The sequence below is a fragment of the Eleutherodactylus coqui genome, chromosome 8 (assembly GCF_035609145.1).
Source record: "Eleutherodactylus coqui strain aEleCoq1 chromosome 8, aEleCoq1.hap1, whole genome shotgun sequence".
NCBI classification, from domain to species: domain Eukaryota; kingdom Metazoa; phylum Chordata; class Amphibia; order Anura; family Eleutherodactylidae; genus Eleutherodactylus; species Eleutherodactylus coqui.
In genome coordinates, this window is record NC_089844.1 from 30,073,563 (window position 1) to 30,217,741 (window position 144,179).

Here is a 144,179-nt window from a genome sequence, read left to right on the forward strand (position 1 = left end):
ACAATAGGGCAAGTTGAAATCCAACTACCCAATCCTTATCTCCCTGACATTTGTCATCAATTGACAGACGCCCATTCATATTTATGGTTGGCCAGTCCAACAGAAATGGGCAGCTTCTGCTGATATACATGTAATATGTATGGACAGCTCAAATTCAATTTGAGTATAATTATTTACGATTCTGTCAGTTGCTCCTCACTTACTACTTACTGTACATCAGACTACAAGATCAGTATTAATTAAGAATCAACATTCTTTTTTTGTGCTGTGGTTCTTTAACTACCCATCTATTACTGCTACAGGGTCATATTAATATCATTGATGTTCTGAGGTATTACACTTCATGACATGGAGAACAGTTACATCTAATGATGGAGTAGTTCTTATTGTAGAAGAGACTATATGGATATCTACATCCTCGACTTACATAAACCACTTCTGGTCTACTGCCTTCCTTTATAGTCAAGGTACTTGCATGATAAACAATGTCCTATGGTTACAATACCAAACACATTGAATTATTTGACAAGTCGTTAAAGCAGTTTATATAAAGGGTGAGATGAGAATTTGGGTTTTATCTGTTGATCTTTTGTAGCAGTGAAGAAATCCTTTTCCTGGATGTGACGGCTAGGGCTGAGACTTCTCTTTGTATGTAGGCGACGGCCAGAGATGTAGGCACCTCCGAGAGGTAGCCAGGTTTTCCTGCATGATACCTGAGATGGTGGCTGAAGCTCACATTGGTTCTCTTTGATCCTCATTCAGAACTTGGCTTTTGTGATCCCCTAGATGATGGTTTAAAACCAGTAACATTTCATCAACTGCAAAAGAGTCCCATTTCCATCCGCTCAGCTGGTTCCAATGAGGCTACCGGCAGCTCCTGTACAGAACCAGCTTCTACTTACTACAAATAAATGATTGGTTGTATTTTTGGAAGCAGCTGGCAGGCAATAAAACAGGATAAAGAAAAAATAGATGAAAAGTACAGAGTTGGGACTTGGGACAATATAAAAAGCAATAAACAGACAAGACTGGAATCACATCATTCCCATAACTTCTAGACACTGTTTAACCCTTCTGCCACTTACAAAGGAGGCAGTGTACATTTTAGCATCCGCAGACTGGTGATGGTTATTTAGTAAGTAGTAAGCATAGTATTAGGTCGGTTTCACATCTGCATTGGAAACTTCGGCCGGAGGATCCATCACAGATCCGGCTCAAAAAAGAAAAAGTGCATCATGCAGTACTTTTTTTCTTTCGCCCAGTAGCTGGCCAGCTGGGCGAAAAGCAGACGAACCCCATGATAGTCAGAGGGGTTCATCCGGCACTGTTCGGTTCTGTCCAGAGACAGAGCCGTTAGGCCACCAGGTTTCTCCTTTCCCCAAATGAAGCAGGAAAGCGTAATCCCCAGCATAGGTGTGAAACCGCCCTTCTTTCTTTTTACTGTTGGGTGCCATTAAATACTATGGCCCTTCACAGTGACAGACAGACTAAAATATAACTTTTATTCAAGACTAACATAAAATAATGACTTGGGCTAAGAACAAGACAAACATAAAGACAGAGAATATTACAGATAGGTGGGTAATTGGAGTTATTAGAATCACCCCACCTAGGCTATGGTAAAGACGAGACCAACAAAAATCTGACAGAGATTATATAACCCTCTATGTCCCAATACACGATTGTGGTACTTTCTCAAAATCTGGCAGAAAGTATTTAACCCTTCGTGTCCCAAAACACGATTGTGGCACTTTCTCTTAACTCTTTGTGTCCCAAAACAAGATTGTGGCACTTTCTCAAAATTTGACAAAGTATTTAACCCTTCGTGTCTCAAAACACGATTGTGGTACTTTCTCTCTCTTTCTCTTGAGTTTTCAACTCAATGAACCTGTCATATCGTATGGCATAACTCATACAATTGCTCCTGATGAACTACCAACAATCCTAGTAGGGAAACGCGTTGAGCAGTAATTATTCCTGAGCAAGTAATCATATTTCTACGAGCAGTAATTATTCCTGAGCAGTAATCACCCTTTCACATAAAGAGAGGTCATCCATTCTTCTCTCGAGTTATATGAGTTGTATATTGAGCTATACTTATACTAAAGAGAGCTTACCGTTCTTTCCAAATGATATGGACTGATACTACTCTGAGCCAAATACTTGAGGTACTTTTATGGTTTCCTCAAATCATATTATTGGCTAAGTAACTATCAAATCCTGTGATCATCAACCTATCCGAATGTGACCACTTTGTTACAGACGGTCGCTATACTGATGCGTGACACTTTTCTTATAGTTTATAGGTACTGGGGCCCCACTTTAGTGACCATTGGATTAATTAATCGCAAGTGACGACTAAACCAGTGCGATCTCCATAGGTTTTTTGAGCAATTTTGCTCCAGTACCAAAGTGTTCCTAGACTTATATCTGATACCCGTAATTCTACTCATTAAATTACGGACTATCTGATGCATCACTAGCGACTCTTCAGTCTCGTCTTTACCATAGCCTAGGTGGGGTGATTCTAATAACTCCAATTACCCACCTATCTGTAATATTCTCTGTCTTTATGTTTGTCTTGTTCTTAGCCCAAGTCATTATTTTATGTTAGTCTTGAATAAAAGTTATATTTTAGTCTGTCTGTCACTGTGAAGGGCTCCAATTTGATTTAGTCAGACAAAGTTCTGCCCCTGTGATTCTCCATTAAATACTATGGCCAGCAATATACCTCTTGCAGATAGAGTTACTTATTGATTGTACATTGCTAAAGTTTAGTGCTTTAAACAAGATTTTTTTTTGCTATTCGTGATGTTTTGTAACCTGTTCGAAAATATCATGAAAACCCCAGCTTTTTTGTTTTATCCTATGGCATACTTATGGATAAATCCCATTGATCTCTCATTGATATGGAACCTATACAGATGACACCAGTCACAACAGTAGTATAGACAGAGCCAAATAGATACAAAGTGCTAGTAGATACGGAAAATAGCTCCGGGACATTCTGTTTAGTTTTGGAGTTTTGATAACGGATCCCATTAATCAGAACTTCCCAAAGGATTTCTGGGCTGCTAACAGGACAAGTGGGAAAGTTTGAAATATTTAAGTCAAACATTTGATAAAAACATACATTTTCAGTACAGTTGAAGCCGTGGCATTCTGATATACACTATCCTACCAAAAATGAGTGGACTCCTAAGCAACAATCAAAAGTAGTATTTATTTACATATGTTAATACTATGTGGCCCTAATGACATCAGATACTCTTGATGTCATACTTTATACGAATGTCTGATATACTTTAGCGTGAATTTTCCTCCATTCATCCTGCAAACATCTGGCGAGTTCTCTCAAAGATGATGGACACTGTTCATATTTCCTGACCAAGAAATATCTGTCTCAGAGATGTTCAGTAGGTTCAGGTCGGGATTCTGTGCAGCCGGTCCAATCGTGGAACATCCATATCCTCAAACCAATGTAAAACAGTGTTGGATTTGTGACAAGGCGTGTTGTCTTATTGGAAGTATTGCTGACCATTCCTAGAGTATTGCCACATTGTCAGCAGCACACTATTGTCTGCTATGTCAAGGTACACCTCCGTGTTCCTAGTTCTTGCCATTACAACCAACACACCAAGACCATGGCATGCAAAACATCCCCAGTCCATAATGTAACGTCCACTGTACTTAACTGTTGGCACAACACGCGCAAGCAAAAGGCGACCCCCAGGTGTCCTCCACACCCAGGTATGTCCATCTGATTCAAAGAGATGGAGTAGCGTGATTCATCGTTCCATAGAACGTTCATCCACTGCTCAACTGTCCAATGATGATGCTCCTTGCACCATTGTAGACATGCCAAAGCATTGTAGTTTATGGTACATGGCTTATGTGCATCGGCATAGCCTTTATATCTAATAGTGTGCAGTGCCCGCGACAAACTATGGCTTCCACCTCCATGGGTTTACATCATATGCAGCCTAGTTTAGGACATGGGACATACTAATAAGACATGATCCATTCTACTGACAGGGCTGCCCAGAAACATTTAGTAGGATAGTGTAGACCTGCCAAACATGTCAATGCAACACCTTTTTGCAAGTACATTTGGCCATGGAAGTCTACCGGCATATTGACATATTGCATCCAAAGGTTTTGTTAGCACAGATGTAATGTGAACTAATGTTCGTCTGACAGCTATCTTAATAGACATCCCATACACATACTCAGCACCTCTGGCAGTAGCATATATCCTCGAGTACAATACAACTGGGCAGCCGAAATCCATCTGCTGATCCATATCTCCCTCGACACCTGCTGTCATGGGAAAGTCGGTGGGTTCAGCTGATATACATCTAATGTGTAGAGCCACTCTATCTCACCTGCTCATTGCTGGTCAAAACAAGGTCAGTTTCTCCTACAAAGGTTAGTGTAGACCATAAGCTGCAACACTTTCATCTATTTCCCCCCTGGTATAAAGTTACTTAGGTGGGGTTAAAGTTTAGAACTTTTCAATGATCTTATTGTGTACAACATTCTTAGCTATTAACATAGGCAGACAGGGAAATGCTAACAAACACTAACTATTCCCCTATTCTTAGGGGGGCCTGAGTCCCATTCTCTGTATATTATGACTTTACCTATTTTCACTGCTTAATAAACAAATGACTTTACTTTTAAGAGACTTTATTGGGGAAGCATTAAGGAAACTTAGTGGCATAACTTGAACTTCGGTCTTGAATTACTTGCCCTCTATGTGTTAAAGAGAAGGCTGTTTTCCAATGAGACCTGTAAAGCCCATGTCGGAGAGCAACACATTAAAGAAATGGCGGAAGAAAGAAGTTAATGGTAGGTGTGGCGGAGCAGATAGCAGCTCTACATATGCTTCTCATTATGGCAGAAAATGAACTCAATTCTAGTTTCTTGCAGAGAAGTCCATTTATCTATGAGTTACTGGGTAACTGAGAAATTAATTATCCTCCAGGCAAAGTGTCAGAGTTTGGGGAAATGAGGGACAGAGGCCCCTATATCACTTGAAAGGAAGAGTGTGCAGAAGGAGCTGCTCAGTGTAATTATATAGCAGGAGACAGCTTTTCTAGAACTGGGAAGGAAAAAAGCCAAGTCTAATTGGCTCCACGTCCAACTGCTACCAACACTTTTATAGTTGTGTTCACTATAAGTTTCAAGGTAGCTTGTTTCCTTCAAAGTAAGGTCCTTTACATGGGATTACGGCATCATTGGGTTTATAGTATTTGCTCTATGGTTATGCTTAAAAATAAAATGACCTGTAAATATAAGTTCTTGAGTTGTCCTCATGACTAGTTTTCAGAGCTTTCCTTTAAGGCTCATCCACACTACTGTACTATGGCTTTGCGTGACTACCATGATACTACTTGATAAGGCGGCGTAGATACTTTTTTCTGTTGTATTGTATCTGCAATGAAAGAAAAATAGTGCCATTGGACAACATATTACAAAGAAATGCACTGCTACTAAGAGAGAGTGTCCCCTATATACTGTGCTGTAATGAGATCCCATATGGCAGCACACAAAGTTCCTTGTGGTTTTTTCTTGTGCCAACTGCAAATATCCACAGTATAGTTCCTATAGGCACTGCCACACCTCTATCCCGGGTAGCTGAAAGGTAAATTGTCTAGGTTATGCAGGGAATATCTCACTGTGTCAGCTAGGTGACAATATCTTGGCTGCAATAAACTGTTCTTATGAACAGATTGTAGTAGTGCAGTAAACAGAAGGGCCTGTAGAGGGCTGCAGATAGGACTTCTGGTGCTAGGGTTAACACCAAGGGGTAGAGCAGGAACTAGATAAAAGCCAGTTCCTGCAAAAGCAAGGGAGAAGTTACAGCTCAGGTGACCTGGAAGGACTGACCCAAAACCAGTCCGCATGGATCAGGCTTCCAGTTCCTGACATGGCATCTCCACTGCTTTCACTGGTCCACACTGGTCCTCAGGCTTTCAGTCCTTCCAGCTCACCTGAGCTGTAACTTCCCCCTTGCTTTTGGCAGGAACTGGCTTTTATCTAGTTCCTGCTCTACCCCTTGTTGTTAACCCTAGCACCAGAAGTCCTGTCTGCATCCCTCTACAGGCCTTTCTGTGTACTGCACTACTACAAGATGTAAACAGGAACAATTGAATATAATATTATTTTTAGAAGAGGAGAACTCAAGTAGATATGTTTATTGGTTAATGTATCTAAGGCCGGTTTCACATCTGCATCAGACCCTCCAGTCGGAGGTTCCGTCGCAGATCTGGCTGCAAATACTGGAAGAAAAAGCACTACATGCTACTCTTTTTCTTCTGTTGCAAAATCAGGGGCGGAAAGCTGACAGACCCAATTACAGAGCACTATGACATTACAGGATATAGACATTAAATGACCAGCGGGGTTGGCGTTCCAGGTCTTGTGGTCAGGTAGGAACTTTCAAAACGTTGATCCAGGGATTATTCTGACTGCCATTATGGAGTTGGGAAGGAATTCTTCCCCCACGTGGTCTAAATTGGCTTCTACCTCATTGGGGGTTTTTTTCCCCTTCCTCTGGATCAACAAGGGGGTTGGAAACTGGCTGAACTAGATGGATATTGTCTTTTTTAGCCTGACATACTATGTTTCAGTCAATGGGATCTGCCCAGTGCTGTTCGTTCCCATCCAGAGACTGAACCAATTGGCTGCGGGGATTACCCTTTTCTGCTCCCTGAGCGGGAATTGAATGCTATGTATATCTGCACCATCTTACACAAGGCACAAATGTTTCCACTTGTGTATTTCTGAAATCTGTGTTGCATAAAAAATAATAGAAATGTAAATTCTTGTCGCGATTTCTATGCAAAATCCCTGCGGAAACCGCATTGAGTGACCGCACATACAAATCTGCACCAAATACGTGTATGGATCTACATAAAAATCAATGGCAGAATTTTAAATCTCACCCTTGTTGTTTTGCTGCAGATTGAACTGTCTGGGTTTTGACAGCTGAGCGTATGTTGCAATGCGCTCACTCCTGCGCCATTGTTTCGCAAAAAAAAAAGTGAGAATGAACCCATGGAAATCAACGGGTTCTATCTGCATTTCGCTGGGGGAATTTTCCCACGTGCAAAATTGTGTTAATCTGTTGAAGCCCTCAGATACACGGTGGACAAATCTGAAAGTTTAAATGCCCGTGTGTACTTGCTGTATTGAACATGGCTGTATTTATGGACATCAACAAAAGTTTCTTCTATTGTTTTCTATTGCCGCTCTGCAGTACTGGGATTAGTAGGATAATGCTGACCGGAGAGCCCTCTCTATGTAGCTTGTATGTTAGCTTTGCATTTTTGAGTGCCTATCCCTAAAATATACAGTATATGAGGTTAATTGGTTTGCATTAAAATGGGCTTAAAAGTTGTGTTAAGGGAGGATTCCCAGAATTGACTTTTATCACCTATTCATAAGATAGGTGATAAAAACTGTCATTGGTGGAGGTCTCAGCGCCGAGGGCCCCACTAATGCGAAGAACAGGAATCTTTCCCCCTCTCCTCCTCATTGTGGGTTTGCTTAATGCCCCCCCCCCCTTCCTCACCCCCACCCGCAGTAGGGAGATTGAATGGATCAGTGGTCAAGCCTTCATGGTGCCGCTTCACTAATCTTCAGTGGTACTGTTGGAGATAGCCAAGAACAGAGGTGTACCTTAAAGCTGCTCGGTCCCAATGCAAAACCTGTAACAGGGCCCCCAACTATAATGCTTTATTCATAGTACTGGGCTCCCTATATGGAGAAGAGAGGCTTACGGCCCCCTAAGGCTCCTGTGCCCTGGTGCAACTGCATCCCCTATAGTTATGTCAATGGTCGTGTGCCTGTACTTGGGTATTTCACTGAGCCCCATTGAAATAAATGGGACAGCAGTACGCATACTCAACCACCACTGTATTTAATGTCATTCAGCAAACCCGCAGTGAGGAGAAAAGGGGTAAAAAGGATCCTTAACTGATCCTGAGAATGGTGCACCCAAATACTACATGTGACTGGAGCAGTGGTGTGCATGCAATCACCTCTATGGGACAGGGGGAGATAATCAAGTGCATTGCTTGTAGAAGTAAATTTAGCGGTGGTCACACATAAGCGCCATGCTTCATTCACACGGGGCATTCAGCTGCACTGTTCTGGGGGTTGCTAGGGGTCTTAGTGGTCAAACCCCCAGCGATCATACATTTATACATCCTGAATAGTGAATAAATGCATTTAGTGGGAAAATCCATTTACAATGGAGGTGCATAGGCTATGAATTTCTATAACCCCCTAACCTGTATGCCAATGTCTCTTATGTATCACAAGCCCCCAATGGTTGTGAGTGATGAAAATCATCAGTCTTCCCTTACCAACAATCCAGTAGACAGTAGAAAGCACGACTATTCACATTCTAGGGCAACTGCACGCCGTTTGTTCTTCTGTAACATAGAGGTCCTGTAAACTGTGAGGTCTAGACGGCTCGTGTCCGCGGCGCACTGACAGAATATTCTGCTGACAGCTCATGCAGGGATGTGCAAGTGGCTTGGTCTCGCTCAGACCCTTAAACTTTGAAATTGCTACAAATCCTGTGGTGCCGTTACTGTATCATTCCCACGTGTAATCAGAGCATTGTCTATTATAGCATTAACCCATTTACGGCGCTTGGTCCTGGGCTTTAATCCTGTATGATAGTAAATATACGGCATAATTATATATATATATATATATATATATATATATATATATATATATATACAGGATTAAGGCAATCTAGCAGGAGTTCTCTAGTGTCATACAAAGCTCTGACAGTGACTATTGTCACTATAAGGGCTTCTGCAGACAAACATATGCGCAAATACGCTCACTGAGCATATATGTGCAATAACAAGGGTTGTGCGCAGGGTCGCGCCCTTCAGATTGATTTTTTAAACTTGCCACAGCCTTCTATGGCAGCTTTCTGTGTAAAACGCAGAAAGATAGGGCAGGTCCTATGTTTTCTCGCGCGCAGGATTCTCATGAGAACGAACCCATTGAAATGAGTTTCACGTGCGCAAAAACCTGCACAAACACGTTTGTTTGTTTGAGCACTTAAAGGGGTTGTCCCGCGCCGAAACGGGTTTTTTTTTTTTTTAAACCCCCCCCCCCCGTTCGGCGCGAGACAACCCCGATGCAGGGGTTAAAAAAACCACCCGCACAGCGCTTACCTGAATCCCGGCGGTCCGGCGTCTTCATACTCACCTGCTGAAGATGGCCGCCGGGATCCTCTGTCTTCATGGACCGCAGGGCTTCTGTGCGGTCCATTGCCGATTCCAGCCTCCTGATTGGCTGGAATCGGCACGTGACGGGGCGGAGCTACACGGAGCTACACGGAGCCCCATTCAGAAAAGAAGAAGACCCGGACTGCGCAAGCGCGGCTAATTTGGCCATCGGAGGGCGAAAATTAGTCGGCACCATGGAGACGAGGACGCCAGCAACGGAGCAGGTAAGTATAAAACTTTTTATAACTTCTGTATGGCTCATAATTAATGCACAATGTACATTACAAAGTGCATTATTATGGCCATGCAGAAGTGTATAGACCCACTTGCTGCCTCGGGACAACCCCTTTAAGGTGGCTTCACACGAGCGTGTTTTTGCATGTACATAGGTGCGCACCAATGTACGTGCAAAAACACGCGTGAATGCAGGTCCAGGCATTGTCTTCAATGGAGCCGCGGCTGCTGTCGGCGGGTCCATTGAAGGCAATGACCTGCTGGCACCCCTGAGTTGCTTTTCAGGGAAGGGCTTTACATATAAGCTCTTCCCTGAAAAAACTGAATTTTAGTGTAAAAAAAAAATGTACGCTTTGTCTTCAATGGAGCTGCGGCTGCTGCAGGTGGCTCAATTGAAAACAATGGTCTGCAGGCTCCCTGCATTCTTTTTCAGGAAAAGGCTTTACATATAAGCCATTTCCTAAAAAAGAAAGATTTTAGTGTAAAAAAAATATATATATATACTTACCTCTCCGCCGCTGCCGTCACCCCCGCCGGGATGAAGAACACATCCGCCACATGCGGAGGATGTTTCCATCATCCTCGCTAGTTAAAAGAACTCCCTGTTGCTACATCTGCCACATCTGTGACAGATGCAGCAGAGGAATTCTTCAATTCTCTACTGCAGCTGTCACACATGTCAGCTGCAGTAGAGAATCCTTATCCCGGCAAGCCCTTCAATTGATTTCAGGGAAGGACTTTAAATATAAGTCCTTCCCTGAAAATCTAGTAGAAGTGCTTTAAAAAACGAAAAAAATAGATACTCCCCTTGCTTCAGCTGCCGGGGCTGCAGCGCGTCTTCTCCTGCTGTCCCCTGCACCGTGGTGCTGATCTATCAGCAGGCTGGGATTTAAAATCCCTTCCTGCTGAAAGAGCTGAATGTGATTGGCTGAGCTGCTCAGCCAATCACAGGTAGCTCCCCCCTAATACACATTACCCCTAATAAAATAAAAAAAATGGGGAACAAATTCTGTGAAAAGGGGTATTAAATTACAGCCTTGTATGTGATGATAAAAAAAATGCAGCAGCAATAATATTTGCAGAAAAAAAATAGGACCATAAAACCACTGCATGGGTAAAATCGCTAAAAAGTGTCTGGTCCCTTAGGCATTAAAGGAGATGTCCCGAGGCAGCAAGTGGGGTTATACACTTCTGTATGGCCATAATAATGCACTTTGTAATATACATTGTGCATTAATTATGAGCCATACAGAAGTTATAAAAAGTTTTTTACTTACCTGCTCCGTTGCTAGCGTCCTCGTCTCCATGGTGCCGACTAATTTTTGGCCTCCGATGGCCAAATTAGCCGCGCTTGCGCAGTCCGGGTCTTCTGCTGTTCTCTATGGGGCTCCGTGTAGCTCCGTGTAGCTCCGCCCCGTCACGTGCCGATTCCAGCCAATCAGGAGGCTGGAATCGGCAGTGGACCGCACAGAAGAGCTGCGGTCCACGAAGGTAGAAGATCCCGGCAGCCATCTTCAGCGGTAAGTATTGAAGTCACCGGACCGCCGGGATTCAGGTAAGCGCTGTGCGGGTGGTTTTTTTAACCCCTGCATCGGGGTTGTCTCGCGCCGAACGGGGGGGGGGGTTTAAAAAAAAAAAAACCCGTTTCGGCGCGGGACATCTCCTTTAATATAGGGATTGGCTATGTATACTGATGCTTTAGATATCCGTGTTTTCTGGCACCTTATGCTTTCAGGACATGGTTGTAAGTTCTTCATGACTCTGTCTACGATGAATTAGACACCGACTCTCACAACTAAGTTGTAGTTTTATTGTAATATATCACTGGTTACTGCAGCTCAGGCGAAACTTTACACCTAAGTGCAACGTGTTAATAAATGCGTATTTGTATCTGTGTTTCCAGACTCCTCAGTGAGATGTTCTCCTCACACTCCAGCCATAAACATGAAGCATTTCTCCTGGGTAATAGGTTCCAAATATTCTGTTCTTTTAAACAATGGTCTCTTTTTTTCCTGGTAAGCCATACTGGAGAACACTCTGTAGCATACATACAGCGCCCCTGGCTGCCTCCCACCCAGCGCACTTATTCCTGCGTTACATCTATGATAATTAGGCTATTTATTTCTTGGCTATTTTCCAAGACGTTTGTGAACAGGAATAAGATGTCCTTAGAGTTCTGGTCCTCATTTTTCTACCCTTCTCAGAAAACACTTTTCCTACAAGGACTTGTACTACATGGATCCACCAGCATGCAAAGGGTTTCCTGCAAAATAATAACATGACCTTGTACAAAAGGAGCATTATGGCAAATGTGGTTAGCGTATTATTGTTAGTGATTGATAGTGTATTATTGTTATCCCGTAGTTAGAAAGAACAGGGAATCATTGTGATCTACACCCTGGGATAACAAAACAAACAAAGGCTTGGAACAACAGAGGGAAATCACATAGATGGCAAGCAGGTCCTGTGTGTAGGACTTATGTGGTGCTTTAGTTAGCCTGACATGTATGGATTTGCTAAGGGCAGAAAAGTAGCTTGAAGCTTCTGAACCGCAATGCAAAATCTGCACCTTTCTTCACCTTTCGCATCCCATTAGATGTATAGTACCGGTGCACCAAGGCTGCTGCTTCACACATTGTTCACTGGGTCGCTAGCGCAATACTGTTAGAAGTGGTTGTTCCTGCATCTCTGCTTGTATAGTATGAACTATTATCATTCACATTATTGTTATACCCATTAAATTGCTGTTTCCCCTCATCCCAACCCATATTTTCTATTCAAGGCAGAGACATTTGGTTAATATAATGACAGTCCATGAAGACAGACATACTTGACCATAATATCCTGATATCTCACACACCAAATAAAGGCCCATTTACACGCAACGATTATCACTCAAAATTTGTTAAAACAAGTGAAAGTGAGCGATAATCGTTAAGGCCTCATGTCCACGGGGAAAATCAGGGCCGCTACGGATTCTCCTGCCCCGCGGACATGAGGCATTAAATCAGAATAAACTCACCTGCTGCAGGCCGTGCGTGTCTTCCTTCCTTCGCAGCCAGATCTTCTTTCTTCGGCCCGGCGGATGTGCTGGGCACGCCGGCTGCGTGCCGCGCACATGCGCCGGGCACATGCGCCGGGCCGAAGGAAGGAAAGAAGATCTGCATCGCCCGGAGCAGGTGAGTTTAATTCAGGCGCGGGTCTCCTGCGGATCTGGACGGCTTCCGTAGGCTTCAATAGAAGCCTGTGGGAGCCGTCCGCGCGGGAGACCCGCACTTAAATGGAGCATGTCCATTTTTTTCATGCTCCAGAATTTTTTTAATTCACTTTTATTAACCATCCGCGGGTATTTATCTACCCGCGGGTGGTCAATGCATCCCTATGGGGTGTGGATCCGCATGCGGGTGATCCACTGCAAATTTTAATTCTTCTTTTCCCCGTGGACATGAGGCCTAAGTGTAATCGCGAAGCCATTGTGCACTATTCGTTCAGTTGCCCTTTATCGCTGAGTTTCAGCCTGCATGACATTTGTTCAGTCGTTCAGTCTTTCAAATGACTTGAAGGGGGGGGGGGGTGATTGTTGGCCCAGCTAAACACAATGACTCTTGCCTCAGTAGACTATAAAAAATTTTTCGCACCTACTAAAAACCTCCTGGCCAGAGATTCCTCGCATAAACACACGCCCACCTGAGCAAACAGCATATACAGTGTTTACTGAGCTAAGGAGGGAAATGGCGAGGATTTCAATCGATTATCTTTATGTGTAAACGCTTAGCATTTGTAATCAAAAAAGTCGTTAAGTCGTTCATTCTTTCATTTAAACGACAATCTTTGTGTGTAAATGGGTCTTTGTTCCATAACCAGATTCACACCTGGAGGTTGTGCCGCACCACTACAGAAGTGTGCATCAGAAACCACAGCATGTCCTAGAGCATGTGTAGTGTATGATCAGAAGATATCTGTTGCATGTGTGAAAATACCTTTAGGACAGTGTCATATGTGCGTAATACAGGGATAGTGCTGAGTAAGCAGAATCAGTAGAACCCGGTCCAACTTTGCTGAAAGTTACGTTTGGCCCAAAATCAGACTGAGTTTTAGCAAAGTTCTACTTGAAAAAGGGTTCTACTGTTTTTGTTTGCTAAAACTACCGCAATTACTCATGTATAATATTGTTTAAGAGCCATAAAAGCCCTTTATAATATGCTGAGGCTTTTTATGACAGTGTTTTAGGCAAGTTATAGGGATATTGGCCGGTTTGGTTAGAACTTATTTAAACTGAACCAAACTTGTGATAAAGTTCAGTGAACAGACTGAACCAAACTTTCAAAAGTTTGCTCATGATACAGGATTATACAGGATTATTTCCACTCCTATACTATGAGTGAATGCCCTGGCGCCTGCAGGTCTACTGACCTGAACCGACACCATTGTAGATCCCTGTGATGCTCTCAGTCTGAGTTGTTAGACCTGACGTTAGGTTAGTATTAGAGATGAGCGAGTATACTCGCTAAGGCACATTACTTGAGTGAGTAGTGCCTTAGCCGAGTATCCTCCCGCTCGTCTGTAAAGATTCGGCTGCCGGCGCGGGTGACAGGTGAGTTGCAACGGTGAGCAAGGGGGAGGGGGGGGGGGGGGGAGAGGGAGAGAGAGATTTCCCCTCCGTTCCTCCTCGCTCTCCCCTGCCGCTCCCCGCTGGCCCCCGAATCTTTAGAGACAAGCGGGGATATACTCGGCTAAGGCACTAATCGCTCGAGTAATGTGCCTTAGCGAGTATACTCGCTCATCTCTAGTTAGTATCTTTGTCATAATTTGGCCGCAGGAATGCTCCCATATTATACTCATATGAAACTATATTAAGGGCGGATTTACACAAGCGTATGCGCAAAAAAAGCACGCGCAAGTGCATCACATTTGCATAGTGAATGCTGCACTTTTGCGCCTATTCTGTACTTTTTGCGCTCACAGGATTTTTTTTACACGGACACGGGAAATACCCGTGATGTGATTTTAAAGGCTATTTAGCCTAAGGGCAAGATGTGTTCCTTTTCCCACAGAATTGCGCAGTGCATTGTGTGGGTATTGAGACTTTTTGTTTTACGCTACTTAGTGCGCTGCCGGGGACTGTTCACATCAGCACGGGTATGTCCTGCGCCATATTTAAAAGGCTGTGCAGCTTTCATTAGTCCCCAGTCTGGTGTTTTCCCAGTGAAATTGCAATTCGCGGGTATCTGGTGCGCAAATAGTGCATGCTCCGGGTTTTTCTGCGTGTGTGAAAATTATAGGTCTACAAGAACATGCCCATTGCTGTAAAGGAAAATAGAACGTGCTGCAAATTTATTGGTGCAACCGAAATGAACATGCAAAATCAGCACATGTGAATGAACCAATCAAAATCAGTGGATTCGTTTTCTGCGTATTGCCCATGCAAATACACTCATGTGAACCCAGCCTAAAACTGCATGCTGATTATGCCATGCAATTGTTGGCCATGCGGCACAAACCACCCCTCCACCAGGCTGTGTCCAGACCCTACGAGGCCCCAGGAATCCCTATCTGTGTTTATATAGGATAAACAGCCTGAATCCTCAGCTCATTCCCAGCAGATGATACATATCTTCTAAAATAAACCCAAGAAAGACAGTTTTTATATGGGATTAAAATGTTTTGTAGGAAATGCTACACTAATAAATAAGACGCGAAAAGTATAATTGTTTCACTAAATACAATGATGTCACAACATATCGCTAAAGTAATCCACCAAGTACAACAACTACCCTATGTAAAAACAAAAGTAAATCCAACCAAGCCGGATACTAGCGTGAAATACCCTTCATTACAGGAGAAAGATTGTAGTAGCCATAAACTCAGAATAAACACTTGTGCAATTCTGAAGAATGTACGGATCAAACAAACTCACCTAAACAGGAGTAACATATAAACAGAGTAATCCATATGTGAGATAACAAGTCACCGCCCTGTCACTCCTACCGCTAATAGTCCACCCAGCACACATGGCGAGTGCGATGCAGGTCAGTGAAAAACTGTTATACATTTGATTTGACAGCAATTTTTCAAACTTGGACTATCGGTTCAAGTGAAATTTACTTGTGTTGATGAACCCATTCAAATGAATTATTTCTTTTGCTATGCAAGTTCTGTCTATCTAAAGGCCCATTTACACAGGATGAGTTTTGCGCAAACAATGCCCGACACTCATCCCTGCACATACTCCCTCCCGTGATGCTGCACAAGAGCGAGTATCATTGGCTCACAATGGGCGGCAGGAAGAGATTGTACCACTTTCTCTCCCCCACCTCTCTCCATTGACTTAACATAGCGGCTGTTCAATACTGAATGGCTGCTGTTTACACTAAATGCTCATTGTTCAGCTAATCGTCCATCATTTAGGCAGCCTAAATGATGGACGATGAGCTGAACGAACGGCTGCTATGTTAAGTCAATGGAGAGAGGCAGGAGAGCGGGAGGAGAGAAATCTCCTGCAGCCTCCCTGAAGTGAGCCAATGATACTCACTCTTGTGTAACAGCACCGGAGTATGTGCGAGGACGAGTGTCGGACATCATTTGCCCGACATTCGTCCCGTGTAAATCGGCCTTTAGAATTAGATGGAACTTGCATGGAATTATTGCCCTGGTAAATACACCCTGAGGAAGACAGGATTTATCAGTATATTGCATTCCCACAGGCAATGAAATATTTTGTCTTGGTGCAGCATGGGAGATAGCTCTGATACAAAAAGCAAAAAAAGCAATAAAATGACAAAAAAAGCAGTACTTACCTCTGTTATCTCTCCCGCGAAGACACCAGAGTGGCTCCACTGTCAGCACAGACTGGAAGTTAGGTGATTGTTGCAGCCAATCAGAGGCTGCAGTGTTACCTTCTGTTCTCTTGACATCAGTACTCACATTCCAGGTGCCACAATGCCAAGAGTTCAGAAAGGTGACTCTGCGGCCTTTGATTGGCTGCAGTTATCACCTGACTTCTGGGACAGTGGGATCTTCACTAGACACACTCTGCTGTTTCCAGGGGGCAGAAAAGAAGTAAATGCTACCCGGGCATTTAAACTTTTTTCTCCAATACCTGGAAATCCCTTTAATAGTGAGGAGCATTTAGTACGTGATCGCCATGTTTTTTTTAGCATGTTCGAGAGAGAATGACTGAAATTCTAAGACTCTTCCTTACTGCAGTACTTGTATACAGAAAGACCCATATGCTTAGGTTCAAGCCATCCATAGCATAAAGCCAACTTGAGCTAGAGGACCCTCTCCTCAAAAACCCTATAGCAACCACTGTGGCGTGACATGTGAAGAAGAAATAAGGGGTTCGGAATGCAGAATCCTGCTGGCAATTCCGCATCAAAGTTTGCAGTCAGCAATGTAGATTTTAGTGCAGAATTCCAGTACAACATATTCTGCAACATTGTAGCAGAATGTTCTGTCCTGTGCGAAAGGTCCCTTAAAGTATCCAGCCTGCTACCTACTTGTATTCCAGTTTCTCTGAGAATGATCACTTCCTTGCTCCTGGGACCGGATTAGGCCTCACCTATTAGTCAGACCCTGTTTTACAAGTCACAGTTTAATCTGCACAAGAGTTGTCATAATCCCGGGCCGTGTGAACCCACTTCTGCACACAAGGTAGTAGCGCTGGCCACCTTGCTCTTCTACAGTAATGACTGATTTCCTGCGCCCATGGCTAGCACACTACCCTCATTACCAGGCCAGGAAATGAATATTCCAAGTGCTGCTTCACGAGGGTCCATTAGGCATAACCAGCAGGGTGATGATTGAAGTTGTGCAGTGAAAAGCTTTCTTTTTTTCTCTTAGCCCATTATGTTTAATAACTGTAAGTAGGAGACGGTGCAGCCCGCCTGCCCATACAGACGCACGTACAAGAGGGGTCTATTCTACAGCTATTACACAAGTAGAGGTTTGATGGTAAAACAAAGACAAAAAACGTGCCTTGAAGCTGCGACTAGAAGAGCTCTCTTCTCAGCACTTTGCAGTTCAGTTAATGCAATGAATGTGTAATTTACATACCTCATATGAGTAATTACCCTGGGAGCAATCGGCTTGGTATGAGTGTTACATGAACATGACTACATATCTTCTACTAACAGGTGGTTAACAGTTTTGCTCCTAGTGTGACATCCTTTGAAGAGCTATTCCAGGAGACCCCCTATAGGTTGCAGATGAACATTTCTCACTGATGATAGCCTACAGTATTTAAAATGTATGACTTCTTCAGTTTAATTCTTCTTGTTCTCATCTTCTCATAATTACACACACTGCAGTACAATTCAAAACACTTGCTCACAGTTGGTACAACACTACAAGAAGAGAATGCTAGAACTACAGTGAAGACTGACATAAAGTCAAAGTCATAGAAATGAGGGATCACCAGGGAGGAAGTTGTAACAATACATATTTGGAAGCCATTAATGGTCCTTGGAAAGTTGGGTAAAAGCTTCATCGACTTTTTATGTGGAAGACTAATTTTTGGAAGAGGAAATGAATTCTATCTTAACCCTTTCCAATCCACTGTCTGATGTCTAAAGACATTCTGATTGAAGGCTGTCCAGCAGGGTATTCTTACTGTACATTACTGGTCGCTCTGTTGTCGGGGGCCTTTCCAGGATGTCCCATACCTCAGTACTGGCTCTAGTCAACAGATGGCGCCATTGTATAATGGCAGAAAGAGAAAACCCCCTAGGAAACTCTGAATCTAAAATTGGATTGCAAATGGTTAATGTCGAATATTAGCGTTAAGCAAATTGAAACAGTTGAATCTGTGTTCAGGGCAAACTAAGCTAAAAGTTTGATTCAGTAATCCGTTTGTCTTCACAAAGTTTTCATACTTTTAAACAAATGACCAATGATGAAAAGGAGCTCCGATTAAAAAGTATCAATAATGAAGTAAATGTAAGAACCAATAAATAGTGGATTCAATAGTTTCTCACAAAAATATTTACCGTATTTTAATTACTGAAAAAGCAATAATCAATTACTTTGTGACTCACTTAACCCTTTGCAATCCAGTTTTGGATTCAGAGTTTCCTAGGGAGCTTTCTGTTTCTGCCATTATACAAGGGCGCCATCTGCTGGCTAGAGCCAGTACTGCAGTATGGGACATGCTGGAGAGGCCCCCGACAACAGAGTGGCCAGTAATTTACAGTAAGAATACCCTGCCGGACGTCTTCCAACATCGGAGATGTTCATCCTTCAATCAGAATGTCTTTAGACGTCAGACAGTGGATTGGAAAGGGTTAAAGGGGTTGTACCGCGCCGAAACGGGTTTGTTTTTTTTTTCAACCCCCCCCCCCCCCCGTTCGGCGCGAGACAACCCCGATGCAGGGGTTAAAAAAGAACACCGCACAGCGCTTACCTGAATCCCCGCGCTCCGGTGACTTCTTACTTACCGGCTGAAGATGGCCGCCGGGATCTTCTCCCTCGGTGGACCGCAGGGCTTCTGTGCGGTCCATTGCCGATTCCAGCCTCCTGATTGGCTGGAATCGGCACGTGACGGGGCGGAGCTACACGGAGCCGGCATCCTGCACGAGCGGCCCCATTGAGAAAAGAAGAAGACCCGGACTGCGCAAGCGCGTCTAATTTGGCCATTAGACGCCGAAAATTAGTCGGCTCCATGGAAACGAGGACGCTAGCAACGGAACAGGTAAGTGAAAACCTTCTTATAACTTCTGTATGGCTCATAATTAATGCACAATGTACATTACAAAGTGCATTAATATGGCCATACAGAAGTGTATAGACCCACTTGCTGCCGCGGGACAACCCCTTTAAAGGTTCTATCACTTCCTGTTGGTATTATTGCATGTAAGCAAGCTATTATTACATTCCTGTTCTTCATTAAAAAGTCAGAAATCAAATGATCATCCCAGAAACATACACATTTACTATTTCCTTGAGCTGCAGCGTCTAGGTTTTTTTTAACTGTCGGTATAGTTCTGCTCAGTGAAAATAATTTTGGAAATTGATCACCGTGAGTCGCTTTGTTTTCCTTACAATCCAAGCGCCATTTATCATCATTAACCAAACGCTAAAACAACAAAGAGAAGTAGTGGGGATTTATGATTTGTTAATTCTTATAAAGCACATGTACTTATTTCTATGGGACGTGCCTTGATAACAGAGCATTACATCAGAAGCAGCAACGGGATGATTGATGGGAGGTTCAGAAGTTTCCAGAGATTTCAGTTGAATGGTATTGTTGTTATGGAGTCTTAGCTTCACCTTTGGATACCATTTTTCAGCTTATATATAGAATTATCTACATAGAAGGTTCGGTTAAAAGGGTTGTCCACTTCTCAATAGTTGAAAGTTTGCCGCCCAGGACTTCCAGCTTTTCTCCAGGCCGCTGTCAGTGTGTATAGAACAGGAAGCAGACAGCTCCATACACATCATAGTGGCCCGGGTTGGTAATGCAGTCACTGTTCCCATTGAATTTAATACGAACTCAGGCCACTGCCAACGGTACGGAGAACTAACAGTGGCCCGGTAAATGGCTGATCAACTGAGACCCACGCCGATCAACTGAGAATAAATCATCAATATTTAAAGGGGTATTAGCATCTTAGCTTTATATAGTCAAGATAGAAAGCTACTGCCATGGTTACTGGTCACCCGGCCAAAGCCTCCAGAAAGAGCCGAGCTTTTAAGTGCTTGCCTCTTTCTAACAGGTAGTCAAACAGAGTGGATGAGTTTTCCTGTCTTAACCCCTTAAGGACCAGGTTGTTTTGTACCTTAAGGACCAGAGACTTTTTAGGGATTTTACCCATGTGGCGGTTTTACTGCTCCATTTTTTCCCTTTAGCTACCAAAATTATTTTTGTTGCATTTTTTTTCCGTGACATATAGGACTATTTTTTTTACTATCTTTTTCACTGACTTTTTTTTCCTGTTTTTTAATTTTATTGGGGCTAAAATGCTAAAAAAAAATGATTTTTTTTTAACATTTATAATTTAAAAAATTTTTTTTTAATATTTACACTACAATATAGTATGGAAATGGGTTCCTCTCTTTGTTTCGGACGTTTTGATATATAGTATGTATGGTTTTGGTTTATAGGGCGCATACGGCGACGGTTTTTGTTGGCGTCTGCTTTGTGTTATTCTCTTTCTTTTGTATGTATTGATGTTTTATTCTCTTATTTTGTTTTACTGATGGATGTAATTGTGTTTTTTACTATCTGTGTCCCCCATGACGTCATGTAAGACCTCTGGGGGACATTCATTTTTTTTTCCTTTATTTGACACTTTCCCACTGTAGCTGGGGCGTCCATAGGAGTCCTAGTTATAGGGGAAAGCAACCCCTGTGGTGACATTAGTCACCTGCAGAGCTGCCAGGGTCTAGTATGACCCTGCAGCTTTGCAGTAGCAGGGAATCTCGGGAGGTCACATGACCCCCCGAGGCTCCCGTAGTGAAAGAACATCTTACTTTCACTTTCTCCATATAGTGCTCATTGAGCACTGGATATCGGGGAAGCAGAAGGCAGGAAGGGTTAAAAACCCATCCTGCCTCTGATTGATTGCAGAGCAGGAGACTTAGAGCATCGCCTTAATTTTACTATCGGCGGTGCTCTAAGCCCAGGACCAGGCGCCGTAAATTTACGGTGGCTGGTGATAAACGGGTTAAACATGAAAAATCATTTAAGAAGTGGACAACCCCTTTAAACTGTGTTTATATATTTAATTATCCTGAGTTCATCTTGATTTAGAGCTGTATTCAATATTCTACAAGCCGCAGAGAACTTGCACTTCTGATTTCCATTGTGGGAGATGTAAGCATTCCATAAATCACTGTACAGTAATATGCATTACGGGAGTAACTAAACTCTGGGATATAAAAAGCTGCTGCTGGTCTATCCCAGGGGTGCACAGCTTTTTTTCTTGTCTGAGGGACACATTGCCATACTGAACCCCTTCCAAAGGCCAGAATGGTCTTTCTGTCTGAGACATTTATAGTGTGTCCTAAGTATTTGCCATTATTAAATCAAAGTAAGCGCTACTTCCAGGACTCCCACCTATTGAGAGAATGGAGGTCACCTTTACCCCCCCCCAATCAGTGCTGCAGAGAGAAGGAGACAATGCCTGAGCTTCTCCCCACTGAAGATGATGGATCTCGAGGTAACAGTCTGGCATTTCATAAGTCCTATAAACTATAATGGAGAGAGCGGTATGCATATACAATATGGTACCTCTATCTCATATACTCATTTCTGGAGTGACAGAGGGGTCAAAAGACTTTATTCTCCTATTTTATAAGGGACCCAGACATGGTTACACAGTGCACCCTTAGTACTTGTCCAAATATATAGGAGACCCAGACATGACTACACAGTGTACCCTTAGTACTTGTACTATTATATAGGAGACTCAGACATTGGCTAAACAGTGCACCCATAGTACTTGTACCAATATATAGGGGGAATATAGGGGGAACCAGACATGGCTACACAGTGCACCCTCAGTATTTGTCCTGATATATAGGGAACCCAGACATGAATGAAGTGAACCCTTAGTACATGTCCTCCTAATATACAGTATAGGGGACCCAGACCTGGCTACTCAGTGTACCCTTAGTACTTGTCTTAATATATGGGACCAAGGCATGGCTACACGGTGTACTCTTCGTACTTGTCCTAATATATAAGTGACCAAGACATGGCTACATGGTGCATCCTTACTATTTGTCCTAAGGAAGTAACAAGCAGATGCCAGCAGCACAACGTTTACCCACATAGGGCTGGACAGGTATTGCATAGCCACCATAGGAAGGTCCCAATCCAATAGAGACCACCACAGCAATAGATCCATAAAGTATGAGGACGGCAGCAATCTGGTGACAGGAAAAACCTTTTATTCCTCCAAACGCTAAAACGATGTTTCGACTCTGACGAGTCTTTTTCACTTGAAAAAGACTGAAAAAGACTCGTCAGAGTCGAAACGTCGTTTTAGCATTTGGAGGAATAAAAAGATTTTGCTGCCGTCCTCATACTTTATGGATCTCTTACTGTTTGTCCTAATATATAAGTAACCCATACATGGCTACATGGTGCATTCTTACTATTTGTCCTAATATATAGGGGACCCATACATGGCTACACGGTGCATCCTTAGTACTTGCCCTAATATATAGAGGACCCATACATAACTACACAGTGCATTCTTAGTACTTCTCTTAATATATAGGGACCCAGACATGGCTACACAGTGCACCCTTAGCACTTGCCCCAATATATAGGAGACCAAACATGGTTACACAGTGCATTCTTAGTACTTGTCCTAATATATAGAGACCCAGACATGGCTACACAGTGCACTGTTAGTACTTGCCCTAATATACAGGGGACCAAAACATGGCTACATGGTGCATTTTTAGTACTTGTCCTAATATATAGGGGACCCAGACATGGCTACACAGTGTACCCTTAGTAGTTGTCCTAATATACAGGAGGCCCAGACATGGCTACACCGTGCACCCTTAGTATTTGTCCTAATATATAGTGGACCCAGACGTGGCTACACAGTGCCCCTAAGTACTTGTCCTAATCTATAGAAGATCAAACATGGTTACATGGTGCACCCTTAGTGCTTGTCCTAATATATAGGGGGTTCAGACATGGCTACACGGTGCACCCTTTAATACTTGTCCTAATATATAGGGAACCCATACATGGCTATACAGTGCACCCTTAGTACTTGTTCTAATATATAAGGGACCCAGATATGGCTACACAGGGCACCCTTAGTACTTGTCCTAATATATAGGGACCAAGGTATGGCTACATGGTGCATCCTTAATACTTGCCCTAATATATAGGGGACCCAGACATGGCTACACAGTGTACCCTTAGTAGTTGTCCTAATATACAGGAGACCCAGACATGGCTACACAGTGCACCCTTAGTACTTGTCCTAATATATAGGGACCCAGACATGGCTACACAGTGCACCCTTAGTACTTGTCCTAATATATAGTAGACCTATATAGACCTTCCCATAATGGCAGTCAGAATAATCCCTGGATCAACCTTTGATAGTTCCTACCTGACTGCAAGACCGGGATCAACAATCCCGCTGGTCACCTAATGTCAATATCCCGTAACATCATATCTCTCTAAAAAGACGTCTAGTCCCCTCTTAAACTCCCCTCTTAAACTCCACTATGGTTTTTGCCATCACCACTTCCTCAGGCAGAGAGTTCCACAGTCTCACTGCTCTTACAGTAAAGAACTCCCTTCTGTGTTGGTGATGGAACCTGCTTTCGTCTAGACGTAACGGATGCCGTCTTGTTACCGTCGCAGTCCAGGGTATAAACAGATCATGGGAGAGAACCTTGTATTGTCCCCTCATGTATTTATACATGGTTATTTGATCACCTCTTAACCTTCTTTTTTCTACAGTAAATAATCCCAGTTTTGATGCCTCTCTGGGTATTCCAGTCCCTTCATTCCATGTATTAGTTTAGTTGCCCTTCTTTGAACCCCCTCAAGCACTGTAACATCTTTTCTGAGCACCGGTGACCTGAACTGTACACAGTATTCCATGTGAGGCCTGACAAGTGCCTTATATAGTGGGAGGATAATGTTCTCGTCCTTCGCCCCTATACCTCTTTTAATGCACCCCAAGACTTTATTTGCCTTTGCAGCAGCTGACTGGCATTGGTTACTCCAGTTTAGTCTACAATCCACTAGTACCCCCAGGTCCTTTTCCATCTTACTTTTCCCTAGCTGTACCCCATTTAGTGTATATTGGTGACATCCGTTTCTCCTGCCCATGTGCAGAACCTTACATTTATTAATATTGAACTTCATTTGGCATTTTTCTACCCAAGCCCCCATCTTATGTAGGTCCATTTGCAGCCGTACATTGTCCTTCTTTGTATTAATTACCTTGTATAATTTCGTATCATCTTTTATAAGGGACCCAGACATGGCTACACAGTGCACCCTTAGTACTTGTCTGTTCCTGTTGCCTTGCTATGTGCCAATCATCTTCACCCTGACACGGAAACTATAGATCAGCAGCCACACATAGACATTTCTGTGCCCATATGATCGGGGCTGCACAGAATGGCATAGTGGGCCACATGTTGTACACCCTGTGCTAGTGCTTGCTGCCATTCTGCCAAATTCCCCTGCAGGATACAGATGATCACTAGTCACCCAGCGTGGGAGACCTTATGATCAGTTTATTTTCTGAAAATCCCTTGAACAAAGGAGACAGCCATCTAAGTCTATATCTTTGTCTTTGTTTGCAGTAGTTACTATAACATTACTTTTTTAATTCCCCATGGCATCTGCATGGACTTGGCATGTTACGATGGCGTGCTGCTGATACATCCTTGATTTTTTGATCTTCACTTGTTTTCACGTTAATGAAAGTTATGTCGCTTGAAAGTTCAATCTTTGCAATACTTTGTGAGCAGATTTTGGTATATTGAGGCTTCTTTAGTAATATTGTCTAAAAGTTACACCGTATTAAAATGCGTCAATTTATTATAGTGACTGCTGAATGATAAATCTGTTAAATTCGTTCTAGTCTAAGTTTAGGGCTCCTGTTTGTTGCCTTCGTTTCTACCAAACTTTTGGTGCAATTTGGAGCAAGAAAGTGTCTTAAAACACCTAGCAAATGTGGTGCAAAACATGGAAGACAGTTTTCTGGAGTGATTTCTGCCAGAAAATCATTGTATTTTGAATAGTATATAAGCCTCATCATCTGTAATTCTTATGTTATGCAGGTTTGGAAACACCATGGCGGAGTCTACAGCATATTTCACTGCAAAGGAGATCAGAGTAGTGATGACGTTCCTGTTCTTTAAAGCAGGGGTGTAACTATAGAGGATGCAGGGGTTGTGGTTGCACGTGGGCCCAGGAGCCTTAGGGGGCCCATAAGGTCTCTCTTCTCCATATAGGAAGCCCAGTACTATGAGTAAAGCATTATAGTTGGGGGCCCTGTTACAGGTTTTGCATCGGAGCCCAGGAGCTTCAAGTTACGCCTCTGCTTGAAAGGGATTTCAATCAAACACAATCATGGAGACACAGAGCAAACATTAGATGACAAGTCCTTTTCATGCTTCACAGTGAAAAATTGGGTTGCCAAATTTAAAACCAGCCAATGAAGATCATTCCAGGAGACCTCCAGTGATGAACATTCTGGAAACTATGGACGCCATACTCTACATGATTCTGCAAGACCGGCCATTAAATACAATAAAGTGACCGATCCTCATAATAACATTGAACTAGGAAAATGCCATTTCAACAATTCCTTAAATTATTATTTTAAGTTGCTATGTTGTTGGTTATTCAGTTATTATATGGAGATGACCGATATTCCATGGAAGGTGTCCAACAGCTCAAAGAGTTTATGATTTACATAATATGTTTTTACAGCCCCCCCCCCCCCCCCGAGGCTCATTTTTATATGCTTTTTAAATTACTAATTAATTTTTGCAATTTATTGTCTTAACACTTGTTTGCCTCACCATGAACTGGTTTTTTGCTTATTGTTACAGCTTTAGTTGCCATTACTTTGTAGAACTCTCAGAACATGACTTTGTCACTTGCCCGATCAACATGCCTGTCAAGATCTCTATAGATGCCCCCTCCCCCCCCCCCCCCCCGCAGGACTCACTGCTCATCGCATAGGGGTGAGGGGTTTGATCCCCTACCCTTTCTGTCTCCCTCTGTTCGTCTGGAATTCATTAAAGGTTGGGAGTCGTCATATAGGGCTGAGTAAGGGTCTTGTTCCAACAAGTCCAGTAATGATCAAGGTGCTCTGAGGTCACAAGGAAACCAGACTTTACAGGCAAGATGTGTTTTCTCAGGGCTTAGTGTGAACTTGTATATACAGTATGTATTACATGTACATATAGAGAGGCATGCAGTCATACATTCTTGGCTTGCCTCTGTCATTGTTAAAACTTGGAGGATTATGTCTTTCCACAATTGTTAGAGATGATGAAATATAATCCCCGCACAGGCAACACAAGGTCATATGCATAAGAAGAAGATATTCACCAGGGAAGGATTAGTATAATTAAAAAGATGAACCAACAGGAATTAGCAACTAAAATAAATTAAAGTTTATTCGTATTCAGGACAAAATCTGAATCTTAAAGTGTTGCATTCAAACTTTGGATTTGTTGCGGATTTAAAGAGGCTCTGACGAACTAGAGTAATGGGCACAGAGAGGAAGGGGCACGAAGTTGGATGGTATAATTCTTAAGGTGCTCATGACACCTTCAACACCTGTGGGCCGAATGCACGTTTGGCCAATAGCTATATCTCCTGCTCACCCATAGACATGAGCACCCAGTTTCGATGAGCGTTCATGTGCTTTACATAGGGACAGTGGAGGAAGCTGAAGCCAGACAACTTCGGAAGCGATTTGGCTTCAGGTGAAACAAAAAAAAAAATCGGTTGTTGAAATTCAAGGTGTCCAACCCGTGTCCAAAGTCAGGAGGCCCCCATACGCTTATGAGAGTCCTCCAGTCCTACCAAAACTGTTGAGTTCAGATGACTATAGTCTTATGTGTATGGGAGCCTTTATACTTACATACATATGTGGGCATTCTCATATGTGGGCCACAAAGGGGAAATGTAAATGTACCAATTACAACTTCTAACTAGGTGCTTCTTTCTGCCTATTACTTTAGCTGACAGAAACCCTTTAAAACTATATCTGTAGAGATTTACTGGTATTCCAGTCCATAACATTTATTACTTAGTAGATGATAAAAGGATTAGTAGGGTTCTGACCCTTACCAGTTGTTGGAACAGGGTACTGCAGCTCCCCCCAACATGACCGAGGTGAGTAGGAGTTTGTATAGTGGGAAGGTCAAGCAAAGGTGCTGCCATCCCATATAATATTATAGGGGAATTATAGGGGTCAGAAACGCTATCTTTTCTCCTTAGGGGGAGCACCTAGACGGTGAGTGAGGAGACTCAAATGGCCATGCACGCTCCTATGGGTAATATGCAAATAAGGGAGATGGAATAAAACCTCTACGGTGCCACCTATTGGAAGGCAGCATTCCTTCAAGCCAAAGTCAGACTTTTTATATAAGCCTTGTAACAATGACTAGGAATTAAAAGCAAAGCCAGACTCCATCTACAGACAGCTGTTTCAGGATTCTTGCCCTTTATCAGTGTACAGTATGAGTCTGGCTTTGCTTGTGAGAGGCCTGGGATGGGGGTCAGAAACACTATCTTTTCTCCTTAGGGGGAACTACAGAAACAGTTGGAGCCACTTCCCAACAATTGGTGGGAGACCCAGAAGTCAAATCCTCACTGATCTAACACTTATTACTTATTCACTGGTCAGGTGATATATTCTTATTATAGCAAGCAGACTACACTGCAGTGGTGTGCAATATTGACTTACGGTTGGGGTAATTTGGTCGCTGCCTGGACTTTCCAACTATTGCTATACTATGATGCTACAGATATGCCACCATTACATTTACAGTACAATGCCAGTCACTTCTGTTGGCAATGATGTTGCCATGAGATGACTTGCAAACTCAGTAAATGATGAAACCACAGCATGAAAAGAATAGTTGATTCCTTGCCAAAAGATTTGGAAAATCAGCGATCCAAAATCTGTGTTATTTAGTGAAGGTGATAAATACTTTCTCCTATGCACAATGAGGAGGGCACATCTTGTTTTCTCTTACTAAGCCTTGGATTTATTTGAGGTCCTCAATCTTTTCCATCTCATCAGTACACTCCGTTTTATCTCCTCTCTGGGCATCTTCTTACTACCCATTCTCTATAAGGGATCTCATTTATCTCTTCCACTACGAGCTCCGTTTGAACCATTGCCCATTGGCTAGCAGAACAAGTTGTCCCACAGAGGCTACTTCTACTTAATACTTCCCCAAGACACTTCTAACACCAAAATTCACACGGATACAATGATTACTGTTTGTACAAAGCTTTAATGGTTAAAAAGAGCTTTTGTGTATTAAGAGAAACCACCAAAGGGAGATATATAAAAACAGTAACATTCGCATTGTCAAAGATCACCATAACACTTCCAAAAAATATAGATAAAATATATTGATATATATATAAAGGTCTATACAAAGAACTGCCTGTTAAATGGGCTTTTAAATACCATAAGCTATAGAAAAATATATATATGTGCTTTACAAAAGCCGTTTTATATTACATACAATATGTACAAAGGCAGTGGCTGACATGACGTTAATAAACCGGGCTTACCCTGTGGGTATTAATGACCTCAGTTGCTGGGGAGTTGCCAGTTAGGAAATATTTGGCTGAAAGTCTTATTTCTACAGGAGCGCCGTGCCTCTTAGAGACGGAGGAGGGGGGATATGTTACACCATTTTATGGCCATTAAGTGATATACATGCAGTGCCCTTTCTAATAGAAAATTAGGTGAGATAGGACCACGTCCGTGCTCTTTAGTGCCATTTATAACCCTATTCGGAATATAGTTTAGTGGCAGATGTTTGGAGACAAGCAGGGAAATCCCTGGTCACAGCTATTATTGCTGCACAGTCTTAGTTTGCTTGTGCTCTCTTGGCGATGGAAGTATAGCTTGGTGAACTGCCAGCTTTATTAATTAAGCTGTACTTGTGGTCTGAAGACTCTTCTTGCATCTGCCAGCACCGGCTGGAATGCCAATGAGTTTGGTCCCAGATACCTCAGTCTATACTGCTGAGTGATTGATGCGGCCAGCTCAGTCTCTCATTAGCTTCACTTTGGAGTTTGCTCCACAGCTGAGTATTCGGCTTCTGAAACCTTAGAAGAGTCAATGAGCTTGGTAAGGCCAGTTTTCGACGAGTAGCGGAATATGAAGGCTTTCATGATCTCATAGCGGTAGTTCCGGTGAATAAGGCTGTACAAGACTGGATTGATGCAGCAGTGAAGGAGCGAGTAGCATTGGGTGATATTAAGGCCGGCATATAGGAAATTGTCTAGTAAGCAGCTGAAGGGCAACAAGTGTAGGAAATAAAAGACATCCAATAGTACCATAATGTGGTAGGGTAACCAACATACCATAAATACTACTACATAAGAAACGATGAGTCTTCCACTTATTCTTCTCTCTTGCTCCACCGATGATGATGGCGATGATGAAGAAGGTGAGGAGGATGACAAAGTCCATGCCAGGAGGCAATAAAAGACTGCAATGACTGTAAATGGGATGATGAAACCCAATAAAATGTTTAGGATTTCCATTCCCAGTAGCCACTCTTTGAATGTATCTGCTGGGTACATGGAACGACAAAAAGTCTCATTAGTCACTGGAGAGGACACTGTCGTTAAATAGTATGTGTCTGGGAATGAGGCAGCAAAGGCAACTAGCCAGACAAGTACACAAACCCCTCGGCGTATAATCTGTCTGCTGTGTTTACTAATGGTTCCACGTAAAGACACAGACAAATAGCGGTCGATGCTCATGCATGCAAGAAAGAAAATACTGCTGTAGAGATTGATGGAGAAGATCAGATGGGTGATCTTGCAGGTCATCAGACCCATTGGCCACTGGTTATGCTGGACTAATGAAACAATCCATACGGGCAGGGTCAGAAGTACACAGAGGTCAGCCACAGCCAAATTGAAGATGTACAGATGAGTTTCATAGCCGGTAGTCTTAGACTGGAGATTGAGCCAAATGACTACAGAATTGGCCAAAAGTCCTATGATAAAGATAAAGATGTGGACAATGGCTAGAGTGTATAGCAGAGCAGTCCTGTTCAATGTATTAGGGCACGACACAGACTCCAGGGTGATGCAGTCTACAGAAGAGCAGCTGATGTTCAAATCACTGGAGTTGATGCTCTCCATGTAATCCATAGCAGCAACAAAGTCTGCGGCACTCATTGGTGCAGAAGGTCAGTGGAGACAACCTGTTGGGATAAAACGAAACGGTTAGACGGTGACACTGTGATCATGGGATTCATATGCAATAGTCTAGCAGAAATGGACATAAAATATTTGCACAAAACTGAATTAATAATGTGAAATGTGGTGAGGTAGACAATCCATGGCTCTTGTGGGTGTTGTCATTACAAGACCCAGCATGCTTAGGCAACAAGTAGCTAAAATTGCAGCTTTACTAAAAATTCCAATAATCCTCGTCTCTAACAACTGACATGACAAGTACCTGACAACATCATTAAGTTACCAGACACTCAAAACCTACACAGCTTGACATAACAGAAACATAAAAATAGCAGCAAATCAGCGCAACAATAACAGAACGTCAAGAAGATACAAGATAGTTTTTTTTTTTAAATCACTTCATCGAATAACCACCTAATAATTCTGTTTAGTCTACAATGATAGAGACATAACCGACTCAAAAAGAAATCAAAATAGTATTTTATTACATATATGCAGTTGAACAGTTGTGTTGCTATGTTAGTTAACTTCTATTGTCAGCAGAATAGCCACAAGGGTCACAACTGTGACTGGGCTCCTAAGCCATCGGAGCCCAGAAACCCCCTTATCACATTAACTGTCCCTGCAGTGGTCCAACCACCGTCCAGCCGAAATGACTTGCGCTGTCTCTCTAGCCCCGACCTACCAATCTCTGCCACACCTCCATTCAGCAGAAGTCACTGTCACTTCTTCACTATCGTACAGCTGGTTGCCTGTCAGCCTCTGTGACTTCCTGCATAGTATAGCCTAATAATGAGCAGGAGAAGGAACAAGTTGGGCTATGCTGTGCAGGAAGGCGTAGAGACCAACAGGAAACCAGCTGTACGATAGACTTAGTGAAGAAGTGACAGTGGAATCTGGTGGTCGGAGGTGCAAGAGTGCCCGGGGATTGGGAGGAGGGGACTGGAGAGACAGAACAAGTGACTTCTGCTGGAAGGAGGTGCAGAGGTGCCATTGGGTTGGGGGCTGGAGAGACAGAATATTAAAGTGACTTTTGCAGGATGGAGATGTGGAGACATGGGGAGGGCTGCAGTGACAGAACAATGAAGTGCCAATGGGGTCCTCTAGGATCTCCTAGTTTAGGGGTCTAGAGTCACAGAAGTTATGAGACAAGACTGGGCCCCACTGTCTCTATTGTTAAGCAGAATATGATCAGCTGTAGGGAAGTATAGAGACCAGCAGGGGCTTGGAATGAGTTAGAACTTGGATACCAGAAGTATATTACATAAGGCTATTTAATCAATCCCATCTTCAATTTAAAAAAAATGGCTTGGAAGCCAGCAGGTTGATTAATATGTCCTTGTAGATTTTATGCTCTCAGTGTCTGCAATCTATGTAAGTACTTTGAGATTTTGAATTGCATGCTGAGGGTTTATTTAGTAAAGTGCTCAAAAAGGATGACGCCACTATAATAACTAGCTGGGGTACGGTCCTATCACATGAAAAATCTTCCTTTTTGTACTCTACAAGACTTTAAAAAAAAAAACACACTCATTTTAAATAAGCAACAGGAAATCAGTCTAAAATGAGCCCAAATCTGCTTTTCTTTTTACACGTGCCCTCTGATGGCTAAATGACCCTTAACCACATGTGCACAAGCTCGAGCCCTCTACCCTTCCCCCTAATAAAAACACGTGTGAGGACAGAGGATGGAGAGCCGATTCATGTATTACTGGGCTAACATCTCTAGTCTCCTTAGGCGTTAAAAGATGTGCAAGTGATGTCACTCAGCGGGCCGTGACAGTGACCTCATCTGCCTTCTCTGACAATGACCTGATTTTATTCAGTCAGGCAGTCAAAAGCTCCGTGGCCAGGGATCCTTATATCTTACTTTTCTGATATGGCCTGTAACAATTGTAAAATCACTGCATGTGATAGGATATGCATTTTCTACCAGGTCAGTTATGAATATACAAACAACTATACTAATAATATAATATTAGTCTATTCTTAAAAAAGCTAATATTAGTGACTATAGAAAATTTTCGAACAGCAATGAACCATGAAGATGTTTCATATTTACAAGACACTTTAAAACCAGAATTACAAGTTATCTCCTATTTACACGATAGAGGATAACCTACTGATCGTGGGGGTTGCACCACAGAAACCCCCATCAATCCTGAGAATGGGGTTCTGTTTCCCCCATCCCCCTCACTGTAAGCTTTCTGCACCCCGCAGGAGACTGAATGGTTAAAAGTAAGGGCAGCACTCCAAAGATAAAGGAACATTTTAAGTCAAAGATGACTCACCTGGCGTGAGCAGCCACTCCCCTTCAGGGATGGCTGTCACACCTATTATCCAGTTTTGCTTAAAAGTACAATTTTGAACTACTGCCAAAGGTCCCCCGTCCTTGCTAGATATCCACGAAGTGGTGAGCGTCTTTGGAATTTCCGCAGGTGGAATACAACCCAAATAAGCAGAGAGATAAGTCAGTCAGAAGAAGAAGAGGTTCCCGTGCTCCAGGGGTACAGTATAAGACAATTAATTTATATAAAAAGTGCCCCCAAAAATGGAACTGCACCTCCTTTTTACCTTTTATGTACCCAGTAAAATGATGTTCAACGTCCAGATGTTGTAAGCGTGGACCCCTGTGATAACATCAAGGCACAACTGGGATTTTTGGAGGTTTCTTGGTGCTCTTCTATAGAACTTGATTGTCTTATATGGTACCCCTGGAGTGTGGGAGCCTCTTCTTCTGATCAACTTGTCTCAGGAGACTGAATGGAGTGTAGCTTGCACAAGCGTGCTGGCGCTCCATTCAGTTTCAATGCGAATGCCAGAGATAGCTGAGCAGCAAACGCGCAGGTATTTTCATCAGCACCATTGAAATGAATTTGAGCGCTGACTATGCATGCTCGGCCAGCGCTCCATTCATTCTGACATCACTGCAAGGGAAGAAGTGACTCCACACTGATAGGCAGAGGGGAACACAAGACCCCCATTCTCGAGACCAGCAGGTGTCTCATTGGTGACATGCCCACTGATCAGTAAGTTATCTCCTATTCTGTGGATGGGGGATAACTTGTGATTCTTGTTCAATCCCTTTAAAATAAAAATTCTAAAATCATGTAAATAAAAGTGGTGAGGTTTGCTTTAGGAACCGTAATGTATAAAAAGAACTTTGTAGATGTTGTAGAGGGAATCTTCACACATAAATCCACCTTCGCTCTACATAATCCATGCCAAGAATATGTGCGTATTGTAAGAGCATAATTCTCTACCAAAACTTGGAACCAATAAAGTAAAAAGTGACAACCCCGTGGGTTTTCCAAAATGACTAAAAGGAGAAGGTCTATGGGAGAGATGTGCTACTAACCAGACAGCAGACCCCTGCCCTTGCTTGAAATTTGCTGAATTTAAAGGAGCTGTCTACTGTAGCTTAGAAAATCCATTTAGAAATACCCTATTAGGAAGTTCTAACAGCGAGGTCCCCTATTCATATAATAGACGGAGTGAAGAACTGGGCTACAAAGAGCATCCCTATGGCTGGAGATCCCAGTATATCAGCACATTCCACTGTTTTCACTAGGCACAATGTAATGCCTTATTCTCCCTGAGGTGGCGCTGCAGTGAAATGATATACCTGTAGTTGCAGCCAAGTTCTACTAAAGATTACAGCTGATTGATGTTTATATCTTTACCCATATCTGCCAATCTAATTTTCACCATTGATAGCCCTAACACCATGTCCTGTGTGCCCAATGGATTAGCACATGAAAGGGTATATAGCATCCTAGAAGTGACAAGGATTACATCCACATCATCTCCCTATACACATACAATGGAAAGGGACCCTCCCTAACCTAACATGCACACAATTTTCTATTAGGCTCAAGACCATGAAAGGCCATTCTTCTAATTAAAGAGCTTTGTAACAAAGATAGGGAAACATATCCACAGAATAGGTGATAAGTGTCTGATTAGTGGAAGTCTGACCATGAGGATCCCCACTGATTACAAAATCTGGGATTGAGCACATGTACTGCCACTGCATTTGAAGTTTATGGGACCGCCAAAGATAGCTAAGTAATGCCCTTCAGCTGCTGTATCTCGAAAGTCCCATAGAGTTTCAATGGAGTGTCAGCTCGTATGCTCGGAATACTCCTTAATGGGAACCTGTCACCTGTCATAAACTAAATTATGGCGCTGTTAGGGGACATGACAGGGAGCCAGGTGATATATTTTTTTATACTCACATGTTCCTGCAACCCAGAAGTGTACCCCTTTTTAAGTCAACACATGGCATGAAAATTTGACTCGTTTCAGAGTCCCATGCTTGCACTCTCCTATACAAGTCTACGGGACAGCGCATATACCGGGCTCTGAAGGGAGTCAGATTTTTGTGCCATGCACCAACTTCAGAAGGGTTGTACCAAGATCACAAGCTATCACAAGTTATGCACAAGATAGGGGATAACATGCTGATCAGTGGGGGGGGGGGGGGGGTCTCACCACTGAGACCCTCACCATTCTCGAGAATGGGGGTTACCATGTTCACCGGTCGGTCACTGCTGGGTTGCTTTTTCCCCTATAGCGACATCTGAATAAATGGAGCACTGGCCGACCTTGTGCAGTCAGCGCTCCATCCATTTCACTGGGGCTGAGAGAAATACCTAAGCGCTTGCCACTTGTCTAGGACTATCTTCGCAATCCCATTAGAAGTGAATGGAATGTCAGTGCGCTGGAGCGACCAGCACTCCGTTCAGTCTCCTCCTCACTGCTCGCGGTGCAGCAAGCCAGTAGTGAGGAGGGTGGGGGACACAAGACCTCTTTTCCCAAGATAGGCAGGAGTCTCAGAGGTTAGACCCCCACCAATCAACAAGTTATCCCTTACTATTCATGCTTTCCGACAGCCGTTTTATATGGAGAGACTATTTACATATGTGAATGGAGGACCATTGAACATATTATAGGGGACATTTATGCTGGTCTTTAGCTGCACTGCGCTGGTGTAAGATGCACCTCATTTATTAAAAGGTACATACTGCTTAGTAATTAGGCACAACTCTGACTTCCATGCGCCAGTCAAATCTGTGCGTAAATTATAGTGAATTTACCTGGCCTCGGAAGACCATGCCCGTCTCATCAAGCCCCACCCACTTTTCAGGTAAGTGCCGGGCATGGCATAAAATGGAAAAAAGTTATATATTTTTGCGCAAATAGGAATGTGGCAGCGTTTTTTTCCACCACAATTTTGCTAAACAGCCAGTGATAAATTCCCGGTGTATGAAGGTACAAATTGTGGGCTTGTAGTTTACATCTTATGTATTCATATTCGTGGTACACAACTGAAAATACCTAAAAATTAAAAGGGACCTTAAAAAAATTACATTTCATCTGATTACCAGGCAACCGGCGTAATCAAGCCTCTTTTTACTCCTAAGCTGCTACTAGTTTGCATATGTTCCACATATGTGTTAATCATCAGACAGAGGTTTTCATTACATATGAAGATACCGTATGCTTCCTCATATAAAGCGGAAATTCTTGAACAGCCCTCCAGTAAGAAGGGATTTCCATCCTAACACTAATGAGTCACCTTGACTGAACTCAAAAATGTTCTTCCGTTGCAGTCCCACAGACACAGCTTGGATCACAAATCCATGCGCTTCGGCTAAAAAATGGACTCATTCTTGCAAAGAACAAGGTAGATAGAAGAGCAAAAAGTATAACAAGGAGGCCTCCTTCTAGATATGGGAGAAGAGATGGATGGTAACAAATATGGCTGACATTACAGCTCATGCAAGAGACGCTAATCTAACTTCAGTCTGTTTAATATGGCTATAATATGGTCAAATTTGAGTATCTGTATTAAGGCGGCCTGAAGTTCCACTAAACTAAACTCAGATCACCCTAGAACCCTGCAGTGATCGATGGAAGCTTGGGTCCAAATATTGCACTGATAATATGGATGCTAAAGGCAGTGATGTATCTAATATTTAAGGAAGGCTCTATACTATTGAGCCACAAGGACTCCATGTGCCCAGGTACGGCTCTCCATGAGGCGCTGTGGGTCCAAGACCAATGCTTCATAAGGACAATAGCTACATAATACATTTGGTCAGCAACGGAATTATTAGAACTTGTGCCACGTTATGGTGCACCATGATGTGCCTATGTCCGAGAGCAATTCGTGGGTCGGTCTCTTCTTCTTACCTCTTGACATCAGCTTAGTTCTTGCAACTGGGTGGACCTATCCATGGTCAGGTCTTGCTAATTTAATAATGCATTATTCACTATGTAAGAATCCAATGGTGTTTGTATCATCTTTTGCTGTTATTTTTGTATACAACTTTTAAAGGCTTTATTGTATATTTTCTTGATGATTGATGGGGAGATAACATAGATGTGGAACATATTTTGATACGCCTTTAGGCTGGGTTCCCACAGAGTGGAATTGCTGTGGAATTTCTGTTGCGGACCCTCCTTAAACTAAAACTTAGATCACCCTAGAAGCTGCAGTGATTGATGGAAGTTTGGGTCCAGATTTTGTACCAATAATACGGATGCTAAAGGCAGTGATAGATCCCATGTTTAATGCAGGCTTGATACTATTGAGCCACAAGGATACCATGTGCCCAGATATGGCTCTCCACGGGGTGCTGTGTGTCCAAGAGCAATGCTTCATGAGCAGGGGTGTAGCTAAAAGGCTCATGGGCCCAGGTGCAAAAGTTTATCTTGGGTACGGGGCCCGGGTGCAAAAGTTTACCCCAACTTTTTTTCACCCATGAGGACAATAGCTACATGATGCATTTTGTCAATAACAGAATTATTAAAAATTTGATTTTAAAAGGGGGAACTATTTCTATAACAAACAACTTGCCTTGGTAAATATCGCTGTAACTGATACCCAGCAGATATATAGTCCTAGGTTTTCCCAGCCAGTGGCGTAACTATAGAGGGTGCAGGGGTTGCGGTTGCACCTGGGCCAAGGAGCCTTAGGGGGCACATAAAGCCTCTCTTCCCCATATAAGGAGCCCAGTACTATGAATAATGCATTATAGTTGGGGGCCCTGTTACAGGTTTTGCATTGGGGCCCAGGAGCTTCAAGTGACGCCTCTGTTCCCAGCTAAAGTTATATACATTTATTTCTCTTCAGGCAAAAAACAACATATGGGGTGGGGAAGAGTGAAATGCATAGCTCAGAGAGGTTAAAAGAAAGGACAGATTTTCACACCACTCTTCAAAGTTGCTTACCTACCAGGCTGCCTGCTGAGGAGCCTCTGCAAAAGGTGACCAGCAGCTTCTCACTGTCAGGGGGCTTTCTATCTTTGCACCCTGAGGCCAAGAGGCTGCCGTCAGCTTGATGTCATTACTCAGTGCTTTGTTTTCTCAGTCCCATCTTCTATGTATACAATGATGTTTCCAGTTACTTCTATAAACTTAACCTCATGACTGCTCTCAGATGGGACCAAATATATGACAGGATGTCGGTTACAAGAATGTGGAAGTCGAAGTTCCTGAACATAGTGTTTAATAAACCTTGAGTCATTATATAACAATCTTCACTACCTCAAGTATATTTGGATAAGTTTACGTCATGTTTAAGAAAACTAAAACAATTTAGTAAAAGTTGTTGGAAAAAAATAGATATGAATTTAATGACCAACATTAGCGTAACGTACAAAAGTGCTGAGGTCAGAGGTAAGCGTATTGTTTAAATAGCGAAGATGTATATTTAAAGTAAAGCTCCGGTACAGGTTTAAAGGAGGTTTCCAGGGGAATACCATTGATGACCTATCCTAAGGATCCCGACTCTTGGGAGCCTGCCCAATCGGCTGTTCGCGGACTTGTTGGAACGGAGCGGAAAATGATGCTCCGACCCCCTGTGTAGTGTCCGGCGCTTGTAACTGCAGGCACAGCTGTCATTGATTTGTAATGAGAGCTGAGCCTGCGATTATCAGCGCCGGCCACCATACAGGGGTCGGAGCATTATTTTCCGCTTCATTCCACTGTGTGTTGTGGCACTGACAGTGGGTACCTGATCGGCTGGGATCCCGAGAGGGGGACCCCAGCCGATCAGCTATTGATGACCTATCATGGGTCAGTATGATTACACCAATACCAAATTTATGTAGCTTCAATTATGTTTTTTGAATTATAAAGTTTTGAAAAAAATTGCTTTTTCATGCCACATTCTGACCCCCAAAACCTTTTTTTTTTTAATTTTTATTTTGATGGGGCTGTGTGAGGGTTTCTTTTTTTTTCAGGGTGAGCATTAGGTTTTATTGGTACCATTATGGGCTACAAACAACTTTCAGCCTACTTTTTTTTAGTCAACTTTTTTTTTTTGAATGTCAGGTTGACCAAAAAAAGGGCAGTTCTGTCATGACGTACTTTTTTCCTTATAGTGTTAATTAATAGTGATAAATATTGTGTTATTTTGATATTTCAGACTTTTTACAGATGTGGCAGGGGTCCACAAGTAGGACTTAATAGGCTGAAGTCAATGGATGCTGGCACTGGAGCAATTAAATGGCCATGACTAGATCTAGCTTCAACTGCGGCCATTGCCTGTGGGTGTCAGCTGTAATAAACCTATAGCCTCCAGGGATGCAGACCCCCCCTACTACCCCCAAGCCCAGGAACCCATGACACATATATCCATCATAGATGTCATTAACGGGTTAAAGCTGTGGGGAAATTGAAGTTGGCCATACACCTTCAATAGCTGGACAGCTATTTCTCCTGACTCCTACTAACACATACATGCTTGGTTCAGCTGGACATTCATGTGTTTTCCATGGAATAAGTGGAGAAAGCCTCAACTGTTTTCACAGACTCAGCCATACATATTTTAGTCCATATTGGCTGTTTAAGCGGTTTAGACCGGCCATACATGGTCAGTGATGGTCAATGACATCAGGAGACGGACAAACAATCTTGATGAAATTTTGAAATCTACGAATACAGCAAATTCATTCATTTCATTTGTGGGGCTGAAAGACGGCATCTTGTTTAAAAATGACATTTCATAGACATTGAGGTCATACTTAGAAATATTACATTTTTTGTATAGCTATCCTGACTTTTTTGACTTATTTTATTACTCTTCCTTTTTTTGCCATTTTAGGGTCCCTTGTCTCGCCTTTTTTTAGCAATTTCATCAGGATAGTTTGGAAACCTAGAAAATTGACAGCAAAAAAGACCACATGGTCCATCTTGTCTGCCCTTATATGATTCCCTTCTTATTCTTCTCTAAGGATAGATAGATGCTCTAACCAGGCATGCTGGGATTTATTGCTGATTTTCCAACCACGTCTGCTGAAGGTTTGTTCCAGCATCTACTACTCTTTCAGGAAAATAATATTTTCTGACACTGCTTTTAATCTTCCCCCAACTGATCTTATAAATATTGGGTTATTTCTTTCTGGGATGGATTTTCCAGATGATTGACCTGTCTCCCTTCTTTATATTTTTAATTAAAGTGGATGTCCACTTGTAAACCATTGATGGCCTATCTACACAATAGGCCACCAATAGTAGATTGGTGAGGTCCACCGCCCAAGACCCCTGTCAAACAGCTGTTGCAGGGCCAGTGCACTCATACACTGAGCTGATGTCTGCAGGAAGTAGAGAGCTCCGTTTCCACTGCAGTGGTCATGCTTGCTAATACAGACAAAGTTCCCATTCACTTCTATGGGAACTTTATCTGCAATACCAAGCCTGGCCATTGCAGTGGAAATAGAGCTGTCTATTTCCTACCAAAATCAGCTGACTGTATAAGTACATTGACTCCGTAAACAACTAAACAGCGGGGGATCCCAGGCAGCAGAACCCTACTGATCTACTATTGATGGCCTATCGTGGGAATAGGCTATCATAAATCAATAATTGGACAAGCCCCTTAACTACAATATAGATGGTGACAGTGTATGCTATTGTGATGTTCACCTGGGGAAGAATCTAGTACAGGTTCAAAATGCATTGTGGTATGTTTTAATACCAATAAAGTAACTTATCGCCGCCTCGGGAATCTTTATATGAAGATTTAACCAATAACCTACTCCTATGTAATGCGTATGGGCACCCAAAGGCAATGAAAGAAATCTTATCTAGGGTATTGAGTTACAAGCTAGATTCATACAGTCCAGAATTCTGCATCTGCATACAAACCAGCTGTGAACACATTTGTACTAAGTAATAATTACCTTGTCACATATTCCGGCACTGACAATAAGGATTTCAGGTTGGGTTACCAGCTTCTCTTGCAATCCGATTTCGGTATTTCTGGACAATGAGGCCAGGATTATTATAGGTTTTGGGACAATGGTAATCTGATCTAAGTGAAAGAGGTTGGTATGATCAAATCGTGTAATGTGCCTTCAAAAGAGGTTCAGATAAACAGGTTTACCCAAATTAGATTAAGTGAAGGTTAAGTAAAATGAAGTGTATTGTCAGATGATAGTGTTCCTGGCAAGCACCAAGGAACATGGGGCTTTATCACAGTAGGGAACACTGACTGATTTGGATGAGATGGTTTTTAATTTCTTTGTGCATAATCAGGAAGTATTTAATTACTCTTGTAATGTCAAAGCCATTGTCTTCAATGTATAAAATCACATTCCATTTCTTGTCTGTTTAATGTATATGTCAGGAATAGCTAATGACACATACTGTACTTTAAATGGAGGCGGTAACAATCATACACTCATGACCCATAGAAGGTAATTGTATGTGTTAAATAGATACGTCACGAAAAGCCCATGATGTATATGTCTCAGGGATGCTTGTGACGCATGCCATGCAGCAGCATCCTCCGCTCACATGTAAAGACAATGTATACATTTTTGCACTAAAATCTGCAACTTTTTTGGATTTTCTGTTGTTCTCACCACTTTTCAAAAGCGTTCATTTTAAAATAATCGCTCAAATGAAAAGTGTGCGATCTCTGCGTTTACATGTAGCAATTATCGCTCATTTTCAATAGTTTGAACGGATTTTGAGCGATAAATGGCCTTAAAGGGGTTGTCCCGCGCCGAAATGGTTTTAATTTTTTTTTTAACCCCCCCCCGTTCGGCGCGAGACAACCCCGATGCAGGGGTTAAAAAAACAACCCGCACAGCGCTTACCTGAATCCCGGCGGTCCGGCGTCTTCATACTTACCTGCTGAAGATGGCCGCCGGGATCCTCTGTCTCCGTGGACCGCAGGGCTTCTGTGCGGTCCATTGCCAATTCCAGCCTCCTGATTGGCTGGAATCGGCACGTGACGGGGCGGAGCTACACGGAGCCGGCATTCTACACGAGCGGCCCCATAGAAGACTGCAGAAGACCCGGACTGCGCAAGCGCGGCTAATTTGGCCATCGGAGGGCGAAAATTAGTCGGCTCCATGGGAATGAGGACGCCAGCAACGGAGCAGGTAAGTATAAAACTTTTTATAACTTCTGTATGGCTCATAATTAATGCACAATGTACATTACAAAGTGCATTATTATGGCCATACAGAAGTCTATAGACCCACTTGCTGCCGCGGGACAACCCCTTTAAGGCTCAGTGGAGTGGCCTGGCCTCCAACACATTTACTACGATTAACACCAGGAACTGGTATAAATAATAATGCACGTCTAGACCTGCTCATTGCAGACATAGATTAAAATTTTTGACGCATGCATTGAATTTCTATACATGCACGTCAATGCCAGTGCGGGGCAGAAATCCACATTTAAATATGTGGATTCCTACGCATAACCTAATGATATCATTTCCATCTTGAACAGGCTAGTATGCTCATGCACTAAGATGATTTCTGCAGGAAGCAGACAGCTCTGTTTTTATTGCAGTGGCCTGTCTAGGTATTACAGGCAAAGTTCCCATGGAAGTGAATGGGAACTCGGCCTGTAATACCAAGTCAGGCCACTGTAGTGAAAACAGCTGTCTGCTTCCCACAGAAATCATCTGCCCAGTGCACAGCTGATCAGAAGGGACCACCACTGATCTACTAATCATGACCTATCATAAAGATAGGCTATCAATCGTTCACAACTAGACAACCCCTTCAACATCTTTTCCTTTCCCCACCTTTAGTGCTAATTGTGCCATAAGCTGAACGCATGACTGAATTGAAGCATATAAGTTGCAGGTGACATACTGCCTAACACCACCATTCAAAAATGTGGTTGCTAGGCAGTGAGTTCCTAGCAACCAAGTGTAAGACAAGTTCAAAGCTGGATGTACACAAAGAGGAAAAAAGCAAATTGCAAGGAATCCAGAAGTCATCGAACTCCCTATCTATCGTATTAATAAGATTTTTTTTCTAACGTGACTTGGGTGGAGAACCTTTTAACCATAGAACAGTAGATTGGGAGGACTGTATAAAACATATATGGTAGGAATGAATACGGTTAGATCGCAGCTGTCGTTCTGTAGCACAAATTCCCAAACCCTTAATGACTAGAATGTAATGGGATACAGAATAAGGAGAAAGTCATATCTGCGGTCCAGCTGAACACAATGACATCAGATATACGCACGGACATACAATAAAATTAACTACAATTTCTGTTTGTTTAGCCAAAAAGACACAAACGCAAGGAAAAATAGTAAGTGAATTCCCAACCATCCCGATAATGTTACTATATTTTCTTGACATAGTTCCAATCCGTCTCTTAATCTCACTTCCACTGTGCTGGCTCTTCTGAAATGTCAGAAAATGCCCTTTAGAAATGATCCTCCCCGAAACTGGGGTAATAAGGCACCCTGGTGAGCTCTTTATTCCATCCACCTCATAGAAACCCAGCAGCTATTCTGTGTTGTGTCCCCTGCTGTCTCTCTCTCTCACTCCCTCTCATTTCTTTCCTTTTTCATCAGCTTAGATTCCTGCCTCTCCCCTCTCACATTCCTCTTTCCTGTTATTTTACTTCAGAATCTTAAAGACAAACTCCATCTCCTTGCTCATTTTTCATAATTCTTTGTGCTCTCTGAAGTTAGAAATTGGCCTTCTCAGGTTAACCTGAAGATTCTCATTGACTCCATATTCACCGCAGACTTAACACAGTCCATGAAGCTTCCTAGTGGAACTTCAGGGCTGATATTTTAGGAATAAAAGGGCTTTTCTTCCTTTAAATGAATGAACATGTGATATATTTTTATTACTAGTACTATGAAATAAGATGCATGGGCTACTTAAGAATCAAGTTTATGTATTTTGCACACTATATATGTTTAAGGTGAATGGTACTTCAACTAAAAGATATCAATATGTCTGACATCAGATGAGTCCCCAATGCATGGAAGTCACCTAAGAACAAATTTATCCTAACATTTGAGGCTGCTCTGGTCTAAATTTGGCCTCTGCACATACTTCTGTAATGCAGTGGAAGGTCCTAGTTGGCATGAGAGAAGGAGCCACGAAACACTGTCACAGTAAGACAGCTACCTTCTCCTTGTCTACAGTGAAATACAACCCTAGGACCATCCACCTTCACCTGACCTGTGATGCTGGAATAATGTCCAATGTGTCTTGGCGTGGACTGATCTGACTGCTCAACATGCCTTGTGAGAGGTGGCATGTTTTTTTGGAATCTTGAGAAGAATGTCATCAGAGTTAAGTGCATTGGTGGTTCAAAGCTCAGAGTCTTCATTCCTTGGAGAGGTCCCTGATGGAGTTGCTTGATGTTCCAGGAAAGTGTAGTATAAGCAGCATTTTAGGTCCTTCCCTCCTCTGTACTGGTTAAACTGGCTCATCTATCCTGGTGTCCTTGCTGTGAAGACTATTCGCATAGCTTTGTGAACTTGGTAAAACTCCCCAGTTTTCTCTATTTGTAACTTGGAACAACTTCCCAAGTTTCCACAGTCCACTTTTTCTTTCTACAAGTCATGTCTCTTTCCTGCCTCCTACAAATTTCTAGAAAAAAGGAGATCATCCATCATTCATGATGCCTTCCAAGAAATCTTTTTGATCTGGGGGTTCTGTTTCTTCTTATGTAGAGTGCCAAGTAGGTATAAGGAGTCTTATGAGCCATGCAATGCTACTCTGGGAAAGGGTATACAAATAGGCTCTCCTTCCAGGAAGAAGGACATTGTCTCTCTACCAGTAGCTAATGGAAGGTAGCTACCTTATCAGTCAATTATTTAAAATTTTAATCAGGCTTTGAAACATGCTTATTGATATAAGTCAAACCAGAATATTCAGACAGCCATTTTGGGGACTTTTCCCCCTCATCAGTGCAGAGCAGGATACTGGTAGGTTGGTTGAGAGGCCATGACATGGGTCATGGGTCTTGTGGTGAGCACCAAGAAGACATAAGGAGCCATAAAGGCCCTGCAATGCTCCTCTGGGTAAAAGGTATGCAAGCAGTGTTGGTGTGGCACCCCTTCCTTTCACCAGGGACCAGGCTGTCCTTACTGCCCCCCTCTCAACCAACGGTCCCACTTTACCTGTATCCCTGCTGCTCTGTCTCTCCACCAGGTGTCTCTCTAACACTGCAAGCCCCCTTTCAATCAAGTGCCTTACTGCCCATGCTTCCTCCCAACTCACTTCCACCAGGAACCTAGCTGCCCCTATCTCAAAATCCCTTCTCCCACCAGGTAACATGCTCCGCCTCCCCATTGCTTTGCTATCTCTTGATGTTAAACATGGTAAGAAGGGTTGGGCACTACTGCTATACATCATACAGCAGCTATCCCTGTAACAGGTGAGCAGTGCATTAGTGTGCACCTATGACAAATATACACTGATGTACTACTCCCATTCACTACTACCTATGCGATATACTACCAAGTCCTGCTCCCCAAATCCTTCAGTTTGCAGCTGTCCATGGCCTACTAGCATTCCTATAAATACAGTTTCACGGTAGTGCACTGTTTCATTTCCTATATTTTGGGAAGATTCCCACAGGTGTATTTGCATATGTGATATTTGCGCATGCAATATGCAAAGAATGGCACCCATCGATTTTAATGGGTTTATTCACATGCGTGTATTTTTCCTGCACATTTCAGTGATGCGGAATAATAAAAATAAATAAATAAATCGCAGCATGCCCTATTTTCCTTCGCACTTGTGCAGCAAAAGTCCCCATAGAAGTCAATAGGGATGTGCATATGCACGCAAAAACACGCTAGGAGATGCGTCAAACACTGTAATTGTGCAGGAAAAAGTACACATCTGGAACTCATAAGGCTAATCAGCCAATCCAATCAGTGCATATTTCTTTGCCGAGCACAAATGCACATATCGATGCCCGCACAAAAAAGCATTGTTCGTTCCATAAACATGCAATGCTCATGCGCACACAAATACATATACGCTCGTGTGAATCTGGCCTTTCTCTCATATTCTGCCTGCAGCATTGCAAATACATTAAATGGCTCAAGAAATCTACAGTCAATCTCCTTCCATCTGATCCAAGACAATCATCTGATGGTGGCTGTGGCATCAAGGATAAAATACCTTTGGCTACCTAGGATGTCTGGAATATGAGAGCAGCAGCTGAATGGAGCTCTTCCTGCATACAGCTTCATTCACCTTATTCATTTACCATTCAGCTCACACACCTAATTGTCTCTCTGGAAAATTCAGCTGAGCACAATATCCGAATCTATGTAGAGCTATATATAATATAAACATGCTTCGATATGCGTTAGTAATCCCAAAGCAATGTAGGTCTCCCGACTTCTCCAATCACTAGCAGGTTGTCTTGTCAGCGCCTCTGCTAAACAACTTCTCGCTTCATTCCAAGTCAAACACACTGCTGGCCCACTCTTCGGCCAGGAATTAAATGACACAGAGATACGTGCTCTGCTGTATGACAGAAGTACATCACCCCCTCCCTCCCTATAATACCTGTGCAAATGTTTAGTAACACTCTGACAATGGATTTAGCCTTCTCCTTTTAACCCTTTCATTGCCAAAACAACAAATTCCACCCATAATTGTGATTTAAGGGTTAAAATCCAGGCAGGTCATAAAGTAATCCTCCTGTATTTGCTTTAAACTGTCACACAACAGTGTATACTGTCACCCATTATCAGTAACTTATATAGCAATTGGTTCAGGAACACCAGTACAATGGGGCATGTGATGGCAATGTCATAGATCAGCATTTTTATGCACTCGGAATAAAAACTCAACACTTGTTAGTATTTCTGCAACTATGTAACACATTTTTCAGCATTTGATAAACCGGTATTTCCCAAATTTTTTGAGATACTTCCTGCTATTTATGAGACATTTCTCCACACAAGCATCACTTTCTTTCTGCTTACATCACCGCCTATATCTACACTTAGCAGCATAGATGGAAGTTCTAGGCTGCCTTCAGATAAGAGTATTTCACCTCCGTATTTGGTCCATGTTTTGGGGACCGTAATTTGAAGCTAATGCAAATCTATGTATCTATTCTCATGGCTGTATTTTTCACAGCTATTTTAATAAAATGGAACCTGACCTATTTTTTTCTGTATTCGCCTCCGTATTGCTGTTCATTTCTATTGGGTGAATGTGGAGCAGGATGTGCTTAGTTGAAAATAAAATATATGGAGGCAAATACATATAACATACTGATGACTGCAGTTGTAATGTCAACTGTAAGTCATTTGTAATACGGATCCGTATTACAGACGTGTTACAGTACGCTCGTCTGAAACCAGCCTTAGCAGCATAGATGTAAGTTTTGAGAAGTGTAGCTAGTATGCACGTGCTCTATTAAGCACACACAATGAGGTCCTAAGTCCACAAAGTGACCATGAAAGTGTGAAAGTGACAGCGTGTGAAGAAAATTATGAATAAAAGAATTATGTATTGGTGGCTGTGATCAGTGCCAGTAATATATATATATATATATATATATATATATACTGCTTTTAATTTCACACATCACTGAATAGCAAGGAAAAGCATTGTATGCAGTACCAATTAAGATAATTGTAAATTCTAAAACTAATTTGCACCACAACACAGTGTGAAGACATAAATGGGAGTTGCGGTTTGAGACAGGAGAAACAAAGCAATGAGCAAGGGATGGCGTGAGTGCATCTTGTCTTAGACAGCAGAGGTTACAGGGCAGTCTGGGGAGACTGATTTGTGCCCATTATTTTTATCCTATTATATGTATCCAATTTACTAAAAAAGTTGCAAAGTTCAAGCTGAGGGTACCATGGCAAAAGTGCTTCACAGATAAATGTGACTCTCACAATGACCAACAAATGGTTTGAGGGTGCTAGAAGTTAAGCATGGGTCATGCACACACATAGCAGACTTAGGCTACTGCCTCAGCAAAGACATCATGCTTACTCATCATCTACAAAATACTGTATGATCCTACAGATGAAGCAGGTAAAGGTAATGCTATGTATTTCATGCACACATGACATTAAAATAAGAGCAGTAAAATCTGCAGCAGGTATATATGTAAACCACACAGTGAGAAATACATAATTCGATATACTTGGCTGTTAGGAGAGTGACACTTGTGCAAATACAGATAAGAGCTCCCAGCACGTGTTGCAGAAGGATACACTGCAGAGTGTTAGTAAATATGATATCATAGAATAACAAAGTATCAATATGATATGAACACTAATAATAAACATGTTACCATATATAGATACGTCTTCTCTGATCACTCAGGTGACACGGAATCTTATGTTTTACTTTCTGCAATCATTATCTTTTATGGTGGGAAAAAGTTTAAATTAACCCCTTCCATGCCTCCCTGCACATTAGTTCTGACAAGACATTGGGAGGAGTCACTACTCCATCCCAGTGATGTGACTTCTGTGTCCCCTCTGCTTACCCTGTTCCTGGCTGGAGGATGCACACACAGCGTTCACTTCTCTCTGCTTGTGAGTTCGCAGCTTGTCCTGGCTCTATATATAAGATAGCAGCGTTGAGCCACCAGGGGGCGCTCTCAAGTGTGCATTAGTGATGGGTCCTTCACATGAACTTCCAAGTGACAATATACTGCCTTTATCCTGTCACTGCAGAAAGCCCCTGAGCTGTGTCTGTCGGAAATCCCTCAGGGGGCTCAGAGTGTTCTTCTTCACAGCCCCTACAGGACTCAGTGGCCATTGAATATTTACATTAAATAACCCTTAAACTCTTAACTAATTGTTCTCCTTGCTTTACTGATATGTAGGAGCACATGTCACCTCTCCAGCAGTGAAAGGGTTACAGCCTGTACCTTACAGGAGCCTTGTTTGGGGGAAAGACCATCCACTGGTGTTCATGTGGCTGGAGGTCAGGTCCGCGGTTGACACTATGCCTCATGGAGGTGAGGGATGGGAGGAGAGGAGTCCCAGGGGCAGAGGTTATAATACACAGTTATACCACAACTGAGGGAATACATAGTGACAGCCACAGCCTTATACGGGAGTTAGAAAGTCCTCTAATGTACATTATTAACTTTAAAGGCTAAGAGGTTTTAGGGTTTGTTTTGTCCAGTTTGTGTTTTGACTTTAAAGTGTAAGATTATTAAGCTACACAATCAGACATCAGCAACAGAGCTACTCCAATAATATGCACCCTCCTGCATTTGGAAATGGGAGAGAAAATGATAAAATCATTGACATTACAGGCTCACATAGATGTGTCAATCTCAGAAAATACCAAGTGCCTCAGCTAACCCCCAAAGTACCTCAAATAAGAAATAAGTGCACAATATGCATCAAAAAGTGCCTTAGATATCTTCAAAAGTATTTCAGGTAACCCAGAAGTGCTTTAGTTAGCCCAAAAGTGCCCCAAAACCTCCCAAAGTGTCCCAGATGGCCCCAAAACATTTATCTGCTAACCCCAAAAGTGTGTGAGATATCCTAAAACTGCCTCATATGCCCCCCAAAGCACCTCATATATCTCTAGAAGTTCCTCCGATAATCCCAAAGTGTCCAATATGCCTCCAAAAGTGACTTAGATTACTCAAAAGTGCCCCAGATATTTCCAAAAGTGCCCCAGATGCCCCCAAAACATACATCAGCTAACCCCAAAATGCCCAGATAACCACATAAGTGTCTTAACTTCCGATGCCCCCACTGATAACACCCACATGCACTTAGAGTGGATACCACAGATGCCCAAGCCATACCATTACTTCTTGCACCAGTTACCCTTAGTAAAGCAGGGTGGAGGCCAGGACTAGGACGTCACAGCTACTAACATGTATCTTCTTCAGTCAGTATCACAGTTTTGTTGTTAAACCATAGATACCCAATAATAATGTGTCTGCCACACATACCTTCATATGTAACTACAAGTGCCCCCATAAGGGGCTGCCACATAGGATCTCTTGAGAACCAACCACAGATATCGTTGGAAGAGTGTACCACCCAGAGATACTCCTATAATACTTCACACAGATGCCCCTTAAGACGTAGGCTACTCACAGGTGCCCCTATAACAGCAGACCAGCTACAGATCTTAAAGGGGTGGCCACATGAAAACAACCCCACTTTATATGTACCGTAAGCACATCTAAAAGGGGTCTCCCACTTTGGACACCCCACTATGACCCTGAACAGAGAATTGCTTAGTATGAGCGGCTCCTGTTCTGTTGAACCTGAGACGTTTTTTATGTTACATGAATAGCCATTCATCTGAATGGCTGCCATGTAATAATACTTTTGTCTAGCTGACTGTGACTTCCCCCAAGCAAAATCAGTTGTTTGCGATGGGTGCCACGTGCAGGACCTGGCCAATCATCTTATGCCCCTGGAGCTGCATTCTTAAAGAGGCTGTCTCTGATGTGATCATGTGTGATCAAATCCCTTCAAGTGTCAGCCACTACTTCTCCTATAGCAATGTGTCTGGAATAGATTCCACCATAAGTGCCTATCACAAGTCCCTCCATTATGTGCCCTCCACATATACCTCATAATAGCACTATCCATGGCATATAGAAAGGCTGTGAATGACTGAATACCCTCTTGGACTGCCCAATGGATGCCTTACCACTGGCCGACTTCCAGAGGAGCGGTAGTCCAGGTTGGACGATCTGCTGCCCTAAGCCTAATGGGACTGCTATGCAGAGGAGAATGTACATTACTGCACGAAGATAATCATTTTCTGTCATCAGAGATGTTTCTTAGTCAAAAAGAGTAACTGGAGAACTTTCCTAAATCTTGTTCCATCAGAACTGTCATGCATTAACTTCTGGATGAATGCAGGAAGGCACAGCAGGTGACATGATCTATTTAACCCTTCTTTAACAGGTATCACTCAGCATACATCATACTTACCCCAGAGCAATGCATGCACAGCCAAGCACTTTGTAAATGCCTGGGCCAGGAGTGTTGAGCGTTCTGCTTTGCATAATTGCATAAACAGTTGTGTGAATTGTGACACATATTCTTCTTTCTCTACCCCCATGTAGAGAAATATTCACAGTTTCATTGTAGAGATTTTCCAAGATTTGGGAACACCATCAATATTTGTTTGTTGGAGGTGTAACTCTAGGCACCTCTGCTGATTAGTTGCATGAAAATGTTGTGGCACTATTAGGTCCCCTTTATTATGTACCCAGGCAGTGCCTTACATGAAGTTGTGGCTGTGTCTGGTCAGAGGCGGATTGGCTATTGATTCCACTGGGAATTCTCCTAGTCGGGTCCCATGGCCAGTGCAGGGGCGGATATATTACCTATGCAGTACACCACATAACTTAGATTTATTTTTGGGAAAGTGAAAATAGCAATTTTTTTTACTGTAGAGCATACAAAGGAAATGGGACCATGACAAGGGGGCGTAATGACAAAATGGGGCTATGATGAGGGACATTACTACAATTTGCGCCATCAAATTGTCAAATCGCTGACTATTTTGGTTGCCATTTTTTAACGCTGCGTCAAAAGATAGATCTTGACCTATTTTTTGACAAAAAACGCTGGAAGCTTCCATAGACTCCTATGGGAGCTAAAAAAAGGGAGGGGGAGGCAGTTTACCTGCGTCTTGGCAAAGAAGACAGCTTACTCTATTTAAGCTATTTCAGCTAATAGAACCTATTCTGCCGACCAACAGAATTCTGCGCTGCAGCTTTTTTCACCCGATATGCTCATGTGGATGAGAAAACGATAATTACTTTCGGAATTAGATCACGGTTATTCTTCTCTATTGCGATTTTTGGCTCGTGTGAATGAGGCCTTATAATGAGAGGCTAAAAAAACTGGCTTGATTAGCTCGAAAGTGATCTCATTTACATCAGGGTGTCCATAGAAATATTAATCCAGGAGCAAAAGAGATCTTTCCAGCATTGCACGAGGGTATATGTGTTTGGAGCCGCTTGTTCAGCGCTAGAGATGAGCGAGCACCAAAATGCTCGGGTGCTCGTTACTCGGGACGAAATTATCGCGATGCTCGAGGGTTCGTTTCTAGTAACAAACCCCATTGAAGTCAATGGGCGACCAGAGCATTTTTGTATATCGCCGATGCTCGCTAAGGTTTCCATTTGTGAAAATCGGGGCAATTCAAGAAAGTGATGGGAACGACACAGCAACGGATAGGGCACGCGAGGGGCTACATGTTGGGCTGCATCTCAAGTTCCCAGGTCCCACTATTAGGCCACAATAGCGGCAAGAGTGGGCCCCCCCCCCTCCCAACAACTTTTACTTCTGAAAAGCCCTCATTAGCAATGCATACCTTAGCTAAGCACCACACTACCTCCAACAAAGCACAATCACTGCCTGCATGACACTCCACTGCCACTTCTCCTGGGTTACATGCTGCCCAACCCCCCCCCCCCCCACCACCGCACAACGCAGTGTCCACAGCGCACAACAAAGTGTCCCTGCGCAGCCTTCAGCTGCACTCATGCCACACCACCCTCATGTCTATTTATAAGTGCGTCTGCCAGAGGAACTGCAGGCACACACTGCAGAGGGTTGGCACGGCTAGGCAGCGACCCTCTTTAAAAGGGGCGGGGCGATGGCCCACAATGCTGTACAGAAGCAATGAGAAATATAATCCTGTGCCACCGCCATCAGGAGCTGCACACGTGGGCATAGCAATGGGGAACCTATGTGCCACACACTATTCATTCTGTCAAGGTGTCTGCATGCCCCAGTCAGACCGCGGTTTTTTATAAATAGTCACAGGCAGGTACACCTCCGCAATGGGAATTCTGTGTGCACCCACAGCATGGGTGGCTCCCTGGAACCCACCAGCTGTACACTAATGTATCCCATTGCAGTGCCCATCACAGCTGAGGTAACGTCCGATTAATGCAGGTGGGCTTCGGCCCACACTGCATGCCCCAGTCAGACTGGGGTTCTTTAGAAGTGGACACATGCAGTTACAACTCCGTGTGGACCCACAGCATGGGTGGGTGCCTGGAAGCCACCGGCGGTACATAAATATATCCCATTGCATTGCCCATCACAGCTGAGGTAATGTCATGTTTAATGGAAGTGGGCTTCGGCCCACACTGCATGCCCCAGTCAGACTGGGGTTCTTTAGAAGTGGACACATGCAGTTACAACTCCGTGTGGACCCACGGCATGGGTGGCTCCCTGGAACCCACCGGCGGTACATAAATATATCCCATTGCATTGCCCATCACAGCTGAGGTAATGTCATGTTTAATGCAAGTGGGCTTCGGCCCACACTGCATGCCCCAGTCAGACTGCAGTTCTTTAGAAGTGGACACATGCAGTTACAACTCCCTGTGGACCCACGGCATGGGTGGCTCCCTGGAACCCACCGGCGGTACATAAATATATCCCATTGCAGTGCCCAACACAGCTGATGTAACGTCAGCTGTAATGCAGGTGGGCAAAAAATTAATTGGATTACACTGTAGGCGAGGGCCCCCAAAAATTGGTGTACCAACAGTACTAATGTACCTCAGAAAAATTGCCCATGCCCAACCAAGAGGGCAGGTGAAACCCATTAGTCGCTTTGGTTAATGTGGCTTAATTGGTAACTAGGCCTGGAGGTAGCCCATTTAAAATAAAAATTGGTTCAGGTGCAAGTTTCAACGCTTTATTGAGCATTGAAACATATAAATGGGTGCAGCCTACGTATTGCTTAGGTACCGCTGCTGTCCGCTGGTGAAGAAGAGAAGTCTGGGGAAATCCAGGCTTTGTTCATCTTGATGAGTGTTAGCCTGTCGGCACTGTCGGTTGACAGGCGGGTACGCTTATCCGTGATGATTCCCCCAGCCGCACTAAACACCCTCTCTGACAAGACGCTAGCCGCAGGACAAGCAAGCACCTCCAGGGCATACAGCACGAGTTCAGGCCACGTGTCCAGCTTCGAAACCCAGTAGTTGTAGGGGGCAGAGGCGTCACCGAGGATGGTCGTGCGATCGGCTACGTACTCCCTCACCATCCTTTTACAGTGCTCCCGCCTACTCAGCCTTGACTGGGGAGCGGTGACACAGTCTTGCTGGGGAGCCAGAAAGCTGGCAAAGGCCTTGGAGAATGTTCCCCTGCCTGTGCTGTACATGCTGCCTGATCTCTGCGCCTCCCCTGCTACCTGGCCCTCGGAACTGCGCCTTCTGCCACTAGCGCTGTCGGATGGGAAGTTTACCATCAGTTTGTCCACCAGCGCCCTGTGGTATAGCATCATTCTGGAACCCCTTTCCTCTTCGGGAATGAGAGTGGAAAGGTTCTCCTTATACCGTGGGTCGAGCAGTGTGTACACCCAGTAATCCGTAGTGGCCAGAATGCGTGTAACGCGAGGGTCACGAGAAAGGCATCCTAACATGAAGTCAGCCATGTGTGCCAGGGTACCTGTACGCAACACATGGCTGTCCTCACTAGGAAGATCACTTTCAGGATCCTCTTCCTCCTCCTCAGGCCATACACGCTGAAAGGATGACAGGCAAGCAGCATGTGTACCCTCAGCAGTGGCCAAGCTGTCTCTTCCCCCTCCTCCTCATGCTCCTCCACCTCCTCCTCCTCAACGCGCTGAGATATAGACATGAGGGTGCTCTGACTATCCAGCGACATACTGTCTTCCCACGCCTCCGTTTCCGAGTGCAAAGCATCTGCCTTTATGCTTTGCAGGGAACTTCTCAAGAGGCATAGCAGAGGAATTGTGACGCTAATGATTGCAGCATCCCCGCTCACCATCTGGGTAGACTCCTCAAAGTTTCCAAGGACCTGGCAGATGTCTGCCAACCAGGCCCACTCTTCTGTAAAGAATTGAGGAGGCTGACTCCCACTACGCCGCCCATGTTGGAGTTGGTATTCCACTATAGCTCTACACTGCTCATAGAGCCTGGCCAACATGTGGAGTGTAGAGTTCCACCGTGTGGGCACGTCGCACAGCAGTCGGTGCACTGGCAGATTAAACCGATGTTGCAGGGTCCGCAGGGTGGCAGCGTCTGTCTTGGACTTGCGGAAATGTGCGCTGACCCGGCGCACCTTTCCGAGCAGGTATGACAAGTGGGGGTAGCTTTTCAGAAAGCGCTGAACCACCAAATTAAAGACATGGGCCAGGCATGGCATGTGCGTGAGGCTGCCGAGCTGCAGAGCCTCCACCAGGTTACGGCCGTTGTCACACACGACCATGCCCGGTTGGAGGCTCAGCGGCGCAAGTCAGCGGTCGGTCTGCTCTGTCAGACCCTGAAGCAGTTCGTGGGCCGTGGGCCTCTTCTCTCCTAAGCTGAGTAGTTTCAGCACGGCCTGCTGACGCTTGCCCACCGCTGTGCTGCCACGCCGCGCGACACCGACTGCTGGCGACGTGCTGCTGCTGCTGACACATCTTGATTGCGAGACAGAGGTTGCGTTGGAGGAGGAGGAGGGTGGTTTAGTGGAGGAAGCATACACCGCCGCAGATACCAGCACCGAGCTGGGGCCCGCAATTCTGGGGGTGGGTAGGACGTGAGCGGTCCCAGGCTCTGACTCTGTCCCAGCCTCCACTAAATTCACCCAATGTGCCGTCAGGGAGATATAGTGGCCCTGCCCACCTGTGCTTGTCCACGTGTCCGTTGTTAAGTGGACCTTGGCAGTAACCGCGTTGGTGAGGGCGCGTACAATGTTGCGGGAGACGTGGTCGTGCAGGGCTGGGAAGGCACATCGGGAAAAGTAGTGGCAACTGGGAACCGAGTAGCGCTGGGCCGCCGCCGCCATCATGCTTTTGAAAGGCTGCATTTCCACAAGCCTATACGGCAGCATCTCCAGGCTGATCAATTTGGCAATGTGCACGTTTAACGCTTGAGCGTGCGGGTGCGTGGCGGAGTACTTGCGCTTGCGCTCAAACAGTGGCGCTAGCGACGTCTGGACGCTGCGCTGAGAGACATTGCTGGATGGGGCCGAGGACAGCGGAGGTGAGGGTGTGGGTGCAGGCCAGGAGACGGTAGTGCCTGTGTCCTCAGAGGGGGGTTGGATCTCAGTGGCAGGTTGGGGCACAGGGGGAGAGGCAGTGGTGCAAACCGGAGGCGGTGAACAGCCTTCGTCCCACCTTGTGGGGTGCTTGGCCATCATATGCCTGCGCATGCTGGTGGTGGTGGCTCCCCAGCTGATCTTGGCGCGACAAAGGTTGCACACCACTGTTTGCCGGTCGTCAGGCGTCTCTGTGAAAAACTGCCACACCGTAGAGCACCTTGACCTCTGCAGGGTGGCATGGCGCTAGGGGGCGCTTTGGGAAACAGTTGGTGGATTATTCGGTCTGGCCCTGCCTCTACCCCTGGCCACCGCACTGGCTCGGCCTGTGCTCACACCCTGACTTGGGCCTCCGCGTCCTCGCCTGTGTCCACGTCCTCTAGGCCTACACCTACCCCTCAGCATGCTGTATTACCAGTAGTGCAGAAACAGAACGCTGTAATTAAATGTGCCACTTATTGGCCTGTGGTTGGAGGCTGACTTCGCTTACGCAACGCACAGCAGAGCCAGGAAATAATTTTGCGCAAGCCTGCTGTAACACTTAGCTGGCTGCGTATGAATTAGGAGGACAACTACACCCAGCACAGACCCAGTACACTGAGGACAGTCACAGGCAGCCCAAATAGATTTCTTTCCCCAAATGTTTTTGGAAAGGCCCACTGCCTATATTCAATAAATATATGTCTTCTGTCCCTGCGTCACCACTACTGGCCCTGGAGTATGTAAAATAACTGCAGACTGTTGCACTGTGGACAGGAATACAGCGGTGATGTAAGAGGCAACACAGAGCCAGGAAATAATTTTGCGCAAGCCTGCTGTAACACTTACCTGGCTGCATATGAATTAGGAGGACAACTACACCCAGCACAGACCCAGTACACTGAGGACAGTCACAGGCAGCCCAAATAGATTTTTTCCCCCAAATTTTTTTGGAAAGGCCCACTGCCTATATTCAATAAATATGTCTTCTGTCCCTGCCTCACCACTACTGGCCCTGGAGTATGTAAAATTACTGCAGGGCGCAATGCTCTGCACGGCCGATATACAAAAAAAAAAAAAGTGCAACACTGCAAAAAGCAGCCTCCACACTACTGCACACGGTTAGATGTGGCCCTAAGAAGGACCGTTGGGGTTCTTGAAGCCTAAAATCACTCCTAACGCTCTCCCTATAGCAGCTCCGGCACCAGCAGCACTGTCCCTGATCTCTGTCAGAATGCATCTGTGGCGAGCCGCGGGAGGGGCTGATTTATATACTCGGGTGACACCTGATCTCCCCAGCCACTCACTGCAGGGGGGTGGTATAGGGCTTGAACGTCGCAGGGGGGAGTTGTAATGCCTTCCCTGTCTTTCTATTGGCCAGAAAAGCGCGCTAACGTCTCAGAGATGAAAGTGAAAGTAACTCGAACATCACGTGGTGTTCGTCTCGAGTAACGAGCATCTCGAACACCCTAATACTCGAACGAGTATCAAGCTCGGACGAGTACGTTCGCTCATCTCTATTCAGCGCTAAAAGAAGGAAATCAATTTAAGACAAATTAGCATAATAAATAATTTATGATTGTAAAGGATAAAGTTAAACGCAGAATTTGAAACAAAAAGGTGACCTTTATGGTCTTACAGAAAAAGTTGAAAATAACCGCCGTCAGCAGCGATACAAAGAAGTACACGGCTGAGCATGACGGAAAGGAGGCACATAGCATTACCGCGGTCAGTATTTCTGCTGGGTATCCATAGTTGATTGCTGCTTTAAAGTGACCCTGCAGGGAGAAATCCAGAGGGGCCAAGTCTGGGTAACATAGTAAATAAGGAATAGGGCCGTGTTGCCCATTCCAGCGGGTTCCAAACCAAGCTGCGAGCCACTGTTGATCGTCTCTGTGGGGATGAGGTTGAGCGCCATTGTGCTAGTAACAAACCCGTTGATGTGGCACCAGTAGTCAGGCATTACGCCATCCATCCACCGTTGTGTTTAGAGTGCTCAGATATCTGTACCATTTAGGCTGCTGCCAATGTAAACAGGACCAAGGAGCCGCTCACCCCAGATTCCACACCAGACTTTAAGGCAAAATGCCTTTGGCGCTGTGCTTGTCGTGGGCATTGTGGAGCACGCTCTGCCCAGGGACTCACATTAGTATGGTTACACACTCCATTTTCTATAAGACAATAATACTGTATGTGCGGGCAATACGAAGAACTGCTGCAGGATTTATTCCGAATACTGTACAAAGGATAGAGGGACATTCATTATGTGTGTCGAAAAGGCAATTTAGGTATCTTTATAGGAAAGGGTTTTTTACAGTTAGGGCCCTTTTACACTCAACAATAATCAGTCAGATCCTCGTTGGATCACAGGAATCTCAATGATAATCATTCAGTGTAAATACCAGCAGTGACTGAATGATGAACGCTAATTCACTCTTCATTCAGTTTCTGCGGGCATGAAAATCAATGATGATCAGTTTGTTTAAACAGGCAGTCATTAATCTATGAACGCGTCTAACAAATTGTGCATCAAAAGATAGGACATGTCCTATTTTGACGGATCAACGCAGGAGACTCCCATAGACTCCTATGGGAGTCAATGGGAGCCGTCCGACAAAGGGAGAGGGAGGGAGTTTAACATCCTCCCAGGGATGAAGGGAGTATCACAGTGCAGGGATGAAGGGAGTCCCCCGCTGCAGGGATGAAGGGAGTCCCCTGCCATGGGGGATTCCCTTCCTCCCTGTAGCATTGATTCCCTTCATTGTTCTAGCAGTTGAGGGATTTCGAGGCTGTGGCGCCAATGCACTGCAAAACACCGCAGCCAACTGGGTAAAAAAAAATCACAAAAAATAGCTGAGACGTGCTGGCGGCTATTCTTCGTTCATCTGATTTAATGCTCCCATAGTTGCGATAGTGTGACTATAGAGGCACTAGAATTATTTTCATGTGAAGGAGACCTCAGAGTAGTTAAACTAAAGAATACCCTATCCCACGAGGTAGTAATGACAGAGATAGTGGCAGCATTAACCCTTTCCAATCCACTGTCTGATGTCCTCCAACATTCTGATTGAAGCTTGTACAGCCCCAATATCAGAAGACGTCCGACAGGGTATTCTTACCGTCTACTGCCAGCCACTCCACTGTTGGAGCCTCTCTGGCGCACACACACCAGCTTTAGCCAGCAGATGGCACTGTTGTATAACAGCAAAAAGAGGGAGCCTTTTAGGAAACCGAAATCCAAAATTGGGTTGGAAAGGGTTAAGAAGGACTAGATGCTTATCTAATAAGTAATGGCATTGAGGATTATAATTAATCTAAGATTAGCAACTAATGATAAATAATTAATCAAAAAAGTTGAACGTGATGGACCTGGTTCTTTTTTCAGCCTGTGTAACTATGTAATAAATGACAAGAATGATTCCCTACTAAGTAAAATGTTTTATAGCAAAATCGGATAATCACTAACTTCAGGAGGCTGCCAAAGTGTGTTGCTTAAGGCCTCCTTCACACGAGCGAAGCATCCTCACGCTGGCCGCATCACGGACAAAAATAGCATGAATGAAGACTAGTCCCAAACAAAAGTAGTGTTTTTTTCGTCCATTCTCACGGGTGCAGCGCATCGGCGAAAATATACACTGTATATCGACTTCAATCCTCGAAATGACTTCTGATAGTTAAATAGAGGAAGCTGCCTTCGTTTTCCAGTGTTGGATGCAGCTATATTCCCCCCCCCCCCCCCCCTCACTTTTTGTTCAGCTCCCATAGAAGTCTATGGTCTATCTTTCCACACAGCGTATAAAATCGGTGATCGAATAGGGTGTGTGATCTTTTAACGCACCCAAAAATAAATAAATGTAAAAAAATCGCTCGTGAATACAATTGGAATTCAATGCTTCACATAGTCACGATTTTTATGCGCAGCGAGGGCCCACCAGAGAAGTCTCAAGAACATCCTCAATATGCTGCGCAATTCCATGAACAGGGAAATGCTTTGGAACCTCATTAGGCTATTTAAATCAGGAAGGGGTGGTGCGCACGCACATTTGAACAGGGTCTATGTGCGCAAAAAAGTACAATATGGTGCTCCAATACGCACGCAAATCAACAGTTCACTGCGCAAATACATTGCACTAAGGTGAGCGTATTTGCACCTATGCTTGTCAGAAGCCGCCCTTGTACATATCACGGGTGAGAATTAGGACATGCAATTGCATGTCAATGCGGGTCCGTCTGTATATCAGATAGCAAACGGACGGGTGTCTATCTGGTGTTCGATACGAGTTGCACCAGAGTCTATCGGAGGCCTAAGGGCTTATATGGAGTAAAATGTTTGCGCGTGTGAAAATGACACCCGTAAAATACAACAAAGTGAAGCCATTGTTTTCAATAGGTTCATCCTCAAATCCTGCATGTGAGAGAAGATAAGCCCTGCCCTATATTTCTGCAGAGAGCTGCCATAGAAGTCTATGGCAGGTTTAAAAAATCACGGTGAAAGGTGTGACTGCCCTTGTTCATGCGCGAACACGCTCTGTTGCGGCGAGCATATTTCCGCATATATTCATCTATGAAAGCCCTAAGGCATCTAATAGTTTTTCTAACTTAAATGGATCTGCTATTATAGCATATTCCCTTCATAGCATCTCTGTACAACGATGTGGAATATGTTTGTGCCATGTCCTATATATATATATATATATATATATATATATATATATCTACCGCTAACGCAGCTGATGTGCACGTTTGTGCTTGGAATACACAAGTCCATGATATCCTATAGATTCAAAGTATATCCTGCGCTGAACTAGCCTATGGGGCAGAAACAATCCTAAATGTGGGCCCTTATGGTGCCTCTTAGTGGCCAAAAGGTTTACTGCAGAGCAGCATAGAATTTAGCAAGCTTGCAAATGCAAAAGCCTTGTAGTTTGTGGAAATCATATCACTCCATTTTACGGATGCCTTAGTTTAAAGGTCTGTCCTTCTGCCTTTTTAGAAAATAGGAAATAACTGTTGCTATCAGGTGGGTTCTGTTTTGAAATGTCTTTCCTATAATAATAAACAGCATTACCCGGGGGATTTATTATTCAAATATTTTCCCCAAATCAGTGTGAAGTTTTATTTTTTCCTTACAAAGTTCACTTCGGGTCACTAATCTGTTATGTAGTAGTAATTTCTGTCGCCGCTGCTAGAAATCTCAGGTGTATAATATAAGTTCAAACGTTTGCAGAACAGTCTCATATTTCTATACATTTATATACATATAATCATCACTAAATACTCCGTTAGTTTTTTTTGGGTCGGTGGCAAAGAAAACAAAACTTCCATGACTCTTTGAACTGATTTAGTGAATGGTTGTACTTAGTGCGCTAATGTAAAGCAGGACCTGTGTGAGCCGCTAACTAAATGCGCTCCACTTTTGGATAGACTTCAGGAGTCAATTAGTTTCTATTAAAGGCATTATAACGCCCGTCCCTCCTGATACATTAGTTAACGATTATGGGACAGCGTCCGGTCCACAAAGATAGGGCTAAAATGATTGAACGACATTAAGCAAATACGCTCCGTAGGGAGAGGGAACGTTCAGTTCTCCTTTCAGTTAAATCATCGCATTCTTGTAATGTTACACGCCACAAATTTAACATTTTTATAGCAAACACATTTTTGCTTGATTTTGAAAAAATGTAGCAATCACAAGGTACTGCAGAGAAAGCAGTGCAATAAATTCTGCATATAGAGAATGAGCTGGAAATGATTTTCCTTATATTTTCAGCTGCCCTATGCATATAAGGTTCAGTAGAGTATGCCGGTATGTTACTTTTGCTTCGCCTGCTAATCCCCCCAAAAAACCATCTTTGCATGTCCCTATATAAATCAGAGGCGTCCAGTAGAAAACTCCTGATGGTGGTTGTCCTTCTGCGCCCAACCAAGTTTTCTTGAACCTCAGTGCACTAGAAACAGGACTGATATACATTAATTACACAAATTAGATATTAGAAACAACTTTCTGACGGTGAGGGTGATCAATGAGTGGAACAGGTTGCCACGGAAGGTGGTGAGTTCTCCTTCAATGGAAGTGTTCAAACAAAGGCTGGACAAATATCTGTCTGGGGTGATTTAGTGATCCTCCACTGAGCAGAGCTTTGGACCCAATGACCCTGGAGGTCCCTTCCAACTCTACCATTCTGGGATTCTAATTAATGTCATAAGGAGATGTTCAGATGGTTAAACAAGAATTAAAGGTGAATTCATTGATAAGCAGAAAACAAAAGTGTGATCTCTGCACATATGAGGTATATTAGATAGTATTATAGTCATCTTTTTGCCACAGTTGCCATCTACTGAACCTTTACATTTTTGTGTGAGGATCCAACGGAAAACGTTAAAAATCACAACCCTTCATTCATCTGCTGCATTTTTAATAGCTAAAAAGTCTGTTTTGTGAAAAACGCTGTTTTTTGCATTAACACTTTTATAAAAAAAAACGTTTCTATCCCCAGATATTCCAGGACTATTGTGAGAATAGTCCCATCGGGGATCACAATATAAAATACTCACCTATCTCTATGTTTTTGGAATGCAGCTGTTGTCCTTCGTCGGACTCGAGCCTAGAACCCCTGCAAGGCAACAGTGCCAACCACCGAGCCACCATGCTGCCCCACTGCATGCACACACGTATACACATACAAATGTGGGGTCATGGAAGTAAGATGCTGGTTCAGGATTTATTTTAGTTTTTAGGGCTTATTCACATGAACACATTTGCGCTGCGTATTACGTGTGTGTGGTAACACACATTGAGTAGAGCCCATTGATTTCAGTGGGTTCGTTCACATAAACGTATTTTGCGCACACTTTTCGTTTACGTCGAAAAATAAATACACAGCATGTTCTATTTTTGTGCTGATTCAGCACAAAAATAGCTCATCATAAACGAATAGCGTGGGAGTATCTTTACTTTTTGGGGGGCGCGCAAATGTGCATGGCAAGAAATAAAAAAATTATGCAAACATGCATGCAAAAATGCAATGCTCATTGTGCAAATGCACAAGTACGTTTATGCCCATGTTAAACCGTCCTAAGGGCTTCGCGCTGAAAAGGGAGCATGGACATATAAGCATATTCTACTGTACTTTTCTGCGCGCCCGCTGACATCGGCTCAGGACGCGACCACGCCCTGATTGAAGGGCTGTGCAGCCTAATTAGTCCTTGGTGTTATTGATCAACACCACAAAATCACGCCGTTATGTATGTGATTCCGTGTGCTTTGCGCACCCCCATAGACTCCTACGCTGCCTTGGGTGCACAAATGTGCGCAAAAATAGAACATGTTGCCTGTATGCAAATATTGAGCGCAAAAACACAGAATGTGAAGGAACCCAGTCAAATCAATCTGTTCTATTCTCAGCGTTTTGCGTGGGCAAAAAGTGCGCAAAATCCACCATCTGCTGAGGCTCTTAGTCGGTTGTATTGGGGTTTAATGCTCTAAAATAGAGCCATATTTTCCAAGACGCCTGGGCTTGTAAGGGGTTAAAACCAATTCTGTTTATGTGGCTATTTTAATATTCAGCACGCTTTGAAAGGGTTTAACAAAAAGTTATGGTCCATTTAGTAACAGATGTATCCCTCGTCTGCAGAATCAAACGCTGGTCGCATTGATCCTAATAGTTTGCATATGTCTTTGTACCGTTCCAGCAGCACCTGTAAATGCCTAGCACAGATTAATGAATCCCTTCCATCTCCCCGGGCTGCGTGGTCTGCGCCGAGAGATCCGCGCTAAAGAATTCCTAGCATGATTATTGGACGTATGAAAGGCTCTATTAATATGCAGTGACTTCACGGTTAATGCCGAACGTCTGTGGTCCAAATACCAGCTGGTTGAACTCTTCGTGAAGCGTGTGAGCGCGGTCCGTGCAGCCGTGTTACTACAGAAGAGGCGCTATTAATTCTCCGGGATACAAGCGTTTAGTACAGTGGGAAAACATCTATAGGGTTGTCCCCCCTCCTTAATGAATCTCCATACTGTATCTCACTGAAGTTCTGTCCAAGTACTAAGTTTTGCACTTTGAGTTGTAGATTAGCTCTATTTCGTCCCTCTCTTTCACATTCCTCCCTCTTTGGAGTGACATTCCATACGTTTCACTCAAATTCATTTGTCCTCTTTTGTTCCTTCAGTGTCCCTCCTTTTTGCTTTAGAAATACCCTGTTTCTCTGAAAATAAGACATGGCATGATTTTCCAGAATTTTTGAGGATGCAAAATTATTTTTCGGGCTTTTTGAGGATGCTTGGAATATAAGCCCTACTCCAAAATTAAGCCCTGCTAACAGTTAATTAAAAAAGTCAATTTAAATAGTGTCCAGGCAGCTATACATGTAAAAAAGTTAAACCTTTTTGAACAAAAATAAATATAGGACACTGTCTTATTTTCGGGGAAACGCAGTAGCTTTGCTTTAATGCAATATATTTCTGCAGAAGACATTTCTAGTAGCACAACCCTGTTTATAACGACAGGCCAGTCAGACCTTCAACATTTCTGTATTTGGATGATGTGCTAATATGTAAATTACAAACAATTCAAGAGTCTGGACATGCATGTGACATGTTACATAGTGCTCCACAAAGACCCTATAAAATTGGGGAGGTATGTCTAGGGCTTTTACATGTACATGCCATCTTGCAAAGATCCCTTTTAGAATGCCTATACACACTAGGCTAACAAATACAATTTGACTATTACACTGGTCAACACTGAGGGTGCGGGCAGACGAGCGCATAAACGGCGCGTTTTTGCGACCAAACGTATATACGTGAGCATCTGAGGCAATGGTTTCGAATGTATTCGTTCACATGGGCGATTTTACGGCACGTAAAAACGGCAATTCGAAAAAAAACGGAACATATGCGACCGAAATACGCGCCAACGCATATTCGATCGCCGAAAAGACCGTTTGCAAAGTAGGAACAAACGAAAATACGCTTTCTAGCTCTGGTCAGGATCGGTGAAAAACGATCGCTCGGGCGATTATACGTTGCGCTCGTGCGAACGTAAATACGCCTACGCTCGTCTGCCCGCACCCTGACATTGTTACTGACTTAAAAAGGTCCTAATTAGAGATGAGCGAGCATACTCGCTAAGGACAATTACTCAATCGAGTATTGTCCTTAGCGAGTATCTCCCCACTCGGCAGAGAAGATTCGGCTGCCGACACGGGTGACAGGTGAGTTGTGGCCATGAGCAGGGGGGAGAGAGAGATCTCCCCTCCGTTCCTCCCCGCTCTCCCCCGCAGCTCCCTGCCCGCCGCCAGCAGCCGAATCTTTGCTCCCAAGCAGGCAGGTACTCGCTAAGGGCAATGCTCAATTGAGCAATTGCCCTTAACGAGTATACTCGCTCATCTCTAGTCCTAATCTGTAGTGTCTTGGTGGGCTGAACATGAATATGAACATAAAAAGGTTTTATTGGCCCTCGTTTTGAAGATATAGGGTGCCTACCCACTAGAGGTTTTTTTTTTCCCTGCGAAATTTGCAGCATTTTTTTCTCTGCAGGGGTCTATGGGACTTGTAATGTTAAAATCGTGATCGCGCAAAATCGCAATTAACCGCGATTTTGCGGTAAATTGCGATTTTGCGCGATCGCGATTTTAGCCCTTTGCAATCCAATTTTGGATTCATGGTTTCCTAGGGGGCTTTCTCATACTGCCATTATACAATGGCGCCATCTGCTGGCTAGAGCCAGGACTGCGGTATATGACATGCTGGAGAGGCCCCCCGACAACAGAGCGGCCAGTAATATACAGTAAGAATACTCTGCCGGATGTTTTCCAACATCAGGGCTGTACAGCCTTCAATCAGAATGTCTTTAGACGTCAGACAGTGGATTGGGAAGGGTTAACATTACAAGTCCCATAGACCCCAGCAGAGAAAAAAATGCTGCGAATTTCGCAGGGAAAAAAAGACTCTAGTGGGTAGGGACCCATAGGGTGATGTGAAACCAGAATGGGATGCTTTTCTACTATCGTCTAGAAACTTTCACAGGAATGTAAGGGCAGAAAACTACAAGGAATAAGTACAAGGCATACTGATGCAGTAACTTGGCTACAATATGTCTCTAAAGATCCACTTCCTTCATTCCCATCTGGATTTATTTCCAGACAATTGTGGTATGGTTAGTGATCAACATGGCGAACGTTTCATCAAGATGAACAAAGATACCAGGGAAAATGGTCCACTACCATGCTGGCTGACTACTGCTGGACACTAGCATGCTGGCTGACTACTGCTGGACACTAGCATGCTGGCTGACTACTGCTGGACACTAGCATGCTGGCTGACTACTGCTGGACACTAGCATGCTGGCTGACTACTGCTGGACACTAGCATGCTGGCTGACTACTGCTGGACACTGCCATGCTGGCTGACTACTGCTGGACATTGCCATGCTGGCTGACTACTGCTGGACACTGCCATGCTGGCTGACTACTGCTGGACACTGCCATGCTGGCTGACTACTGCTGGACACTGCCATGCTGGCTGACTACTGCTGGACACTGCCAGCTGACTGACTACTGCTGGACACTGCCATGCTGGCTGACTTGTGCTGCACATTGCCATGCTGGCTGACCACTGCTGGACACTACCATGCTGGCCGACCACTGCTGGACACTACCATGCTGGCCGACCACTGCTGGACATTCCACAGAGATGCTCCCGAACAGCTAGACAAGACATCTAAGATGTAGTCTATGACTTGATGTTTTACAGGTATTAACCATCGGCCTATAACTATTGGCATGCATTTCGTGATGTAAACAATTATTGCAGATTACCAAAAAAATAGCCAATTTTGCATTTTGACTGTCATATTTGTGTTGAGGACATAAAAATTGATAAGAAATGACTGATTGAACCAGTTGGGTAGCCTAGTTAGTCTCCGTTGTTATCGATTAACACTGCAAAATTGTGCAGTTCAGTGAGCGATGTGTGCGGTTGGGGTGCACAAAATTGAGCGCAAAAACACAGAATGTGAGAGAACCCATTGAAATCAATGGGTTCTATTCTCTGCGGTACACGCAAGCACGATTTAGGAAAAGCAAAAATACCGGCCTGCAGAAGCCTCAGATCCATAAAACATCCTGTAGGTCTTCTTCTTCTCCCCCTCCTTCTTCTCTGCTGGAACTTGAAAGGGTTCAGGTTCATGCCGAATATTTAGCAAAGTTTGACCCAAAAGAGGTCTCGACTGTTTTGGTTTGCTCAACACTACTGGTCATAGAAATAATCCTACGATGTTTGGTTACACATGGTGATTCCGTCATTTTGCGCTGGAATTGTAATTCACTTAAAAAAAAAAATTCACAACCTGTCACTGAAAAAGGCCATATTTACTGATACAAGGGCGGGTTAAAACACTAATTCCCTGGAGGATACAGAAAAGCAAAAATGCTATAGGGGGAGGCTGCTCAGCTGCAGTGTTGGTGCTATGGGAATAGTGCAGCACAATTTGCTACAGAATTTGTGGCAGAAATCCGAGGTTGAAGCTTATAGCTGTGGATTTATAGTTTGATCTACAGGTGGATTGTCCTCATTCGATAGGACTAAGCAGTGTATGGCTCCCACCATAGTCTCCGTGAGGCATCTGCATCCATAAGGCCTCCTTCACACAGGCGACAAAGTCGTGCAATTTTGTAGCGTTGCTACAATGCTACGAATCGCATGTATGAAAAGCCCCTGCTTTCCTATGGGCTACTTCACACATGCGATATTTTGCAGCATGCGACAACCCCACACAAAAACCTCACAGGTCTGGTGATATGAACTCGATTCGTGAGGTTTGTAGCCCATGTGTTCCTATGGAGCCTTCCAGTAGGAAATCGTATTGTCAAAGCCTAAACTAAGCCCTAGCTGCGGGGAAAAAATTACAAATACACATACATCACCTTAGACCCGCTGTCAGCCCGACCGCAGCTTCTCCCCAGATCCCGACACTGATCATCTTCTTCTGTTCTGAAAACTCCCCGCCTTCTGGAAGGGCTGGCTGTGATTGGCTGGCGCTTAGTGAATCACAGCCAGCACTCGATGAATGGTCCCTCTCTGCAAGGGGAGGAGGCGGTCTGGGTGGGAGCTAGTGTGCTGAGCTCCCACCCCCTGCCACTGCAGCACACTTGCTCCCGCCCCGTCCCGCCTCCTCCCCTTGCAAAGAGGGGCAGCATATATCGGCCAGGCGTGAAAACCCGGCTGATATACGCCCATGTGAATAAACCCTTAGGGCGACTTCAGACAACCGTCTTTATGCACATTTTTATGTTGTACACATGCAGCAAATACATTGCACTAAGGCTTCTTTCACACAAGTGCATATCGGCCGGCCGTTTTCACAGGGGGGGGGGGACGGACGAAAAATCTGGTGAACAGGCGCACAAATCAAACATTTGTGTGCCCGTTCATATGGCCTGTTCAAATGCGCTGACCTCACCAGGCCATCTCCCATTTCCCCTCCATCCTCATCGCAGGCTTACCATTCCTCCTCCCCGCTCGGTCTGTGCAATGGGAGGGGACGGAGCTAAGCGCCGGTCCACCCCGCCTCCTCCCATTGAAGGCTATGGACAAGGGGCGGGGAGATGGCAGGCGCTTAGCTCTGCCCATGTCCCGCCCCTTGTCTATAGCCATCAATGGGAGAAGGCGGGATGGATCAACGCTTATCTCCACCCCCACCCCTCCCATTGCAGAGACCGAGCGGGGAGGAGAGGTAAGCCTGCACGGGGAAGGGAAGGAGAACAGAGGGAGGTAGTTTAGCAGCTAAACTCCCTCCCACCTACGGCCGCTGCCATGGGCTCCCATAGGAGCCTATGCAGCGGCCCGATGTATTCTGGCCCAAACGTAGTTCCAGAACTATCTTGACGTAAAAATCACCCGGCGCTATATTGGCCAGCCAGGCGTTTTAACGTCTCAGAAATACACCCCCGTGATCTGATGCATTGGAATGCAATGCATCAGATCACAGGGCATATCGGGCGGCCGTGAAAACAGCCGGCCGATATGCGCTCGTGGAGAAGAAGCCTTAGGGCTTATATAGATGACCGTATAGCGGCTTGGTTTTCAAGATATACGTTGTCCTTGTCTGCAGGCGGGGGGGGGGGGGTGATGGAAGAGCCAGGAGCAAGAACTGAGCTCCTGCCCCTTCTTCATCCCTTGCCACTATTTGCAATGGGAGGGGTGGAACAGGGGCGGAGCTAAGCGCCGATACTTAGCTCAGCCCCCATCTCGCTCAGTTCCTGCTCCTGGCTCTTCCATCCTCCTCCCTCTGCAGACAAGGACACCGTATATTGGCTCGGCGTGAAAACCCAGCCGATATACGGTCATCTGAATAAGCCCTCAAGCATACACAACTCTGTATCTGATCGCCTGAAGCTGCACTCAGGGAAGTTTCAGGCCATTTTGTCGCATTTTTTTTTTTTTAGCACAAAAGTCAGTGGGAGTTTCTAATGTTAAAAAAGCATCGCATGAAAGTCACAAGTTGCAAGTCGCGATGCGATTAAAAGGAGGCTCCATAGGGAAACATGGGCGATAAAATAAATAAAATGCAGAAAGATAGGATACGCTGCAAATTTCTTTTTAGTGCAACAGCAGGAGTGAAAACATCACAAATGTGAAGGAAACCATTGAAAATTATTGGTTGCATAATTCTGCATTTTTAGTCTCGCATCGAAACCCACTCAGGGAAAAAGCAGCGCTGATGCTTAAAATCGCGGAAAAAAGACACAATTTTGCAGCGATTTTCATGCGGTACAATCACGATTGCCAGTGTGCAGCCACCATTGGAGTCCCATGTTCTCACATCTAATCGGTAAGGATCTACTAGGCAGAAAGGAGATGATGAAGACTCCAGGTTGTAGTGCGACTTCTGCTTGGCGGACGGCGGCGTTTGTGTAAACAGCATGTATTGTAGACGCAAGAATAGTCTATTCCTACATTCTGGAGGAACGCTACACATCGCTAGCATATCACAGACTTCATCATGAGCAGCACTCCTGGGGGAGAGTGCCGCCAGCCAGCATATGCACAACAGCACTGGTCTGTGATCGCTGTCTTGGGGCGCAGTAAATCCTGCAGGACCGCGGCTGCCAATTGCGCCGGAGGAGTTGGGGAACTATAAAGCAGGGCTGATGCTCACCATCTCCAGTAATGGGCCGAGCAAGATGTCTGCGGCTCCAGCTGAGAAGCAAATTAGCAGTCCCACTTCCCAATTTAGTCAGCTGGTATTGTATTTCTTGTCATCATGACTGAATGTCTCTGGAGCATCAGAGGAGCCAAAAACACAAACAGTAACTTCACCTTTTCATCAGCAAAAACAATGGTTTTCGAAGACTTTCAAAAATTTCAGTGCACATTATTCTCAGCGCCTGCATGCGACGTCCTGCTGAGGCCTCTTTCACATGACCGCATGCGTTCTTACACTCAGACAATCACAGCTAAAAGTCGCATGAAAGAAAATTAGCTGCAATTAAGTCCCGGTCTTAATTCGCATTTTTTTTTCATCTATTCACGCGGGCGGCTGTGGCGTGTCGCGGAAAAAAATATTGTTTGTACGCCGGACGGAAAAGATAGTTTTGGACCTATCTTTTTGGCCGGAATACGCCGGCCGTTCCATAGACTCTTATGGAAGTCTATGGGAGCTGCCAGAAAAGGCCCGCTCTCTGCCCCTTGCCGATGTTTAGCAGAGCTAAACTCTCTCCCCCCACCCGACGGTATCCCAGGCTTGGCATATACTTGGCCACGGCTGCCTCTCATTTATGGGATTTTCACCCGTACTGCATCCAAAAATCGGAGCACCCTTGTGAAAGAGCCCTGAGGCATAAGCATTTGCACATAGCAAAAAATACACATTGATTGAAATAGCTGATTAGTCTAATGAGTTCCAGATGTGTCCTTTTCCCTGGGCAATTACACAGAGCTTCACGCGTCTCCTAGTGTGTTTTGCGTTTTTGCGCATCCCCATTGGCTTCTATGGGGACTTTTGGTGCGCAAATGTGCAGGAAATTACTGCATGCTGTAGGGTTTTGTGTGGCAAAAATGTGCAGGACAAATATGTGCATGCGCCTCCGCTTGCGCGCCTCTGACCTGGCTGGGGATTGTAGTGCGGAACTGCTCATGATTTAAGCCATTTTCATTTTCACATACAGAGCCGTGCAGAATTTCCTGCTTGCGGGGCGTCATGCAGCCTATTCCTTCCTGTGTGAAGGGTCCATCTAGGGTGCTTCACACACAGCGGTTTTTGGAAACACCCCAGCTTTTGTGGTAGCTTTTTTTAGGGTGGTCACATGGGCACAGTTGGCTGCTGATTTGTGCATGGAAAATCTGCATGCGAATATGCAGCGAATAGAACCGGGTGATTTCAATACGTTTCTTCACACATTTATTTTAGTGCATTTCACATGAGCGAAAAAAACCGCAGCATTCTCCTTTTGGTGCGCAGCAAGGCCCCTGCCTGCACGATATCGCACAGTCCAGTGAAAAGTCGATAACACCTGGGACCAAGTAGGCTGGCCGGCCTACTTAAAATGGCGTTGCCGGGACCGCACCAATGTGAGCAGTCCTGGGAGCACCGAAAAGTACAGTAAAAAGCATCACTATGGGCGCGATCGCAGGCGATCACCCTCCCTGCACAGAACAAATACATTGCACATCATGCACATTTGTGCACTTACGCCTGTTTGTGGCCGCCCTTAGAGGCTAAGGGCTCCATCACATGGGCGTATTTCAGCGCTCAAAATCTGCAAGCACAATACCAGAGAATAGATTCCATGGTTTTTAACGGGTTAATTCTCACTGTTCTTTTTTGCGTGCGCATTTCACACGTGAAAAAAGTGACATGCCTTATTTTTGTTTGCATTTGCACACCAAAGGTCTCTATAGGACTCTATAGGGGTGCGCTAATGTGCTCACATGTACACACAAGTATATGCAAAACAGCACACACACCCACGAACCCCAGAATTTAATTTCACTTAATAGCCATTTAAATCAGGGTGGGGTGATTCCCGTGCCCATGAGGACTAGTGGTGCCTGTGCAGATGCGCACAGTCTTTGCATAGGCCCGCACACTCAAATCACTCCTTTACTGCGCAAATATATGGCGCAGGAGCGAGTGTTTTTGCGCTCACACTCCACTGAAGGAGCCCTAACCAGAAGAGGCTTCTGAAGGAATGGAGAATACACTGCAGCTCATTCATTTCATTCCACCACAAATAGAGTAAATAAACATGTTTTCTACTCAGACACAATATTTACACATGAAGTCATTTCTTACATTCTTCTCTCATCAAAGCTTCCGCCCTAAGCAGCGATCACAGGATTTAGTTGTTTACCTTAATAGATTCATATTAATCACAAAATAGCTTCTTTTGTTCGTGTCCAAAAATGGAGGATTTGAGTGCATGGAAGTTAATCAGCTGTCGTGAATAAAGAAGGACTTGTACTGCCTGCCGGACCCACTTCTCTCTGCGCATCAGAAACTGCAGTGCGGTTTTTCCAAAAAGCATTGTGTGTGAAACCATCCTTAGGGCTTATTCACACGACCGTACTTCTGCAAATATTTAGCCAGGGGAAAAAAATTGCCGAAAAATGCGACCATGCAAAGCATTGGACTCCAATGTGTTCATTCACATGAACAATTTTTTGCCACATAACATAGCACATATGCGACTATTTTCAGTCGCCGGTTTTATACACGGCGTGAAAAGATAGATCTTGCCTTATCTTTCAACATGATACTCAGAAAGCGCTCATAGACTTCTATGGCAGCTGGAATAAAGGGAGGGGGTGGAGTTACCCCGCGTACCACGATGGGAAAAGCAGACAGCTGCTCTATTTAACCATTATTGGTCATTCCGAGGATTTCTGCCAATTGCTGGTTTTTGTCACTTCTGCATATTTTTTGCCTTTACGTAGCAGCGCCCCGTGTGCTTGGCATGACATACGCAAATAAAGATCCATTGCGTCAAATCTTCATTCATGCGATTATACAGTGCGTACGGGCGAATGTAAAAACGCATACAGTTGTGTGATAAGTAGAGATGAGCGAACGTACTCGGTAAGGCCGATTTCGCAATCGAGCACCGCGATTTTCGAGTACTTCACTACTCGGGTGAAAAGTACGCGGGGGCGCTGTGGGTGAGCTGTGGGGGGGTGGGGGTTGCAGAGGGGAGTGGGGGGGGGAGAGGGAGAGAGAGAGGGCTCCCCCCTGTTCCCCGCTGCTACCCCCCGCTCCGCCACGCCTCCCCCTGCCCCCCGGCGAGTATGTTCGCTCATCTCTAGTGATAAGCCCTCAGGTTGATTTCAGACATATGTATTTGCAAACTTTTTGGCATTTGCAAAGCACAGAAAATAGAACCCATTGATTTCAATGGGTTCGTTCTCATCTTCTTTTTTTTCTCCCGCATTTCTAGTGCATGCAAAAAAAAAAGGGACCTGTTCTATTTTTCTGCGTATTTGTGCACCAAAAGCCCCAATAAAAGTCTATGGGAGGTGCACAAAACATGAGAATATGAGCAATAGGTTGTGCAATTCCGTGAACCAGAGGATCCATCTGAACCTCATTAGGCTAAATGTTCTTTTAAACTAGGGCGGGAGGAGGCTGTCGTACATGCACGTGAAAAGGCCCTGATGCGCAAAAAAGGACAATACAATACGTAGGTACGCGCGCAAATCAACCTAGTTCACTGCGCAAATACGTTGAGCTGAGGTAAGTGTATTTGTGCATATGCCCGTCTTAAGCCGCCCTAAGGGTGTGACCACACAGGCTGTGGTTAGGGCTCTTCTCCATGAGCGTAGGAGTTTTTACATGCGCCGCCGTAAAAGTGAGTGAACGGGCGCACAACTCTATAGTTTGTGCGCCCATTCAGATGGCACAGGCCTGGCACATATACGTCGAGGCCACAATGCCGCTGCCTCCTAGGGTTGCCACCTGGCCAGTATTTTGCCCGTATTTTTTTTACTGGCCATATTAAAGGCTGTTTTTTTTAATTCCCTTTTGGAAGAGGGGCTTGAATTCCCCGCCTCCAGCAGAGATAATGCTCTGATTGGCTAGCCAATGCTGGTGTCAGCCAATTAGAAGGCGGCACTGGGTTAACTAATGACAGCCTTTCAATGATGTCACTAAATGGTTGTGATTGGTTAACCCAGCACCGGCTTTCATTGGCCGACGCTGGTGCTAGCTAGCCAATCAGAGCATTATCTTTGCTGGAGGTTGGGAATTCAAGCCCCGCTTCCAGAAAGATATGCTCTGCTGGCACGGAGGACAAGTGCACCGGAACGCCGGTGGTAGGTGAGTGTTTGTGAGTATTCGTGTTTGGCCAGCCTGTAGGATGTCACCATTACTACAGGGGGCTACTGTGGGATGTCACTATTAATGCTGGGGCCACTCTATGGGATGTCACTATTAATGCTGGGGCCGCTGTGGGGGATGTTACACGCGCCTGCGTGTAGATTGCATATGACGCAAGCTTCTACAGACTGCAGCATGTTCTCGCGAATAGGTGACGTTTAGTGTGATTCACACTAAACGTCATCTACTCGCGAGAAAACGTTGGCCTGTATTCTGTGCGCACAGCCGCTGGACGGGATCCAGGAGATAAAGGAGAAAAAAATGTAGTAATAAGCCACGCCTCCCAAGACACACCCATTTTTAACCATAGTATTTTTTTGTGACAAAGGTGGCAACTCTACTGCCTCCCCCTTCTCTTCCCATCGCCGGCTCACCTCCTCTCTCCTTCTCTCTGACTGTTTGCAATAGGAGTGGATGGGACGGGGCTGAGCTAAGCACCCGCCTCCTCCCGACCCTGCCTGCAGCCAGCAATGGGAGGGACGGAGCAGAGCCCCAGCCCATCCAACCACACCCCCTCCTATTGCAAACATCCGGAGGGAAGGAGAGAGGAGGGGAGAAGAGGGAGGGAGTTTAGCAATCCCACTGCTAAACTCCCTCCCCCCTCCCTTCTCCGGCTGCTGTCATTGGCTCCCATAGGAGATCATGCAGCGGTTGACGTATTCCGAGACAAAGATAGTTCAAGGTTTATCTTTGCTGCCAGGCGCTGTATTTACCAGCTGGGTGCTTTTATGCTGCGGTAATACGCCCGTCTTATCTGATGCATTGAAATCCAATACATCAGATGATACCGTATATCAGCCGGCCATTCCAACTAAGCTCCATATCGCACAAGTTTCAAAAAAACAGCGGGAAGATACATGCAACATAGATTGGCCAAGGCCTACATTGTCTCGCCCGTACAATTAATGGGCAAGAATCCCGATAGTAAAAATAAAATCATTGGGATCAATAGTTTCTTTCATCCTGTTATGCGTCCGCGATTGTCAAAGCCGCATAACAGGACTAAATCCCGCCCATCTGAAGAAGCCCTCACGCTGTGTGAAGACCCGACTCATTTCTCATGCTGTTTCCAACACATTTTCTGGGCTGAAATCAGCATGAAATCGGGATAAATTCTGCCTCCGTCTCACACATTGAGATTAAAGAGAATTGGCGTGCAAATCGTTGGCACGGCCTCCGCACCAACCTGCTGGGGCGCTCACATACAGATTAGCCCAGCAGAACAGAGCTAAATCAGCGTTGGGATTCATGGCTAGTCACACTGCAAATCCAAGGCAGGACTCTGAGGGTCGGCCGCCCAGATCTCCGCAGCCCATGATCTAACTGAAGCTTACAATTGAGAAGCAGCTGTGTGAACATGTCCGAGCGGGCGGTCAGGAGCTCTCCGAACTCACCTATAGGCTGGCATGCTCCCATCGGCCTGGGTGCTTCTTGCAATGAGGACAAGGATTGGGAAGTGGGGAGACACACATGCTCATAGCACTTTCTCTTCTGCAATCAACAGGTCCTTGAAGGACCTTCCACACGGGATGGAATTGTCCTGAGGATGCAGCACAGGTTTTGTCAATTAGGACTTCTTCACATGGGCGTATTTGCGCATGTTTTTGCACGTGTGAATTTGCTCATGTAGAGAATAGAACCTAGGGTTCGCTTGTATTACTCGCTTTTGAACGCGCATTTGCTTTGGGCGAAAAAATACATGACATGATCTAATTTTGTGTGCACCACAAGTCCCCTTAGGAGTCTATGGAGTGCGCAGATGGGTGGAGGGTTTCCACATTCATCCGTGAAAAACAGCGTCATTTCGCAGCCACCTGTGAGGGCGCTATGAAGTTTGTAGCTAATCGCAGGGAAGGCGCGGCAGACATTTTGGAGATTGTTTAGGATCATCTCATTTTGGAGGTTCATCTGCGTGGAGATACTTATAGCTTTAGTAGAGCGGAGGACGGCACTCCGGGACACCCCCTGTGCCGAGTACAGGGACAACTGCTGGCAGGAGGTGGCCCAGAGGGGTTTCGGGGAGCGGTGGAGTACAGGGACGTCCCAGCAAAAAAGCAATATTGTAAGTTTTTCATTTTTTGCTACGTTTGTCATGTTTATGTCTATGAAACATATTTATCAAAATCCGAGTCCAAGCAGGACATGTGCAATGCAAACCTATCCTGATAAGACTATGCCGCCACCCTTTTTGACACATTAGTTACTGCACATTTTGGTTCAATGTAAATTTAGCAAAACACAGTCCAATGCACCAGTATACAGATTATATACCTAACGTACCTGTATACAGACTATATGTCCAATGCCCCTGTATACAGATTATATGTCTAATGCCCCTGTATACAGATTATATGTCCAATGCCCCTGTATACAGATTATATGTCCAATGCCCCTGTATACAGATTATATGTCCAATGCCCCTGTATACAGATTATATGTCTAATGCCCCAGTATACAGATTATATGTCCAATGCACCAGTATATAGATTATATGTCCAATGCCCCTAAATACAGATTATGTCCAATGCCCCTGTATACAGATTATATACCTAATGCACCAGTATACAGATTATATGTCCAATGCACCTGTAGACAGATTATATGTCCAATGCCCCTGTATACAGAATCTATGTCCAATGCCCCTGTATACAGAATCTATGTCCAATGCCCCTGTATACAGAATCTATGTCCAATGCCCCTGTATACAGAATATATGTCCAATGCCCCTGTATACAGAATATATGTCCAATGCCCCTGTATACAGAATCTATGTCCAATGCCCCTGTATACAGAATCTATGTCCAATGCCCCTGTATACAGAATCTATGTCCAATGCCCCTGTATACAGAATATATGTCCAATGCCCCTGTATACAGATTATATGTCCAATGCCCCTGTATACAGATTATATGTCCAATGCCCCTGTATACAGATTATATACCTAATGCACCAGTATACAGATTATATGTCCAATGCACCTGTAGACAGATTATATGTCCAATGCCCATGTATACAGATTTTATGTCAAATGCACCTGTATACAGAATATATGTCCAATGCACCAGTATACAGATTATATGTCCAATGCACCAGTATACAGATTATATGTCCAATGCACCAGTATATAGATTATATGTCCAATGCACCAGTATATAGATTATATGTCCAATGCCCCTATATACAGATTATATGTCCAATGCCCCTGTATACAGATATTATACCTAATGTACCAGTATACAGATTATATGTCCAATGCACCTGTAGACAGATTATATGTCCAATGCCCCTGTATACAGAATCTATGTCCAATGCCCCTGTATACAAAATATATGTCCAATGCACCTGTATAAAGATTATATGTCCAATGCCCATGTATACAGATTATATGTCAAATGCACCTGTAGACAGATTATATGTCCAATGCACCAGTATACAGATTATATGTCCAATGCACCAGTATATAGATTATATGTACAATGCCCCTATATACAGATTATATGTCCAATGCCCCTGTATACAGAATCTATGTCCAATGCCCATGTATACAAATTATATGTCAAATGCACCTGTATACAAAATATATGTCCAATGCACCAGTATATAGATTATATGTCCAATGCCCCTAAATACAGATTATGTCCAATGCCCCTGTATACAGATTATATACCTAATGCACCAGTATACAGATTATATGTCCAATGCACCTGTAGACAGATTATATGTCCAATGCCCCTGTATACAGAATCTATGTCCAATGCCCCTGTATACAGAATCTATGTCCAATGCCCCTGTATACAGAATCTATGTCCAATGCCCCTGTATACAGAATCTATGTCCAATGCCCCTGTATACAGAATCTATGTCCAATGCCCCTGTATACAGAATCTATGTCCAATGCCCCTGTATACAGAATCTATGTCCAATGCCCCTGTATACAGAATCTATGTCCAATGCCCCTGTATACAGAATCTATGTCCAATGCCCCTGTATACAGAATCTATGTCCAATGCCCCTGTATACAGAATCTATGTCCAATGCCCCTGTATACAGATTATATGTCCAATGCCCCTGTATACAGATTATATACCTAATGCACCAGTATACAGATTATATGTCCAATGCACCTGTATACAGATTATATGTCCAATCCCCCTGTATACAGAATCTATGTCCAATGCCCCTGTATACAGAATATATGTCCAATGCCCATGTATACAGATTATATGTCAAATGCACCTGTAGAACGATTATATGTCCAATGCCCCTGTATACAGAATATATGTCCAATGCACCAGTATAGAGATTATATGTCCAATGCACCAGTATATAGATTATATGTCCAATGCCCCTGTATACAGATTATATACCTAATGCACCAGTATAGAGATTATATGTCCAATGCACCAGTATATAGATTATATGTCCAATGCACCAGTATACAGATTATATGTCCAATGCCCCTGTATACATACTATATATCTAATGAACCAGTATACAAATTATATGTCTAATGCACCAGTACACAAATTATATGTCCAATGCCCCTGTATACAGAATATATGTCCAATGCCCCTGTATACAGAATATATGTCCAATGCCCCTGTATACAGATTATATATCCAAAACCCCTGTATACAGATTATATGTCCAATGCACCAGTATACAGATTATATGTCCAATGCCCCTGTATACAGACTATATATCTAATGCACCAGTATACAAATTATATGTCTAATGCACCACCATACAGATTATATGTCCAATGTATCAGTATACAGATTATATATCTACCGTACCAGTATACAGATAATTTGGGGTTCGCCTCCTGCAAAATATTAAAATAACTGATACGCCTTTAATTCTCACATAGTTTACATTGCTTATATTACCTGCACTCTTTTTAAAGGGGGCTACAGAGCATGCCCTATGTGTACATTGTATATACTCTGCCCTGTATTGTAAATTTTTAATTTTTTGCTACATTTGCGATGTTTATGTCTATGAAACATATTTATCAAATTCCGAGTCCAAGCAGGACATGTGCAATGCAAACCTATCCTGATAAGGCGATTCTGGGACCCTTTTTGGCACATTAGTTACTGCACATTTCTGTTCAATGTAAGTTTAGCAAAGCACAGTCCAATGCACCTGTATACAGATTATATGCCTAGTGCCCCTGTATACAGACTTTATGTCCAATGCCCCTGTATACGGATTATATACCTAATGCACCTGTATACAGATTATATGTCCAATGCCCCTGTATACAGATTATATGTCCAATGCCCCTGTATACAGATTATATGTCCAATGCACCTGTATACAGATTATATGTCCAATGCACCTGTATACAGATTATATACCTAATGCACCTGTAGACAGATTATATACCTAATGCCCCTGTATACAGATTATATACCTAATGCCCCTGTATACAGATTATATACCTAATGCCCCTGTATACAGATTATATACCTAATGCCCCTGTATACAGATTATATGTCCAATGCCCCTGTATACAGATTATATGTCCAATGCCCCTGTATACAGATTATATGTCCAATGCCCCTGTATACAGATTATATGTCCAATGCCCCTGTATACAGATTATATGTCCAATGCCCCTGTATACAGATTATATGTCCAATGCCCCTGTATACAGATTATATGTCCAATGCCCCTGTATACAGATTATATGTCCAATGCCCCTGTATACAGATTATATGTCCAATGCCCCTGTATACAGAATGTATGTCCAATACCCCTGTATACAGATTGTATGTCCAATGCCCCTGTATACAGATTATATGTCCAATGCCCCTGTATACAGAATGTATGTCCAATACCCCTGTATACAGATTGTATGTCCAATGCCCGAGTATACAGATAATATGTCCAATGCCCCTGTAGACATATTATATGTCCAATGCCCCTGTATACAGAATATATGTTACGGCACTCTGCCCCCCAGAGCGCCAGATGGGGTGCCCTGATCTTCCCGCACCCCACTGTCCCTGCCTACTTGCCTCGGCCCTGGCTAACCCCAGGCGGACAACTGGGCGGCGGTCCCTGCGCTGGCTAGGGACCTGGCGACTACCTAGATGGAACTACTAACAGGGGACAGAGTGCCGACAGAAGAGGCAGGTGTAACAAACCAACAAAACTTACAAGTACAAGCAGGGCTGGAGATGGAGCTCACAGGCAGATAGACAGGACCTGAATAGCAACTAGTGCTGACTGGGACAGACCAGACTAGAGGCTAACAGGACCAACAGAAACAGGCTGAGAAAGGATAGCAGGGCTGACAGACAACTAGTGACTGGCTGAGGTAAACTGCAGACAGACTGACTAGATGAAAGCAGAACCAATAACTGGCAGTGAGCTCACATCACTGCCAGTCTCTTAACCACAAGGTTCCGCCCCGGGGCGGAGAGTGGGAGGAGGCAACTCCACCCACTGCTGTATAAGAAGAACGGAGGAGTGCGGGCGGCACCCTACGGGCGGACACGCCCATGCCGCCGCCCACCGGTCGTCCCAAGCTGCTGGGATAACCTCGACACAGGGCTCCAGGCTGCTGGAGCCGACGCCGGAGCGACGCGCGCCGACCGCGGGACCCCGTGCCGCGCTGTATGGTAACATTACCCCCCCTCTGACGGGGGACCTCCGGGCCCCCGGAAACTCGACCAGGCTTATCCAGGAGGCGGCTGTGAAAACGCTGTACCAACCCGAGAATGTGACCCTCCTGAGCGGTCACCATGGGCTGATCCTCAGGTCCATGACTTCGGTAGTCTGTGGCTGCCCCATTTCCTTCAGGGCCAACCGTTGACATATCGTCATGTTTCAGGTCGTCTTCCGAGTCAATGTCCAACCATTCACCACTGTCTTTTGACCCATCCTCGCTACCAATGACGCTGCCTTCAAAATCTGAGGCATCTCCAACTTTAAAATCACTGTCATCTGAGCTATCATACTCCAAAAAACTCTTCCGGGCCCCCAAATATTGTAAGGTTCCTGTAGCCCGGCGAGAATCCAGGATCTCCTGGGCCTCGTATTCAACTTCATCACGGACCGGGGTGGGCGGCGGGGGACCGGAGGTGGGCATCACCGAAGGGACAACAGGTTTCGACACAGACTTATGGAACCCCCTGCGACCCCTCCTTTTGCGATTTCCAGAGGACCGGTATCCCTTCTGTCCCGCCCTGTACGGCTCAAACACCGACAGACTCTCCTCACAACGCAACTGCATACGAGACCCCACCCCTTTCTTCCGTCCCCCCTGCAGGGCATCGGTGGCGACATCAGCAGCAGGGCAGGCGGACGGGGTGTGAAGGTAAGTGAGACCTCGGGGACTGAGTGCGGTATCGACTGAGCAGGGAGGACGGGAAGCGCGATGGCTATGGCAGAACGGCCCCCACTGGGTTAGCTCCCCAGTGGCCCAATCGAATTGGGGGTTATGCAACGCCAGCCACGGCATCCCTAGTACCATGTCTACCGACATTTTCTCCATCACCAGCAATGATAGACCTTCCGAATGGCGACCCCCCACAGTGAGTTGTAACACTGGGGTCCTCCATCGTACCAAGCCCGAAGCCAGAGGAGTAGCATCAATGCTAGCAAAACGAATTGGCGTCTTCAGCGCCAAAAATTCCGCCCTCAGGGGCTCAACGAGACGCATGCTTACCAGGTTAGCGGCTGCTCCGGAATCAATAAACGCCTGCCCTAGGCGGGAGAAGTTCCGGAATCTAACCTGGCAGGGTATTAGAAGTCTAGGACGTACCTGTGGTCCTAGGCGACCCTCCCTGCAATCGCCTAGGACTGGGAGTCTTTCTGCCGATTCGGACTGTGGGCGCTGAGGCCTCAGGGGGCAAGTTATCACCCGATGTCCAGCTTTCCCGCAGTAGAGGCAGAGATGATGCAATAACCGAACTCGGCGTCGCTCCTTGGGGTCCAGCGGGTCCAGTTCCATAGGTTCGGGAACAGAGACTGGTACGGAAGAGGAAGGAACAGGACAAACGACCTCCCTGACTCTACTGGTCTGCCTGTCCTGCTTCCCAGCCCTGAGCCTCCTATCTGCCTTCACCGCTAGCTCCATGGCCTCCTTTAAGGACCCGGGAATGGGATGGGAGATCAACAGCTCTTTGACCGCGTCCGAGAGACCCTGCAGAAAAACGTCCTTCAGGGCACTATCGTTCCATGCAGTGTCGCCCGCATAGCGTCTGAAACTGGAGCAATAATCCTCCACACAAAGCGACCCCTGATGCAGCGCCAGCAACCGTGAAACCGCCAACCCCACTCGGTCCGGCTCATCGAAGATGCCCCCGAGTTCCTGAAAAAAGGAGTCCACCGACTGCAGGGAGGGGGAACCCTCGGGAATAGAAAAGGCCCAAGTCTGGGCAGAGCCCCGCAGCAGGGACATTATAAGCCCGACCCTCTGGGCCTCTGAGCCCGAAGAACGGGGACGCATCCGAAAAAACAGGCGACACGCCTGTTGAAAAACGAAAAACTTGTTCCTCTCCCCAGAGAACACCTCGGGGAGAGGGCACTTGGGTTCGGGACTGGTAAAGGCGTTCTGCCCCTGCGACAACGCCCACTGCTCCTGGGCCACCATGCGAGCTGACAAATCCCGGATCACCGGCACCAGGTCTTGCAGCTGGTTTGCAAGGGCGCTGATCGCCGCCATGAAAAAAAAAGTATTTTAAGGGCCAGTTATTATGTTACGGCACTCTGCCCCCCAGAGCGCCAGATGGGGTGCCCTGATCTTCCCGCACCCCACTGTCCCTGCCTACTTGCCTCGGCCCTGGCTAACCCCAGGCGGACAACTGGGCGGCGGTCCCTGCGCTGGCTAGGGACCTGGCGACTACCTAGATGGAACTACTAACAGGGGACAGAGTGCCGACAGAAGAGGCAGGTGTAACAAACCAACAAAACTTACAAGTACAAGCAGGGCTGGAGATGGAGCTCACAGGCAGATAGACAGGACCTGAATAGCAACTAGTGCTGACTGGGACAGACCAGACTAGAGGCTAACAGGACCAACAGAAACAGGCTGAGAAAGGATAGCAGGGCTGACAGACAACTAGGGACTGGCTGAGGTAAACTGCAGACAGACTGACTAGATGAAAGCAGAACCAATAACTGGCAGTGAGCTCACATCACTGCCAGTCTCTTAACCACAAGGTTCCGCCCCGGGGCGGAGAGTGGGAGGAGGCAACTCCACCCACTGCTGTATAAGAAGAATGGAGGAGTGCGGGCGGCACCCTACGGGCGGACACGCCCATGCCACCGCCCACCGGTCGTCCCAAGCTGCTGGGATAACCTCGACACAGGGCTCCAGGCTGCTGGAGCCGACGCCGGAGCGACGCGCGCCGACCGCGGGACCCCGTGCCGCGCTGTATGGTAACAATATATGTCCAATGCCCATGTATACAGAATATATGTCCAATGCACCTGTATACAGATTATATGTCCAATGCCCCTGTATACAGACTTTATATCTAATGCATCAGTATACAAATTATATGTCAAATGCACCAGTATACAGATTATATGTCCAATGCCCCTGTATACAGATTATATATCCAATGCCCCTGTATGCAGATTATATATCCAATCCCCCTGTATACAGATTATATGTCCAATGCCCCTGTATACAGATTATATGTCCAATGCCCCTGTATACAGATTATATATCCAATCCCCCTCTATACAGATTATATGTCTAATGCACCACCATACAGATTATATGTCCTATGCCCCTGTATACAGATTATATGTCTGATGCACCAGTATACAGATTATATGTCTAATCCCCCTGTATACAGATTATATGTCCAATGCCCCTGTATACAGATTATACATCCAATAACCCTGTATACAGATTATATGTCCAATGCCCCTGTATACAGATTATATGTCCAATGCCCCTGTATACAGATTATATGTCCAATGCCCCTGTATACAGATTATACATCCAATACCCCTGTATACAGATTATATGTCCAATGCCCCTGTATACAGAATATATGTCCAATGCACCAGTATACAGATTATATGTCCAATGCACCAGTATATAGATTATATGTCCAATGCCCCTGTATACAGATTATATGTCCAATGCCCCTGTATACAGATTATACATCCAATACCCCTGTATACAGATTATATGTCCAATGCCCCTGTATACAGATTATATGTCCAATGCCCCTGTATACAGATTATATGTCCAATGCCCCTGTATACAGAATATATGTCCAATGCCCCTGTATACAGAATCTATGTCCAATGCCCCTGTATACAGATTATACGTCCAATGCACCAGTATACAGATTATATCTCCAATGCCCCTGTATACAGATTATACATCCAATACCCCTGTATACAGATTATATGTCCAATGCCCCTGTATACAGATTATATGTCCAATGCCCCTGTATACAGAATATATGTCCAATGCCCCTGTATACAGAATATATGTCCAATGCACCTGTATACAGATTATATATCCAATGCCCCAGTACACAAATTATATGTCCAATGCCCCTGTATACAGATTATACATCCAATACCCCTGTATACAGATTATATGTCCAATGCCCCTGTGTACAGATTATATGTCCAATGCCCCTGTATACAGAATATATGTCCAATGCCCCTGTATACAGAATATATGTCCAATGCCCCTGTATACAGATTATATATCCAATGCCCCAGTATACAAATTATATGTCCAATGCCCCTGTATACAGAATATATGTCCAATGCCCCTGTATACAGAATATATGTCCAATGCCCCTGTATACAGAATATATGTCCAATGCCCCTGTATACAGAATCTATGTCCAATGCCCCTGTATACAGATTATACGTCCAATGCACCAGTATACAGATTATATCTCCAATGCCCCTGTATACATACTATATATCTAATGCACCAGTATACGGATTATATGTCCAATGTATCAGTATACAGATTATATATCTAACGCACCAGTATACAGATAATTTGGGGTTCGTCTCCAGCAAAATATTAAAATAACTGATACGCCTTTAATTCTCACATAGTTTACATTGCTTATATTACCTGCACTCTTTTTAAAGGGGGCTACAGAGCATGCCCTATGTGTACATTGTATATACTCTGCCCTGTATTGTAAATGTTTAATTTTTTGCTACATTTGCGATGTTTATGTCTATGAAACATATTTATCAAATTCCGAGTCCAAGCAGGACATGTGCACTGCAAACCAATCCTGATAAGGCGATTCTGGGACCCTTTTTGACACATTAGTTACTGCACATTTCTGTTCAATGTAAATTTAGCAAAGCACAGTCCAATGCACCTGTATACAGATTATATACCTAACATACCTGTATACAGACTATATGTCCAATGCCCCTGTATACGGATTATATACCTAATGCACCTGTATACAGATTATATGTCCAATGCCCCTGTATACAGATTATATGTCTAATGCCCCTGTATACTGATTATATGTCTAATGCCCTTGTATACAGAATATATATCCAATCCCCCTGTATACAGATTATATGTCCAATGCCCCTGTATACAGAATATATGGCCAATGCCCCAGTATACAAATTATATGTCCAATGCCCCTGTATACAGAATATATGTCCAATGCCCCTGTATACAGAATATATGTCCAATGCCCCTGTATACAGATTATATGTCCAATGCCCCTGTATACAGATTATATGTCCAATGCCCCTGTATACAGATTATATGTCCAATGCCCCTGTATACAGATTATATGTCTAATGCACCAGTATACAGATTATATGTCCAATGCCCCTGTATACAGATTATATGTCTAATGCACCAGTATACAGATTATATGTCTAATCCCCCTGTATACAGATTATATGTCCAATGCCCCTGTATACAGAATATATGTCCAATGCCCTTGTATACAGAATATATGTCCAATGCCCCTGTATACAGAATATATGTCCAATGCCCCTGTATACAGAATATATGTACAATGCCCCTGTATACAGAATATATGTCCAATGCCCCAGTACACAAATTATATGTCCAATGCCCCTGTATACAGATTATACACCCAATACCCCTGTATACAGATTATATGTCCAATGCCCCTGTATACAGATTATATGTCCAATACCCCTGTATACAGATTATATGTCCAATGCCCCTGTATACAGATTATATGTCCAATGCCCCTGTATACAGAATGTATGTCCAATGCCCCTGTATACAAAATATATGTCCAATGCCCCTGTATACAGAATCTATGTCCAATGCCCCTGTATACAGAATATATGTCCAATGCCCCTGTATACAGAATATATGTCCAATGCCCCTGTATACAGATTATATACCTAATGCCCCTGTATACAGAATATATGTCCAATGCCCCTGTATACAGAATATATGTCCAATGCCCCTGTATACAGATTATATACCTAATGCCCCTGTATACAGAATGTATGTCCAATGCCCCTGTATACAAAATATATGTCCAATGCACCTGTATACAGATTATATGTCCAATGCCCCTGTATACAGATTATATGTCCAATGCACCAGTATACAGATTATATGTCCAATGCACCTGTATACGGATTATATGTCCAATGCCCCTGTATACAGATTATATGTCCAATGCCCCTGTAAACAGATTATACGTCCAATGCACCAGTATACAGATTATATCTCCCATGCCCCTGTATACAGATTATATCTCCCATGCCCCTGTATACAGATTTTATGTCCAATGCACCAGTATACAGATTATATGTCCAATGCCCCTGTATACATACTATATATCTAATGCACCAGTATACAGATTATATATCTAATGTACCAGTATACGGATTATATGTCCAATGTATCAGTATACAGATTATATATCTAACGCACCAGTATACAGATAATTTGGGGTTCGCCTCCTGCAAAATATTAAAATAACTGATACGTCTTTAATTCTCACATAGTTTACATTGCTTATATTACCTGCACTCTTTTTAAAGGGGGCTACAGAGCATGCCCTATGTGTACATTGTATATACTCTGCCCTGTATTGTAAATTTTTAATTTTTTGCTACATTTGCCATGTTTATGTCTATGAAACATATTTATCAAATTCCGAGTCCAAGCAGGACATGTGCAATGCAAACCTATCCTGATAAGGCGATTCTGGGACCCTTTTTGGCACATTAGTTACTGCACATTTCTGTTCAATGTAAGTTTAGCAAAGCACAGTCCAATGCACCTGTATACAGATTATATACCTAACGTACCTGTATACAGACTATATGTCCAATGCCCCTGTATACGGATTATATACCTAATGCACCTGTATACAGATTATATGTCTAATGCCCCTGTATACAGATTATATGCCTAATGCCCCTGTATACAGATTATATATCCAATGCCCCTGTATACAGATTATATGTCCAATGCCTCTGTATACAGATTATATGTCTAATGCCCCTGTATACAGATTATATGTCTAATGCCCCTGTATACAGATTATTAGAGATGAGCGAGCACCAAAATGCTCGGGTGCTCGTTACTCGAGACGAACTTCCTGCGATGCTCGAGGGTTCGTTTCGAGTAACGAACCCCATTGTAGTCAATGGGCGACCCGAGCATTTTTGTATATCGCCGATGCTCGCTAAGGTTTTCATTTGTGAAAATCGGGGCAATTCAAGAAAGTGATGGGAACGACACAGCAACGGATAGGGCAGGCGAGGGGCAACATGTTGGGCTGCATCTCAAGTTCCCAGGTCCCACTATTAAGCCACAATAGCAGCAAGAGTGCCCCCCCCCCAACAACTTTTACATCTGAAAAGCCCTCATTAGCAATGCATACCTTAGCTAAGCACCACACTACCTCCAACAAAGCACAATCACTGCCTGCATGACACTCCGCTGCCACTTCTCCTGGGTTACATGCCGCCTAATCCCCCCCCCCCCCACGGCCCAGTGTCCACAGCGCACACCAAACTGTCCCTGCCCAGCCTTCAGCTGCCCTCATGCCACGCCACCCTCATGTCTATTTATAAGTGCGTCTGCCACAGGAAAAGCAGGCACACACTGCAGAGGGTTGGCATGGCTAGGCAGCGACCCTCTTTAAAAGGGGCGGGGCGATAGCCCACAATGCTGTACAGAAGCAATGAGAAATCCAATCCTGTGCCACCTCCATCTGGAGCTGCACACGTGGGCATAGCAATGGGGAACCTATGTGCCACACACTATTCATTCTGTCAAGGTGTCTGCATGCCCCAGTCAGACCGCGTTTTTTTATATATAGTCACAGGCAGGTACAACTCCGCAATGGGAATTCCGTGTGCACCCACAGCATGGGTGGCTCCCTGGAACCCACCGGCGGTACATAAAAATATCCCATTGCATTGCCCATCACAGCTGAGGTAGTAATGTCATGTTTAGTGCAGGTGGGCTTCGGCCCACACTGCATGCCCCAGTCAGACTGGGGTTCTTTAGAAGTGGACACAGATGCATTTACAACTCCCTGTGGACCCACAGCATGGGTGGGTGCCAGGAAGCCACCGGCTGTACATAAAAATATCCCATTGCATTGCCCATCACAGCTGAGGTAGTAATGTCGTGTTTAATGCAGGTGGGCTTTGGCCCACACTGCATGCCCCAGTCAGACTGGGGTTCTTTAGAAGTGGAAACAGATGCATTTACAACTCCCTGTGGACCCACAGCATGGGTGGCTCTCTGGAACCCACCGGCTGTACATAAATGTATCCCATTGCAGTGCCCTGGACAGCTGATGTAACGTCAGCTGTAATGCAGGTGGGCAAAAAATTAATTTGATTCCACTGTAGGCGAGGGCCCCCAAAAATTGGTGTATCAACAGTACTAATGTACCTCTGAAAAATTGCCCATGCCCAACCAAGAGGGCAGGTGAAACCCATTAATCGCTTTGGTTAATGTGGCTTAATTGGTAACTAGTAGAGATGAGCGAACACCAAAATGTTCGGGTGTTCGTTATTCGGAACGAACTTCCCGTGATGCTCGAGGGTTCGTTTCGAACAACGAACCCCATTGAAGTCAATGGGCGACCAGAACATTTTTGTATTTCGCCGATGCTCGCTAAGGTTTTCATGTGTGAAAATCTGGGCAATTCAGGAAAGTGATGGGAATGACACAGTGACGGATAGGGCAGGCGAGGGGCTACGTGTTGGGCTGCATCTCAAGTTCACAGGTCCCACTATTAAGCTACAATACCGGCAAGAGTGGGCCCCCCCCCCCCCCCTCCCAACAACTTTTACTTCTGAAAAGCCCTCATTAGCAATGCATACCTTAGCTAAGCACCACACTACCTCCAACAAAGCACAATCACTGCCTGCATGATACTCCACTGCCACTTCTCCTGGGTTACATGCTGCCCAACCGCCCCCCCTCCCCCCCCCCCACAGCGCACACCAAAGTGTCTCTGGGCAGCCTTCAGCTGCCCTCATGCCACACCACGCTCATGTCTATTTAGAATTGCGTCTGCCATGACGAGGGACCGCAGGCACACACTGCAGAGGTTGGCACGGCTAGGCAGCGACCCTCTTTAAAAGTGGCGGAGCGATAGCCCACAATGCTGTACAGAAGCAATGAGAAATAGAATCCTGTGCCACCGCCATCAGGAGCTGCACACGTGGGCATAGCAATGGGGAACCTATGTGCCACACACTATTCATTCTGTCAAGGTGTCTGCATGCCCCAGTCAGACCGGGCTTTTTAATTCATAGACACAGGCAGGTACAACTCCCTATTGTGAAGTCCCTGTCGACCCACAGCATGGGTGGCTCCCTGGAACCCACCGGCGGTACACAAAAATATCCCATTGCATTGCCCAACACAGCTGAGGTAGTAATGTCGTGCTTAATGCAGGTGGGCTTCGGCCCACACTGCATGCCCCAGTCAGACTGGGGTTCTTTACAAGTGGACACATGTAGGTTAAACTCCCTGTGGACCCACTGCCTGGGTGGGTGCCAGGAAGCCACCGGCGGTACATAGAAATATCCCATTGCATTGCCCAACACAGCTGAGGTAGTAATGTCGTGCGTAATACAGGTGGGCTTCGGCCCACACTGCATGCCCCAGTCAGACGGGTTCTTTAGAAGTGTACAGATGTATTAAAAACTCAGTGTGCACCTACAGCATGGGTGGCTCCCTGGAACCCACCGGCGGTACATAAAAATATCCCATTGCATTGCCCAACACAGCTGAGGTAACGTCAGCTGTAATGCAGGTGGCCTAAAAATTAATTTGATTACACTGTAGGCGAGGGCCCACAAAAATTGCTGTATCAACAGTACTAATGTACATCCCAAAAATTGGCCATGGCCAGCCAAGAGGGCAGGTGAAACCCATTAATCGCTTTGGTTAATGTGGCTTAAGTGGTAACTAGGCCTGGAGGCAGCCCAGTGTAACGAAAAATTGGTTCAAGTTAAAGTTCCAATGCTTTTAAGCGCATTGAAACTTATAAAAATTGTTCTGAAAAATTATTTGAGTGAGCCTTGTGGCCCTAAGAAAAATTGCCCGTTCAGCGTGATTACGTGAGGTTTCAGGAGGAGGAGCAGGAGGAGGAGGAGGAGGAGGAGGAGGAATATTAGACACAGATTGATGAAGCAGAAATGTCCCCGTTTTGGATGGTGAGAGAGAACGTAGCTTCCATCCGCGGGTGCAGCCTACGTATTGCTTACGTATCGCTGCTGTCCGCTGGTGGAGAACAGAAGTCTGGGGAAATCCAGCCTTTGTTCATCTTGATGAGTGTTAGCCTGTCGGCACTGTCGGTTGACAAGCGGCTACGCTTATCTGTGATGATTCCCCCAGCCGCACTAAACAACCTCTCCGACAACACGCTAGCCGCAGGACAAGCAAGCACCTCCAGGGCATACAGCGCTAGTTCAGGCCACATGTCCAGCTTCGACACCCAGTAGTTGTAGGGGGCAGAGGCGTCACCAAGGATGGTCGTGCGATCCGCTACGTACTCCCTCACCATCCTTTTACAGTGCTCCCGCCGACTCAGCCGTGACTGGGGAGCGGTGACACAGTCTTGGTGGGGAGCCATAAAGCTGGCCAGGCCCTTAAAGACTGTTGCACTGCCTGGGATGTACATGCTGCTCGATCTACGCACCTCCCCTGCTACCTTGCCCTCGGTACTGCGCCTTCTGCCACTAGCGCTGTCGGATGGGAATTTTACCATCAGCTTGTCCGCAAGGGTCCTGTGGTATAGCAACACTCTCGAACCCCTTTCTTCTTCGGGAATGAGAGTGGGCAGGTTCTACTTATAGCGTGGGTCGAGCAGTGTGTACACCCAGTAATCCGTTGTGGCCAGAATGCGTGCAACGCGAGGGTCACGAGAAAGGCATCCTAACATGAAGTCAGCCATGTGTGCCAGGGTACCTGTACGCAACACATGGCTGTCCTCACAAGGAAGATCACTTTCAGGATCCTCCTCCTCCTCAGGCCATACACGCTAAAATGATGACAGGCAAGCAGCATGGGTACCGTCAGCAGTGGGCCAAGCTGTCTCTTCCCCCTCCTCCTCATCCTCCTCATGCTCCTCCTTCTCCTGAACGCGCTGAGATATAGACAGGAGGGTGCCCTGACTATCCAGCGGCATACTGTCTTCCCACGCCCCCGTTTCCGAGCGCAAAGCAGCTGCCTTTATGGTTTGCAGGGAATTTCTCAAGATGCATAGCAGAGGAATGGTGACGCTAATGATTGTAGCATCGCCGCTCACCACCTGGGTAGACTCCTCAAAATTACCAAGGACATGGCAGATGTCTGCCAACCAGGCCCACTCTTCTGAAAGGAATTGAGGAGGCTGACTCCCACTGCGCCGCCCATGTTGGAGTTGGTATTCGACTATAGCTCTACGCTGTTCATAGAGCCTGGCCAACATGTGGAGCGTAGAGTTCCACCGTGTGGGCATGTCGCACAGCAGTCGGTGCACTGGCAGCTTAAAGTGATGTTGCAGGGTGGCAGCGTCCGTGTGGGACTTGCGGAAATGTGCGCAGAGCCGGCGCGCCTTTACGAGCAGGTCTGACAAGCGTGGGTAGCTTTTCAGAAAGCGCTGAACCACCAAATTAAAGACGTGGGCCAGGCATGGCACGTGCGTGAGGCTGCCGAGCTGCAGAGCCGCCACCAGGTTACGGCCGTTGTCACACACGACCATGCCCGGTTGGAGGCTCAGCGGCGCAAGCCAGCGGTCGGTCTGCTGTGTCAAACCCTGCAGCAGTTCGTGGGCCGTGTGCCTCTTATCGCCTAAGCTGAGTAGTTTCAGCACGGCCTGCTGACGCTTGCCCACCGCTGTGCTGCCACACCGTGCGACACCGACTGCTGGCGACATGCTGCTGCTAACACATCTTGATTGCGAGACAGAGGAGGAGGAGGAGGAGGGTGCTTAGTGGAGGAAGCATACACCTCCGCAGATACCACCACCGAGCTGGGGCCCGCAATTCTGGGGGAAGGTAGGACGTGAGCGGTCGCAGGCTCTGACTCTGTCCCAGCCTCCACTAAATTCACCCAATGTGCCGTCAGGGAGATGTAGTGGCCCTGCCCGCCTGTGCTTGTCCACGTGTCCGTAGTTAAGTGGACCGTGGCAGTAACCGCGTTGGTGAGGGCGCGTACAATGTTGCGGGAGACGTGGTCGTGCAGGGCTGGGACGGCACATCGGGAAAAGTAGTGGCGACTGGGAACTGAGTAGCGCGGGGCCGCCGCCTCCATGATACATTTGAAGGACTCAGTTTCCACAACCCTATACGGCAGCATCTCAAGGCTGATGAATTTTGCTATGCGGACGGTTAACGTTTGAGCGTGCGGGTGCGTGGCGGCGTACTTGTGCTTGCTCTCCAACAGTTGCGCAAGCGACGGCTGGACGGTGCGCTGAACTACACTGCTGGATGGGGCCGAGGACAGCGGAGATGAGGGTGTGGGTGCAGGCCATGAGGCGGTAGTGCCCGTGTCCTGAGAGGGGGGTTGGATCTCAGTGGCAGGTTGGGCCACAGGGGGAGAGGCAGGGGTGCAAACCGGAGGCGCTGAACGGCCTTCGTCCCACCTTGTGGGGTGCTTGGCCATCATATGTCTGCGCATGGTGGTGGTGGTGAGGCTGTTGGTGTTGGCTCCCCGGCTGAGCTTTGCGCGACAAAGGTTGCACACCACTGTTCGTCGGTCGTCAGACGTCTCTGTGAAAAACTGCCAGACCTTAGAGCACCTCGGCCTCTGCAGGGTGGCATGGCGCAAGGGGACGCTTTGGGAAACAGTTGGTGGATTATTCGGTCTGGCCCTGCCTCTACCCCTGGCCACCGCACTGCCTCTTGCAACCTGCCCTGCTGATGCCCTTGACTTCCCCTTTGAAGACCTGTCCTCCTGAGTAAGCGTTGCACACCAGGTGGGGTCAGTCACCTCATCGTCCTGCTGCTCTTCCTCCGAATCCTCTGTGCGCTGCTCCCTCGGACTTACTGCCCTTACTACTACCTCACTGCAAGACAACTGTGTCTGATCGTCATCGTCCTCCTCACCCACAGAAAGTTGTTGAGACAGTTGGCGGAAGTCCCCAGCCTCTTCCCCCGGACCCCGGGAACTTTCGAATGGTTGGGCATCAGTGACGATAAACTCCTCTGGTGGGAGAGGAACCGCTGCTGCCCAATCTAAGCAGGGGCCCGAGAACAGTTCCTGGGAGTGTTCCCGCTCCTGAGCAGGTGTCATTGTAGTGGAGTGAGGAGGCTGGGAGGAAGGAGGAGCAGCAGACAGAGGATTCGGATTTGCAGCAGTGGACGGCGCAGAACTGCGTGTTGACGATAGGTTGCTCGAAGCACTTTCTGCCATCCAGGACAGGACCTGCTCACACTGCTCATTTTCTAATAACCGTCTCCCGCGTGGACCCATTAATTGGGCGATGAATGTGGGGACGCCAGAAACGTGCCTCTCTCCTAATCGCGCAGCAGTCGGCTGCGACACACCTGGATCAGGAGCTCGGCCTGTGCCCACACCCTGACTTGGCCCTCCGCGTCCTCGGCCGCTTCCACGTCCTCTAGGCCTACCCCTACCCCTCAGCATGCTGTATTACCAGTGATTTGATTTCACAGGCAGGAAATAAATTGTCGCAAGACTGCAGCCAAATATAATTTTTTCCCTTTTTTGAAAACGAAAGGCCCCACTGCCTCTAGTGAATGAATAATCTAAGTTTAATAACTGTGCTGTGGCCCTGCTAATGTGTCACAGAACGTGAGGGTAGCAGAGTTATTATAACTCTGGCAGAGCAGGTATTTTTTTTCCCAATTAAGGAAAGCAAATGGCGAAGCCAGCAGTAAACCGTAGCTGGGTGCGTCTGATTTTTAAACGTTGCACACGCAGCCGACACGTGTCCACCGCCCTTAGGACGGACAGAGGCAGGACAAATAGAATATTTTCAGTTTTTTTCCACCAAAAGGCAGCACTGCGTATATTCAATGAACATGAGAAGTTTAATAACTGTGCTGTGGCCCTGCTAATGTGGCACAGAACTTGAGGGTAGCAGAGTTATTATAACTCTGGCAGAGCAGGTATTTTTTTTCCAAATTAAGGAAAGCAAATGGCGAAGCCAGGAGTAAAACGTAGCTGGGTGCGTCTGATTTTTAAACGTTGCACACGCAGCCGAGACGTGTCCACCGCCCTTAGGACGGACAGAGGCAGGAGAAATAGAATTATTTTCACTTGTTTTACAAGCAAAAGGCCGCACTGTGTATATTCAATGAATAATAACTGTGTTGTGGCCCTGCCTACACAATTCTTTCCCTGCAGTATCAATGGAGGGTGCAATGCTCTGCAGAGGCGATTTTGAGAAGAAAAAACATATGCAGCACAGCTAACAGCAGCCAGCACAGTACTGCACACGGTTAAATATGGCCCTAGAAAGGACCGTTGAGGTTCTTGAAGGCTACACTCACTCCTAACACTCTCCCTGCCTATGCAGCACTTCTGTCCCTAATGCCAGGTGCAACGCTCTGCAGAGCCGATTTTGAGAAAAAAAAAAATTGCCACTGCTAACAGCAGCCAACACACAGCTATCAGTGGCCCTAATAAGGACCTTTGGGGGTCTTGAAGCCTACACTAACTACCAATTCTTTCCCTACAGCAGCTCCGGTACAAACAGCACTGTCCCTCATCTAACTCACACGGCATCTGAGGCGAACCGCGGGAGGGGCCGACTTTTATATTAGGCGGACACCTGATCTTCCCAGCCACTCACTGCAGGGGGGTGGTATAGGGCTTGAACGACGCAGGGGGAAGTTGTAATGCCTTCCCTGTCTTTCAATTGGCCAGAAAAGCGCGCTAACGTCTCAGGGAAGGAAGTGAAAGTAACCCGGACACCGCATGGTGTTCGTTACAAATAACGAACATCCCGAACACCCTAATATTCGCACGAATATCAAGCTCGGACGAACACGTTCGCTCATCTCTAATCAGTATACAGATTATATATCTAACGCACCAGTATACAGATAGTTTGGGGTTCGTCTCCAGCAAAATATTAAAATAACTGATACGTCTTTAATTCTCACATAGTTTACATTGCTTATATTACCTGCACTCTTTTTAAAGGGGGCTACAGAGCATGCCCTATTTGTATATTGTATATACTCTGCCCTGTATTGTATGCAACCATATAGTGGCTGAAGTCAAGATGATCTGGCGGACGGCCTGCAACTAATATGGCCAGAGGGCCAGCACACACCAGTGCAGCGTTTCAGGGGCCACTACCAAACGGCCATCTAAATATTGACATCTGTATTTCATGAAATATATTGTAGAGGCGGCCCCCATGCTTCCCTCTCTTTTAATGTGTTTGATTTGGCAATTGAATACAGCGCTTTACTGATTTAACTCCATGTGTTATAGTCGTTTGCCCCAAAAGGTGTCTTTATCCCCATGGTTATATATTGTGCCAATTGTTAGAGGTCCCATTGTTCAGGTTGTTTATTTCTTCATTAGTTCCTATGATAATATACTGAAGGCAAAGCCACAGTATGCCGGCCATGGTGGTCCTTCATGTTTCCTATAAATTACCAGTGCACTATGTTGGCAAAGGCCACATACTGTAAATGTTGGGCATTCAATACACTATGGGCACTTAACATCCACAATGTAGGCTCCATGAAGAGCAGACAGACACTTACCTGTGCTTCATGACATAATCAAAATACTAATGACCACCTGTCCATCCGTGAGTGAGTGAGTTAAATGCTCCGCCCCTGATCACATGGTGGTGACATCATCACAGGTCCTTCATCCCAAATGAGGGAGTTACATGCTCCACCCCTGATCACATGACAGTGACGCCATCCCGAGTGCTGTGCTGCTTGTGATCCCTGTTGTATGGGATGAAGAATGTTTATAGCAGAGCTGTATGTGATGTACATGTAGCAAAGCTGTGTGTGTGAAATGCATGTAACAGAGCTGTGTGGCGCATTATGCCACCAGAAACACTGGTGCTATATAAGTTCCTAATAAGTACTAGTAGAGGTATATAGATCAACCTGTTTTTTACTTTGTCTATATCACAGCCACTGTTAAAAACTTTGTGCTTATACGGTCTGTTTTTTCTGCACTTAGGTCTTCAGATAGCTTTCCAGAGGAAAAACAGGCGGAAGGTGAGGGGGCGGAGCCTCTCCATACGAACACTATGACGAGTGTATTTGCGCATATGTTTGTCTGAAGCCGGCCTTAATTTTGCGGTTTTGGAGTAAAGATGTACAGAATTCAAACCCCACGGGAATAACATTGCGAAGCAGAAATGTCCACACAAACTAATTCCATCCCTGGTAAAAGGTCCCTTAATAATGTCATCCTGGGAATAGTAAAGGCCCATTTACACACAAAGATGATTGCTAAAAATTTGTCAGAAACTGACAGTTTTAGGCGATCATTTTGCATTAGGTAGTAATGGGCTAATCAGCTCATTAGTAGCTAGCTAGCTTCATTTGCATGTATTTAGAGAACAGCGGGAGGTCTGTTCTCTAAATACATCGCTTTTGTTCTCCCGTGGGTAGCAGAATGCATATAATGCTAGCAGTGCTGCCCGCGGAGAACACAGCATGCCATCCCTCTTATCAGGGACGATGGATGGACAAAGAGTGCATGGTAAGTGCATGATGGGCACACATTTACACGCAACAGCTATAGCTCAAAAGCTGTCGTTGGGACAAATTCCGACCGATAATCGTTGTGTGTAAATCAGCCTTTAGGAGGTCTTCATACGGCTTAATTCCCATTTACTGTACATACTACATAGGTATCTGTACAATGGCTAAGGCCTCATGTCCACGGGGAATCCGTAGCGGGTCCCTCCTGCCCCACGGACAAGAGGCCTAAAAATCATAATAAACTCACCTGCTCCGGACGCTGTGGATCTTCCTTTCTTCGCGGCCGAATCTTTTTTCTTCGGCCTGGCGGATGTGCTCCGCACGCCGGCAGCGTGCTGCGCGCATGCGCCGGGCACATCCGCCGGGCCGAAGAAAGAACATCTGGCCGCGAAGAAAGGAAGATCTGCATCGTCTGGAGCAGGTAAGTTTAATTCTGGTACGGGGCTCCCGCGGATCCGGACGGCCTCCATAGGCTTCAATAGAAGCCTGCGGGAGCCGTCCCCGTGGGAGACCCGCACTAAAATGGAGCATGTCCATTTTTTTTCCCGCACGTGGATTCGCGCCTGACGGGAAAAATGACATCCGCAGTATTTAACTACCAGCAGGTGTCCAATGCATCCCTATGGGCGCGCGGATCCACGTGCGGGAAAAACGCTGCGGATTTAAAGTAAAAATGATCCCGTGGGACATGAGGCCTAAGACAGGTCAATATCATATCATCCATCCATCAGTGAAACAATGTAACAGTTGTGTCTTTTATATCATTATGTTGCAGTTCTCTGTCATCACTGACTTTGGTAGTTGTGTTTTTGCTCCAGCCTATTTTCGGCCCATGCGGACATTATGTTGGTAGCTATGAGACTCGCAGTATAGATGGCTTACATCGGCATAAAAGAAGGATTTGCTCTAGTTTTTTTTAGCAATTTCCTTGAGCTTCCAGAGGGAATAACTTGTATTTTATTGTTTGCTGATGGCGAGGTTTTATTTGTATCCTCAATTTATTTATGTCTTTAGGCAATTCCTGATGTGTCTTGGCAGCACAGCGATTATGTTTTCTTCTTACACTAGTATTTTTGTGGAACTTATCATCTTTCAGGGTGTCTGTCAGCAGTTTTGCTGGTGCAGAACTGCTGACAGCTCTATGTAGTGCCGGGGAGCAGGGCTTCTGCTACCTGTGCGAACCATGATACTATAGCTGGCACTGGGAAAAATCAACTCTTCATATGCCTCACTGCAACGTATTTGCACTATGTATGAGGCTTTTTGCGTGTGTGTCGGAATATTTTACTGTACATTTTGCGCACAGAGGGCATGCTCGTTTTTACGCGGCAGACACACATGCCTCAATTTAAATGGCTATTTAGCCGAATGTGTTCCAGATATGTTTTCTTTTTTTAATGGATTACCATAGTGCTTTACGCCTCCCCTTGCATTTGCATACTCTCCATAGACTTCTATGGGGGGCCTTTGGTGCTCAAATACACAGGAAAATAGAGTATATTCCTTTTTTCGCGCATATGAGAAATGTACATGCGAAAAAAGGAAATGTGTATAAGCCTATTGAATACAAAAGGTTCTAATCTCTGTGTATTATGTGCACACAAATACATGTGCAGATACACCCGTGTGAAAGAGTCCTTAAAGGGGTTTTGCTGTTAAATACTATTGATGGCCTATCCTCAGGATCCCGGCCGACGGGGTGCCGTCCTGTGAGCTGGATGCTTTTTTAAATAATAAAGTACATATTTTTGAACAGTAGTAGCCCCCCTCCACCTTTACTTCTCTGCTGTACAATAAGGCTGGGTTTACACGGGCGGAATTGCAATCTTAATCTCAAGACTAAGCAGTAAAGTGGATTACACTTGCAAAACCTCATCCACATGCTGCCAACAGTCCACTGCAGGCAAGCCGCACTGAAACTGACATGCCGCATGGAATTCGAAGCTGCTGCATGTCATTTGTATCGCAGTTTCGACTGCTGGCTGTCTCCTCTCTATGGGGAGAGATTCCCGCAGTGAAATAGAGGCGGACAAGCTGCTTCAATTTACATTTCCGCCACATGCAAACATACCCCAAGTCAGCTAGAGGTATGCTGCCACATGCAGAGTGGCCTCAGTAGTAATAGTGTCCCCCACAGTGGCCTCAGTAGTAATAGTGTCCCCCACAGTGGCCCCAGTAGAAATAGTGGCCCCCACGGTGGCCCAAGTAGTAATAGTGGCCCCCACAGTGGCTCAGTAGTAATAGTGTCCCCCACAGTGGCTCAGTAGTAATAGTGGCCCCAGTAGTAATAGTGGCCCCCACGGTGGCCCTAGTAGTAATAGTGGCCCCCACAGTGGCCCCTAGTAGTAATAGTGGCCACAGTAGTAATAGTGGCCCCCACAGTGGCCCCAAAAGCAGGACAGATGTCCTAAAAGCAGGACAAATGGCTGTCCCACTGGGGTCCCGTGGGAAAGCGGGACACAGGGTCCCAAAGCGGGACTGTCCTGCCTAAATCGGGACGTCTGGTCACCTTATGTACAATATAATGAAAGTGATTTCTCATTCTTAATATTCTAATTGTATGAATGGCTCTTCATATTATACTGTATATGTAATATTGGAATGAAGTCAACCGCTATGTTCACTGAAACCCATACTTCATCTCCTTATGCCATCGCTTGTCATATTGTATACATTGAGCAGAGATATGTGCGAGTATTTTATAGCGGGAGATATTTTCTTATATTCAGCAAAGAGCCGTGCGTCATATAATGTCGCGCCTTATTAAACCGCGCTTCATCTTTGGTGAATAGGCCTGCCTCTTTATAAGCTTTGGCACAGTATTGCATTACACATTGACTTTGAACGCAGATTTCCTCGGCCCTGTAATTTACCGTGCTCACACCAACTTGAATTTAACCAGTCATACCGGCACTGACATCTAAACACGTCTGACTCCATTAGACAGGCCTGCAGAGCATTGCACAGCGACACGGCTCTGCAGTGCGCCTCAGCCGTGTTAATTTAATCTGACACCGGCGGTTTGTTTTCGGTGTCTGCATCCTTTACAAAGATCCCTTATGTTCTGATCTTAGGCTGTACAAACTGTTAAACCTGCGCTGATTCCCAGGGGTGGCGCACAAGCTGGCCGGAGAACACGATCTGTAACTGGGCTTTAACAAGTTGTTGAAAAGTCACAAATGATGATAATTCAATAAGGCACGGCAGGATTCGGGTTACCATCTGATAAGGCCGCTCCAGGGACTACATCAGGAGGAAGGGGGGGGTTTGCATTATCCTTTTTAGTTTAACAGAAGACATTTTGTGGAAGGCTTTGTGGGTGATTTGGGAATGATTATGTCGTTAAGACTGCAATCAGCTGCCGAGGGCCAGCATGTGCAAGTGCAAAATGTTCTTCCAACCCGGGCAACGAATTTCTCTAAAGTTCCTAATAATGTAAAGCTTATTAGATCATCTCATTAATTCAGCCTTGAATAGCCATAGGGTTTCATGAGGAAGGTGAAAATTAACGTTATCTCACTCTTATCTTATGTATGAAGTAGCAGCATATCACTGAGCATTTCTTGATTCCTATAAAATCATATAGCGGTCATGCTTCTAATGATGGGACAGTGTGGGCAGAAAAAGCACTGAAGCTATGTCATTGTCTTAGGGTCCACTGGAATCATGACAGTAAGGGTGCATTCACACGACCGTATATCGGCTGGGTTTTCACGCCGAGCCAATATAAATTGTCTCTCTCTGCAGGGGGGGGAGCCTGGAAGAGCCAGGAGCAATGCTCTGAGCTCCCGCCCCCTCTCTGCCTCCTCTCTGCCCCTCTGCACTATTTGCAATGGGGAGAGACGGGGCGGGGCTAAGTCTTGTCACTTAGCCCCGCCCAGTCCCGGCTCCTTTCATTGCAAATAGTGCAGAGGGGCAGAGAGGAGGCAGAGAGAGGCGGGATCTCAGTTCCTGCTCTCAGGCTCTTCCATCCTCCCCTCCCTGCAGATGAGGACACCGTATATTGGCTCGGCGTGAAAACCCAGCCGATATACGGTCGTCTGAATCCAGCCTAAGTGTGTAAACCAGAACATGGGCGGTCAATTTTACACTGGATTAGAGATAAGCAAAACTTTTTGCAAAAGTTTGATTCGGCTGGTTCACAGAATTCTATCAAAAAGTTCAGTTTGGTACAAATTACTTCGAGCCAAACTGGAAATTAATAAACCCCCCTAAAACTAGGGTTTAATACTATCTAAGAGCACTGAAACAATGATGGTGGTCCTTCAACGGATGTAGCTTAGTGACTAGTGCTGTTGCTTGTAGTGCTGGGGTCCTAGCAGGGGCGTGACTATAGCAGATGCAGGGGATGTACGGTAGTTGCACCCGGGCCCAGGAGCCTTAGGGGGCCCATAAGTCCTCTCTTCTCCATATAAGGAGCCTAGTACTATGTATTAAGCATTATAGTTGGGGGCCCTGTTGCAGATTTTGCATTGGGGCCGAAGAGATTCAAGTTTGCCTCTGGGTCCTAGGTTTAGATCTGACTAAGCACAACATCTGTATGGAATTGGAAAAACACATTTTCTTGGGGGGGGGGGGGGGGGGAGATGGACATAGCACTACTACTTCTTATCTCGATCAGCACAATTACTGCAAAACTCAGTTTATATAGATTGTTTATTTTTTACTACTTTTGCACAATACAACACATTCTTAAAGAGAAACAACTGAATCTGTGAGGGTTTGTCTTTTGGCGGAGTTGTAGTTTTTATTCTGGGCTACATGTGACTCCTGGATTGCTTTTTATAGCATTTTTTGGGAGCCAAACGAAAGAGAAATAGCAATTCTGGCGTTAGTTTTTAAAATTATTTTTACAACATTAACCTTGTGCGATAAATAGCAAAATATTTTCATAGTTTGGGTTGTTATGAGTGTGGCAATACCTATTTTGTGTTGTGTTTTTAACATTTTCGTTGGGTTTTTATCTCTTTAAAAAGTTTTTTTTTGTGGGAAAAATGTGTTAAACTGGATTTTTGTCTTTAAATTAAACTTCATTGAACTGTGTATTGCTATTTTTTTAGTCCCTCAAGAGGATAGTACACCGCACTACTTATCTAATAAGCCTATGACAGCAGCCTGTTAGATTCTATGTGAAGTGGGGTCTAATAGACTGAGCTACATGACGGACATTGAGGCCTTGGTCAGGATAATAACTGTCACAGAACCCATTAGCAATCACACTTTGGAAAGCCAGTAGGTGACAAAAGGATTCTCCTTCCACCCCATAATTGCAATTGATTGTGGTATGTAAGGGGTTAAACTACCCAGATTGGAGGTTTCTCCACTCCTGGAAGTTAGAGCAGGAGCCTGGCTGTCAGTCAGCCAAGCCACTACCTTAAAAAGATGTATGCGCAGATTAAAAGCTCATTAGTGAGGTCTGTAAAAAGGCATATTGGCCATCAATAAGGGGTTAAGCAGGCATAAACAAGCCAGACAAATTACCAATTTCAATAGAGTTGAATGACAATGTCAGGTGTATGGTGGTCTATGAGAAACCTCCGACAGCAGATGTCAGAGAAAAGCAGAATCAGTATTTTGGATTTCAACATTGCCAGATCCTGTAGACAAGCCGCTGTCTAGGGTAGCCTATTCCCCTCTCCAACTGAGTTAATCATACAGGTATTGGTGAACTGAGCAGGAACATTTATCTTGGAGCTGGGAGAGATAGCTGAGCATTCAACCTAGAGCTATCTATGGCAAGCTTTACACGTTGGATTATCCGTGCATTCTGCTGACATTGGCATTTTTTGGATTAGGGCAGAGAGTCAAATCAGTAATCAATAGAATCCAACCAATAGGTTTTTTAATCTACAGTAAGGGTACTTTCACACAGGTCAATAGTTGCCTAAGTCATCACTTGGAAGTGCGATTATGGTCAACTGCTGTTGTGTGCAAACACGGGACCCGACAGGGAAAGTGGGCAAGAATCGTTCACTTGTCAGAGTCACTTGGCATTTATATCACTTAAAGCCCAGCGACTATTGGTTCGTGTAAACCGGCAATCATTCATGTATTAATAACTGTGTTTACTCTGAATAGAAGCAGGGGCTGGAAGAGATCTTGGGCGCACTTCACCTCCATTCAGGGAGTGACTATTGTACCTGTGTGTAGAGAGCGGTTATCACTTCCATATGAAAGCACAGAAGGCAGCTGTTGGGCACTTAAAGGGGTTGTCTCGCGAAAGCAAGTGGGGTTATACACTTCTGTATGGCCATATTAATGCACTTTGTAATATACATTGTGCATTAAATATGAGCCATACAGAAGTTATTCACTTACCTGCTCCGTTGCTAGCGTCCTCGTCGCCATGGTTCTGTCTAATTTCGGGGTCTTCTTGCTTTTTTAGACGCGCATGCTCAGATGGGTTTTCTCCCTTCGGCTCTGCTCGGCAGCATCGACCTTTTGGCTCCGCCCCCTTGTACGCATCATCGCGTAGCTCCGCCCCATGACGTGTGCCGGTTCCAGCCTCCTGATTGGCTGGAATCGGCACGTGACGGGGACGGAGCTACGCGATGATGTGTACAAGGGGGCGGAGTCAAAACGCCGATGCTGCCGAGCAGAGCCGAAGGGAGAAGACCGCACAGCGCAAGCGCGTCTAAAAAAGCAAGAAGACCCCGAAATTAGACGGAACTATGGCGACGAGGACGCTAGCAACGGAGCAGGTAAGTGAATAACTTCTGTATGGCTCATATTTAATGCACCATGTATATTACAAAGTGCATTAATATGGCCATACAGAAGTGTATAACCCCACTTGATTTCGCGAGACAACCCCTTTAAGCGGCCAACAGTCGTCCCATGTAAGAGTGCCTTAAATCTTCTGCAACTGTCAGTGGACAAATATTGTCCTTAAGAGCTTTTAAAGATCATTGTAAGTGAATGATGACAGAAAGTTTGTCATTAAGCAGATATTAAACTATTAAATCAGTAGACAAATACATATATACCATGATGTGTTATGTCTTAAAGAGCTGCAGAACACAAGAGAGGGGTAGGGGCATTTAGACTGCACTCTCTGCACCGTGACACAATCAAAGAAACGTTCTTGACCTCTGTGCAGCAGGATGACACTGCGGCGCAGAGCTGGACTGAAACAGCTGCAGTTCATGAAGTCTGACCTCCGAAGGAAACATTGGACACAGTTTAGGGTTGAGCCTTCACCTAGCATTCCTTTATACAGCGACTGCAGCACTCTTTGTTTTGGGAATGCAGAGGAAGAACTAAATTTGGCATTTTTTCTAATAATATCATAGTAGAGAATTCCTATTTAAGATTTTCACTAACATGCCCTTTAACCCCTTAATGACATGGCCTATTTTGGCGTTGAGGACAAAGCGATTTTTGGTATTTTTCCATCTCCATTTTTCAAAAGCCATAACTTTTATTTTTCCGTCGACGCGGCCTTATATGGTCTTGTTTTTTGCGTAGCGAGCTGTAGTTTTTATCGGTGCCACTTTTGGGTACATAGGCTATATCGTAAAACTTTTTTTTTTTTTTTTTATGATAGCAGGGAGAGAAAACGCATAAATTCTGCCATAGATTTTTTTTTTTACAGCATTAATCATGCAGCATAGATGACACACTAAATTTTTTCTGCGGGTCGGTACGGTAACAATGATACCAAAAATTCTCATATTTTTTTAGGTTTTTACACTTTTTTTTAAATAAAAACCCTTTTTTTTGTGGAATTTTTTTTCTCTCTATAGCTGCATTCAAAGTCCTGTAACTTTTTTATTTTTCTATGTATGGAGCTCGGTGAGGGCTTATTTTTTTGTGAGACGAGCTTTAGTTTTTATTGGTACCATTTTGGGGATCACTTTTATTGCATTTTTTAGTGGGTTTTTTTTACGCTTTTTGCCGTACAAAATAAAAAGCATGTTCAACTTTTTGTACAAGTCGTTACGGACGCGTCAATACCAAATATGTGGGGTTTAATTTTTTTTTACCTTTTTTTATGCTAATATTAGAAAAAGCACAAAAAGGGGTTTTTTTTACTTTTTTTTTTTTAATTTTTCTTTTTTTTACATTTTTATTTTCTTTTTTTACACTATTTGAGTCCCTCTGAGGGACTTACATCACTGCACTTATGATCGCTGTGATAAGGCAGGGCAGAGCTACTGCCCTGCCATGCCTTATCGCTTATACAGCGATCATAGGCATTGGCACTACAGGATGCCAGTGTCTGGCATCCTGTTGCCATGGCGACAGGCCGGGCTCTCGCGATGTTATCGCAAGAGCCGGCTGGAGACACAGAGGGAGCGCGCTCCTTCTGTGAACTCTTTCCCTGCCGCGATCTACTTAGATTGCGTCAGGGAAGGGGTTAACAGCGGGGGGCGCATCTCCGATGCCCCCCTGCTGTTGCAGCGGGACACCGGCTGTGACAGAGAACAGCCGGCTCCCGCTGCGGGATAGCGCGAGGTCAGTCATGATCTCTCGCTATCCCTATGACGTAAGGGTACGTCATTTTGCGCGAAGTACCAGCCTGCCATGACGTACCCTTACGTCATAGGGCGGGAAGGGGTTAAAGGTTGGGTTTGACATTCGATAATATTTCTTATAATCACGCCATCCCATGTAGCTACATGGCAGGAGTTAACGGTTTTTCTAGTTAAGCCAATGTTACTGAATTCAGTAGACCTTAAAGCAAATCTTACAAGTATAATGCTGTCCTAGTTATAAACTATGTATGCCAGCGTCGTGACTTCCACGTTCTCTGCTGGGACCAGTGACATCGGCATGGCAGTTCAGACCATGTGATGCACCTGGTGGCGCATGACCTGTGTCATTCAGCGCTGGAGAATGGGGGAGCAACATCTCCCTCTGGTGCCAGCACTGATAGGCTGGCTGGGTTGTCTTTTAATCCAGACAGCCTATCAGTTGTAACTGTATGATATATAAACCTTCCGCTTAGTTCTAAGGGTGCCAGTTATCCTTTTGGGGTACTGGCCACACACTGTGCTAAAACTTTCTCTGGTATAGTTCACAGTTATTCCAGTGTCCAGAAGTAGTGTTTTAGTCAGCTTTGTACTTTTGGTTTATTTAGTTTCTAAGGTTAATGATTAGTATAATAGTCACCAGTTAGTCTCAGCCTAGTTTTCTAGGATGTCTACTATAGTGTGGTTGCACTTTTTGAGACGGATGCTCCACTTGAGGGACCGGTCCAGTTCAGGCAGTTATGGCTAACTTGTCCATTTAGTCCTCCGTACCTTGCTATACTCAGTTATATTATTATTAGTCATTTTTAAAAGATCTGCCACCAGTTTAGCTCCATTTTTGGATCCAAAACTTGTCTAGTTGTGCAAACTAGTCATACCTGATGTGACACTACCTTCCACTCACTCATTCCCACCCTCCTCATAGATGAGAAATGGCTAGATTGTAATGTGCAGTGAAACTGATGCAAGAACCTCCCAGGCAGGAGAGAGCTGAGCTCGAGGCAGTGAGGGAGGACTCTTCCCATAAATACAGTGTATTCCCTCTAAATTGATGTAGAAAAGCAGCAGCAAAGTTTTTCTGCCATTTGAAGTAGAGGCATACTGGATCGTGACAAAGGCAGTATATTATAAATGATAGATCCGCTTTAAGGATGAGTCAGGTGCGTGAACTACAATGAAGAAATAATCCTGGCAGTTACCTTATAAATACATTTATATTTACATGTTTGTATTATTTTTCTATTTCATGGTAAATATCATTCCTTGAAAGTAAAAAATAACTTATGGCAAATGGAGTCCCTTGTCTTTAAAAGAATGTAAACAGAAAAGGTGAGAACACCCAGCAACGTATGTCCTCTACTACATATACATCAGGCACAGCGGCTCCTTCAGTCTGTCTGGGGACATGATACTCAGTGGCCGACAGTCTGCTAGCTCCTAAGTCACTGGGAAGGTATTGTGAAATGCCAGTAGACGCCATCTCATGTAATTAAAGGGTTTTTATTGGCTGGCCCTCAGTGGGAGATGGGAATAAATGTCATTTCTGCATTATTACCCAGGATCCCCTATAGTTTCTATAGTCACAAGCTATTTTGTATATGACGATCTGTCTGTGGCCGTCTCCATCAGTGACGCCTCACGTTTATGACTCAGTTATTGCACTTTCCTATCACAGATATTGATAAATGAATGGTTTCCTTAGCTGGGTTATTTAGTAGCAATCAAGGGACAATTGTGTCAGACAACTAATAAAACTAAGTTCTCAGATCTTCTTCGTCCCCGTTTTCTAAATTTTGTATATAAAAAAAAAAAAGTTGTCTTCTCCAGTTTACCACTCTGTACTTATGGTGAGGACACCATGGGGGGAATGAATTTAGACTGGCTTTTTATATTCTGGTTTAAATAAAGACTACCCTGAAGTAAAGTGTGTCAAGTGTATTAACCCCTTCATTCCTCCCCCCTTTAAAAAAATCATAACACCTTTATTTATCCATTGACGTCGCTGTATGAGGGCTTGTTTTTTGCAGAATGAGTTGTAGCTTTCAGTGGCACTATTTAATGTACCATATAATGTACTGAAAAACATTTAACAAATTCTAAGTGGGGTAAAATGAAAAAAAAACACGACATTCCGCCATCTTTCAGTGCGTCTTGTTTCTACGGCGCACAAACGGCAACAAAAACGACATGATATCTTTATTCTATGGGTCAGTACGATTACTACGATACCAGACTTGTATAGGTTTTTTCTTACTATGCTACTCTTTTTTTTTTTTCAAAGACATTTAATTTTTTTCAATTATTTTCTGCGGTCATCCTCTGCGTGCAATAACTTTTTTATTTTTCTGTCAACGTAGTTGTGCGAGGGCTCATTTTTTGCGGGATGTCCTGTAGTTTCTGTTAGTACAATTCAAAATACATACGACTTTCTGATCACGAAGAGTGAGCGATAATTGTCCCGTGTAATTGGCCCATAAGTCATATGGGGGGTATTAAATTCCCATTGTGTCTCTTTTATACATGAGGATGAACATTCTAATAAAACAATTTAAGGTCCTGTAGAGGACATCATGTAATCTTATTAATCTTGTAATAAATACACAGCACTCAATATGACTATTAACGTTTAAATAGGTTTCCTGGAACTTGGTGTTCTTAATTCAGTGGGAGTGGTGCCAACCAAAGCCACTGCAATGTGGACAGTGCTGTCTGTGTCCGGCTCTGTCTGCACTAACAGTTGATCTGGCAAATCTCATATCAGTGGGGATCACCAACACCAGACACTGAGAATCAACTATTGATGACATATATACATGCACATGCGTGCACACACACACTGACATGCCAAAAGTCATGGGACAGGAACTAATATTGTGTAAGACTCCCTCTAGTCCAGTAGTCCAGCAAGTGCAGCAATTCAATGAGCATTGATTCCACAAGTGGATGGAAGGTGTTTGGACTGATGTTGAGCCATGCTTGGATAGCCTTCCACAGCTCTGTGGTATCTGTAGGTGCAGGAATGTGGGTGTGAATGGACCTCTCCACCATATCCCATAAATCCTCAATTGGACTCATGTCGGGCAGGTGTGCAGGTCACACCATTCATAGGAGCTCTCCAGAAAGCTCTTAAAACCAATTTTGGACAACTTAGGTCCAAATAGACAGGGCATTATCCTGCTGGAATATCCCATCATTGTGAGGGTACATGAAGTCCATGAAGGGCTGCAAATGGTCACCAAGCAATGACATGTACTGGGCAATAATATATTTAGGCAAAACAGTGGACCCTATCCAGACGCATAACTTAAGCTTCAGGGTCTCAATGCGAAATCTGTAACAGGGCCCCAAATTATAATGCGTTATTCATAGTACTGGGCTCCCTATATGGAGAAATGAGGCTTTATGGGTCCCCTAAGGCTACTGGGTCCGGGTGCAACTGCATCCTCTGCATCCCCTATAGTTACGCTCATGACCCTATCCATGGCATGAAAACATACCCAATACCAGTAAGGAACTACCATCAGCCTGCACAGTGCCTTGTTGACAACTGGGCCCATGGCTTCATGGGGTCTGCGCTACACAGGAACCCTTCAATAAGCTTAAAATAATTGGTACCATGACTGATTAGATCACGACACATGTTGTCCGTCATCAAGTTAGCAACTTCAAAGGTCCACATGAGGTGCTGTGCACAGTATCCTGGTCTTTAAAGATGTAATTTAGTAGGTCTTCTACTTTCATATCCCATGAAAGCTAAAGAACGATACCCTCATCTGCAGGGTATTCTAGCCAGACGCCACTGGTTGCAATCATTAAGCCCCCATGAATGTCACAGCACTGTCCACTATGGGTGGTAATGGCTTCTAAGATGTTTTCTTGGTACACTTTTGACACTGTGAATGAAGAAATGTTAAATGCCCGCACAACAACGGAAATGGAATGTCGCATTCATTTGCTTTGCTCAAACTCCAATAGTTCATATTGCCTCGCCATGACCACACTGGCCAGTGTTCAACCTTCCAAGATAACTCCTCACAACAGGTATGGGTGTTCCTAAGCTATCACCTGTGGTAACGTCAATTCATAATCACTTTACATACTGCTATCTAGAGATGAGCGAGCGTACTCGGTTCAGATGTTTTTGGACTCGAGCACTGCTTTTTCCGAGTAACTGACTACTCGGACTAAAAGATTCGGGGGGCGCTGGGGGGCTGCAGAGGGGAGTGGGGGGGGGGGAGAGAGAGAGAGCTCCCCCTGTTCCCCACTGCTACCCCCCGCTCCACCACAGCGCCCCCCGAATCTTTTGGTCCGAGTAATCAGTTACTCGGAAAAAGCGGTGCTTGAGTCCAAAAACACCCGAACCGAGTACGTTCTCTCATCTCTACTGCTATCCCATGTCTTTCAAAATGACAGTGTATAGCAGTGGGACTAGAACTTCAAATATTTTTCCACTTTTAGTGTATTTTGTAGACTCCTTGCAGAAGTCAAATAATAAGAAGTTGCTTCCAAAACCACCCTGCAAAATAATAACAGAAGATGTTCTAAAGAAATTGATGAATGCCAAATTTGCGGAATTCTGGGGGTTTCTTTTAAAAAAAAAAACAAAACAATTTATGCTTCTATTTTTTCCTCCAATTTGCCTTTAAACATCCACAGGGGTTAATTGGGGATAATTACCTTATTTAAGTAATTCTCCAAAGAATTCAGCATAGGGTTGTTTATGTGATGTCACAAAGCATTATTTGTCTCCGAAGAACTCAGGAGTTTTCACAAATACAGAATGTCTTTGGAGTCTATTATCAGGGAGTTTCTGTTCCTCTAAATACCATAAATGAGTCTTTCTTCTTGCTGCTTCATTGTTCATTATTTTTCTAGAGAAGTTACCCTTAAAAAGTAACTGTTCAGGTTTTGAAATCCTGTCCTGCTCCCAACTTATTAAATACTCACTCTGCCTAACCTCGGGTCAGTGGGTTAAATCCATAGCTCAAGGCTGATATGTTGCCCATTAGGATTTAAAGTTCCTCATAAAAGACTATTGTAAAGGTTTTGCTGCCTGTAGCTGGCCATCAGCTCATCCCACAGACATAGGGACTCTGGCTGGGCTTAGGCTTACATAAAAACACGATATGGCTTTTCTTACTTGTACACAAATCTCACAGGGCAAGGTCAACGACGGCCTGTCTATGGTTACTCCGTGTTACCATGTCATTAGCTACTAACACTTTTAAAAAGTTTTGCATCCTCAGTTCTCGTTCATTGTTTTACAACATTTGCATAGTATATATACACAAAACTGAGGAAATTACAAGAAAAAGTCTTTGTTGCACTATATGTAGACTTATAGGATTTGTCTGCTTTGGACAACCCCTTTTTGTTAAAATGGATCTTGAACCACAAGCTTTGGGTGATCAGTTGAGCACACCCAGCAATTGTCTGTAAACTGGATAAACCATAGGTGTTCAGTTCTCCTACAGTTGCACCAAAGGGAAAAGGAAGTATTACACCATTCCCAAATAAATGAATGGTCTGTCTGTGTAATGCATAGACAAGGTATTTCAGTGTAAGAGATGCACTTAAAGGGGTTGTCTCGCGCCAAAACGTTTTTTTTTTTTTTTTTTGCATAGGCCCCCCGTTCGGCGCAGGACAAATCCAAGGGATGTATTAAAATAAAAAAAAATATTACTTACCCGAATCCCCGCTCTGCGACTTCTTCCTTCTTCCTACTTCTTCCTTCTCCGAGATGGCCGCCGGGATCTTCACCCACGATGCACCGCGGGTCTTCTCCCATGGTGCACCGTGGGCTCTGTGCGGTCCATTGCCGATTCCAGCCTCCTGATTGGCTGGAATCGGCACACGTGATGGGGCGGAGCTACACGATGACGCGTAGAAGGGGGGCGGAGCCAGAACGCCGCTCGTGCCCGGACGACCAGAAGGGAGAAGATCGGACTGCGCAAGCGCGTCTAAAAAAGCAAGAAGACCCCGAAATTAGACGGAGCCATGGAGACGGGGACGCCAGCAACGGAGCAGGTAAGTGAATAACTTCTGTATGGCTCATATTTAATGCACGATGTATATTACAAAGTGCATTAATATGGCCATACAGAAGTGCTGAACCCCACTTGCTTTCGCGAGACAATCCCTTTAATAGCCTGTTTCCATTCTGGCTAAGGCCTCATCTCCACTGGCGGGTCGGATTCTGCATGCGGGAGCCCTCAGCGGAATTAGATCGTGCCCACGGCTAAGGACCCTGCTTACCTGTCCAGGTCTTCTTCTTTCTGTACTGCGAATGTGTGCGGAAGTACCGACCAGCGCACCAGAGCACATGCGCAGTACTTTTTCAAACTCCTGCTTTCCCATGGAAAATGAGTGCTATGTACTAAAAAGTGGAAGTGGAAGTATTACTGCCACAATGCAAGTGCCCCCTGTTACAGCAGAGCTGCAGGGTCCTATCAGACCCTGATCAGCTCTGCCAGTGACTATTGCCACTATTTGTGGATGCTTTTCCCCTGTAAGTGTGGCTCCTATGGATACTGCTGCTATGGAAGCCCAAGCTACAGTGGAAAAGTGTATATTTTATGGACAATGTAAATTACCTCCAGAGGTCTTATATGACTTTATGGGGGTCATAGATGGTAAAAAAAAATAGTTACAAAAATATGTAAAAAAAATTACAGAACAAAATAAAAATATATACACAAAAAAGAAACTGACCCTAAGCCAATGCGAACCAAAACTGTTGTCGTATGCGCCCTATAATCCAAAATCATACATATTATATATCAAAACGTCCGAAACAAAATGAGGAACCCATTTCCATACTTTATTTTAGCGTAGATATACTAATTTAAAACTAAAGCAACTCTAGATTTTAAAAAACTATTTATTTTTTTTCAGCTTTTTACCCCCTATAAAGGCAAAAAAATCCGTGAAAAAAATTAACCCTATATGTCACAGAAAAAAATGCAGCAAAAATAATTTTGGGAACTGAAAGAAAAAAAGTAGGGCAGTAAACCGCCACATGGGTAAAATCCCTAAAAAGTGTCTAGTCCTTTATGACCAAAACAGCCTGGTCCTTAAGGGGTTAAAAGGTGATTTTTTTTTTTCATTCGTTATGTAACTAGTCTCCCAGTCAATATAAGTTGGCTAGTATTACCTTGTTTAGTTCTCCCTTTCTACTTGAAAATTCCTGGAGCCCTTCTCTTCAGGTGAGTCATATGATCTCATTGTAACTGCTTGGGAAATACTTATCTTTCTGTGACTTCTGCAGAGAATAATCTATCACAAGGACCTCCTGTATGATGAAATTGTATGTGCTGTACTACACAGGCTCTTCACAGGGGAAGACAAAAACTCCTATCACACTTCATTCTCCTGCACTGTACACTTATGGCCTTTAGCTTATTTAAGAGAATACGGAGAGTAATCATAATCACACTGTCCTCCCAGCAGGCAGAGATGGTACTGACTCTAGCTGGTCATGTGATGTTGTGCTGATGCATTATAAGATTGCTAGCATAGCACAGATAAGAGAAAGTAGGGTAAAATTTTAGATTAAGATGGTATCTGATGGTATACATGCATGGAAAATTAAAATACTGTGTTTTCCGGGCATATAAGACGACTTTTTAACTCAAGAGAAACTTCTCCAAAGTCGGGGGTCGTCTCATACGCCGGGTATAAGCTGTAGAAAAAAAAAAAACAATACTCCCCTCCCGCGGTGTTCTGCGGCACTGCTGCAGGCTGTCGCTCCCTCTTCCTCGCCGACTGAGCATTGCTTTCTGGATGAGGGGCTTGAATGCCCCGCCTCTAGAAAGCTAATGCTCTGAGTAGCTAACTCAGCGTGGCATCAGCCAATGAAAGCTGGCGCTGCGTTAGCCAATCACAGCCATTCAATTTAACTATAAACATGAAGTTAGCACTGAGGGGACAATAATGCAGGGTTTGCAGAATTAGCCATGCACGTTGCATAAAACATGAACATTCAACATGTAGATACATGTACCCCTCCTTAGACATGAACATGAAGGTGACGTAAAGGCCAAGTGGAGCAAGAATCAGGTTATCAGTAGGGTCAACTACTGAGTTCCTATCATGACGGAATCCTTTTAGAATCTTTCCAGCTACTCTGAAATGTCATTGTCCCAGAACCTTTCCAGAAACTTTTGTCTACCTTTGCCAGTCCCCTTTCCAAAAATGTGCAAAAATAAAAAGTTGATGCAAGATTAGGTAGCAGATGGGAGGGTCATTATGGTGAAAAGGACTGATGTCAAGTGTTGCTTCTTTAATACAGCTCAATAACTCAACATAAAAAGGGTGAATGAATAAATAAATGATGTCTTCATGCATCGAAAATATCATGAAAGGGCATTGCTGTGCATTCCCCGGCATATGTGCTGGAATGTTACACAGAATTCCAGAAAATGCCACCGTTGTGTCGAGTTGTGCAGAGCCGACTGTGTTTGTGCACATTTGCTATTGTGTTTGCACGTTGTTTCTTTGTACTCTTGTCACTGGGAGTTTGCAAAATGCCAAGGGAGCTATGAAAGAATGTGAGAATTTTGTCCCACGCTGTCTGCCCCCGACATCACCTTGTGGCAAGCTACAATCAGGGAACGGGCATATAGAACTCAATCTAATCCAAAGTAATCCAACTCTATACTGCAGTAAAGGGATTGCATGACACATTTATTATTATAATGCTCTAATTTGGAACTGAGACATCAACTGCCTAAATGTATCCATTTAAATAAGGGGATATTCGATCCTCTCCCACCTTTCTTCTTGTTTGCTTTGGAAATATTCATTCTACTGAAAACTATGCAATATGTAAATGTATCTGAGCAATGCCCCCTTATATTCAATCTCCAAAAATGTTGCATTCTCAATCATACTTTTTCATTACCTTCTAATGTATGGCTAAAGGGAACATGATAATCCCAATATTACTCTCCTGAATGTAGCTAAACTGCCTAAAAAGTATAGAGAACAGCAGCATCAAGCAACATATGATTACATTATAAGTAGAGATGAGCGAACGTACTCGTTTAGGGCGATTTCGCAATCGAGCATCGCTTTTTTCGAGTAACTGACTACTCGGGCGAAAAGATTCGGGGGGCGCTGGGGGTGAGCAGGGGGTTGCAGAGGGGAGTGGGGGGGGGGGGGAGAAAGAGAGCTCCCCCCTGTTCCCCACTGCTACCCCCGCTCCACCACCCCGCCCCCGGCATCCCCGAATCTTTTCGCCGGAGTAGTCAGTTACTCGAAAATAGCCGTGCTCGATTGCGAAATCGCCCTAAACGAGTACGTTCGCTCATCTCTAATTACAAGGTATTCACTTATCTTCAGTTACCCTCCCAAATTGTTTAGATTTAGCCTCTTTGAGTCTCTTAGCTACATTTGCAGTATATTTCTTAATTGCACCCTGCACTGTGCAACTAGGATGTATATATGCACTATAGGAGATGCAGGGGATGCGGTTGCACCCGGGCCCGGGAGCCTTAGGGGGCCCATAAGGCCTCTCTACTCCATATAGGGAGCCCAGTACTATGAATAAAGCATTATAGTTGGGGGCCCTGTTACAGATTTTGCATTGGGGCCTGGGAGCTTCAAGTTACGCCTTTGCATTAAGGGGTTAAGAGAAGTTGGGGGGCCCCAAGATAAACCTTTGCACCCGGGCCCATGAGCCTTTAGCTACACCCCTGTATACACATCCACTACTTTTAGAGGCAAATCTTATTTTTTACATGAATATTTATAAGAAAATTTTAATAAAAATGCTATTTTTGGACGTTTTTCTCTATATAAAGCTTAGAATTAGCAAATATGGTTCCTATTTTGAGACCATATAAAAGCCCAATCAAGGATACAAACGTAAAGCTTTAAATAAAAAATGATTTACCCTTAGAAAATACTGTTTGGAAGATATGAAATTTTGATGTGAGCAGTTAGGCACCAAAGGACTTGGTCATGAAAGGGCTAAGCATCCCTTTCTAAAGTCCTCTAGCTGAATATACCCTCCAGGGGATATAAGAGAAGGCTATAATAAATCTGACAAACTCTCTAACATCCAACCTATAATAAAGAATCATTCCATTAAATCCCAGCAGCTTACCATCATAAATCATAATGTGCATATTATATGTGCCATTTACAAACTAAAGCTGGCCATGGAAATGTGTCATCAGATCTAAAGGTTTTCTCCTAATCTTATGTTAAATGGGTGCCACCGGACCTCAGCAGCTGTTATTCTTGGGGAAGGGAAAGAGGAGTATTTATATTAGCAATATATTTAATCCTTCATTGTTTAATCACATGGGAAATACTCTCAATTGTCTCCCTCTGTTCACAAATATCAGTGTTACAATGTGCCATACATGACAAGTAGTGCAACCAGGGTGGTGTTATTACGTCAGCCTGGACCACATGGCGATGACTTCAGCTCTGCTATTTGCCTTTTACCTGTCACTGCAAAAGGTCCCTGTGACATTGTCCATTGGAAATACCTCACTGGGGCCATCCTCTGCACTCTGCTGTAACATCTCCTATGGTGTATGCATTGATTGGTTGACAGGGAGGTGTGTCCCCTGTTTGGCCAATCAACCATGGTGTGAGTAAATATAACCCGGTCACACCCGTTCCTGGGTGGTTTATTCTGTAGTCTAGTTGTTTGTGTGAGGATGTGTGCTGTGCAGCTGTCTGTCTGGGTCCAGTTTGGTGTGTGAGTCTAGCGCTCTGTTGTGTCGGAGGGGTGTACACTCTATGTTCGGTGTCCCTGGATCCAGGTATTCATGTTTGATGTTGTTTGTGTCCATCCATCCATAGGTGTGTGGATGCCTGAATCCCCTCTGTCCGTAGGTGTGTGGATGCCTGAATCCCCTCCCATCCATAGGAGTGCGGACGCCTGAATCCCCTCACATCTACAGATGCCCTCCTGTCCATTGGTGCATGGATGCCTGAATGCCCTCTCGTCTGTAGGTGTGTGGACACCTGAATTCCCTCCCAACCGTAGGTGTGCAGACACTTAAATCCCCTCCCGTCCATAGCTGCATTGATGCCTTAATCCCCTCCCATCCATAGGTGCGAGGACGCCTGAATGCCTTCCCATCTGTAATTGCCTGTAATTTATTGTATGGGTAGTCTACAAATAGGAGACGGTATAATGCCTCCAAGGCACCCTCTATTGGAAGGTAGCTGGAAAGTTCAATATTCAATCTTTTAACAAGCCATGCAACATGCCTCAGAATATAAGCCAAACCCGAGTCTTCTGCATAAGGAAAAGACACTGTCTACAGACAACTGTTTCAGAGGTCTTGCTCCTCCTCAGTACAGAGTAAAGTTCTGGCTGGTTCTGTCCAGGAATAGTAAAAGTATTTACTGTACATATTCAGAAATTTACCACATAGCTATGTGCCTATACTCCTTGTTAACTGATGGAGAGAACATCTTTAGAAGGCTACATCCTGCCCTTATGTCTTACTTGGTCATCATCCGATCTTGACAGGGTCCTCAACCCTGGAGTAGTGAGGCTAATAAACCTAAGAAGCTGAATGGCTGAATCTTGTCTGATGTATCCATTGATGTATGCGACCACATTAGAACTTTGACTTTTTACTAAACCTTTTAGATTGGAGTTGCTACTGGATTGCTGTAAAAACATCAGTGTGAGTTAATTAGATGCAATGGACAGTATGCACTAAAAATAAGAATAGTCTGCTAACTTATTCCGCAGCGCTTTCAAGCACGGGAGAACACAGACAATACAACAATTACATGTCACAAATGGGGTGGGTGATACAAGAGGTACAAGGAGGGAGATAAAGCATGGGGAACACAGGCAATACGGGAATTACATGTGGAAAACAGTTATTAAGAAGCAAACGGGGTGGAGCAGTAAGGAGGTGTAGGGGTTGAGGTCGTATGCAATAAGCAGAGTGGAAGGTATGGGGAGCCATGGGGAGGGACAGGGGAACTAGGTCAGGAGATTTGGTATGCCTCCCTGAAGAGGTTTGTTTTTAAGGCGTGTCTGAAGTTTCGTGTATCGAGAATTATCCGGATGCCTTGGTGTAGAGTGTTCCAGAGGATGGGTGCTGCTCTGGTGAAGTCCTGTAGGCGAGCATATGAGGTTTGTATTAGAGGAGTGTTTAGTCTGAGTGTGTTAGCGGATTGGAGTGAGCTGGGTGATGTACGGACTGGAGGGAAGCGATGTACGGTGGTGCGGTACCATGGAGAGCTTTGTAGGTGAGGGTGAGGAGTTTAAATTTAGTTTTGCAGTGGATGGGCAGCCAATACAGTGACTGGCATAGTGCAGAGGAGTCTAAGAAATGGCTGGATAGAAAAATAAGCCTAGCTGATGAGTTTAGTATGGATTGGAGAGGGGAGAGTCTGTTGCAGGGAAGGCCAATGAATAGCGGATTGCAGTAGTCGAGTCGGGAGTTGATGAGGGCGAAAACGAGTGTCTTTAGCGTGTCCATGGTTAGGAATGGCTGGATTTTAGCAATATTTCTGAGGTGCAAGTGGCATGTTCGAACCAGAGATTGGATGGGGAGGGTAAAGGAGTGGTCAGAGTCCAGTGTGACCCCAATGCAGCGGGCACACTATCTTGGGGTTATGATGCGGCCAGACACTTGAATGGAGATGTTGAGGGGAGGTTGGAAGGTAGAAAGATGGGAAGGTCAGTTTTAGAGAGGTTAAAGGGGTTGTCCCGCGCCAAAACGCCAATAGGCCCCCCGTTTGGCGCAAGACAAACCCAAGGGATGGGTTAAAAAAAATATATATATATTACTTACCCGAATCCCCGCTCTGCGATGACTTCTTTCTTCCTTCTCCAAGATGGCCGCTGGGATCTTCACCCACGATGCACCGCGGGTCTTTTCCCATGGTGCACCGTGGGCTCTGTGCTATCCATTGCCGATTCCAGCCTCCTGACTGGCTGGAATCGGCACACGTGACGGGGCGGAGCTACGATGACGACGCGGGACCAGCTCTCCGGCATGAGCGGCCCCATTCACCAGGCAGAAGACCAGACTGCGCAAGCGCGTCTAAAAACACCAGAAGACAGCAAATTTAGACGGCACCATGGAGACGGGGACACCAGCAACGGAGCAGGTAAGTGAATAACTTCTGTATGGCTCATATTTAATGCACGATGTATATTACAAAGTGCATTAATATGGCCATACAGAAGTGTATGACCCCACTTGCTGCCGCGAGACAATCCCTTTAAGTTGGAGAAAAATGGAGGACATAGTATTAGAGACAGCGGACAGACAGTTAGTAACATTTTGGAGGAATGGTTCAGAGCTTTCACGGGAAGAGGTGTATAGTTGGGTTTTCTCATTGTAGAGATGGTATTGGAGGCCGCATTTGCAGATGATTTGTCCAATTGGGGCAGTATAGATAGAGAAGAGGAGGGGACAAAGGACCGAGCCCTGGGGGACCCCGACAGCGAGAGGAAATGGAGAGGAGATAAAGCTAGCAAAGAAGACGGTGAAAGAGCGGTCAGAGAGGTAGGCAGACAGCCAGGAGAGAGTAGTGCTCTTTAGGCCGATAGTGCGGAGCATAGTGAAAAGGAGGTTGTGGTTGACAGTGGCAAATGCAGCAGAGAGGTCAAGGAGGATTAGTAGAGAGTAGTCGCCTCTAGACTTTGCCGTCATCAGGTCATTTGATACTTTTGTGAGGGCTATTTTGGTCATAGAGGGTGGAAACCGGACTGGAAGGAATCAAGGAGAGAGTTGTCAAAGAGAAAGCGTGTGAGGCAGGAGTAAACCAGGTGTTCTAGTAATTAGCAGAGAGGATATGAAGAGTGTTTGAATGAGGAGGGGAAGGTGCCAGAGGTTAGGGAGAGGTTGCAGATGGTTGCAGGGGAGAGGGTCACTAGTGCAGGTGGTGGCATGAGCAGTGAAAAGCAACCTGGAGACTTCTTCTGTCTTTGGTTCTTTCATTGAAAGTGAATGGGTGATGGATGCAGTGCTGAGGACACAGGGATCTGGGCTAGCTGTGCAGTTTTCAGAGATTTCTTTTCAGATGTTGACGATTTTTTTCTTTGAAATAGGCGGCTAGTTCTCCAGCACTCAGATCCGTCATGGGGGCCTGTTCTTTGGGGCTGAGGAAGGAGTGGAAAGTGTCAAAAAATTGTTTGGGGTTGTGGGATAGTGAGGAGACAAGGGAGGTGAAATAAACATGTTTGGCATGGTGAAGGGCTAGGTTATACATTTTAAGCATGAATTTGAAGTGGAGGAAGTGGAGGAAGTCTGCGGGCAGCTTTGATTTTCTCCACAGCCGTTCATCATACCTAGAGCACCGCCTGGTAAAGCATTTTTGGGATGTGAGCCAAGGTTGCCGTGGTCTGCGGTTGACGGCTCGAATCATGGGTAGTGCCGCTTCATCCAGGGCACATCTGAGGGTGGTGTTTGGCTGCCAGGTTAGGGCAGAAGAGATAGGGGACAGGGAGGACTGGATGGTCTCGGCGAAATGATGGGCGTGGATGGTCTGGAGGTTCCTAGAGGTGCGATAGATAGGAGGGTCATGGGAGATGCTAGGGTGCCTGATGAAGAAAGAGAGGAGGTTGTGATCCGAGAGTGGAAGGAGGCAGTGAAGTGGGAGGTAGAGCAGAGGCAGAGAAAGATTAAATCGAGAGTGTCGCCATCTTTCTGAGTGGGGGAGTCTGAAATTTGTGATGGCCGAGGGAGGAGGTGAGTGTTAATTGCTGGGAGGCAGATGAGGAGCTGGCGTCGTTAGAAAGGATATTAAAATCGCCAAGGATGAGAGTTGGGATTTTACAGGATAGGAATTGGGGAAGCCAGGTGGCGAAGTGGTCTAGGAACAGGTTGGTGGGACCTGGGGCTGGTAGATAACTGCGACGTGCAGGGACAGTGGGTGGAAGAGTCGTAGTGTGTGGACTTCGAAGGAGTGGAAGGTGAGCGAGGGAGCCGAGGGAATGACCTGGAAGGTACAGTTTGGCACTACTTATGATTGTAATAATTTTACCACTGCAAAATACTGTCATTACTTTGCATTGGTTGCTATTTACATTAGTAAATTGAAGGATCCTGTCGTTTTAGCCTTGGTCACACAGGTGTGCATCTACATACCTTTTCTTTGTTAAATAGAATAGTATAGTTGACTATGCTATTCTATACTAAGACATCCATTAAAAAGACAGATATTTAACATGGGAACATGGCAACCTTAAGGCAACCTATTTATTTTTACTCCTTTATATACCTCACACATATTTGGCAGCACTGTACACAGATTATCATCACTCACGTTGGCCTCTCCACATTGGGGGCTCACAATCTATATTTGCCTATTAGCATGTTTTTGATGTGGAGAAGGAAACATATGTAAACATGGAGAGAGCATACAAACTCCATACAGATTTCACACCTAGTTGGGTTTGAACAAATCGCGATGTTGAAAGGTGTTATGAAGAGGTGGAGGACGGTACAGACAACGATAAATGCCCTACAACTCTTGGGGGTACCATGAAGTGTGGACTGCCATTTCATGCCCTAACAGCAGGACATTAACCCAGCTAAGGATATGTAGCACCCCTGCCCATGCATGCTGGACCACGTGTCCATGGTCCGGTACACCCTGCCACTGGCAGCGTTCTTCAATGTCAGGGACATGTTATCACTCACATGACGGTGCAGGCAAGATGGTATTTTTGGCAAAGAAATGGTCATTGGGTACTTGGTACTATGGTTAGCATGGAGAATCACTTTGCAGAAGGCATCTGTGTTCTGAAAGGCAGCATTTCCATTTCAAGCAGCTGTGCAAAGCGTGTGCTAAGGCTCTGTGCTTGTGGATGGTATTTTTGCAACGTTCCTATAGCGGACGGATGGAGGGCTGGTTGCTGATCTGTTAACGTGTTGGAATATGGGGTAGATGTCAATGTTGGTGAAGGTGGTTGTTATAGTGGTAGCTCAACTTCTGCTCTCCATTTCCCACCCCTGGCTCTGAAACCAGCAGCTTGATCGTCAATTGCAAAGTAGGTGTGCTACTGCCCCTACACAAAACTGCCTCTCTGTGCTCACAGGTTACTGCATGAATGGGGAGGGAAATGGAGGAAAAGACAGCTAAAGCAGCAGAAGATAATAATTAAAAGCAGAAGGCCACACAGTACAGCTTGTATATTTGTGCACAGTGCCTCTTTGGTGCAGCGCAATTAAATTCCCCAAACACCACTGCTAGCTGCTAAAGGTTTTCAAATAATTTGTAGTGATAGGACTATCGACTTCGAACAACATCTGAGGCCACAGTAGAGAACTGCAATAATCCCCATGCCAAGGCGTAGTTTATTGGTCGGCTTTGCTGCTATACACGTCGACAGCAGCAGAAATATACCCTCTCCCAATGTACAGACTATGTTTTGTATAGGCAAGATCCAACTTCTTTCTTTGCTCCCTCCAATAGAACCCTGTTTAAGTTCTCTGCTGGTAAACAAGCTTTCACATCAGTGGCAATATATCCTCTGGGGAACATCTTCAGCTAGCAAGCAATAACAGCACTTGGACTAGCACTTAAGTTAGCTTATTCTAGCAATCAATGGATGCAGCCGGACCCAAGCGATCAACACATCTGACATGTCAAAAGTTTTTAGAAAGTTCATTTACACTTGAAGAAAAAGTCTCAATCAAAATTGTGGGTGAATGATCAGTTTATGATTCTTGGCATTACGCATCAGTCTGCGCACCTGGATACTGAGAATAATTTACCTTTATTATTGTGTGTCATGTCCAGCAGAGAGGTGGTTAAGCTACTCAGTTCAAGGTCAGGGGTAGATCTAGAGAGACATGTTGAGGAATGCCAGATACAGGAAGCTCAGATTTTATCTCTTGACTATGTTTATACAGGTTGAATATAAGTCATTCAACAATCTTGCCTCTTCTCTTCATAGACATTAATTGGCCTGAGGGATGATCTTGGGTGTTCCTTAGAACTATTATCCATCTTTGCAAAGTTGCTCTGCTTACTCCTCAGCATCCTGTCTGACCTGACTAGGTGTAAATGATCTGGCCTTCACATGACACCATCAACTTCAGAACTTTAGACTGTTTGCCTCTTTGGATTATGGTTTGAAGCAAAGCTGGACATTACAGTAAGGATACGTACTCTAGATTATGTATGTTCTTTTCCAGCAATCTCCAGAAATCTCTATCAGCAATCTGAAAATTCAAAACCAAAAGGAAATTACTGCAGTCAATTGTAGTTACAGCTTAAAAAAGGTAATGTTTAGTACTTGCCAAAACTTTTTTTCTCCAATTCAATGTTCATTAAAGGTTTCAAGATACCCTGTTTCCCTGAAAATAAATAAATTGCTTTTAAATTCCCAGTCATTGTAGCAAGACTTGTATAAAAAGTCCCACTTTGACTCGAAGGAATGCTGCCTTTCAATAGGTGGCACTGTGGAGGATTTATTCCATCTCCCTTATTTGCATATTACCCAGAGGAGCGTGCGTGGCCATTTGAGTCTCCTCACATAGTATATAGTTGCTCTCCCTAAGGAGAACAGAGCGTTTCTGACCCCTGTCCCTGGCCTCTCACTAGCAAAAGCCAGACTCCTACTGTACACTGATGATGGGCAATAACCTGGAAACAGCTGTATGTACATGGGGTCTGGCTTTGCTTTTAAATTCCCAGTCATTGTAGCAAGACTTGTATAAAAAGTCCCACTTTGACTCGAAGGAATGCTGCCTTTCAATAGGTGGCACTGTGGAGGATTTATTCCATCTCCCTTATTTGCATATTACCCAGAGGAGCGTGCGTGGCCATTTGAGTCTCCTCACATAGTATATAGTTGCTCTCCCTAAGGAGAAAAGAGCGTTTCTGACCCCTGTCCCTGGCCTCTCACTAGCAAAAGCCAGACTCCTACTGTACACTGATGATGGGCAATAACCCGGAAACAGCTGTATGTACATGGGGTCTGGCTTTGCTTTTAAATTCCCAGTCATTGTAGCAAGACTTGTATAAAAAGTCCCACTTTGACTCGAAGGAATGCTGCCTTTCAATAGGTGGCACTGTGGAGGATTTATTCCATCTCCCTTATTTGCATATTACCCAGAGGAGCATGCGTGGCCATTTGAGTCTCCTCACATAGTATATAGTTGCTCTCCCTAAGGAGAAAAGAGTGTTTCTGACCCCTGAAAATAAGACATAGCATGATTTTCCAGAATTTTTGAGGATGCAAAATTATTTTTCAGGCTTTTTGACGATGCTTGAAATATAAGCCCTATTCCAAAATTAAGTCCTGCTTACAGTTAATTTAAATAGTGTCCAGGCAGCTATATATGTAAAAAAGTTAAACCTTTTTGAACAAAAATTAATATAAGACACTGTCTTATTTTCGAGGAAGCACGGTATAATATTGAGCTGTGAATGGGGGAACTGGGAAAGATGTGAGGTAAAGGGGAGGAAAGGATTGAACAGATTAGGAAGCAATATGCAAAATGGAAGGCATACAAATGTTACTACATTGGCAATTATTACGGGCACTCTATTGCTGAGACAGTGGTTGTTCCCAGCAAGAGAAACCAAGTAATCTTGTAGATATGATACCTTTTAATGACTAACAAAAATACATGATGCTAATGCAAGCTTTCGGACTATCATGTATTTTTGTTAGTCATTAAAAGGTATCATATCTACAAGATTACTTGGTTTCTCTTGCTGGGAACAATCACATTTAGCTCTACTAGCTAACACCATACCAAACGTTTTTCATTATTGCTCAGACAGCTATGGGTGGAGGTGAGTGGACCGGAAGAACAGGGCTAAGAAGCAATGAGGACACCCTGGGGAGGTTTCTCAGTTGGTCTAGTTTGTTGTACGGTAATTAGAGATGAGCGAGTATACTCGCTAAGGCATATTACTCGAGCGGGTAACAGGTGAGTTTCGGCGGGGAGCTGGGGGGAGAGAGGGAGAGAGAGATCTCCCCTCCGTTCCTCCCCGCTCTCCCCTGCCACTCCCCGCCCCCCGCCGGCCCCCGAATCTTTAGAGACGAGCGGGGAGATACTCAGCTAAGGCACTACTCGCTCATCTCTAACGGTAATATGTTTATTAAAGTTTTCAAGATATAACATTCAGTGGTGAATGGGGAAACTGGGAAAGATATGAGTTAAAGGGGAGGGAAGGATTGAACAGATTGGGAAGCAATATGCATGCCCAGAGACGTAACTTGAAGCTCCTGGGCCCCAATGCAAAACCTGGAACGGGGCCCCCAACTATAATGCTTTATTCATAGTACTGGACTTCCTATATGGAGAAGAGAGGCCTTATGGGCCCCCCCAAGGCTCCTGGGCCCGGGTGCAACTGCATCCCCTGCATCCTCTATAGTTACGCTCCTGTGCATGCCCCCATCTCCTCTTGTCACACCGCCTGTAACCGTGATCGATACACCCCTAAATGTGAAAACTTTGCAAGAGTGATATGTGTAATGCGTATGCATTTGCATGTATATATGTATTTGTGTGATGTGTATTTATGTTTGTGTAATGTGTTTGTATGTGAGTGTGTAATGTGTACATGTTATGTTTAATATGTATATATGTGTGTATGGTGTAGACGCCAATAGGCATGTGTGGAATTAAGCAGTAAACAAACAAGGGGTTAAACAAACCAGAATCTGCTTCTTCAGAGTATTCTCCTTTTGCCTTGATCATAGCTTTGCAGATTCTTGGCATTCTCTCTATCAGCTTCATGAGGTAGTCACCTGGAATGGTTTTCAATTAACATGGCTTGTCAAGTGTTAATTTGTGAAATGTCTTGCCTACTTAATGTGTTTCAGACCATGAGTTGTGTTGTGCAGAGGTTGGTTTGGTACACAGTTTTTTTTTTGTAGTGTTTAGCCCTATTTATTTACCGTTTTAATCCATGTTATGGCAAGAACCACTCAACTAAAGCCCCATTTACACGCAAAGATGATCTCTCAAAACTCGTTCAAAAGATATGATGATTGACAGTTTGAGCAATTATTTTGCATAAGCTGCTAATAGGCATTAATGCCCATTAGTAGCTTGTTAGCTTCATTTGCATGTAAATGAGCCTCCCTGAGCTGTATGCAGATAACAGCAGGTGGTCTGTTATCTGCTTTCAGCTCCTTTGTTCTCCTACAGCAGCTGAATACAATATTATCAGCGCTCCCATAGAGAAACACCATATGTGGACCCTGCTATCAGCTGCCTGGCCGGATGATGGATTTTAAGCTCAACTAAAAATCAGCTGAAAAGTGAACGATGGTAGCATTTACATGCAACAATTATCGCTCAAAAGACATTGTTTGAGCGAATTTTAATCGATAATCATTGAGTGTAAATGGGGCTTAAGTGGAGAGAAATGACAGTCCAGAATTACTTAATCTGGAAAATGTTAAGAGTATTGAAGTAATCCTGAAGTGCAATCATGGAAACCTTCAAATGCTATGGTGAAACTGTCTTTCATGAGAAACACCCTTAGGGTGCGTTCACACGAGCGCATAAACGGCGCGTTTTTGCGCCCAATCGTATAAACGTGACTATTTGAGGCATTGGTTTCCAATGTATTCGTTCGCACGGGCGATTTTACGGCGCGTAAAAACGGCAACCCGAAAAAAAAACGGAACATATGCGACCGAAATACGCGCCAACGCATATTCGATGGCCGAAAAGATAGTTTGCAAAGTAGGAACAAACGATAATACGCTTTCTAGCTCTGGTCATGATCGCCGAAAAACGTTCTTTCCGGCGATTAAACGCTGCGCACGTGCGAACGTAAATACGCCTACGCTCGTGTGACCGCGCCCTAAAGGCTCCTTTCCACTGGCGAGGTAATCGCACGTTTTCAGTGCGATGTGAGAGTGCGAGCTCTCGCAAGAAAGTCCCACACATCTTGTTCTATGGCAACCTTTCCACTAGTGATGTTTAAGGGCAAGCTGGGATGCGAAGATTAATAATCGCAGCAGGAGGATTGTTTCAGCGTTTAGCATTTTTCTGTCGCCCATACAGTGCAATGGCAAAACAGATTCTCGCATCGCAACGCAAACGCTTGTGATTTTGCAGCGTTGCGATGCGATTTTAACATTGCAATTTTCTCGCAGCGATATCGCTATCGCCAATGCAAAGGAGCCCTAAGGGCGCCTACCCACTGGCGATTTTTTTCCTGCGATGTTTTGCGTTTTTTCTCAAGAGCAATTAGTATAGAATGTGTTCTTGTCCATCTGGGTTTTTTTTCCGTTTCGTGGGGTTTTTTCACATAGGAACTGTCAGTTGCATATCTGTCCTTATTTTTCTCTTAATGCACCCATGATTGTCAATGGAGGGCTGCAAAAAACGCAGCGAAAAATGAGCAAAAAACGCCACGGAAAACGCGCAAAAACGCTGCGTTTTTCACGCGCGAAAATCGGCAACGCAAGTGGGTAGGCGCCCTTAGGGTGACTACGCATGACAGTTTTTTTTCACTGCGAAATTCGCATCGTTTTTATTTCTGCAGGGGTCTATGGGACTTGTAATGTTCAAATCGCGATCGCGCAAAATCGCAATTTACCGTGAAATCGCAATTTTACGCGATCGCGATTTTAACATTACAAGTCCCATAGACCCCTGCAGAAATAAAAACGCCGCGAAAAACGAGCAAAAAACGCCACGGAAAACGCGCAAAAACGCCGCGTTTTTCACGCACGAAAATCGGCAACGCAAGTGGGTAGGCGCCCTTAGGGTGACTACACATGACAGTTTTTTTTCACTGCGAAATTCGCATCGTTTTTATTTCTGCAGGGGTCTATGGGACTTGTAATGTTAAAATCACGATCGCGCAAAATCGCAATTTACCGTGAAATCGCAATTTTACGCGATCGCGATTTTAACATTACAAGTCCCATAGACCCCTGCAGAAATAAAAACGCTGCAAATTTCGCAGTGAAAAAAAACTAATGCGTAGTCACCCTTAAAAGGGAGACCAAGAGTTACCTCTGGTGCACAGGATAAGTTCATTATAGGTACCAGCCTCAGAAATAGCAAACTAACAGCACCTGATAGATGCAGCTCAACATCAACTGTTTAGAGGAGACTACAAGAATCAGGTCTTTATGGTGGAATTGCTGTAAAGAAGCCACTACTGAGGAACATCAGCATGAAGAAAATAATTTCTTGGAATAAGAAACACAAGACATGAACATTAGACCAGTTGAAATCAGTAGTTTGGTCTGACGAGTCAAAATTTGAGAGCTTTGATTCCAACCACTATATGTCTTTGTGAGATGCAGAAAAGGTGATCAAATAGTGTCTACATGTGGGGATCCCACCGAGAAGCATGGAGAAGGAGGTGTCATGGTGTAGATTCAAGAGAATAGGAAATGTAAAGAAAGGGCTTCTCCTTCCTGCTGGATACACTTCTGGGTTTGTCTCAAAAAGCGGCATCAAAAACTGCAGTGATATTTTAACCCTTCCCAATCCACTGTCTGACCTGTGAAGACATTATGATTTCAGGCTGTACAGCTCCGATGTTGGAAGACGGCCGTCGGGGTTCTCTTACTGTATATTGCCAGCCTCTCTGCTGTCGGAGCCTATCCAATGTGTCACCTCATGCAGTACTGGCTTTAGTCAGCATATAGCGCCGTTGTATAACACCAGAAAAAGAGTAAGCCCCCCCCCCCCCCTAGGAAAACCAGGATACAAATTGCATTGGAAAGGGTTAAGAATTTTAAAAAAGATACCTGTGTGTGTGAAGCCGCCTTAGTGGTTTTCATCTGTATTTATTCTGTTTCAGATAAAGTTTTTGTGTTGACTCATTTCACAATATATCTTTACAGCAGTTGGAGCATTGTTTTATAGTTCCAAATCCCTCAAATAGACATAGACATAGAGATATATAACACGCTGACTGCCCGGAGCTGGAGGAAGCTTAGTAACTTACTGCATATCCACTGAACTCAGTGATAAGGCGATATTCAGTAGACTGCTAAACTCCCTTCGGTGGAGGCTGCAGACAGGCAGAATGTTTTATCCTAAGTGTACTTAGATTGTATGGAGGGGATTTAGTGCTGTGTCTCCGAAAAAAACAAGCTTAATAAAGATATATTAAAGGGGTTTTCCATTTTTTTTCAAACAGGTTGCCCATGCTTAAAAAAAACAATAAAAGACCCTACATTCACAGGTCCTGGGTCCCCGCACCTCCTGCTCCACATTGCCACTCTCTCTACTGGCATTGTGTTTACCGGTTGCAGTCAGCCTGCTGAAGGGATGTTACAGGCTGCTGCAGCAATTCACAGAGCTCAGTGGTTGGCCACTGAGGTGTGTGATTGGCTGCAGCAATCTGTGACGTCCCATTACAAGCTGCCTCCTCAACCTATAAACAGACACAGCAGCATGGACAGGGATGTGTCACTGGAGGGGCAGGGACCCGGAACAGGCGAGTATAGGGTCAATTATTGCATTTTTATAACATAGGCAACTTATTTAAAAAAGAAAAACTAGAAAAATCCCATTAAGGTCACATGCAGATGGCAGAGCCGGACTCTGCAGGTGGAATCCCACAGCAGAATCCGGCCCTGGCAGCAGCGGCGTCTGTGCGTACCTGCTCTCTGAATCCTGAATCCACACTGCGGAGACTCCACACGGCTTGCCGTCAGACATACGCGGTCCAGATTTTTTTTTAAACTCCTCCTTTTCCTGCGGGATCCAGAGGACTTCAATGGAAACCGTCCGTGCGGACATCACAGGAAAATAGAGCATGTTGCGAGTTTTCATCCTCGAGCAGAAATCGCAATTGGTTTCCACTCGTGAATGAAGAATCACTTTACCATAGCATGCTATGGCGGTATTTGCTGTAGAATACGGAGGCGGACGCCCACTTTGTATTCCGCAATTCAAATCCGCCTGTGTGAATTCAACCAAAGAAATTCATCAGCACGGAATTTGCAGCCTAAAAGGACATGATGATAGAAGGCAGAGATTTATCATACAAGCTGTGTCCACCTTCAGAACCAGTTTTGTAAATACTCCCAATGTATCTAAAATGAGAAATGAAGAAACTTTGCAATAAATCTCGATTAAAAACTTCTTCTTGTTTTGTTTCTACAGCTCTTGTGTGACCTTTGTGTCTGCAGGCTAATTCTGCATTTCTGCTCCCTTACTTTCTGCTAACCTACTGAATCAGCAAAATGTAAGGGTCAGATGAAAGGGAAAAGGACTGCGGAATCAGAGTACGGAGTTAATTGTCTGCTACTAGTGTTGAGCAAAATGAAACAGTCAAACCCTGCTTTGGGTCGAACGTTGCTAAAAGTTTGGTTAAGCGAGAACCCGAACCTTGGGCAATTTGTCTCCGCCGAACCTGCTAAAGTAAGAAGAAGAAAGGAAGAAGAAGGAAAATAGGTAAAAGAACAAGTAGGAAAAGGAACAGGAAGAAGGAAAAATAAGAAGAAAAAAAAAGGAAAAAATATTTTCTTGTTTTCACTTCTTTTTCCTTTCTTTTCTTCTTCTGTCTTCTTTTTTTTCTTCATTTTCGTCATTAACCCTTTCCAATCCACTGCCTGACCTCTGAAGACATTATGATTTAAGGCTGTACAGCTCCGATGTTAGAAGACGTCCGTCGGGGTTCTCTTACTGTATATTGCCAGCCTCTCTGCTGTCGGAGCCTATCCAACGTGTCACCTCATGCAGTACTGGCTTTAGCCAGCAGATAGCACTGTTGTATAACGGCAGAAAAAGCGTAAGCCCCCTAGGAAAACCAGGATACAAATTGGATTGGAAAGGGTTGACTTTACCTTAAAAACTGCTCAAAAGTACTTAGATACACTCCTTGGTCACCTAAGAGTGTTATACAGGGCTTTTATGGCTCTTAGAGAAGAACATTTTGCCAAAATTTGGTGAGCCAGCTGAGCCAAACTTTTCAAAGGTTTGCTCATCATCATCTGTTACTATGGCCATTCCCTGCCAGTTATCAAAAGCTTACTGATAAGCTAATTGGCTTCCTATGAAATAGTCCTTAGTTTCTGAGTGTTTGAGAAGGAGATTCTACACTATGAGCTCATTTAATGCCGGGACTGAAGTTCATATTTTCTCTGCACATTCTCTGAAATATATGACAATGAAACGTTCGACATGTTTTGAGACTGTTCAGTCCACTTCAGATACTGTACTTTTGAGCGTCTCAAGGCAGACTTTAGTCTTACAAAAAGTGGAGCTTGTGTATGAGGGGTCAGACATGGAGCAGCTTGCGCCTGTTTTTCAATACTCTGTAGGATTAGAAACATTTAAGATGAGGCATGGAACATTTTAGAAGTCTAGAGGCAAAGATTATTCAGATTAATGCAATTTTTATGTAGCACGAGTGCTTGAGTCTGTAATATTATTAACCCCTTCCACACACATGTACAGCAGAAATCAGAAGGCTGTGTAATAACGCTCCATACGCTGTAGGGGCTGGCTGTGTTATTCAGCTGATACCCACCCTCAATGGCTGGGTTTGGGGCTATCCCCAATTCCTGGTGTTTAACCCCTCAGATGCCAGCAGCCATAGAGACTGCGGCATCTAAGTGGTTAGGCAGAGGAAAGGGGCACCTTCTATTACCCAACCCCGTTCCCAATAACGCAGAGGCAGGATGTGATAAAATAACCCTAGAAGCACAATACACTTCAATATTCAAATATTGCAGTGTGTTATGCTGAGTTCACATACAACCGAATTACTGCAGAATTTGGGCTGCAGAATGTGAACCGAAATTCCGCAGCAATGTACAGTAAAATGTAAGTGACTTTAACAAACCCCATTCACTTAAGGCAAAAAAAATCTGTAGTGAAAGATAGTCATGCTTCAGATTTTCACCACGGAATTCATTCATTGCAATGCAGTGAGTGACATCCATAGTGAAAATCCACACTAAAATCTGCTTGTGGATTTTGGTATGGATTTAACCTCCAATGTGTGCTCATACCTGGTGGTTGTCCAGTTGTAAACAACTGCTGGCTTATGTGTAGGTGTTAGGGTGTGCTGCTGTGATCTGTTGTTCTACATGGGTTTCCAGCAGCTCAGCCCCACAGGAGGGGGTTGATTGAGCTGGCTGGGCGTAGATTTCTCCAGCCAGCCAATCCCCCAAGGCTACTGCTCATATATGCCAGCTCCTTTGCTAGAGGCTGTTGGGCTTTCCTCTTTTTGTTCAGTGTGAACAGTGTCATATTCCTATGTGTCAGTGCATGTGCCGGACATGTGGTGTTAACAGTCCTGTTTAGGTGCATCCTGTGCTGTGTTTTATGCAAATCCCTGGTGTGTTGGTGTGAGCTGCGTTCAGTCCTGCTGTGTTTCTTTTTGTAATCTAGGTCTAGGTAGGTCCCTAGGTTCCAGCGTGGGGCCGTCCTTGTCGGGACAATTGCTCTGCATGCAGGTAGGTTTCATATGGAAGTTGTCTTGTCAGAGTAGGGACCCGCGAGACAATGAGGACCCTTGAAGTGGGCTCATGGGCTTAAGAACCTTGGCCAAAATGCAAACTAATACCTCGTACATTCTATAGTTATTCTATCTGGCTATGTGTGCAGGTATGCAGGTGAGTGTTTTGAGTGTTTTTTAGTCTTGATTTATGTCTGTTTCTTACTTATGTCTTCAGGATAGGTCATCAATACTTGATCATCTGGGGTATTGCTCGGGACCCCGACTGATCAGTTGAGCATGCGCATGCTGTCAGCACTGCAAATACACAGAGCTCGAAGCTGAAATCAATGCAAGCTGTGCCTGCAGTTACAAGTGCCAGCCACTACATAGAGGTAGGCACGGAGACATTCACTGCTTCCACTCTGACTTCCATGTATTTTTGGTGCTGACAGCATGCGCCAGCTCAGCTGATTGGTCGGGGCCCCGAGCGATGGACCCCAGCCGTTAAACTATTTATATTCTCCCAGGAAAATCCATTTAAATGGTTCATTTAATGGCTATATTAACCCTTTGCAATCCAATTTTGGATCCAGGGTTTCCTAGGGCGTTTTCTCTTTCTGCCATCTGCTGGCTAGAGCCAGTACTGCGGTATGGGACACACTGGGGAGGCCTCCCAACAACAGAGCGGCCAGTAATATACAGTAAGAATACCCTGCCAGACATCTTCCGACATCAGAGCTGTACAGCCTTCAATCAGAATGTCTTTAGACGTCAGACAGTGGATTGGAAAGGGTTAAAAAGCACAATGTGTCCTACAAAAAACAAGCACTCCAATGGCTACATCAATGAAGAAATAAAAAAGCCACGGTTCTCGAAAGGCGGGGATGAAAAAAACAACAAGCAAAATTCGGCAGTGTTAAGAAGTGGTAAAGGGATTCCTGGCACTCTCACTGTGCCAAGTGGGCAGTCCTTACCGCTCAATCACAATGAGTGATGTTGGACTTGATTGACAGTCTGACTACACCCATTGAGAGCGAGCAGTAGGGACCAGGCACATGACACATTGACAGCGCTGTGAGTTGGATTGAAGAAGAGCCTGTCCGAGTGAAGGGAGGTGAGTATGAGAAGAAACGGGGATCGAGTCCACAGGGTTGCAGCTGCAGAGCTATGCAGCCAGGCCCACTGACTTTGTCCAGTGACAGGTCCTCTTTAACATTACATTTTGTATAGTTTAAAATGTTAGCACATTAGCGTGTTAAGCAAAGAGATGACTGCTAAAAGTCCGGGCCACAGTTAAGGATCGAGTTCAGAGCAGCTTAAGTGCCTTGTAGTTGGCCTAAAAGCCACATTAATAGCCAAACTAAACATTTTTTCGTTCCTCGGTCTTCATCCCATATATAGATTTTCTTAACAGATGGCTTTATGATGTGAACCGGCCTGTGATGTCCACTTTTAATTATTGCTGCTGGAATCCTAATTGTTGACCCATCTCATTCCTTTTCATGAGGCATTTTAAATTCTTATTACTCACTCTGAAAGGTCACCCTAAATCACACCGGGCACTTTGTGGATTCAGCAATCTGCAAAAAAATTTTTTGACAGATTTGGAAAAAAAACAGTCAAAAGAGAAAAACAAAAGTTGATGGGGTTAAAAGAGAAATAAGAAAGAAATGTGTGAGAGAAAGGGAGTCTCCTCCGAAATAGTGAATAAATCACTAGACGGCTCCACAGGCCTCACATCTGGAGCTGCTTAGCCAGATATGGCGGAGACTGCCTGCACCTTGTATACGTGAGGAGAAAGCTCATTGTTTCCTTCATTAACACCTTACTTGCCATCTGTCACCACTTTACAGATGAAGTTACTGCCACTGGAAAGCAGATTTACAATAACTAACCAATAAAGGTACCACGTAGGAAATCATAAATCGTCTCCGAGCATAAGATCTGAGTTCATGACTTCCTCACAAAACACATTGGGGAAATTTATCAGGTGATGTTGCACCACTTTTATGGTGTAGAAAAGTCGCAAATTATGTACACTAAAGTTGTTAGAAAAGTGGGTTGCGTTTAGTGGAGGAGGCATGGCCATTGGCCAACAATGGTCTAGCGATTTATTATGCAAAAGTAGTGCAAACAATCGGGCATAGATTTCACGGAAGAGCCCAGGATGCACCAAATGTATTATGAAGCATACGCCTCTTAATATCTTTGGCTCACTTTACTCTAACACACTTCAGATCAAGGTGCACGTTTGCTAAAACGGGCTTTTCCTGCAGTTGTAGTGGTCCAATACATCTATTCTGGCCCCCTCCATTATGTCGTACATGTCATGTCTTGTGTTGGTGCGTTGTACAAAAGTCTCTTGTCATTCTGTTATATGTATTGCACAGCTGCAGCAAGTGATGGGTTAAGTGTCTGCAAAAGCCTGGGGATTGCCTGTAAATGTATCGATTTGTCTTGTCACGTGGTATGAGTGAGAATATAAATATAGGAGCATGAGAGCCAGAAAGGAGATTCTTCTGGATTCCTGAGAGAGAGTGCCAGCCACATAGGGGTACCTTCAACCCTCATGTGGTGAAGAATGGAGGAAGAACAGAGGTTCCCTGAGAGTGTATGTTCCAGAGATATGAGAGGAGTGAGCCCCAATTGTAGAGAGAGAGAGAGCGTGAGCAAGAAGCAGACGCCACCTCCAAAGTCTAGTGCAGAGGTACACTTTATTCATCTTTTCCTATGTGGCAGTCCTAGACTCTGGGATCACCACATAGAGGTACACCCATTTGCTTTTTTACATCTGACCTCCCTAAAATCTGGGATGAGGTAGTCTGTTTAATACCTGCACTGCAAATCATTGTCATTTGTGCCTTTTATACAAGAGGTTCCAGTAAAGTTTCTACCAGGCCCTGACCATTCCTAGGGACGTGAGGTGTGTTACTTCTGTCTGCGGCTCCATTTATTTACCGCCGAGGGTCATACTGGTAGGTAACGGAACAGTGGTGTCACCCATGACATCCGCTATCTCTGTTTTCCAGTTTATTGGGCATCCCTATCCTAGGGGTGTCTGGAAGAGGCCCAGCGCTGCTCTGGCCGAGGCTACGTGTGTCCCTCCGGGAGGGAGCCTGGTAAGTGCTACCGTGACAAGTGACCACTCTACCCTCCCAGCTCCTCAACGTGGCCTAGTGTCTTCACAGTCATCTTAGTGAAGTGCTCAAAAGGGGAAAATGTTACACATTTATTAAGAAGTGCCTCTAAATATCTTTTTTCGCATGTCTAGCCATCTTGTGCACCAAAACATCAGATCTTTGCCACTTAGGAGCTGGCACAAATTATAGTAAATTTGTCAGTCTGCAAAAAGGCCAATTCACCACTTCTAGAGTATGTTCACATGTAGCAAAAATTTAGTGGATTTTCTGCAGCGGAAAATTCTGCAGAAAAGACCCAATTAAGATCCACACCTGTCAGGGCTCGAACCCACGACATCCTGTGCTATGATTGGTGGCTCTCCCTAATGAGCCATCCAGCCTTGAACAGTTCCCCCAGCATACCTTGACCTTGTTTCCAGATCCTACTATCCAGTCTCTGTGCTGGCTCCTCCCTGCCTCTGATTAGGCTTGCTATATAAACTTGGCCTTGATCCATCCTTCCTCATGTGATTATTCTGCTCTACAGCTTAACTGATAAGCTCCTCTTTTACCTGCTCCTCTCCTGTATACTGTGATTACCCATTACCAACTTCTGGCTTTCCCCTTGACTACGTTACCCACCTCATCCATTGTACTGCATACCGAGACGTCCCATTGCTGACTCCTGGCTTTCCATCCGACTTCTCTCCAGACCTGAGTCTGCTACACCTGAATCTTCTTTCCAGCGCCAGTAAGACACTTACAGTACCATTGAGCAGGGGTTGTACAACCAAAAAATGCAGTGTAGCCCTTCAGCCTTGCACTCACATTGAAGTAAATGGGTCCCATTGCAAGTAGCAGCTTGCTACGACCGCCATTTACAAGTCTTAAAAAATCCATTAAGGTTTGATTTTTTTGTGACCCCATTTCAATGGCAGTGCGAGCTTGCAGGGCTATACAGCAATCTTTGGTCGTGGGACTCCTGGCATGGACAAACTCGCCATGCAGACCTAGCCTTAGTGCCTATGTTCCACATATAGTCTGGCCCTTCTCTCCATTTCCAAAAGCTGGGAGGAATCATTGTCTGTCTGGCACAAGTTCTACTTTATTTTAAGATCTGTATACTTTCAATTTTCTATATTCCAAGAAAAATAAACATATAGAAAAATGCTGATTGATATTTGAGGTTTGATGATGACATTGATGTTTTGCTCATAGTTTATAGTATCAACAAAATATCCTAAATGTGTTTTATATACTTATTTTAAGGGCTTCAACTGTTACAGGGATACCAAACATACTTTAAAAAAGAAAGACTGCATGAAACTTGTTCAGTCTGATCAAAGCCTACCTCTGTGGTAGAATATTAACCAATTAAGGACCATTTTTTGTGGGACAAGTTTTTTTTAAAGACTAAAGGCCCATTTAGACACAACGATTCTCACTCAAAAGTCGCTCAAAAACCGTCTTTTGAGAGATAATCGTTATGTCTAAATGCACGGCCGTCGTTCCCTTTTCGCTGAGCGCTGACTTTTATCTTGCTAAACATCAGGGATCAGCCTTTATCAGGGCCGTGTGGAATACTGCTGATAGATACTATTGTTTCAGCTGGTTTCCCACTTGGAGAACAAATCACAAGTATGCAGAAGACAAGCAGTCCAGCTTCCTTTCTGCATACCCCGTTTGCAGCACTCAGCTGTAGATCAGCTGAGAGCTCCGAGAAGACAGCAACTGTATGCAGAAGACAAGCAGCCCCGCTTCTCTTCTGTATACCCCGCTTGGACCGCTCAGCTGTATACCAGCTGAGTGCTCCAAGAAGATAGCATCTGTATGCAGAAGACTAGCAGCCCGGCTTCTCTTCTGCATACCCCGCTTGGAGCGCTCAGCTATATACCAGCTGAGTGCTCCAAGAAGACAACATCTGTATGCAGAAGACAAGCGGCCCCGCTTGTCTTCTGCATACCCCGCTTGGAGCGCTCAGCTGTACACCAGCTGAGTGCTCCAAGAAGATAGCATCTGTATGCAGAAGACAAGCAGCCCCGCTTCTCTTCTGCATACCCCGCTTGGAGTGCTCAGCTGTATACCAGCTGAGTGCTCCAAGAAGACAACATCTGTATGCAGAAGACAAGCGGCCCCGCTTGTCTTCTGCATACCCCGCTCGGAGCGCTCAGCTGTATACTATCTGAGCGCTATGAGAAGACAACATCTGTATGCAGAAGACAAGCGGCCCTGTTTGTCTTCTGTATACCCCGCTCGGAGCCCTCAGCTATATATAACAGTTGAGCGCTCTGAGAAGAGGACAGTTGTATACAGAAGACTGCGGTCCCACTTGTCTTCTGTATATAGTGTGAGCTTCATTTACACATTAATAAGCTGTTAAGAAGCTAATTAGCTACTTAACAGCTTATGCAAAGTGAACACTCAAAACTGTCACTCAAACTGCCATTTGAGCGAATTTTGAGTGATCATCTTGTCGTGTAAATGCACGCAACGATTATTGATCAAAAGATGTCTTTTGAGCCACTTTTGAGTGAGAATCGTTGTGTCTAAATGGGCCTATAATATTCGATGCATTTAATGTATTGTAGAATTGTATTCATTCTTTTGCATGATTAGGGTGAAGTCACACGAACGTATATCGGCTCGGTTTTTATGCCGAGCCGATATACGTTGTCCTCGTGTGCAGAGGGGGGAGGATGGAAGAGCCAGGAGAAGGAACTGAGTTCCCGTCCCCCTCTCCGCCCCTCTGCACTATTTGCAATGGGAAGAGGCGGGGCGGGGCTAAGTTCCTAGAATTAGCCCCGCCCCCGTCCCACCTCTCCCCATTGCAAATAGTGCAGAGGGGCGGAGAGGAGGCAGAGAGGGGGGCGGGAGCTCAGTTCCTGCTCTTCCATCCTCCCCCCCTGCACACGAGGACAACGTATATCGGCTCGGCGTAAAAACCGAGCCGATATACGTTCGTGTGACTTCACCCTTACAGTGATACCAAACTTATACAGTTTTTTTATATATCTTACTACTTTTGCACAAAAAAGTGTTAGAAAAAAAATATTTTTGCATCATTGCATTCCAAAAGCCGTAACATTTTTATTTTTACATTGACAGCTGTATGAGGGCTTGTTTTTTGTGGGATAAACTATAGACTTCACTGATATTTATTGGGAACATATGACATTTTGAACGTTTTATGTTCCAATTTTCTGGACACAAGATTAAAACCTGCAATTCTAGCAACGTTGCTTAATTGCTTTTTTTTTCTTAAATTTTATGGTGTCCATCGGGTGGTACAAATGACATGATAGCTTAAATCTGCATGTCAGGACGGTTAGTGTGATGCCAAATTTATATAGTTTTGATTATGTTTTATTACTTTTGCAGAATAGAAATACTCACAAAATATATTTTTTAACACCACATTAAAAGATATATTTTTATTTTTCGGTTGACAAAACTGAGTGAGGGCTTTTTTTCAGAAAAAGATGTAGTTCTTTAATTTCACCCTTTTTTTGGTTTATATGACTTTTGATCCTTTTTGTACCAGTTTATTCCAAAGTTAGAAATGCAAAATTAGTAATTTTGGCAATTTTTATATATATATATATATATTTTTCTTATGCGTTCATAAAATGGATTACATACTTTGCTAACTCTTTATTGGTGATACCAATGGGTGGGGTTAACAAAGTAAACGCCATGTCTATAAAATTGAGACAGTGAACTTTATAAATATCTGACAATGCTAAAAGAAAATCAGGAAACTTGGACCTTAGGGCTTGTGTATACGGAGTGATACGGGTGTGCCACCATACAGTGATCAATTAGGTGCTGTACAAAGATATTCGATGGATCATGTCATTATTTTTTTTAGTTTAATTTTCCCAGAATCCAACAGAAATGTATACTTTTGTATGGAATCTGAGCCTTACAAAGAAAGACCTTCTGTAGAAGCATAGAATGGTACAGTTGGAAGAGACCTCCAGGGTCATCGGGTCCAACCCCCTGCTCAGTGCAGGATTCACTAAATCATCCCAGATACACGTCTGTCCAGCCTTTGTTTAAAGACTTCCATTGAAGGAGAACTCACCGCCTCCCGTGGTAACCTGTTCCACTCATTGATCACTCTTACTGTCTAATATCTAATCTGTGTCTCCTCCCTTTCAGTTTCATCCTATTGCTTCTAGTCTCTTATTGTGCATATGAGAATAGGGCTGATCCCTTTGCACTGTGACAACCCTTCAGATATTTGTAGACAGCTATTAAGTCTCCTCTCAGCCTTCTTTTTTGCAAGCTAAACATTCCCAGATCCTTTAACCGTTCCTCATAGGACATGATTTGCAGACTGCTCACCATCTTGGTAACTCTTCTCTGAACTTGCTCCAGTTTGTCTATGTCTTTTTTAAAGTGGGGTGTCCAGAATTGGACACAGTATTCCAGATGAGGTCTGACTAAGGGTAGAGGGGGATAATTACCTCACGTGATCTAGACTCTATGCTTCTCTTAATACATCCCAGAATTGTGTTTGTCTTTTTGGCTGCTGCATCACATTGTTGATTCATGTTCAGTCTTTGCATTTCTTCTTGTTAAATACCATTCTGTTAGTCACTGCCCACTGTTCAAGCTCTTCTAGATCTTTTTGAATACGCTCTCTCTCTTCCCTAGGGTTAGCTATCCCTCCTAGCTTTGTGTTGTCGGCAAATTTGATCAATTTCCCATCAATTCCCTTCTCCAGATCATTTATAAAAGCGTTGAACAACACTGGGCCTAGGACAGAGCCTTGTGGTACCCTACTTGATACATTCTCCCACTTGGATGTGCAGCCATCTATGACCATTCTTTGAGTACGATCACTCAGCCAGTTGTGAATCCACCTAACAGTTGTCTTGTCAAACCCATATTTGGTCAATTTTTTTTCAATACGTATGGTATGAGATACTTTGTCAAATGTTTTATTAAAGTCAAGATATACTATATCAACCCAGTCAGTGATTCTGTCATAGAAGGAAATTAGATTCGTATGGCATGACTTCATTGTTACAAACCAGTACGTTCAATGGGTTCTCACTCAATGGTCATTATTAGGGATCAGCGAGCATACTCGTCCGAGTCATTCAGCTGAGAGCTGCCCCTGATTGGTCCCTGCGCTGAGTCAATCAGAGGCAGCACTCACTCACCCATTCATGAATTCATGAATGGGTGTGAGTGAGAGCTGCCTCTGATTGGTGAGGCTGTGACCAATCAGAGGCAGCTCATTCAGCAGGCGGGGATTTTAATTCCCCGGCTGCTGAATACTACTCAGAGCAGTTCAGGAGAACTGCCGGCCAGACGCGGCTGAACTCCGGCTTCAGCGGAAAGGTGAGTATACATTTTATTTTATTTTTTTACACATTTTAGGATGATTTTCAGGTAAGGGCTTATATTTTTAAGCCCTTCCCAAAAATTCATCCCGCGCTCGCCGGCAGCCCATTGCTTTCAATGGAGCCGGCTGTATTGAGGGCTCCATTGAATTCAATGGGCTAACATCGTTCTTCTTTGCGCAGAGGAGAACGATCTTTATGCTGACAGTGCAAGGGGGTCTCACTCTTGCCACTATTGTGGCTTAATAGTGAGACCTCGAAGCCCGAAATGCAGCCCTGCATGTTGCTCCTCGCGTACCCTATCCATTTCTGTGTTTTTTACATGACTTTGGTGATTTGCTAAGATTTTCACAAATGAAAACCTTAGCGGAGCACCTGTCATATACAAAAATGCTTGAGTCGCCCATTGACTTCAATGGGGTTTGTTACTTGAAACGAACTCTCGAGCATCACTGAAAGTTCGACTTGAGTAACGAGCACCCGAGCTCATCTCTAGTCATTATTCTAGAACAGGAGTTCCTAAACTGTGTCCCTCCAGCAGTTTAAAAACTACACCACATTAGAACTAGAGATGAGCGAACATACTCGTCCGAGCTTGATACTCGTTCGAGTATTAGCGTGTTCGAGATGCTCGTTACTCGAGACGAGTACCACGCGATGTTCGAGTTACTTTCACTGTCATCTCTGAGACGTTAGCGCGCTTTTCTGGCCAATAGAAAGACAGGGAAGGCATTACAACTTCCCCCTGCGACGTTCAAGCCCTATACCACCCCCCTGCAGTGAGTGGCTGGCGAGATCAGGTGTCACCCGAGTATAAAAATCGGCCCCTCCCGCGGCTCACCACAGCTGCATTCTGACATGGCTCAGGGAACGTGCTGCTGCTGGTGCTGCTGCTATAGGGAGAGCGTTAGGAGTTATTTTAGGCTTCAAGAACCCCAACGGTCCTTCTTAGGGCCACATCTGACCGTGTGCAGTACTGTTGAGGCTGCTTTTAGCAGTGTTGCACATTTTTTTTTTTTTGTATATCGGCCGTGCAGCGCATTGCGTCCGCAGTCTGCAGTCATTGTACAGAGTATAGGGCCAGTACTGGTGAGGCAGAGAAAGAGATATTCAGGCTATATAGGCAGTGGGCTTTTTCCAAAAAATTGATCGCCGTCATCCAGCCAGAGGGAAAGAGTATACATAATATTATACGCTGCCTACAGTATCTATCTGCTGGGGGTAGTAGTCCTAATTAATACGCAGCTAAGCGTTACAGCAGGCTTGCGCAAAATTGTTTCCTGGATCTGCTGTCTCTGTTACATGATCGCCGTCATCCCGCCAGAGGGAAAGAGTATACATAATATTATACGCTGCCTACAGTATCTGTCTGCTGGGGGTAGTAGTCCTAATTAATATGCAGCTAAGCGTTACAGCAGGCTTGCGCAAAATTGTTTCCTGGATCTGCTGTCTCTGTTACATCAGCGCTGTCATCCCGCCAGAGGGAAACAGTATACATAATATTATACGCAGCCTACAGTATCTGTCTGCTGTATCAGCTCAGCATTTTAAAAAAATAGAAGCAAAATACTTAAGGCCTACTACTGGCCTTTGGCCACTTGACTGCTTCTGCGCTGTGAATTCCACTAGCTCAGTCATACGCACCTACGTCTCACTACAGGCGTGCGCAAAATTGTTTCCTGGCTCTGCTGTGCGTTCCGTAAGGGAAGTCAGCCTCCAACCACAGGCCAATAAGCGGCACATTTAATTATAGCGTTCTGTTTCTGCACTACTGGTAATACAGCATGCTGAGGGGTAGGGGTAGGCCTAGAGGACGTGGACGCGGGCGAGGACGCGGAGGCCCAAGTCAGGGTGTGGGCACAGGCCGAGCTCCTGATCCAGGTGTATCGCAGCCGACTGCTGCGGGATTAGGAGAGAGGCACGTTTCCGGGTCCCCACATTCATCTCACAATTAATGGGTCCACGCGGTAGACCTTTATTAGAAAATGAGCAGTGTGAGCAGGTCCTGTCGTGGATGGCAGAAAGTGCATCCAGCAATCTATCGACCACCCAGAATTCTGCGCCGTCCACTACTGCAACTCTGAATCCTCTGGCTGCTGCTCCTCCTTCCTCCCAGCCTCCTCACTCCATTACAATGACACATTCTGAGGAGCAGTCAGACTCCCAGGAACTGTTCCCGGGCCCCTGCCCAGAATGGCCAGCAATGGTTCCTCTCCCACCGGAGGAGTTTGTCGTGACCGATGCCCAACCTTTGGAAAGTTCCCGGGGTCCGGGGGATGAGGCTGGGGACTTCCGGCAACTGTCTCAAGAGCTTTCAGTGGGTGAGGAGGACGATGACGATGAGACACAGTTGTCTATCACTCAGGTAGTAGTAATTGGAGTAAGTCCGAGGGAGGAGCGCACAGAGGATTCGGAGGAAGAGCAGCAGGACGATGAGGTGACTGACCCCACCTGGTTTGCTACGCCTACTGAGGACAGGTCTTCAGAGGGGGAGGCAAGTGCAGCAGCAGGGCAGGTTGGAAGAGGCAGTGCGGTGGCCAGGGGTAGAGGCAGGGCCAGACCGAATAATCCACCAACTGTTTCCCAAAGCGCCCCCTGGCGCCATGCCACCCTGCAGAGGCCGAGGTGCTCAAAGGTCTGGCAGTTTTTCACTGAGAGTGCAGATGACCGACGAACAGTGGAGTGCAACCTTTGTCGCGCCAAGATCAGCCGGGGAGCCACCACCAGTAGCCTCACCACCACCAGCATGCGCAGACATATGATGGCCAAGCACCCCACAAGGTGGGACGAAGGCCGTTCACCGCCTCCGGTTTGCACCGCTGCCTCTCCCCCTGTGCTCCAACCTGCCACTGAGATCTAACCCCCCTCTCAGGACACAGGAACTACCGTCTCCTGGCCTGCACCCACACCCTCACCTCCGCTGTGCTCGGCCCCATCCACCAATGTCTCTCAGCGCACCGTCCAGCCGTCGCTAGCGCAAGTGTTGGAGCACAAGCGCAAGTACGCCACCACGCACCCGCATGCTCAAGCGCTAAACGTGCACATAGCCAAATTTATCAGCCTGGCGATGCTGCCGTATAGGGTTGTGGAAACGGAGGCTTTCAAAGGTATGATGGTGGCGGCGGCCCCGCGCTACTCAGTTCCCTGTCGCCACTACTTTTCCCGATGTGCCGTCCCAGCCCTGCACGACCACGTCTCCCACAACATTGTACGCGCCCTCACCAACGCGGTTACTGGCAATGTCCACTTAACAACGGACACGTGGACAAGCACAGGCGGGCAGGGCCACTATATCTCCCTGACGGCACATTGGGTGAATTTAGTGGAGGCTGGGACAGAGTCAGAGCCTGGGACCGCTCACGTCCTACCCACCCCCAGAATTGCGGGCCCCAGCTCGGTGCTGGTATCTGCGGCGGTGTATGCTTCCTCCACTCAACCACCCTCCTCCTCCTCCTCCTACGCAACCTCTGTCTCGCAATCAAGATGTGTCAGCCGCAGCACGTCGCCAGCAGTCGGTGTCGCGCGTCGTGGCAGCACAGCGGTGGGCAAGCGTCAGCAGGCCGTGCTGAAACTACTCAGCTTAGGAGAGAAGAGGCACACGGCCCACGAACTGCTGTAGGGTCTGACAGAGCAGACCGACCGTTGGCTTGCGCCGCTGAGCCTCCAACCGGGCATGGTCGTGTGTGACAACG

The 144,179-nt window shown here is 44.9% G+C and overlaps 1 protein-coding gene across 3 annotated transcripts; it reads right to left on the minus strand.

Annotated features, from left to right (window-relative positions):
- Positions 1-28,448: 28,448 nt before the first annotated feature.
- On the minus strand, positions 28,449-48,261 carry ACKR3 (atypical chemokine receptor 3). Of its 3 annotated transcripts, XM_066575403.1 has the most exons (3): positions 48,190-48,251; positions 40,605-40,735; positions 28,449-30,416 (listed from the first exon to the last, which is right to left on the minus strand). In XM_066575403.1, exon 3 carries the CDS (start codon positions 30,388-30,390, stop codon positions 29,260-29,262), a length of 1,131 nt encoding a protein of 376 aa, XP_066431500.1. In that variant the 5' UTR covers positions 30,391-30,416; positions 40,605-40,735; positions 48,190-48,251; the 3' UTR covers positions 28,449-29,259. The 3 variants fall into 3 exon arrangements, with proteins under 3 accessions (XP_066431500.1, XP_066431499.1, XP_066431501.1); XM_066575402.1 differs by lacking the exon at positions 40,605-40,735 and having other exon boundaries at positions 48,190-48,261; XM_066575404.1 differs by lacking the exons at positions 40,605-40,735; positions 48,190-48,251 and adding an exon at positions 47,992-48,012.
- Between the last annotated feature and the right edge of the window lie 95,918 nt (positions 48,262-144,179).

What these genes read in the sequence shown, in the direction of transcription:
- ACKR3 (XM_066575402.1), bottom strand. Translation starts at nt 30,390, where the DNA reads ATGAGTGCCGCAGACTTTGTTGCTGCTATGGATTACATGGAGAGCATC.